The sequence below is a fragment of the Molothrus aeneus genome, chromosome 1, assembly GCF_037042795.1.
Source record: "Molothrus aeneus isolate 106 chromosome 1, BPBGC_Maene_1.0, whole genome shotgun sequence".
Taxonomy (NCBI): domain Eukaryota; kingdom Metazoa; phylum Chordata; class Aves; order Passeriformes; family Icteridae; genus Molothrus; species Molothrus aeneus.
Genome location: NC_089646.1, coordinates 3,879,654 through 4,023,832, shown reverse-complemented (window position 1 = coordinate 4,023,832; position 144,179 = coordinate 3,879,654). Strand labels below are relative to the sequence as shown.

Sequence of the window (144,179 nt, the reverse complement as noted above, 5' to 3'; positions counted from 1 at the left end):
GGTGATATTACAAATATCAAAATGACATCTTTTCATGTTTTAGGGAGCCACCTCAGCTCACACCTGATTTGTGACCTTGGAAACAGGAATTAAAAAAGAGCCCACAGCTTCTTAATAGTTTTTTTACACCTCTCCACCATTTTGTTTGTTCAGCAGTTTCACCTTTCCCTCTTTTTGCATATCCAGGTAAGAGCAGGTGCTCTCATTTTATATTTCACCCCAAAACCAGCTGTTTCTCCCACTTTCCACATCCTCAAGTACAGCAAATGCAGGGCCACCGACGAGGGGAGAGAATGATGCATCTGACTCCATGTTCTCAGAAGGTTAATTTATTATTTTATTATACTATATTATATGAAAGAATACTATATTAAACTATACTAAAGAATACAGAAAGGATACAGACAGAATGCTAAAAAGATAATAATGAAAACTCCTGACTCTTTCCAGAGTCTCTACACAGCTTGGCCCTGATTGGCCAAAGAGTCAAAACAACTCACAGCAGAATCCAATGAAACAATCACCTGTGGGTAAACAATCTCCAAACACATTCCACATGTGAGCACAACACAGGAGAAGCAAATGAGATAAGAATTGTTCTCCTTTTCTCTGAGGCTTCTCAGCTTCCCAGGAGAAAAATCCTGGGCGAAGGGATTTTTTCAGAGAATGTGAATGCCACACTCAAGTCTTCATGGAAAGCTTCCTCTGCTCCTCCCAGAAGATATTTTCATAGCAGAAAATTGAGTCACAAAATTATTCCACTCTTGGTTCCAAAGTGTGCTTCAGTATGGTATAAATTCACTTCCCAGTAAACACAGAGGGCACCATCACTGATGTAAACTACAAATGTTTAGACTCAGTTTGATTCTGAGATTGATTGCCAAAACAGAGAGATGCTTGTAAATAAGAAAATTTAACAAATGCTTCTTAATAAATAGTTAGGGGGAAAATATCTGCAGTTACTGGCCTGTTAACACTCTACAAGTGATTGATTATGGACTTATGATAATGGTAGTTCATTTTTAAGAGCCTCCACAGGGATGTAAATCAGCTTTAATTAAAAGATGATATGAAAAAACACTTGTTGAAATATGAGTTTGTGAATAAAATTCAGTGATAAATTACATGGCTGATTTAATTGGAAAGAAAGCGCTCTGCCACACTTAATTCAGCTCTCTTTATTTTCACATAAATGTATGCACTGAAAGCATCTTAAGGGTAACTCTGGTATGATTTAAGGAAAGAGAAGTCTCAGTCTGTGTCTCAGCAGTGGCACTCAGACAGTTTGGGGTGATTTAAAGGACTTAAAGTGGGGCTGGGGAAGCACATCTAAAATACAGCAGTGTGTTCTGAAGGATTCTCACTTTAGCAATGGCACAGAATTTCCAAAAGGCAACTCTTCTGTTTAAACATTTGGCCTTTAGGAAGTCTGAAAACACCAAGAGGTGTTTTTGGTGGGTTTTTATTGGATTTTTTCCCTTTAATCCTAATCTTCCATCTGTGCTAAATGCAGGCACACCAGGGAGCAACCCCAGGCTCTCAGAGAAGCCCCTGTTGAATGGGCAGCTGAAAACCCTCTCAGTAGAGAAATTCTTCCTCCTGCTCCATCTAAGCCTCCCCTGGCACAGCTTTCCACGAGAAATTGTTACTTTTCCACTAAAAGAACCATAATTCTCTCAAGCACTTGACAGTCCTTGGCACATATGGCCAGAGAAGCTTTTCTCGTGGAATCATTTCAAGATGTAAATTGGAGGACACATGATACACAGACCTGTCTCTACTGATCACAGAAATCCTGGAATGAACCAAACCCAGCCTTCACTCCCAAAGGAGCTGATTTGTGCCTCTGCTGGAGGGCCTGGGAATTAACCAGCATGGTCAATAACAGATCAGAGAAAGCAGGGAGCCAAGCTGGTTGACAGAGCAGACTTGTCCCTCATTAGTATAGCAGACTCTGGAGTGATTTTTTTCCACAAAAAAGTAAATAAGACCATCAGGGATTGAGTGGCCCTGTTGTAACAGGAAGGCTTCTTGTTTTTTGAAATATGTACAATACCTATTTTCTGCAAGTCAATCCTCCTGGGATTACTGGGCATCTAGGACCTGTCATTTTGCCATCCATATATTTCATACTAAACACAATTTTTCAGTTCGTTCTGTTCTGAGTCTGATACCCCAAAAATATTCCTGAGAAAGTATGCAGTCCAATAATGTGGGTAAATAAATCTTTTCATGTTTGGGCAGGACTGTTTTTGTGCTTGATTTCTATTGCCATAGCAATTTGCAGTGGGATGGTTGGTACTGAAAAAAACACTGGCTCAGCAGAGGAGCCACCACAGGAAATGGCAATAAAAGAGCTGCAATGTCAGTATCTAAAAGTAAAAACATATAAGGACCTTGTATCAAAGTGGTGTCACAGCCTGAGAGAGTTCAAGGAGTGATTGGAAAATGCTCTCAGGCACAGGCTGGGATTGCTGATTGGTGTCTGTCAGGGACAGGAGCTGGGCTCAGTGATCCTGATGGATCCCTTGCAACTCTGCTTATTCTGTGATTCTGTGATTCTTACTTCTGCAGCAGGCTTAGGGTCTTCCTTTAGGTTCTCCAGAGAAGCTGTGGCTGCCCCTGGATCCCTGGAAGTGTCCAAGGCCAGGCTGGATGGGCCTTGGAGCAGCCTGGGATAGTGGAAGGTGTCCCTGCCCATGGCAGGGGGTTGGAATTGTGATCTTTCCAGTCCCTTGCAACTCAAACCGTTACAGGATTCTATAATTTATTGTACTTGCTGTGGAAATATTTGCATCTGGGCCTTTATGCTCAAAAAGCAGAAAAAGCCATTTGGAGTTCACCTTTTGGAGGAAAATCCATGATTTGGAGTGCCAAGAGGATAAAATCTTGATTTTTTTTTTAGACTAGATCCATCCAGGTGTGGTCTAGTGAAAGGTGTCCCTGCCCCCGGCAGAGGGAGGAAGGAGATGCTCTTCATGGTCCTTCCAACCCAAACCATCCTGGGATTCCTTTAGTTTTCAGTGGAATATCCTCTATAGTTCTTTAATTATTTGGTCTGACCAAAGATGGGTAAGGAAATTCAAATGTCAGCCAAGAAGGTTCAATTTCATTGATTTTCACTCCTCTTGAGCAGGACAGTAAGCTCCAGCTGCTCAGTTAGCACAGTGTGTCTCACTGGATCCCAACTATTCTTCCAGGCTTCCATTTCCAGGAAATGGGGAGACTGGCACCTCCAGGAGGTGCCTCATCCCAAATTTCTGAGGTCCTACCCTGGAACAGATGGCACAAATCCCTCACCAGATCCCATCTTCCTCCTGCACTGGCAAGGCAACCCAGCTCAGCCACTCAGAAATTCAGCACCTTGTTCCAAGCCAGATGGTTCCTGCTGCAGGAAGAAACCCAACCCAGCTCCCAAAGTCACCTGAGGAATTTGGGATGTCCTCAACCCACTGGATTCACTTTGCAGGGAGAATGCAGCACCTGCATGTCACAGACATATTTCGCTAGGATTTTTCTCCTGAGAAGCTCAGAGGCCTCAGAAAAGAAATGCAAACAATAACAATCTGATGGCTGTGGAATGTGGTCTGGAGCTGGTTTACCAACAGGTGCATCTTTGATTGGTCTCATGTGAATTGTTTTTAATAATGACCAATCACAGGTCCAGCTGTATCGAGCCTGTGAACAGTCATAAGATTTTATTCTCATTCCTTTCTTTTCTAGCCTTCTGATGTCTCTTTTCTCTTTCTTTAGTATAGTTTAATTATATCATTTTCTTTCAATATAATATATATCATAAAATAATAAATCAGCCTTCTGAAACATGGAGTCAAGATTCTCATCTCTCCCCTCGTCCTGGGAGCCCACAAACACCACCACACCTGCACAGTTCTTAGATCTTGCCTTCAGGGTCTCTTGGAATAAAAGCCCTCTTGATTTGGTTTTGGTACAGATCTTGTGGACATGCAGAAAATCCCATTATTAGTTCTCCCAGCACGCCCATGGAAAAGGGATTCTGAAGTGATTGAACACAATAAAATTATGACTCTGTTAAACCCACCTGGCTCCAGGATCCCTTTTGGTGTCTTGAAAGCAGTGCTAAAGACAGTGAGAAATTTAGCTGGGGGCTGATTTCATTGCAAGGGGAACAAAATGCCACGTGTAGAGAGTAACTGGGACCCCTTGCACATCAGGAAGGAACAGAGAAGCCAAAACCCTGCTGTTTGATTTACAGCAGCCATTTTGACATTTTACAGTTGGGAGGAGAGTCAGAAAAATGCTTGAGCAGAATGTAACAATGGCAAGAGACAAATTTCCTATAATTTTGTATTTTACTATTTTGTTTTCCAATAAATGCACTTATTCTAGAGTATCCTACTGTTTAGAGAGCCCAAAAATGTTGCCAGTCAAAATGAAAGAGGACAGAGTGGATCAAATTCAACCCAGGGTCGATACTGCTGGAACAAAAAGTTGTTTTGAATTACTAGAAGTGGAGAGAAAAATAGAAAAAAACCCCAAGAAGTTGGTTGGAAATTGAATTCAGCTTGTTGATAAAGGGTTCATCAAGGTCTTTAAATCATTATTGTGGATCTCCTTACTTGTGTCCTCCCACTTGTCCTACACTTCTCTGTGTACTGAGGGGTTTTATGTTCCAAGCATCTCCAGTTCCCTGTGCTGCTTCCCTGGGCTGGCTGGGCCAGAATCTAAACTGATTCTTCCCCAGTGCCCAGCTGAACTGTATTTTTCAGACATTATTCAAACACTTCCAGCAAGACTTTCCTTTTCAAGACCTGATTTAAATCAAGAAATCTTTGGTTTTGGTAGTGTTGCATCATAAAATCAGGCAATTAATCTTGTAAATCTGTCAGGGCTCTAAGTAATTATCTAATTTAGAGCAGTTAAAATAAAAAAGGAAGGAAAATTCTGCTCTCTGAGGTGTGTTTCTTAGAGGAATTAACCTGGGGGACAGGGACGAGCTGATGAAATCTGTTCCATGGGGTGAGTTGGGTCAGCAGGGAAATATCCATGAATATGTGGCCAACTTGAAATGAGTGATCCTTTGGCTGCAGTCACCCTCCTTTCCTGTCCCATTTGCACCAAATTAGAAAGATCATTGCAAGGAATCAAATTCCTGCCTTCAACTGTCTAGACGAAGGTTATGGGGAAGACAAAACCAGACTGAAAGGACGAGAGGCAATGGACACAAACTGCACCAAGGGGAATTTGGGGAGGAATAAGCAACTGCTTTTTTTCAATGTGAGGCTGGGGCAGCACTGGGACAGGTGCCTGGAATGTCTGTGGAATCCCTGTCCTTGAGGATTTTCAGCACTCTGCTAATAAAATCCTCAGGGCACATGATCTGACTGGGAAGTGCATCCTGCAGGAAACCAAGGCTGGACCAGGGAGCTCCAGAGATCCCTTCCAGCCTAAAAGGCTTTGTCTTTATAACAAGCAGAGATACAGCTCTGTAGTACTGTAATTCTGCAATTCTGAAATTAATTCTATAATCCTTACAACCTTGTGAAGCAGAGGCAAGCAAGACCCTTCACCATGTCAAGCTGAAACCACAGAAAGAGGATCTCTCCTGCTGGGACTGTGGAAATCCTTCAGCATCTGAAGCTGACATTGGACCAGAATTTATCAAAGCCATGGGTAGAGCAGGTCTTCAGTGACATTTTCAGAGAATCACAGAATGGTTTGGGTTGGAAGGGACCTGAAAGATGATCTTGTTCCACCCCCTGCCATGGGCAGGGACATCTCCCACTATCCCAGGTGCTCCAACCTGCTCTTGGACACCTCCAGGGATGGGGCAGCCACAGCTTCTCTGGGCAACTGTGCCAGGGCTTCACCACCCTGTCAGGAGAGAATTTCTTCCTAATAGTTCTTCCTAATCTCTCTTCATAATATCCTCATCTAACCCTGCACTCCTTCAGCTTAAAGCCATTCCCCCTTGTCCTGTCCCTACATGCCCCTGTGAAATTTTAGGCTTCAGTACCATGCTTTCAAATAACTGGAAAAAAAAAGGAAAAATAACTACAAACATTTTACAGCAACTTGCACATGCAATCACCCTTCTCCTCATTCCCCCTCTCTGTGGGGTGTTTGGTCAACAACTCCTGGGCTCAAATCTTGCTGCAAAACCAGCACCTGACATCACTGAGAGCTTGTCTTTGACAGCAAAGCTGCTGCTGCTGCTGCAGGAAGCTGCCTTTTCACCCATCCATCAGGGCAGCACCAGCCCTGCAGCTCCACACTGGCAGCCACATATATTCCAAAGCATCCCTATTTTTCACAAAGCAGATGCACAGATTCCCAGCCAGCTCTACTTGAGAGAGTCCCTATACCTCCCTCCATCTGCTCCCCAAGCCTACACAGGCAACAAACTGTGCAGCCTTGTATGAGGAGCTTGGCTTGGTGACTCCCCAGAAAAGAAAAAAAAAAAAAAAAGAAAAAAAAAAAGAAAAAAGAAAAAAAAAAAAGGAAAAAACCTCCTCACTTCAGCTAGCTTGAGTATCTATAATTAGCTTCCCTCAAAAAAACATGAACATGAGACCGTAGATATTTTTGATAAAGCTTGAGTGATGATCCTAAGGACAGCACAGGAATATCGTAGAGCCACAAATGTTTCAAAGCTTCCTTCTGGATGTTTGTAATTTAGAACAGGCTTCTAATATGGAAGGCATGCCTTCAGTAGGAAGGGAAACAGGATGAGAAATGTTTGCTAGGGCTGCTGGGAAGGCAGGACACAATTTCCATTGGAATTTTACCTTTCCATTCCCCCCAGTGAAAAATTTTAATGTTCCTCCAGAAGAGCAAATTCCAATACCTTTGATGGCTGGGCAGACCTTAAGGTCTTCATTCAAATGAGATGAAAATGTGAAGTAGGAACAGCCCTCAGGCACAATACATTTTAAATCCAAATTTTAAATACCTCTGAATTTTGAAAGAGATTCAAGGTCCAGGGACAGTCTGTTACAGGAGGGAAGAACAAAACTGACATTGGAGACAACACAAGTTTGATATCATAGAGGATGAATGCTCTTATCAGCCAATTAACATTTTAATTGTAGGTTAATTGTAGGGGAAACATTTGGCCTTGCTTCTTCTCCAGAATCTCCATTAGAAATAATTTTTACTTTCCCTTGCAATTTCACTGTACCTAATTTCAATTGAATGTTCCTGTTGCAATCAATCCATTTCCCAATCCAAAACCACTCCCATGAATGTTTTCACTGAACAATCCTGTACCACAAACAAAACCTCCCCACACATCTGGAAGGGGGAAGCAGAGGCTCTAACAATTAGACATTATCATTAAACAACATCACACACATGAGAGCAGTTGTTCAAAAAAAGGAAGAGCATTGTTAGAGGGGAATAAACACCCCGGGAAACAGAACAATCAAAAGAAGTGACACTCATGCTAGCAACAACTGTGACCTTACAGTCATGCTGGAGTAAATAGAAATTTGCTCATGCATAAACATTAGGAGGGAAACGTGCCTCAATAAATAAAGGATTAAACTTTGAGAACACCCACAAACAATAGAAGAAAACAAAGAGGCCACAGGCATCTCTTTGGAACCTCGTGAGCAGCGTTGTTCTCCTGCACTCACAGTTTGCTCCTGGGAAGCCTCTGTCGCTGGAAGCTTCAGCTCCATGAGGATTTGTCCCTCTTAAAAGGTGGGGAAAGTGACTGGTGACATGGTAACATCCAAACAAGGTACCTCTTCTTGAGGCTCACCTGTGCAGCAAAACCCGCCTGACCCAGGCTGGTGCAAGAGAGATGAGGACAAGATGTGAATTCTACTCCAGCTCAAGTAATGTGCTCTTCATGGGTCTCATTAAACTCACTCCTTACTCAAATTCTCTGAATCTTTGTTTTTAAGGCATGGATGGAGGTCCTCACCACCAGAACTCTTGTTAAGAAGAGAGCATCCAATGGAAATGAGGAGTGCTGGGTACCATTAAAATTTGAGAAGATAAGCAAGGTTTGGCCAGGCCTGGGCACTGCAGATTTTCTTGCTCCTTCTTTTGAAACATCCAGTACCATAGAAACATAGAATCACAGAATGGTTTGGGTTGGAAAGAACATTAAAAATTACCTAGTTCCAATTCCACTGTCCCGAGCAGGGACACTCACTAGAACAGACCTGGGTAGATCTAGTTTAAACCCCAAGATTTTATCCTCTTGGTACTCCAAAACATGGATTTAAGTCCAAAAGTTGAACTTCAAACCTGCAGTAAGGTCTGGGTCAGTTAATCTAATTCTGAGTCAAACATATTTTAGAAGACCCTGTGGGAACTTGCCATTCTCCATGGCTGGGGTGAAAATATAGAGAAAAATTGCCTTGTTTTTGATGGCAGTAATGCTGAGGGCTGAAAAAATGGCCAGGACAACAAACCACAAAATGTTTTTTCTTAAAAATATCTACATACACATGATCACATACACAAGGCCTGCACATTTATGTCTGACTTCAGCCTTGTTTCTCAATCCAAACATTAACCATTGTCAATTATTTTGTAGTTCTGCATCTCTCAATAAACTGAAATCACACAGCCTGGGTACCTAACCCAAACAAGTTTGTAAATTTGTTTGTAAGCTGCTGGGCTGGAAATCATTCAAATTACTGTGTATCAAAAGGCTGGGATTCCTGCAGGAGCCTGGGACAGATAGACTTTAGCTTGGCTCTCAGCAAACATCCAGGCATTCCTTTTTTTAGCAGAAGCACTCATAAGAAATTAGTTTGGAGTTCTCAGGGGTGCATATTTGAGGCTCCAGAGAGGATCTGTACACACACAAGAATGTGATTCATGCCAGAGCTGCTCATTCAATCAAGGAAACGGAAATGCTGCTACTGCTTGTGGTTCATTTACCCAAACGCTCCCAAATACCACAAAGGAAATTTAGAATAGTTGGGACCACTGTGACAGGGAAGATATTCCAAAAATGCATGATCAAAATTGTAATATTGCAGTAAAACTCCTGTGCTGTTCTCAGAGTGGAATAAATTTAAAAAAAAAGTTGTGTTAAGTGGGTTCCCAACACCTGCAACTGTTTCTGGTAAGAAAAATAAATTGGATAAGCAGCAGATGAAGATCTGTAAAATCAGCATTTTGTTAATTCACTACTGAGAAAATTGTTCAATTCTTGTATTAAATTACATTTTAACATTAACTACCCACAAATTCGCTGTGATATGGAGTAAAAGGCAATACTCTGTTGCAAGTTTCTCTTTTATTTATAGTTAGGGGAACATGAGTAGGTTCAGCTCTCCAAAAAAGCCTCTGGAAAAATGAAAGCATGAATCAGGAGCTCTCCCTAGTGGATCAATATCATACTGCAGTGAGGAGCTAAAAAACCCTTCATATTTTACTTGATGTTTCCATAAATAATGTCAGCTGTGCACCTCATCTGTATAAAAGCCAAAAAATTCCTTGCCTAAGCTCTGATGTCTTTCCTTTAGTATTTCACAAAAGCTTCCTCATCTCACATTTCACAACAAAATGGACATACTCCAGTGTTTTGATGCACATTTTGGTGTCAATTAATTAATATCAAATCACTGAACTATGGTTTATTTTGTAGGCTCCAAGGACAGCAGCATTTACCATGGACAATCCTAAGCAAATGGACAGTGAGGGTTTTACTCTAAGACACAAGACAGAAGAAAGGAGAGGGAGGAAAAGCAACAGCTAAAAATCTGAAGCATTTCATGTGGAATTTATACAAAATTCTCAATTAATTCATGACCTGGTTTTTAGAAATGAGTCCATTTACATAAATACAGCCTACATGCAGCTGTCTTTCTAATTTTTCTTCCTCTTTGTGCCTTTTAAATTTTAATTTCCAATAAAATAACGTATTTTAGGCAGAGAGGTCAATGCCAGGGCATGCAGAGAGAAAGTAATTCTCCTAAAAAAGGGAGAATGACTTTAAGCTGAAGGAGAGCAGGGTTAAATGAGGTATTAGGGAGAAATTGTTCCCTGTGAGGGTGGGCAGGCCCTGGCACAAGTGCCCAGAGGAGCTGTGGCTGCCCCTGGATCCCTGGAAGTGCCCAAGGCCAGGCTGGACAGGCCTTGGAGCAGCCTGGGATAGTGGAAGGTGTCCCTGCCCATAGCAGGGGTGGCACTGGATGATCTTTAAGGTTTCTTCCAAGCCAAGGCAAGCCAAGGCAACCTAACCCAATCACACCCAACCCAATCCAACCTAACCCAATCACACCCAACCCAATCACACCCAACCCAACTCATCCTAACCCAACCTAACTCAACCCAACCCAACCTAACCCAACCTAACTCAACCCAACCCAATCTAACCCAACCTAACTCAGCCTAACCCAATCACACCCAACCCAATCACACCCAACCCAACTCATCCTAACCCAACCTAACTCAACCCAACCCAACCAACCCAACCCAATCCAACCCAACTCATCCCAATCCAACCCAACCCAATCATCCCCAACCCAACTCAACCCAACCTAACCCGACTCAACCCAACCCAACCCAACCTAACCCAACCTAACCCAACCCAACCCAATCATACCCAACCCAACCCAATCCAACCAAACCAAATCACCCCCAACCCAACTCAACCCAATCTGACCCACCACAACCAAACCTGACCCAACCCAACCAACCAACCCAACCTGACCTAACCCAACCAACCCAGCCCAACCCAATCCAACCCAAAATAACCCAACCCAATCCAACCCAACTCATCCCAATCCAACCCAACTCATCCCAATCCAACCCAACCCAATCACCCCCAACCCAACTCAACCCAATCTGACCAAACCCAACCTAACCCAACCCAACTCAACCAACCCAACCCAACCTAACCCAATCCAACCCAACCCAACCCAACCCAATTCAATCCAACCTAACCCAATCCAACCCAACCCAACCTAACCCAATCCAACCCAATCACACCCAACCCAACTCATCCCAACACAACCCAACCAACCCAACCAACCCAACCCAGCCCAACCCATTCTGTCATTCTGGGACTCCAGGATCACACAGACCAGCCTAGAAGGGAAAAAAATACAAATAGACCCATGTTTTTCACACAGCCTGTCCCCTGTATATTGGCAAAGTGACCTTCTTCAGGAAGAGGACAGAAAGTACCAGGAGGAGTGGGACAGAAAACACTTCAATTCCAACAGAAATGTGCACTGGGCTGCAAATTTGGAGAGAAAAGGAAAAGATGGAAGGTCAAACTACAACTTTTTAGGGACAGATATAAAATCTTCTGCAGTTTGCTCATTGCTGAGAGAAAAAAAAAATAAAGGCAATTCACCACAGCAGGTGAATTCCTTAATAGTCAGAAAGTGGTTGGACTATTTTAGGGGAAGAAAAGAATTCTTGCAGCATGCAGAGCACTGAAGAGCCACCCTGCAGGGATGGTGGGGGAACATTGGTATTTACCTGAGACAAAACTGCTCCAAAGATGCAGGAAATTTGTTCTTTCCCTTAGAAAAGGGACAACAGGATTGTACCAGGAAGAAAAACACTCAGTGTGCCAGTGCCTCAGTGTTACTGTGTATAAACCAAACTGAACAGCAACAACTTGGCATAATGATGATAATTCCTACCTGAATTCAAAACCCACAGGAGGAGGAAAAGCTTGAGATGAACTCAGAAATTTGAGGGCAAAAATTTGAGAAGTAAAGGCCTTTGGTTCATTCTTAACAGTGTTTTGATGCACATTTTGGTGTCAATTAATTAATATTAAATCAGTATATTACTATTTATTTTGCAGGCTCCAAGAACAGCAGCATTTATTATGGACAATCTTTAGCAAATTGTTAATGAGGATTTTACTCTGTAGCTTAAGACACAAGAGAGAAGAAAGGAAGGGGAAGAAAAGCAATAGCTAAAAGTCTGAAGCCTTTCATGGGGTATTTTTAAGAAAGTCTCAATTCATGCATGACCTATGATTAAGGTAGGTGGTTGCTCCATCTTAATTCCTTCTTAAAAACCTCTCTGAAAGGCAAAAAAAAAAAAAAGAAAAAAAAAAAAGAAAGGAATCTAAATCTCAGATCAAAATCTCTCATTTTTATCTCAGTCAGAACAACTGGACAACTGGACCTGTAAGAAGAATAAAGATTTACAGAGGAGATATAAGAGCAAGGCCAGTCAAAAGTGGGGGCTTGACAGATACCATCAAAGCCAGCAAAAGCATGATGGGGACAAGGAAACATCTTATTCTGCTGACAGTGATTTGCACAGAAAAAGAAAACATCTCCTGTATTCTTGTGATTCACATTCTTGTATTAAACATATCTTGTATCTTGAGGGAAAAAACCTTAAAAGAGAAAAAGGACATTTGAAATCTGACTTGACAGCCAGAGCGGGTGTTCTGTCCCTCTAATTTATTCTGCATTTTGTTTATTTCTCAGTCTATGTGCCAAAAGATGTTATTGTTCACTGCTGGATTGGAGCTAATTATTTTCCTGACAACAGCACCAGTTCCGATTTAAATACCAAAATACATTCTTGATTTTCCATGCAGCCACATTGGCTGGTCCTGGAGATAATTCAGGAGCAGTGAAATCTTCCCACAAAGTTTCTGTGGGTCTTTGTGGGGCAGAATGTTATAAAAAAAGAAAATTATGTGAGCCACCAAACTCAGAGTGCTTCTGCTGAGGTCTGTAAGAAGTTGGGGCACTGGGATGAGGTTTAGCCAGATGAACAGATCATGAAAAACTTTTGGACACAACATTAGAAACTGCTGAATAAAAATAACAGTGGAAAAGTGGATAAACAGCACTGTGAGGGATGGCTGGATTTCCCTGAGAGCCTCAGCAGACATCAGGACAGTCATTCATAAGACAGGATGGAATAAAAACAGGGAGAATACAAGAAAATCAGGCTGTCAGCTACCATGGAAGGGCTGCACAAAGAAAAAGCAGCAAATCCTGCTGCTAGCAGATGCTGTGGGAATGCTCCAAGCACAGCCCCATTGTGCAGCTGCATTGATTCCATATTTCCAACAGGATCATGGCCAACATTTGTTCATAACTATTTTCCAAGCATTAAGGTGAGACAATGATCTCTGCCTCCTGCTCTCTAACACCTTGTATTAGCAAATAGTCCCAGAGATTTTGACTAAATTAGCTTTTAACTGTTTAAAATGCAATATTCACGGGGATATGACAACCTGAAATTAGGAAACTAATAACAGCATTGTACCCAAAAGACACACATGTCATTACACACAGGCTATAGTTAACAGTGATTGAGGATTCCAGCAGTTCCTTAACAACAGGACTCAGGAAGAACAAGGCATCCATCATATTCCTACCTGGAATACTGCAACAACATTATAAATTACACAGCTGCTTCCTCTCAAGGCCTTGGATGCAATTATAAAACTCAGTGGTGGGCAAGTACATATTGTTGGCTTTCATTTCTTCTAAGAAATTTCATTTTTAGCTGTGTTTCATAACTTTTCTGTAATAGAAAGCTGAAATTTCCATTAAACCAGTCCTCCTTCACCAGAGGAGTGAGACAAAAAGATGGATGAAGTTTCAGATTGAAACAATGCTGCAGCTCACAGTTTATGAGTTATACAAAGGATGGTGATGCTGTATTTCAAACTGTGGCTGGTGCTGCTGTGATTACTTGTTTGCTGTTTGTTATTTTGAAATGCTCAGAACTGCACAGAGATGCAGCCAAGGCTATCAGGCAGTGTAAAAATGAAGGGTTTTGAAGGCCTTTGTTCCCAATCCTCCTTAAACTGATGGGGAGGGAAGAATGGTGGGGGAAAAAAAAGCCTGGTGCCATGTCTTTTCTTTTTTTACAGAATGAAACAGCTTTTAAATCCAGCATCAAAACAGTTCTTAAGGAAATAATAACCAAAGCACACTGGAGGAATCCAAACCAACATGACAGTTATCAAAACAGGTCTTTTGATTTGTTTTGATAATCATGTCTAAAATATCAGGGCCATTAATAATAATAATAATAAAAATAATAATAATGGCTTTAAACTAAAGTGGCTGGGAGAAGGGAACCTCAATCCATCCCATTCCTCACATCCAGCAGAAGATGCTCAGTGTCTGGAGAGGGATTACAGTCAGCAGGGCAATGGAATTCCAGCCACTCCAGACAGTGAGGCTTCATCAGGGGTCCTGCTTAGCTGGGACTGCCCCTGGATCCTTGGAAGTGCCCAAGGCCAGGTTGGACAGGGCTTGGAGCAGCCTGGGACAGTGGAAGGTGTCCCCATGGCAGGGGTGGCACTGGATGGGCTTTAAGGTCCCTTCTACCCAATCCATTGTGTGGTTCTGTGATTCAACATTGACTACAATACACAACAAGATGAACTGAATCCACGTCAAACATTTCAAATCCTGCTGGTTTCAGTCAGCACAGCAGCACAAAATTACATTGATATTGAAGTGTTCAGAGAGTGGCAGGTACTTTAGTATTTTTTTTTTTCCTTAAGAGTGCATTCTTCACATCTCATTGTGACAGGTTAATTTTTGCAGCACTGATTCACAGCAGCTTTCCTGAGCAGGAAAGTCATGTAACAGCTTTCAAGCATCTCATCCTTGAAAAGCTTTATGAAATTTCTTGCCATTATTGTTTTACTCCTCCAGTCATTTCTACCTTTGATTTCCAACACTTAAATGAAGGTAGCTCTGATAAACACAGGCAACAAGATGACACTTGGAAAATTTTGGAGATTAAATGACAGATTCTCTGGAGGGAAGAGCCAGAGCACGCTCCCAGGGCTGGGGCTGCAGCAGCCTCAAACAGGCAAATTGTGCTCTGCTTGAATTCCTAGAGAATTATATATGTTTGCAGTGTAACAGCATGAAAATGTTACAGGAAAAGTGTGGAAGAACCCTTGAGTCAAGGAATCCCCTAATCTAATTCCAGTTTAACACTGGAACTGGATCCCCACTGTCAATGACAGTGATCAGGACATGCTGAGCACAGAAAGGGCAAATTTTGGACTGAGAGCAGTTAAATCACCTATTCCCAAAATGGGTCAGCAGCTCTTCAGGATGAGATGCAGACCCAAAACTTCTCAAAGAATCTATACAGGAATCCACAGGAAAGATGCTGCTTTGGATTTAGGCTCAAGTGGTGCTTGGAAAACAGTTCAAGTGGAATCACTGGAAAAGCAGTTTTCTAGTGGTGCTCACAACAAAATTGGGTTGCTGTAGAAAAGAGCTGAAAGAAAGCACAGGATAAAAAAATGTGAAGAAATTTAACAATGTAGAAACAAGGCTGTTAGACAAGAAAATGATGAGAAGAACAGCTCCTGAAGCAGGAACTGTCACACCTACAAACATCCTAAGGACTACACAGGATACTGGGTTGGAAGGCCAGATAAAAGATGGAACAAAGGGGAAAAAAGAAGAAAGAAAATCCAATTAATTTCTGCTTGGCTCAACAGGGAGTTCAGGAGGCTGAAGGAAAAGGTGAGAATTTAAAGACGTTGAAAGCTTGCCCAGATGCAGAGAGCTGAAAAGCATAAAACATGGCAGGTCAAAGCTAAACAAGAAATTAAGAGGATGGAAATTAATTTGAACAGCACCTTAAGTGGACACTCAACTGCATGGTAAGAAGTTCTTGAAAAGCATTAGAGCAGGAGGCCAGCTAAGGAATCCCCAGGAATGCTTGATGAAGAAAATGTAGCCAAAACACCCTTTACTGGGCTTTTGTGACACAGACCTTGGGGAGATTCCCACATCTCTGACATACTTTAACTAAAAATAAATTAAATTAAAATAAAAATATTGGGAAAATTTAAAAATTAAAATTAAATTAAAATTAAATTAAAACTTTTTGTTGAAATGACAGAGCAAGCCAAAGGTGTCAATAAACCCCCAGAACTGATTCTCCTTCTCTGCAATATGAACCTGCAAAGCTGCTGCCAAGGGCAGGTCACCCACCCCAAAAACACCTTCTCTCTTTTAATTCTTTTTTTTCACTGTATCAGCAGCATTTCCTGTATCCCTGTTCACAGTCAGCATTTTTAAATAAATGAATTTTTATTTGTATTTTTAAATAAAATGTACAATTGCAAAACCGAAACGGAATTTTTTCTAATCAATACCAGCACTAACAAGCCAAGTTCAAGCTAAATGCATCATTTTGCTCAAAACCAAATTCTATACATTGAAGGGGGTGTCACAGCCTTCAGGAGCTTAAGCACCACTTTAAAAGACTCTGTCAATTATTTAACAAAGATTCTTCACTAGTACAATGCTGCCAATCTATGTCTCACATCCAAGGTTAATTTAAGGCTTGAAATGGAGCATTTCAAGTACTGTTGCATTAAATAATAAAGAACAAGGAGAAAATTCTTCATGTGAATAAAGACCATGAATCACAGAGGAGAGAAAATTGTATCTATAAAATGCAGACATGCAAAGATCAATCCTTTAAATGAAGTGACACAAAGGAAGGAAATGTAAATCGAGGGTGAAACTATAGCTACATACAGTAATTTATTTTTTTTTTTTTTTTTTTAAAGCAGCAAAGAATCTGGTTCACCACAGATTCTGGGGCAATCAGTCAAGGTGCTACCAAGCCATCCAGAAAACCTCTGTAAATCCACTCAGGTCCATCTTTACTGTCAATACACTGAGAATCACAGAGTCCCTGAGTTGCAGGGGGCCCACAAAGACTATCAAAGCCTAGCTCCCAACCCTTCCTTCCAAAGGCCTCAAATGACCAAGAACATACACAAAGAACACACACAAGGACACCAGCACTTCCAGGTTCCACAGGAGAACCCACCTCTGTGACAATTAGACAAAGGAAGGCCAGTGCCAGTTCTGGGGAACACAGGCATCATAGAATCATGGAATGGTTGGGGTTAGAAGGGACCTTTAAAACTCATTTAGTCCAACTCTCTTGTCATGATCAGGGACAGGTTGATCTTGTTCAACCTGATCTTGACTGTTTCCAGGGATGGAGCATCCACTGCTGTCTGGGCAAGCTGTTCCAGCTTCTCCCATGAGGCCTCAAAGGGCAGTTTCATCCCCCAGCTCCAAAGACATTTCAGAAGGTGGCCAAGAATCAAACCACTTCTCCGCCCACACTATCAGGGCTCCAAATCATTTCAGAGCTCCTGCATTGGGGTCTGGAACCAGAGCCAGATGACAAAGAACCACCTCCCTGTCCAGGGAGAATTGCTGCTTCCCCTGGCCTTGGCTCAGGGATGCTGAGGAGAAGCTGCCAGGCTCACCCAGCCCTTGGGCACTCGCTGCTCCTTCACATGGGTCAAGGAACACCCCGAGAACATCAACACAAGAGGCCTGAACGACTGGAGCTCCATGATGGACTGCAGGGTGCAATGGAGGAATTTAGAAATGCTGCCAAGGCTTGTGGAGATGCTGTCAGAAGAGCCAGAGAACCCACAGTTCATGTTTGTAGAAGATTTTAAGGGCTCAGAGAAGTGCTGCTTCTCTCACACCCATGACTGGGGTCATGGCAAGGCTACTGTCCAGGATTTTTGAACAGTTGTGGGCATCCAGGGAGGTCCTCAGTCACTGATGAAAGATAAATGTTCCAGCTGCTTCAAAAAGAGGCCAGAAGTTCTACCCAGGGCCCCACAAAGTGCTCAGCTTCCCTTCAGTTTGTGGGGAAATGATGAAATGAGTCCTGCCAGAACAGATTTCTGCATGAAGGAAAGGGTGGTGATTGGGAATAGTCTGTGGGAAAGGACGTGAAGCTCTTAGCAGTCAGCAAGTGATGTGTCCTGGCAGCATCCAAAAGGAGCATGGCCTGTGAATTGAGGAGAAATTCTGAGGGGAATTATTCACCCCCTTGGCTCTGAGGGGTTTAGATCACGCTAGGTCACATCCCCATGATCTGTGCAGGGGAAATGCCACATTTCTGGTACCCCAGGACAAGGAAAAGAGAAAGGTCAGGAGTTAGAAGGGGCTGGCCAGTGTGTCTGCCCCAGGTCAGTGCAGTCTGTCCTGTGCTTTATTAAGCTTTATTTCCAACTACTCTCCCAGGTGAATTACTCTGTATTCTGTGGTTCTGTGTATATTCAGAGGTCTGACTCATCTGCTTCTTTCTCATGCCTTTAACTCATTTCCCCCCCCCAACTCCTCTGAACAAGCTAAGGGGTGAAAAAAAGAGACAGGCAATAGAAAAAGAAACAACTGTGGACCAAAAAAGAAAAAAACAAAAAAAAGTTTTGGCAACAAGGTTACATAATACCACTCAAACCCATGAAGAAGAAGGTGAAGAAGAAGGACCAGCCTCCACCCCAAACTCCATCTTGCTTTATATCTATCACTGTATTCTAAACCCTTAAACTCTAAGTTTCCCACCCTGTGATATCACACACTTTTATCCAAACTCCACACCCACAATCCCAGTTCTGTCATTCCATTTTGGAAGCTTCTCCACGGCCTCAGGTCAATGCAGTGTTCTCTTGGGGGTCAGTGCCTGGCAGCACAGAAAGTCTGAAATTCTCGGTATCCAGGGTTCCAACACAATATGAACAACCAATTTTCTTGTTCATCACCACAAATACCAGCCAATTCCTTTCCTGTACAAATCAGCCATTCTCCAACCCCAGTATTTACAAAAATGCCTTTTGTTCACAAAAAGTTGCTGGATTTGACATTTAAATTTCTTTTAATGCATTTCACTTTCTGCTGTTACATACAATGAAATGTTCTGCGTTTCAACAAAAACCCCCAGGAACATTAACTAGACAAATAAAATCACCTTAAACAGAGCATAAAACATCAAGCTTATGTGCAATTATATTCTCCAAAGCACAGAGCAGGGAACAAAGGAGCCAACAAACTGCAGCACGCATCTAGCTGTGTACAATTACACAAGCGATACATAATTACTTTTGTTCTAATTACTTTGCATTAATATCAGGCTTTATTGTATTCTAAATTCTCTACCAAAAAGTTTTCAGCCAACTACAGGTGCCTCTTAAAAGCCAGAACTATTACACTCATTGAGTGTTACCCACTCTGGAAAATAATGGTATTTACAGATACCACAATGCTCAAAGAAAACTTTAAGGAGTCATTCCAGACCTCCCATTTGCTGGATTGCTGGAACTGTCAAATTTCTGGAAGCACCTCCCTTAGTCCCTAACCAGAAGAATGTTTTAGACTTGTTCCAGATTGCAAGGCAAGTTGTATTCTATTACCAACTCTATGGCAGTTGTCTTTTGTCAAGTGGGCAGTTTGCCTTATCTCTTCCACAATCACCCCTCCCTCGGGAGGGGACACCTGCTGATAACAGCCATTGAATGTCACTGCATGGCTGATAAGAACTACAGCATCCCACTGGGAGATGTGAGCCCAGAGGGAGGAGCCAAGCATTCCTACCTGGATATAATCTGGAGATTCTGGAACACCAGCACAGCTTCTCCACTGGATTTCCCAGAGGAGCAGCAGCTGCCTCTCCTTCCACTGGATCTTCAGAGGAAGAGACTGCACCTTTCTACAGGATCCCTGCTCCAGCAGAACCGCCCCTGACACTGCAGGAGGGCTGAGCCACAATTCCAATGGGACTGCTGCCCACACCCTGACCCACAGGGTGTCAGGTTGGGTTCTGACTCTGTCAGTGTTGTTCTAGTTTACTGCATTGTTTATTTTATCCTTTTAATTTTTTTCCTTTCCCTATTACAGAACTGTTATTTCCTGCTCCCATATTTTTTGCCTGAGAACCCCTTAATTTAAAATTCATAGCAATTCAAAGGGGTGGGGAGGGTTTACATTCTCCATTTCAGGGGAGGCTTCTGCCTTCCTTAGCAGACTCCTGTCTTTCCAAACCAAGACAAGACTGCATATGATCAGCAGCTGGTGATGCTGAAGCAACCAGATTGTCCTGCAGCTGGTGAGTGACAGGAGGTGAGCTCCACATGCCTGCCATGACTGCCACCACCTTGGAGCAGGGACAGGGACACTTGTGAGTTCCAGGACTGGTTAAAACCAGAAACCCACAAGGCAGCCCCAGTTCCTGTTGATTATCAGGCCTGCACAGGCAGCAGTGCCACATCCCCAGAGTGTGGCTGTTCAGCCCTTTGCACAGACAGAGATTTGGAATATGTGGGAAATGTCTCAAGAATCCATCTGCAGCACCTGGGAAACTGGATCAGGTGGGATGCAGCTGGTGGGTTAGGAAAAAAGTGATTTTTTTTCTCAATGAAGCCATGGCAAGCTGGTTTCTTGTCTGTGGATTACAGAGCATTGTGCTGCCAAATTTGGCTTGCTGTCACTGACATGGAGGAGAATAATCAAATCTTAGCACCACAGGGATGAGGTGGGCAGGCACCTCTGTGCCTCAAGAGCATCACACCTCAGCAGATGCTGCTACCCAACGCAAACAAAAATCATTCTGAAGGCCTTGGAGAAAGGAAATCTCAGAGAATGTGAATCTTATCTCCAAAAAGTCACGCAGGTGGTTAATCCCAAGGCTGTAATCCACCACAACAGCTCTGCAGAAAACTGAACACCTCAGACTCAGTTCTGATGAAAATCTGCACAACCTGGCCTCCAGAAGGTCCTTCCCAGGGCAGGGATGCAGCCTGCAGGCCTGGAGGCTGAAAGAAGCAGTGGGCCACAGCCCTGGGATAAATGAAAGAACACTGGCTGTTATGAGTAGAAAAGCTGCCCATTTTTATAAAAAGTTGAAGAGTTCACAGGTTGGGCTAGCTGCTGCCAGGGTGGAGTTCTAAGTGTTTGTTATTGTAATCACCTTTTGTTTTCATTAACTACCAGTTGGTGATGGTTAAGAATTCCCTCCTAGCCAGGTGTCGCCCCGCTGCTTCCTGGAGGATGGCACCCAGACGGTGAAGGGGAAGGGACACGGAGTCAGCATGCAAATGACATCAGATCCAGCATGCAATGGGAGAAGCCCCTCACCAAACCTAGCCAAAAACAATGAGCCAACAGAAAATTGATGAATCAAAGTGATGTCTAGACCTGAGGAACAGAATCTAGCATCTGCCAAGGCCCCTTTTACTCCTCACCCAAACATAAAGGATGTTGATTAGACAAGGACCTCAAATATTAAAGTGGAAAACTGAGAAATCTTCTGATGCTCTCTGGAGGACAGAGCCCCTATCTGTGCCTACAGACCACTGGACAAAGCTGCACTTTTCCTCCTCCTCCGAATCACTCTTGGGAGCAGCAGTGGTGTGAGCGTGGACCCGTCGGTTCTCCCCCCCATGAACTGATCACTTTTAATAAAGGCATGAAAAAGGAGAAAAGTCTCCTGCTCGTGTTTATTTCACTGGGGACACCTACTGTATTCCAAAAGTTAAGTAAGAAAAGTAACTGAGCTTAACCACACAGCTGGAATGATTTGTGGAGCTCTGAAGGGACCCAGCAAGCCAGGTCAGGTACACTGCAGTGAGAGCCTGAGCCTGACATGATGTTGGAGCAGCAACCACTATAAAACCTCAAACTCTGCCTGATCCCCTGCTCATCAGAGGAATTTGGATGGAGTCTGTGCATGATTTAGTGGAAAAAAAAATCTTGGGAAGGCTTTACAGCCTGTGTGCAACTATTGACTGTGGGGGAAGGAAAACCCAGAGTAAAACATTCACATCAGAGGGCTCAGCTCAAGGGGTGAGACAGAACAGCCAGGAGCCACAGCAGGGGGAATTTGGAACAGACAGGGAAAATGACCCACATGAGAGGGGCCAGATTTTGGAAGAGGTTGGCCAGGCTGTGGAATCTCAACCCCCAGGGGCACAGGGTACTTCAATCAGCTCCCCAGGCCCAAAAGTGGCACCACAATCTCAGCCTTGATCACATTATGTCACTGCCTGATGCAGGTATAACCGACAAGGAAAGGCTCAGCTGATGAATGTCCCACCCCAGACACTGCCAGTGTGAGAAATTCAGCTTTACTTAGCAGCTGCAATTTTCTATTCTTTTCTTTTTTATTTTTTTTTTTTGTTTTATACAGCTTTACTTATAGTGCGCCACTTTACTAAAGGCACACGCATGGTTAAAAGTTAAACAACAGAAATAAAAACTGTATAACAAAGTTACTTTGACACTACACATACAAAATCCATTTAAATATTTGCAAAAAAGCCAATATTATGTGTCTATAACAAAAAGCAGTAATTACACATTATTATTTGTAATAATTATTATAATTATATTATCATAATTATATGAAAATATTTGCAAAAAGCCAATATTATAATATGTATCTATGACACACATGTATATCAGCTATTTCACTATTATGTCTAACTTTAATTAACAACAGAAATAAAAACTATATCTTCATAACAAAGTTACTTTAACATTACACGTATAAAATCCATTTTAATACTTACAAAAAAAGCTAATATTATAATATGTATCTATAACAAAACCAGTAATTACAAATTATTATTTGTAATAATTATTATTTTTTCTATATAAATAAATAATACAAATAATAATAATAATTATATATATAAAGAATATAAATAATTTATATTTTATTATTTGTAATAATAAAAATTAAATTAAAAAAAATCCTAACTATATTAGGATGTTGGTCATCAATAATGTGAAAAATGACCAGATAATATTTGTTTTTGCATTTATTTGTTATAGTATAACTGTATACTAGTATGCTATAGTACTACTATACTATAGTATAGTAGTACTATACACTATAGTTATACTATAGTATAACTATAGTGTAACTATATATATATATATATATATATATATATATACACAATTATAACTCTTTTTAGCTGGATGTTAGTATAATATAATCTATTAGTTTAAATCTGCACAGTATTGCTCATAGAAATAGTATGAATATATGTATTTTCATATACATATACATATATATACATGTATATACATGTATATACATATATATACATATATACATATATACATATATACATATATATATATATATATATATATATATATATATATATATATATATATATATATATATATATATATATATATGTAATGAATATAATATCCATGTATCACTTATGGTAATTATGAATTTACTGTGTTATAGGCCTTAGCAAAACATAAAGGAAAAAGAAAAGGCTTTTGTGTAACTCAGACAGTGCAAGCCATGCACTGACCAACCAGTCCAAGTGATAACCCTGACACAAACCAGAGCACAATTAGAGAATACCACGTTGAATTTCAGGAGGACACACTAAACCCTTATCAGAGGATGTGAAACAGCAGGATGGAGACACAAGAAGAAATAAAATACATTGAGCTGACCCACAGGATGTCATGCAGTAAGCCTGAGTGTGAAGTCAAATAAAGGAGTTCCCAAAACATCAGAAAGTTCCAAAGAATGTTTGAATAATGCATGAAACACATCAATATGCTTGTATCTTAGAGATGTAAGAGCAGAAAATAACAGTGTCTGTACAGCCAGGTGTGTTCTTTGCCTCTTGGCCAGGAGCACCCCAGCACTGGACATATTGTCCTTTTTAATCCAATTAAAATATTATTATTATTATTATTATTATTATTATTATTATTATTATTATTATTATTATTATTATTATTATTATTATTATTATTTTGTGCAGTGCAGGAGGAGTCTGCCATAGAAAATTCCAATAATAGTAACAGTAATAATAATAACAATAATAACAATAATAACAATAATAATAACAATAATAATAATAATAATAATAATAATCATCATCATCATCATCATTAGATTTATAATAATTATAATTATTATAACTATAATAATTATCAAAATATAATTTTAAATTTATTATTATTATTATTATTATTATTATTATTATTATTATTATTATTATTATTATTATTATTATTATTATTATTATTATTATTATTATTTTGTGCAGTGCAGGAGGAGTCTGCCATAGAAAATGCCAATAATAGTAATAATAATAATAATAATAATAATAATAATAATAATAATAATAATAATAGTTAAACTTTTAAAAACCCTAAGCAGTGAATTCTGTTTTCCACAATTGTAACTTGCAAAACAGAATTTACTAAATAAATATGAAAACCAATAACTATACTTGTCATTTACAACATAATTTATCATTTAATTCTTTTATTTCAAATTGAAGTTGCTTTTGGTTTTTTGTTGGTTTTTTTTGGGTTTTTTTGTTTTTTGTTGTTTTTTTGGGGGTTGTTTTGTGGGTTTTTGGTGTGGTTTTTTTTCCTTTTTTTCGTTTTTTTGTTTTGTTTTGTTTTTTGTTGGTCTGTTGGTGGCTTTTGGGGTTTTTTGTGGATTTTTGGTGTGGTTTTTTGGGGGGGTTGTCTCTGGGTTTTTTTTTGTGTGTGTTTTTTGTTGGTTTTTTTGGTGGGGTTATGGTCTTTTTTGGTGTGGAGTTTTTTGGGTTTTTTGGTGGGGTTTTTTATGTGTGTTTTTTGTATTTTGGAGGTTTTTTGCTGTTTTTTGTAATGGGTTTTTTGTTGTGTTTTTGGGGGGGTTGGGGATTTTTTTGTGGATTTTTTTTTTTGGTTTTTGGTGGGTTTTTTGTCTGGGGTTCTTTGGTTTTTATCGGTTGTTTGTTTTCTGTGTGTTTTTTGGGTTTGGTTTTTTTGGGGGGGTTTCATTGGTTTTTTTGGTGTTTTTTATGTGTGTTTTTTTGTTTTTTGCAGTTTTTTTGTTGTGTTTTTTGTGGGGGTTGTGGGCTTTTTGTGGATTTTTTTTGGTTTTTTGGTGGGGTTTTTGTGGTATTTTTGTCTGGGGTTCTTTGGCTTTTTTCGGTTTTTTGTTTTCTGTGTGTTTTCTGTTTTTGTTTTTTTTTTCCTTTGTTTTTTGGTGTTTGTTTGTTGGGTTTTTTGTGTTTTTTTTTTTTGTTGAGTTTTTTGTGTGTGTTTTTTGTTGGTTTTTTTTGGTGGGGTTGTGGTCTTTTTTGGTGTTGGCTTTTTTGGTTTTTTTAATGTATTTTTTAAGTGTGGGTTTTTTTTGTTTTTTTGAGTTTTTTTGTTGGTTTTTTAAATGGGTTTTTCTTGTGTTTTTTGGAGGGGTTGTGGGGTTTTTTTTGTGGATTTTTTTTTGTTTTTTGGTGGGTTTTTTGTCTGGGGTTCTTTGGGTTTTTTTCAGTTTTTTGTTTTCTGTGTGTTTTCTGGGTTTTTTTTCTTTGTTTTTGGGGTTTGTTTGTTGGGTTTTTTGTGTTTTTATGTGTGTTTTTTTGTTTTTTGCAGTTTTTTTGTTGTGTTTTTTGTGGGGTTGTGGGCTTTTTGTGGATTTTTTTTGGTTTTTTGGTGGGGTTTTTGTGGGTTTTTTGTCTGGGGTTCTTTGGTTTTTTCCGGTTTTTTGTTTTCTGTGTGTTTTCTGGTTTTTTTTTTCCTTTGTTTTTTGGTGTTTGTTTGTTGGGTTTTTTGTGGTTTTTTTTTTTGTTGAGTTTTTTGTGTGTGTTTTTTGTTGGTTTTTTTTGGTGGGGTTGTGGTCTTTTTTGGTGTGGGGTTTTTTGGTTTTTTTGTGGTTTTTATGTGTGTGGTTTTTTTTGTTTTTTGGAGGTTTTTTTGTTTTTTTAAATGGGTTTTTTGTTGTGTTTTTTTGAGGGGGTCGTGGGTTTTTTTGTGGATTTTTTTTTGGTTTTTTGGTGGGTCTTTGGTGGGTTTCTTGTCTGGGTTCTTTGTTTTTTTTCTGTTGTTTTCTGTGTGTTTTTTGTTTGTTTTTTTTTTTGTTTCTTGGGGTTTCTTTGCTGGTTTTTTGTGTTTTTTGTTGGGTTTTTTGTGTGTGTTTTCTGGTTTTTTTTTTCTTTGTTTTTGTGGTTTGTTTGTGGTTTTTTTGTAGTTTTTTATGTGTGTTTTCTTGTTTTTTTGAGTTTTATTGTTGTGTTTTTTGGGGGTGTTGTGGGTATTTTTGTGGATTTTTTCTGGTTTTTTGGTGGGCTTTTTGTCTGGGATTCTTAGGTTTTTTTTCGGTTGTTTTCTGTGTGTTTTTTGGGTTTTTTTTGGTTTTTTTTGGTTTTTTTTGTGTTTTTTTTCGTGGTTTTTTTTTGTTGTGTTTTTTGTTGGTTTTTTTTTTTGGTGGGGTTGTGGTCTTTTTTGGTGTGGGGTTTTTTTGTTTTTTTGGGGTTTTTTATGTGTGGGGTTTTTTTGAGTTTTTTGTTGGTTTTTTTAATGAGTTTTTTGTTGTTTTTTTGGGGGTGTTGTCGGGGTTTTTTTGTGGATTTTTTTGGGTTTTTTTGTGGGTTTTTTGGTGGGTATTTGTCTGGGGTTCTTTGGTTGTTTTTGGTTTTTTATTTTCTTTTTTTTTCTCTGTTTTTTGGGGTTTGTTTGCTTTTTTTGTGTTTTTTTGTTGGGTTTTTTGTGTTTTTTGTTTTTTTGTGGGGTTGTGGTCTTTTTTGGTGTGGGGTTTTTTGTTTTTGTGGTTTTTTGTGGTTTTTAATGTGTGTTTGTTTTGTTTTTTGGAGGTTTTTTTGTCGTTTTTTAATGGGTTTTTTATTGTGTTTTTTGGGGGGGTTGTGGTTTTTTTGGGGGATTTTTTTTTTGTTTGTTTTTGGTGGGTTTTTGGTGGAGTTTTTGTCTGGGGTTCTTTGGTTTTTTTCGGTTTTTTGTTTTCTGTGTGTTTTTTATTTGTTTTTTTTCTTTGTTTTTTGGAGTTTTTTGGTGGGTTTTTTATGTGTGTTTTTTTGTTTTTTGGAGTTTTTTTCGTTGTGTTTTTTGGGGGCCTTGTGGGTTTTTTTGTGGATTTTTTCTGGTTTTTTTGGTGGGTTTTTTGTCTGGGATTCTTAGTTTTTTTTCGGTTGTTTTCTGTGTGTTTTTTGGTTTTGTTTTTTTTGGGGGGGTTTCTTTGCTGAGTTTTTTTGTGGTTTTTTTTTTTCTTGTTTTTTTTGTGTGCGTTTTTTTCTTGGTTTTTTTGCATGCGTTTTTTTTTTGGGGGGGGTGGCGGTTGTTTGCTGTCGTTTTGTTTATGGGGTTTTTTTTGCTTTGTTTTTTCGTTGTTTTTTTTTTGCTTTTTTGGGTTTTTTTTGTTTGTTTGTTTTGGTTTTTTTTTGTTTTTTTTTTTTTTTCCCGTTTCCTCCAACTTCCCTCCATCCCAAATCCCTCCCTCCGTGCCGTGGGAGGAGCTCCCCGTGTTTCCCATGCCGCGGGCTCCGTCCCGCCGCGGGGCTGCCCCGGCCCCAGCAGCAACCCCGCACCCCAAAATCCTCCTTTTCCGCCTTAAAACATGGACAACGCCTTGGTGGAAGAAGTGGCCGCATCACTGGTGAGAGAGTTTCTCAGTAGAAAGGTAAACTCGAAAGGTGCCTTTCCTGCCGGCCGAGCCCCGCTGGGGATGGCAGCGGGGCAGAGGAGAGCTCGGGGATGCTCGGGGCAGAGGGGGATGCAGGGATGGATGCTCGGGGCAGAGGGGGATGCAGGGATGGATGCTCGGGGCAGAGGGGGATGCAGGGATGGATGCTCGGGCTTTGTCCGGGCTCAGATCAGCTCGCTGGGAACGGGGGAAGCTCCGGGCTGAGCGGCTGGACTACATCTCCCACAGTGCCTTTTGATTGCCGCTGATGGAGCCGCTTCCTCCTCCTCGGGGGAAGCGCATCCTTACCCACGCGCGCCCGCGAGACTGGGAATTCAACGCGCTTCCAGTTTGGGTTTTCGTGTTGTTTGCAGGTTTTTGGGCTTAAAAAAATGAATTAATTTTTTTTCTTTTTTTTTTCCTTCGTTAATTGCCTCTTTTGCTGTTGTCCTCCTATTTGCAAGAGGCACACAAAGCCTATTAAAAAAATATTTAAAATAATTTTAATATAATTTTATATAAAATATAAAATATATAATGTAATTATTTTATATAATATATCATATTATATCTGTCGATATATATTATATTATATTATATTATATTATATTATATTATATTATATTATATTAATATATATTAATATATAAATATATATTTATATAAATAAATATATTATATTTATTACTTATATAATATTATACTTAATTATATTATATTATATTATATTATATTATATTATATTATATTATATTATATTATATTAATAATATTATATTACTTACATATTATATTATTTATATTATATTCTATTACTTATATATTATATTTAAATAATTCTTTACAATTATTTCATATAATTGTATATTTTATATTTTAATTTTATTTTAAAATCCTATATATGATAAATATAATTATATTTTATATACTTTTAATATTATTTAAAAATAATATTTTTTTTTAATTAAGGCAAAAGGTCACAGGTTTAGAGAAACTGCTAACATGCATTTTTTCCCCCCCAGTTTTCAGTAATAACTCAGCAGAAAACCCATTTTTTTGCAGTGGGGAAAGGAATTGAGAGAAGGGGAGGAAAGAAGCCATTGTATCTGTCACAAATGTAATACCATAAAGCCAATTTTGGACTACACAGGCATGTGGGGAGTGTGGGATTGATCAGACTGGAAGCCACCTTCACATTTTTGTGTAGCACCTATTATTTTGTATTTATGTTCAGTCCTTAGGAAATATCGCTGATGTTGGACCCCCTGTGTCAGGAATGAGTTATATCAGAAATTAAGCAGCCACTGCCTCATTAAATGTTACACAAACCTCAGTCTCATATTTTGCATCCTGTTTTCAAAACAAGAGGCACTGATAATCCTTTGTGCTTCTGCTCCCCCAGATCTTTCATGCACATCAGAGCCTACAGGGATGATGATCCTTTATTTACCACAATTTGCCCTCAATTTCATAAATCTGAGCCAGACATTCTGTCAGCAGAAAAAGAAACCCTTTGTTGTGACAATAACCCTCCACAGGAGGAATCAGGGCTTTCTCTCTCAAAATAGTAGCCTGGTGTTGTACCACTCAAATTATTTTGGGATCCAACTCACAATGAATCAGTGCCTCCCCCCAGAGAGTGAGATGCTCATGGGTTTTATCTTTGAGATGCCCAGGGGTGCTGACCACAAAGGTGAAGACCCCAAACCAGCTGATGCCATGGAGATCTGACTGATTTCCAACCTGAGGCTGCCTGGAATAACTTCAGCTCAGGGCATTTCATACAGACCATCAATCTTAGGAGGTTGTTTAGCAGCTGAAGTCACCTGCATAGAGGTTTTTGGTTTTTTCTGTTCAGCAATTTCCATCTCATGTAGCCACCTCAATTATTCCCACATCCATGGGCTGCTATAATTCGATTTTGTATCATTACAGCACAGGTTCTGAGGGTTTCCTGGTTACAAACTGCTGCCATCCACAAACCCAACAAAGCCCAGAGTAAAAGCTTTGGGGTCTGACACTTTTCCTTCTCAGGGTTTGAAGAAAACCATCAGCACCATGGACCAGGAGCTTCCCCGCTCTGCACTCAGCATCAACAACAGGAATGAGCTCAGGAATGTCCTGCACCTGCACTCCCTGTACAAACAGAACAAGGTGAGGGAATATCTGGCACCATGTGCAAGTGTCCTTGCATGCCCATTTCCATTTGCATTTCCATTTCTGTATGGCACAGCAGATGGAAATTACACTTGCAGTATTTGTTATCCTTGGAGTGCAATATCAACAGTTCACTCATAACTCGAGGCACCACAATGCTTTTGGTGTCTTCATGTAAAGTCTATAAATGCCACTTCACAAAACCCTCTTCCAGTGTAGAAAAGGGGCATTCCCCCACAGTTTCCACATTTTGGAATATTTAGCTAAAATGAGGGTCAGAAATCACTGTGACAGGTTGTTTTTTGTGTCCTGCTTCCTTCACTTAACACAGCAGCACCTTTGAGTTCTTTTGACATTCTCTAGCTGCCATCTTCCATTTCCCTGGATTGTTTGTACAGTCACTCCTGGGCTGCACCCTCAGGTAACTCTAGGAAACAGTTAAAATGTTCAGTGGCTGTCCACTGTACAAACCATGCCCTGCAGCCAGACTAACACAGCATTTCAATAGTCACCAACAACTTTATTGTCAGAATATTCCCTTTTCTGACCCAGAGCTGGGCCAACTGAGAGGTGTTTTAAAAACTTTTATTGCATTTTCAGTCTCATGTGAAGGCTGAGACAATACAGAGGTTATCATTCACACCATCACAATCAGAAGCTAATTATTTCCTAATTACAATACATTATAAAGTGTTTCTTGTCCTATCAGCTTTAACCACACCATGCTGAAAATGCCTTAAAGCCAATCATCTAAAATTGCCTCTCATGGGTCTCACTCCAATGCATCTTTCATGATAAAAATAAAAAATAAAAATAAATCTTATTTTTCCTTCCATTTACTTTACTTTTTGATTCTCTTATCTCCCATACCAAAAGTGCTGTAACAGCATGCAAGCTGAAGGCATCCTGTGCAAACATAGGAGGAAAAATTGGAAGTAAAACTACTGCCAAGCTCTAAAAGAATACCTGGCTATAAAATATCCTAGGGAAATGCAGAGGCACAGCATTTTGACTCACACCTTTTAATGAAAGAAATTACAGGGGTCAATGATGGTTCTTTATTGCCATGATTATATTTTTTGCCAAGTCATGAAGGATTATTTAATAAAAAAATTAAAAAAATATATTACACTGTAGAGTTTGCATACGTACCCAGATTCTACAGGTGGGTTTTATTTTAGAATTTTTGTTTTTCATTAATCTATGAGAAAAGCAACATATAGGTGGCAGCAAATCCTCATTTATCCTCAGCTGTAAGCAGCCAGTTAAATTTCTCAATTCACAGAATCCCAGAACACCAGGGTGGACCTCAGGGATCACCTGGTCCAACCTTCCTTGGAAAAAGCACAGTCTAGACAAGGTGACCCAGCACCCTTTATGCCAAATCTTAAAAGTGCCCAGGGTTTGGGAATTCAACTCTTTTCCTTGGGGGATGGTTCCAATGGCTGATTGTTCTCTTGAAAAATTTTCACAGTTCTATTTCTCCAAAGTACCCAGTCTCATTTGAAGCTTGTTTCTGGCTCCATTTCTCCCTCAGCAATGTCTGTCCTATTCCATGGCATTTCTAAATCAGCATTTCCCATCTCAGAGTTTGCACACAGATGCACACACACGGTGTGAGCCTTCTGTCAGGCTTGGAGAATTCCCTACAAATCCATTTCCCACACTTTCTCTCTCTGTTTTGGCCAGGCAAAGGAGAACCCACTGAAGACACTGCTGGAAATTATTACCAATTATTTCCTGGAGCACCGTGGCACCTCCAGGAGCTCTGGTTCCAGCTCTGCTCTGGCAGCTGCTCAGAGTAAGAGCTCAGCATCCCAGCCCCCTGACACCCTGGATGAGGATCCTGGCAGTGCCAGTGCTCTGGATGACAGCAAAACTCAGGCCTCCAGGTACTGCCTGATTTCTTTCTCTTTGCCCTGTGTAATTCACTTATTTTTTTCTTAATGAAGGGAAAGAGTTTTAAATGTTTTATCATTTATATCTTGAGCTCAACTTGGTTTTATTAGTTATCCTCATAACACAAACTTAATTTTCTAGATTATGAAAATCTCCTGTGCAAGCTATCCTTCAAAACTTATCTTTTATGTTCTCTGCCAATTATGAAGACTGATAACCTCAATTGCATCTTTCAGTCACTGAGGCACATCAAAATAGGAGAATTCATGCCTTTTACATTGGAAATACTCAAATTAAAGCAGATTTGGAGGTAAAACAAGCCACTTGTGCTCAAACTACAGGTATATTCATGCCTTGCTTGCCTCCAAAAGCAAGTTTTACTGTCTTAAATTCAGTGTTGTTACAAATAGTGTGGGTTCAGACCTTGCAGAATACCTGAAAATAGCATGTAACCAAGTTTGTCATTTATTGATGCCTCAAAGAGGATTAACAGCCCTGTACCTCCATAGGAGGCTTTTAAAATGGGCACAGAAGTGTAATTCAGCTTCCCAGCCTCCACCCTCAGGGAATTAATCAGGTTTTGTTCTTCATCCTAAATGCAGCATGCTCAAAGCAGCCAAGTCTGAGCATCAGTGCCTGAAAAAAACCCCATGAAGTCATTTCTTATAGGGGCAGAAAGCCAAGATGTTTTAAGTTGAGCTCAGAAGCAACACTTGAAAGGGAGGCAGTGCAAAGGCTTTTTTTCCCCTTTTCTTTTTTTCTTCGTCTTTTTGGTTTTTTATTCCATTTTTCTTTCCCTTTCATGGGTCTGTCTCACAGGGGAGTTCCTGGCACTGCTCTGGGAGGGCACAGCAGTGTTAATGTTGGAAGGGACTTTAAATATCCTCTCATTCCATCCCATTCCTCCATCCCAGCTTGCTCCAAGCCCCATCCAGCACTTCCAGGGATCCAGGGGCAGCCACAGCTGCTCTGGGCACCCTGTGCCAGGGCCTCACCATCCTCACAAGGAAGAATTTCTTCCCAATATCCCACCTAACCCTGCCCTCTGCCCTGAGGCTCAGCCTCACCCTTGCCATCCCCTTTGGGCAAGGGGAAACCAGGGATTACCAGGATCAGCCAGGCAGTGCCTGAAATCAGTTTTAATTTCAACCACCTGTGTAACTTTTAACCATGCTGTCAGGGGTGGAAAGTTTAATCAGACATGACTCTGCACTGGTCCATTATTAATGAGTCTGTTTTGCTTTTAACTTTGCTCTTGGGGGTTGCTGTCAGTGCCTGGAACTGAAAGCGGCCTCTGAGCCAGCAGCCCTTGGCAGTGAGGGGTTATGTGGAGCTGGGTTGGGAGTAGCAGTCCTTGCTTTTCCTGATCATTCCAGAGGCAGATCAGGCTCCCTTCAGTTTACATACATGATGCCTCAGGTTTTAGCTTTTCTATTTTTCAGATTCTGTGCTGCTTCAGTGTGTAGTTCTGTAGTTCTTCATATCAGGGGATGTTGAGCTCTGTGCACAGAGCAGGGAGACAAAACAATTCCTGCTCCAGCTGGGCACCAAGGACAAATGATCCAAATCTCAGCCCAAGAGCACAAACACCGTGGGCTGGAGAGAGAAAAACAAGCAGGGTGGGACTGCAGGGGCTAAAGCTGGAATGGGACAATGAACTGCAAGATGCAAATGGAGCAGAACTGATCCCAGGGAGAGAGCCCGGGAGCGCTGGTGCATTTTGGGGCCATTTTGGTTCATCTTGGGTGCAGCCCTGGCTGGGCTCTTGTGCTGCCCAAGGTGGATCCTTGGAGGCTTTTCAATAAATCCCTGCTTTATTCTTTAGCTCTGTCCAGCCTCTGTTCTAGGTCAGTTTTCACAAGGCATCATCCACAGCATGTCCTCACCACACGAGACACACTCCTGGAAAAATGGGTTAAGTGAAAGGAACATGTTTGTGGTACAAGATGTTTCAACTTATGGAGCTGCTTTACAGTGAATTAGGATGGAGGAAAACATCCCAGAGGGAAAAGCAAGTTCAGGGACTCGTTTCTTTTTAGTAAGGAAGGCCAGTGTTTTTGAGTTGTACAGAATTTATAAATTTATAAACAGACAGGGAACTGGGAACTATTCAGTAAAATAATTTCCAGCACAAAAGTGCTTTTGTTTTTGGACTAAAATAAGTGTTCTACAGCTAAACAGAGAATGAGAGGGGTCAGTAGAGTCAGTCTAAGTTACAGGAGAAGAGAATGTGAGCAAAAGTGTTAAATTTTCAAACATGGAGAAGGAACAGGAGCTGCTGGTTGTGGCTTAGGACCTGTCTGATATAACAAATAAATTGTACTTTCTGCTATGATATACAATCATACAATCACAGAATGGATTGGGCTGGAAGGGAGCTAAAAACTCATCTCATTCCACCCCTGCCATGGCAGGGACACTTCCACCATCCCAGGCTGCTCCAAGCCCCATCCAGCCTGGCCTTGGGCACTGCCAGGGATCCAGGGGCAGCCACAGCTGCTCTGGGCACCCTGTGCCAGGGCCTCACCACCCTCACAGGGAAGAATTTCTTCCCAATATCCAATGGAAATTTCCCTTCTCTCAGTTTGAACCCTTTTTACATCAAAATAAGTAATCATGGGATGGTGTTGCCCATATTATAATCAATTGTGACACATAATGATGAAATAATGTTCTGAAGTCCTATTCCAAGTGTGTAGGTGAAAAGTGGCTGCATTTGATTACCATTTCAAGGTAAAATTGAACTTAATTTGACAGCAGTGCTCTAATTATCTGGTTTTAATAATTTCCTTGTGCATAACTTTGCTGTTTCAAGCTTTTCCTCTTTCTTCTCTCTAGGTATGATGCTGAGAACCCATTGGATAAAATCCCTCCACCCAGAAAACATCAGCACAGAAGTGAAAAGTGCCACACAGGGCCAACCCACAGCAGTAACTTACCCTGTGCTTGGGACAAGAAGTTAAAAGACAGTCAAGAGGATTTAAAAGCAGCTGTGGTTTCTGAGGAGCTGAAATGCACAGGGAAGGAGAAGTCCAGGCCCAGGGCTGGTCTCATTGCCAGAGGAATGATGGCTGGACCAGTGGCAAGTTCTCCAGAGGTGATTGCCAGCACTGTACAGAATGTTTGGCTTGCCCATGGGTTTTATATCCATCCTGCTGAGTTAAAAAAATCACTTGCAAATAATGTTCAAATGTTAACATGTTAACATTTACATGTTCTGCATGTTAATGCATTATTAAATCTGCAGGCTGAAAAGAAGGGGTAAGTTAGGGAAGTTGTTCTGCTTCATTCAGAGTTTCAGATTAAACCACTGCAGGCAACCACCCCCTGCATGTCTGTGATCTCAGGTCACTGAATTCCTTTATAATTCTTGCCCACTCTTGAAACCTCTTGACAGATTGGGTTTTCCATTTTTCCCATGAAAATGACTTTGTTACCTTCACAGGATCTGTTTTACTCTGGTGTTTCTAGGACCCCAGATTTAATCAGTAGTAGTTTGGAACTGAAAATTGCTTTAAGTTGAAAATATGTTTCTGAATTGATCAAATCAGACCATATTCCATCAAGAAGTGCTTTCAAAGCACAGTTAAAGATTTCTTCCCTATTTTTTTTCCTTTATGCTTCTTTTATATAATGACAGGGACTTTTCCAATGTAAAATTAAGCTCGTGATAATGAGAAATTAAAATATTTAACTGTGACATTTAGGTAGTGCTGAAGAGCATATGGAAATTGAATTAATTAGTTGGATATTTGTAAATATCTCTGATTTAGAAGTAAAGACTAGATACCTGTAGGGTAGATACCAGCAAAATATCCTTTATGTGTTGATTTCCTGAGCTAGATACAATACCAGAATTAAACTCTTAGGAGGTAATTTGTTGTTCTTCCTGGTAAAACCATGGAAAACATGTTTTAATGGTAGTCAGCATCTTTAATACTGGTCAAATTTTAAGTGAAAGTGTTTGTCTTATTTATTACTGATTTTTTTAAAAAATCTGATTTACTCTCTTAAGCTGGTTCCTAAAAAGGAATTAGTAGGTCAGCCCAGAAATCAGTGTTAGAGCTTTCCTTTGCTTTTTGGGTTATTTAAAGATAAAGGTGAAATTTTAATCTGTGGTTTTCATGGCACTTTCTTCCAGGATCCCCAAAAAAGGAGGATTTCCAAAAGATCCACGAGCATCAGCAGCACAGCCCAGCCCAGCGGTGAGGAGCATGAGGAGCATGACCTGAGTGTCCCAAGCCCTGATCTGCAGGAAAGCAAAGCATCTCCAACCAAATCCCACTTGGAATTTGCATCCAGGACCATGCTAAGCTCACACACCAGTTCTGCCTCTGAAAAACCAAGGAACAGCCCCAAAGATCCAGAGGACTTTGTGTCCAAGCTGCTGTCTGAGAGAGAGAGGGCCAAGACAGAAGAAAGGAAATCTCTTCCAAGCTCTGGTGCAGACAGCAGTGACAAAAGCCTTAAAGTGAGTGTCCCTCACAGACATTCAGGGACTGGGAGAGAAAAGAAGGAAAGATCCCTCAGGAAAACCGAGAGTCGGTTGTCAGGCCACAGGTGAGAGTATTTCTGGGGATATTATGCTAAAACAGAGTTTTTATTATTTTTCTGCACTATTTCATGATATAAAAGTTTTAGAAGTGTCTCCCTCCAAATATATATTTTTGGCTTTTCTCTATCTTATGTTCTTAATTGATATTTTTAATTTTTTTTTTGCTTTTTCTGCATAAAATGTAAGAGTGGGAGGTGTAGCATTTTTTAAATTTATACACTAACACTGATTTCTTAAAATTATTATTGCTATTTTGTTTTCTAGTTTAATTTCTTATTGAGATACCATATGTGAAGACCCTATTGAGAAGGAAGCAATTACACATTATAGGGATAAGTACATTTATAAGTTAGGGGCTGTGGGAATTATCAAACTGGGGATCTGCTGGAGCTGCAGATGGGCCAGGCGTGGCACTTGCTTCCTATCTGACCAAAAATTTGCTGAAAAGAGCATTTCACAGTGCCAGCATTCCACATTCATTTAATTTGTAAAAGATTAATGTGTAATAGGCCAAAGTACCACAGTCTCAAGTCTTAAAACTCTGGTTTCATACAGCTTGGCTGATCCTAAAAGGTAGTGCTGCCCCATCACTTCATCTTTCCACTCCTAGGATGATTTTTTCCTCACACTCAGCATTAATTGAGGTAGAGAAGAAAGCTTCAGTGGCCTTTGGCAGCTCCCCAGCAAAGCTGAGAATATTTTAAATTTTAATATTAAAATTTATCTCCAACCAAATCCCACTTGGAATTTGCATCCAGGACCATGCTAAGCTCATACACCAGTTCTGCCTCTTTATAAAAAAATATTTAAATATTTTAAATTTTATTTAAATACCCCTGAGTGTATTATTCCTGATATTGGCTAATCAATGAATGAAGAGTTCATTATGGATGGGCCTCAGAGGGGTGGTGGAATTCCCTGTGTGGAATTCCCTGGAAAGACTGTTGCTAAAAACCAGTGAAAAGTCTGATACAAGCCTCCCTTGTTGGCAGCTGGGTCCTACAAGGGGGTCACAACAATCCCAACCAGCACCACAGCTTTGGGAAGAGTGGTTGGAAAAGTTGGAAAAGTGGGAAGGGACCTGGGGGTGCTGGTGACAGTGGCTGAGCTCAGCCAGGAGTGGCCAAGAAGGCCAATGGCACCTGGCCTGGGTCAGCAACAGGGTGGCAGCAGGGCCAGGGCAGGGATTGTCCCCTCTACTCAGCACTGCTGAGGCCACACCTCAAATCCTGGAGTCACTTTTGGGCCTCTCATGACAAGAAAGACTTTGAGGGGCTGGAGGGTGCCCAGAGAAGGGAACAGAGATGGGGAAGGGTCTGGAGCACCAGGAGAGGCTGAGGGAGCTGGAAAGGGGCTCAGCCTGGAGAAAAGGGGGATCAGAGGGGACCTTGTGGCTCTGCACAGCTCCTGACAGGAGGGGGCAGCCAGGGGGATCAGGCACTGCTCCCAGGGAACAGGGACAGAGGAGAAGAAATGGGCTCAAGCTGTGTCAGGGGAGATTTGGTTTGGATATTAGGGAGGATTTCTCCACTGAAATGATGGTCAGGCATTGGAACAGGCTGGAGTCACCACCCCTGGAAGTGCTCAAAAGCTGTGTGGATGTGGCACCTGGGGACAGGGTTTGCTGGTGGACAGGGCAATGCTGGTTGGACTTGATGATCTGAGAGATCTTTTCCAACCTGAACAACTCTGTAATGCTGTGGTTCACTCGGATGTGTTTGGACACTGGCACTTCCCAGCCTTTGGAGAAGCTGGGCTGCAAGGGGGGCGACCCACAGGGTGTGCTGCCATCCTGTCTGTGCTCCATCCCTGCGGGCTGGGAGGGATTTGGGAACAATCCCCGTCCCTCACAGAGCTGCTTTGGTCTCAGCAGGAGCAGGAGAGGGAGCCCTTTCCTAAGCAGAGCCCTCTCCTTACCCATTCCTGCCGGGCAGGGGGAGCTGCAGGCAGCAGAGCATCACCCTGATATTTGATGAAAAATCCCTTTGGCAGCATTTCTTCTCCTGGGAAGATGAGAAGCCTCAGCTTCTCCATGTTTTACTCCTCTGGAATGTGGTCTGGAGATTGGTTATGAATTAAAAACAATTCACATGTTTGTCACCGTTAGCTGTGGCAGACTCGGAGGAGTCACTCACGAGCTTTCATTATCATTTCTTGTTTAGCCTTCTGATGTCTCCTTTCTCTTTCTTTAGTATAGTTCTAATATATAATATAATATAATATAATATAATATAATATAATATAATATAATATAATATAATATAATTATATATAATATAATATAATATAATATAATATAATATAATATAATATAATTATATATAATATATGATATATTATATATTATATAATGTATTAGAATTAAATATATAAAATTAAATATATACTAATTAATAATATATATTTAATTAAATAAATTAAATATAAATTAAATAAAATAAAGATATTTATATAAATAAATAATATATATAAATATATATTATATATATTTTATAAATAATATATTTATTAACATATAATTAATAAAGCAATAAATTAATATATTTATATAAATTTTTTATATTTATATATTTATATTTTATATAAATTTATATATTTATATATTAATTTCAATATATATTTAATAAATTAATATAAATAATATATTTATTAATATATATGTTTAATGAATATTATATATTTATTAATAATATATTTATAAATATAATATATGAATATATATTATATATTATATATAGATATATAATAAATAAATAAATATTATATATTAAATATATATAATTAAATATGTATTAATTAATAATATATATTTAATTAAATAAATTAAATAAATTAAATAAAATATAATTAATTAATAATATATATTAAATATATAATATATGATACAATTATATTATTATATTATAATTATATATTATAATATATTATATTATAATTATAGATATATTATTCTGAGAACTTGGAGTCAAATTTTCATCTCTCACCTCATCCTGGGGGCCCTCACAAACATCACAGCAGAGCATTTGGTCCCTGCTGAGCTCGGCGCTCCTGGAAGCACCCACAGGACCCAGCAGGGCTGCTGGGACTCCTGGAGGTCAGAGGGAGGAATAGAGGCTCCAAATAAATACCCACAATATCAGGCTTGGCTCTTGCAAAACTTTTATTTCCCTTCAGTCAAATCCTGCAGGTTTTGGTCAAAGTGATTGAGCATTTTAAAGCATGAAAAATTACAGTGGTTTAAACAGTGAAAAATTGCAGTGTAAATACAGCAGGTATTTGTCTGGATCCTCTTCCATTCTCTGTTACTAAATCCCAATCTAACTATTTAAATGAGCAGCTGAAAACCTCTGTAGGATTAACCACAGGTGACTCATTCACAGCATCTGCAATTCTGGTTTTGTTTCCCATAGAAAACTAAAGATAAATCTTATTTTTCCTTCCATTTACTTTACTTTTTGATTCTCTTTTCTCCCATACCAGAAGTGCTGTAACAGCATGCAAGCTGAAGGCATCCTGTGCAAACATAGGAGGAAAAATTGGAAGTAAAACTACTGCCAAGCTTTAAAAGAATACCTGGCTATAAAATATCCTAGGGAAATGCAGATGCACAGCATTTTGACTCACACCTTTTAATGAAAGAAATTACAGGGGTCAGTGATGGTTCTTTATTGCCATGATTATATTTTTTGCCAAGTCATGAAGGATTATTTAATAAAAAAATATATATTATGCTGTTGAGTTTGCATATCTACCCAGATTCTACAGGTGGGTTTTATTTTAGAATTTTTGATTTTCATTAATCTATGAGAAAAGCAACATATAGGTGGCAGCAAATCCTCATTTATCCTCAGCTGTAAGCAGCCAGTTAAATTTCTCAATTCACAGAATCCCAGAACACCAGGGTGGACCTCAGGGATCACCTGGTCCAACCTTCCTTGGAAAAAGCACAGTCTAGACAAGGTGACCCAGCACCCTTTATGCCAAATCTTAAAAGTGCCCAGGGTTTGGGAATTCAGCTCTTTTCCTTGGGGGATGGTTCCAATTGTTCTCTTGAAAAATTTTCCTCTTGTGTCCAATTGGAATGTCCCCAGGAGTGGTTTGAACCCATGGCCTCTTGTCTTTTCCATGTGATTCCTTGGAAAAAGGGAGTTTCCATCTTATTTGGAGCCAGGCTTGAAATGCTGGGATGTGGTGATGTTGTGCAAGCAGTGCACACACATTTATACAGGAATATGTCAGTCATTCCTCCCTGCTCCTTCTCAGCAGTTTTATTTAACTTAACAAATTAAAAATGACATTTATGTCTCAGTGCCACTTCAGTGGAGAATTTGAAACCCCTTTCAGGTAATTTTGATGTTCTTGTTTATTTTTCATCTTCTAAGGGGTATTCCCCTTTTTTGTTGAGTCTCTGTTCCTCTTACTTGAGTGCAAGGCCAAATAAAATGTGGATTATTCACTACCTTTTTTTTTTTTTTAAGAGATTTTGAAGGGAATAAAAACCTAAATTTAAAGGTACCCAGTCCAAGATTCCAACTAAAAATTGCTGTGTCTGTGATTTCTTAAGATTTATAGGGACTTGGGAGAGATGATGTTGAAGGAACATAACTCAGGTCACAGGGAGCAAATTAATAAAGACTTTCCTGAGTATTTTGTCCTGGGTAGAGCCTGGAATGGCAGCAAGGAAAGGTTCTCTGCTTCCTTTAATATCTTCAGGTGACCTCTGAATCATCCTGTGGTTTATCCTTGGTGCTGAATCTCCTACTGGAGGGGAATATTTATCATTAATCTCAGCACACAGAATAAAGAATGAGTGGAATGGAATTCACAATCTTTAGAAACTATAAAAAATAAATGGGTGTTGAAGTTGATGACTGTCTTTGCATTAAAGACTTGGTATTGCTTTTCCAGAAATAAAGCCACGTTGAATAATGACTTTTTTGGGAAGGTTACCTGGGGTTAGAAGGTCAAGATTTCCCCATTTCACAGCTTGAGCAAACAAAATTGGGGAAAGGCAAGAAAAACCCACTTGAGAACAGTTGAGAAACAGTTCTTTTGTCTTGACTACAGTGGCATGCTGCAGTTGTTGCTCCTGCAGCCCCTGAAGTGTTTTCCTAATTTTCCATTAAGTCTATCAGTGCAAACTGGGGTGGTGCTGTGGAAACCCTCCAGTTGTCAGCTGAATAATTTTTGGATGAGTAAATCTGAGCTGGCAGTTCTGCAGTGGGGTGCAACCACCTTTTGCTGAGTTAGAGGGGCAGATTTGGTCTGTTCAGCTCCATTTCTCTTCTGGTAGTTACAAAGAAGAACATGTGATGCTTGAAATTCTGGGTTTCACATACAAAGCCAACCAACTTCCCTCCCCCAGTTCCAGGAAAAACAGCATAAAATTAAAATCAGAGCACTGAAATCAGAAAAAAAAGGGTAAAACTGGACCAAGGGAACAAAAGGACCTGAAGTTAAAGATATTCTCTAGGAACTCCAAGGGAATGGCTCAGAAGCAGAAAGGCACAAAGAACTGGGAGTATCGTGACGTCAAAATAGAAATTTCCTTTTGCCATTGGTGAGCAGAGGGATGCAGCAGTGAATCCCATTGTCCAGAGGCAGACATGGGATGTGTGCAGCTCCAGGAGCAGGGAGGATAATGGATTCTGCACTCATCCTTGCATTGTGAGCAATCCCCTGGATTCAATTACCTGATTGTGCCTGGCCACCAGTGCTGGCTGCAGCCTGGCTGTGCTGCTGCTCTACTGCAGCATTCTGCCAGGGCACAGGGGTATTCCAGGCACCAGGGACTGGGTTATGGCTGTGGAGATTGGATTCAGGTGCCTTTTCTGATGCCTCAGGTTTAGCTTTTCTATTTTTCAGATTCTGTGCTGCTTTAGTGTGTGGGTCTGGGCTTCACATCAGGGCATGCTGAGCTCTGTGCACAGTGCAGGGAGACAAAACAATTCCTGCTCCAGCTGGGCACCAAGGACAAATGATCCAAATCTCAGCCCAAGAGCACAAACACCGTGGGCTGGAGAGAGAAAAACAAGCAGGGTGGGACAGCATGAGCTAAAGCTGGTATTGTAAAAGTCAGGACCCCTGACAAAGGAAATGATTGGCATCTGCCTCCATTGATTCAGAAGGCTGAACAATTGCTTTATTAAACTATATTATACTACATTAATACTCTATTTAAGAGATATCACACTATGCTATACTAAATTACATACTAAAGAAAACTTGTCACTGTCTCCTGACAGTTAGGACACAGCTTTGAGTGATTGGTTAATTAAATATAATCAACCATCACCAGAATCCAATTACCAAATCCCTTCAGGTAAACAATCTTCCTAACACATTCCACTTGTACAAAACCAGCAGGAACAGAGAATAAAAATAAAAATTATTTTCTCTTTCTTCTATCTATACTTCTCCTGAGAGAGAAAATTATGTCTCTCTCTATTCAAAGAATGGGAATACCACAAACCTGGAATGGGACAATGAACTGCAAGATGCAAATGGAGCAGAACTGATCCCAGGGAGAGAGCCCGGGAGCGCTGGTGCATTTTGGGGCCATTTTGGTTCATCTTGGGTGCAGCCCTGGCTGGGCTCTTGTGCTGCCCAAGGTGCATCCATGGAGGCATTTTAATGAATCCCTGCTTTATTCTTTAGCTCAGTCCAGTTTCTGTTCCAGGTCAGGCTTCTCAAGGCATCATTTCCAAGCCAAAGCTGAGCCCCTCCCATGCGCTTTGGCTCCAGGGCTGTGCCAGTGAGCTCAGAGCCAGGGTTTCTCCTCCTGCCATGGTCTCTCTGCTGAGTTCACCACAGCTGAGCACTGTTCAGTGCTTCCCATCCCCAAAATATCCCTCCTTGTTTGGTGAGAAGCCTTTTCCTAGCAGTGCCCTGTGTGGAACATTTCTCATATTTCATAGAGTCTTAGAAATTATGGATGGAAAAGAACTTTTAGGGTCATTTCTTTCTATGGAAGATTAATCACTGCTATGTATATTTATATTTGCTGAAATACTTTTTCCAGGTTTTGTCTGCTTCAGTCTTAAGTGACTCAGGTGGCATCTCTCCCCTGATAATTCACTTTCTAGCAGTTCTTATTATAAGGAATTTTTTTTGTTGCATTCACCTTCCATTTGCTATTTTTTGTCCATAGCTGAAGTTGATTTTTTGACTGGTGTTTCTGTTCCTTGCTACATATTCACCTCTTTTAAAATACTCTAAATATTTCTCATGTTCCTTTAGGCATTTTTTGTCTGAAGCTTGTACTGTCTGCTAAATATTTTTATCTTTGCTGCTCTGAACTTTTGCTCTTGTTTTTCTCTCAGGTTTTACTGATTTGTTTTATATTTCCCCCATGTATTTAGGGATGTCTCTGGCATTGTCACACTGTGACTCTCAGATAACAGGGCAAGAGCTGCCACCTTCTGCTCTTGGCCTGGTCCTCAGTGTTATAAAATCACAATACAGGTAAACCCATTGTGTTAGTGAGAATTCTGCTTTTTCTCTTTCATATATTCCACAAAAAAAAGAGCCCTGAAAACTTATTTATAGAAATAGGAAATCCCTAGAAGAAAAAAAAAAATACAGATCTTTAAACAAAATCCTTAAATCCTTTAAAAATATATTCAGGGGTGTTTAGCTGTTTTGGTTTTTTATTCTTTTAGATATCTGACACTTACAAAATATTATTGTATAAATATTATAAGGACCATAATGCTTTCAAAATATTATTTTGAAAGTCTTATGGTCCTTAAAGGATTGATATCCATGCTCTCTGTTATTAGCAGGAATAAAAAAGGCTTATTTTCCATGTGAGGGCTGAGCCAATACCTGTCAATTATAGATGGTTGAGTGCCTAAAACTGTAAATATCCTCTCCTATCCTTTTATCCTGCATCATCCCCAGCCACAATCTGGGCTGATCTGCATTAGGAGATTGGCAGAGAACATTGGCCATGAGTTTCTGAGCAAGTCCTGAGCAGGATTTGGTGTTCCCTCAGCCAGTGTAAGCAACAAAGCAGAGCACAAGCAACCCAAGGAGGTTTCTGGACTGCACTGCATAATTTCTTGACACAGTGAAACAGGAGAATTCAGTGCCTCTTGGAGGTTAATATGTGAATGTCTCATTTCATAAAAATACTAATTAACATTCCAGCTTTAATGCTATTTTTTAAAAATAAAATTGAATTTCCAACTGAAAGGTAAAATAGTTCCAGCAAAGTTCTGTAATGTACATTATTTACCCAGCAGATTTGCTTGGCTTTAGTCTTTCCTACTATGAATTTTGATGTAAAAGGTTTTTTTTGTAGGTTTTCTAGGAATATTCTGTATTGTTTGCCTGGTGGGCTGCAATATTTCAGTGTGACTCACAAAATCGGTTTGTGGGATAGGCTGGCACTGTCTAAAGTAATACCTGGCAATTTGGTGAGCAATGAAATTTTGATCCTGGGAGGTGTTGAGCAGTTCCTGAAAGTCCTGACCACCTGGATAGCCAGTTCTGTGGAATGAGGGCTGGGCTCCCACAGCCGGGTCCTTTTGGGTGTAATCTCATTTAAAAGCAGCCAGAAAGCCCCGGATTATTCCAGGATTCTCAGTGTGTGTGTGAGCAATGCCTGAGGAATCAAATCAGTTTTTCCCACTATCAGAGGAAGAGGATGCAATGGGCTGGGGTGGCGTTTCGAGAAATTGGAGTTGAGTCAGAGTCTGGCTGGAGCAGCCCAGGAGTAAATGACGTTGGTGCATTTCCTTCCACCTTTGTCTGGGGTCTCTGTGTTGTCCTTCAGCCCCACTCTGCATCATCTCCAGTGCTTTGGAGTGGTTTTGGAGGCAGGAAACACGGTGAGAACAGTGCTGGAGCAGCCCAGGAGTATTGGATTTGCTGGGAATGCCTCGATGATGGCAGGAGTGATGAATCTGACTCCATCTTATCAGAAGGCAAATTTATTGCTTTATTATACTATATTATATTAAAGAATGCTATACTAAACTATACTAAAGAATACAGAAAGGATACTTACAGAAGGCTAAAAAGATAATAATGAAAACTCCTGACTCTCTCCAGAGTCCTGACACAGCTTGGCCCTGATTGGCCAAAGAGTGAAAACAACTCCCAGCAGAATCCAATGGAACAATCACCTGTGGGTAAACAATCTCCAAACACATTCCACATGTGAGCACAACAGAGGAGAAGCAAATGAGATAAGAATTGTTTTCCTTTTTCTCTGAGGCTTCTCAGCTTCCCAGGAGAAAAATCCTGGGTGAAGGGATTTTTTCAGAGCATGTGAATGCCACATAGGCATAAGTAAATCACATTGGCACATTTCCTTCCACCTTTTTCTGGGGTCTTCAGCTACACTTTGCATCATCTCCAGTGCTTGGAGAGGTTCTGGAGGCAGGAAGCATGGTGAGAACAGTGCTGGAGCAGCCCAGGTGTGTCACATTTCCTTTCATCTTTGTCTGGGGTCTCTGTGGTGTTCTTCAGCCACACTCTGCATCATCTCCAGTGCTCTGGAGTGGGTTTGGAGGCAGGAAACAGTGAGAACAGTGCTGGAGCAGCCTAGGAGTAAATTACATTGGCACATGTCCTTCTGCCTTTGGGATCTCTCAGCCACACTCTGCATTATCTTCAGTATTTTGGAGTGATTTTGGAGGCAGGAAACACGGTGAGAACAGTGCTGGAGCAGCCCAGGAGTAAATCACATTGGCACATTTCCTTCCACCTTTGTCTGGGGTCTCTGTGTTGTCCTTCAGCCACACTCTGCCTCATCTCCAGTGCTTTGGGGTGGGTTTGAAGGCAGAAAACATGGTGAGAACAGTGCTGGAGCAGCCCAAGAGTAAATTACATTGGCACATGTCCTTCTGCCTTTGTCTGGGATCTCTGTGTTGTCCTTCAGCCAGACTTTGCCTCATCTCCAGTGCTTGGAGTGGGTTTGAAGGCAGAAAACATGGTGAGAGCAGTGCTGGAGCAGGCCAAGAGTAAATTATGTTGGTGCATTTCCTTCCACCTTTATCTGGGATCTCTGTGTTATCCTTTAGCCCCACTTTAAATCATCTCCAGTACTCTGGAGTGGCTTTGGAGGCAGGAAACATGGTGAGAGCAGTGCTGGAGCAGGCTTGGAGTTAATTACATTGGCACATTTCCTTCCACCTTTGTCTGGGACAAATGCAGACTCATGTATGAGGAAACTATTTCTATCAGAAGTAACCCCCCACCTTTGTCTGGGATCTCTGTTTTATCCTTTAGTCTCACTTTGCATCATCTCCAGTGCTTTGGAGCACACAGTGAGAGCAGTGCTGGAGCAGCCCAGGGTAAATCACATTGGCACATGTCCTTCTGCCTTTGTCTGGGATCTCTGGGTTATCCTTTAGCCCCACTTTGCCTCATCTCCAGTGCTTTGGAGCACACAGTGAGAACAGTGCTGGAGCAGCCCAGGAGTAAATCACATTGGCACATGTCCTTCTGCCTTTGTCTGGGATCTCTGTGTTGTCCTTCAGCCCCACTTTGCCTCATCTCCAGTGCTCTGGAGTGGGTTTGAAGGCAGGAAATATGGTGAGAGCAGTGCAGCCACACCTTCCTGGAGAGAGGAACCAAACCCTCCTGGAGGGGCTCTGATCCCGTGTTCCAGGGGGGTCAGCCTGGATTTGACTCACCCAACTGGCAGCAGAGGAATGTCTGTCACACAAAACTGGCTCACCCATGGGGAATACGGATTTAACTCACCCATGGATGGAAAGAGAGGTTATGGTTGCCAAATCAGGAGTGAAAACCTTCAAGTGCCCGGAGTTGTGTAACACCTTTTATAACGTAATGCTTGGACCGGAAAAAAGGGCCTAAAATAAAATTATAAACTATTGTGTGACTTTTGTGTGGTGCCAATGGATTTATGGCAGCAGAGCCCACGGTGTAACATCTGTGGGGCTGCCATTTGCCCTTTTAGTATTTTTCCTGCACTCCATAGGAAGAGGCACTTTGCAATTACTGGAAATGACAAATGGCTTCTGTATCATTTCTTTATTTTTGGAAAGGAGGTAAATCTGGAGAGGTCCAGCCTGTTGCCTGAAATGCAGTCAGTCAGTTGAGAATTTGCATTAGAGGATTGTGGAGGTGTGTTCCAACTCAAGCTATTCCATGACTCTGTGGAATTACTTGCTCCTAAAAAAAAACCATTTGTGTGCAGGCGGCACAAGGAAGTTTTTTACCCCTTTTTACCCCTAAAATTACCAGGAGGTAAAATCTCTGTGGGCTCACCAGTAACCTGTTTTTTGAATTCACCTTTTTTTTATAATAAGAGAATACCCCATCCTCAGTGTAAGCTTTTGTCTCCCAGTTTAACAGTTGATATTAATTTTCAGGAAGATAATTTATATTGTTACAATGGTTTGGACTGTTAAAAATCTGAGGTTTCTGAGAGGAAATGGAAGACCAAATATTCCACATCCTTAAAAATTAAATGGCCTAAGAGTTGAAGGCCCAAACCAGACAGAAAGGGTACTTTGTGGATGGTGAACAGAGAAGAGGGTTGGATTCATCTCCAGTGATGTGAATTGAGTGCCAAAATCTGGAAACCCTTTTCTGTGCTTTATGTAGTGTCTTGAGGGTGCTGTGCATTTTTATTTAGTGGAATTTTATCTCCTTCTTTTTTAAATTTTACTGATTCTTGCTTATTTTGCTGACAGCAGTTTAGAGCTGCTGAACACAATGATGAGTTCACACTGAGCTCCTTGGAAATTCCAGAGGGAATTTCACATTCCAAAATCTCTGGTGGAGAACAGTAGGAACAAAGCAGCTCCATTTTTATTATAATTCTGATTTTGTAGCTGGAGATAAATATTTATTCATAGCCTATGGATGAGCTTTGTGTTCAGGTGAGCCCAACTTATCAGGCACTTCAAACCACCTTGTAGCTCAACCTGTGATTATAGTAATTCTTTTTTTATATACAAACCTTCCCAACAAATATTTCACATTGTCACAGTTAGTAAAATTCAGCAGGACAAATGCAGACTCATGTATGAGGAATCTATTTCTGTCAGAAATTACCATTTCTATTAGAAATTACCCTTTCAATGCCAAGTTTCTCATTTACCTGTTTTATATCTGTCAGTGTTCACAAGTCTATCTGTTCAGTTAAAAATTTCAGTTAAAAATTCAGTTAATTTTTCACATTGCAAATGTTCAAATCAAATCAGATGCAGGTCTTCACTGAAAAGGAAATTAGGGGAAATTAAGTGCATGAGCCTCTGTTACCTTTGCCAACCAGCCTTGCCAACAGGACAGAATTTATATTAAATTCTCATGACAAGACCTTTTTCCTGTAGAAAAATATTGCCTGGCATTGATTGTGATCATGTCCTTTGCATCTTTACAATTTCTTTTAATAATTCTGATTTTATAATTGTGCCCCAAAGCAGTGACAAGCTGCACCACAGAATGGCCTTTTTAACCCTTTGGCAAACAGCATTAGAGGTTATTTTTTAATTATCTACTCTGCAGATTTTGCTCACTATTCCAAGAATATCAGATATGTCTGCCTATTCTACATCCAGTAGAAAAGCTGTTGTGATCTGGCAATGAAAATGGGTTTTATCACCACAGTCACCTTAAAGCCACTGATGTTTAATTTTTAGGCCCCTTTGTTTATTTGACCTCTTGTGAGTGTTGGTGTAAATAGGAAATGGTGGAATGCACATCCATTATTGTGCCAAGGAGCTCCCTCTCTGCGAGTTCACTTTTCTCTGTAAATCCATTTTCCTCCAATGCTTGGAGGCCAGAGAGGAATGTTCAAATATTTAGAGAAAGTACTGTATAGTGTGTTTAGAATGAAACATATTTTCTTCCTGTCCCAATTTCCTGCCATGATGGATGACTTCCCCCTTCCCTAAGTGCTCCAACCAATTGGTTTTACACTTACAATAAATTTTCCTGGAACAGCAGCCCTGTGCTGAAATGGAAATTGCAATAAATGTCCTGGCTGTTTTGAGAAACACGAATTCCCCTCAAGGAGGGGAACCTCCACCTGCAAAAATACCCCACTTAAGCAGAAAACACCCAACATTAATCTCGGATGTCAGTGCTTTCCTCAGCTTGATGGGAATTCTCAACTTTGAGAATTCCGAGCACTTTGCATCCCGGGCTTGGTTCTTCCTGGAATGGGTGTAGAACCAACATCTTTTAGACTTTCCAGAGAGAATTAACACTACAAAAACTGGTGCCAGGAGAGCTACATGTGAATTGTACCATGAGGGGCTGGATTTTCGTTTAGAAATGGAAACTCTAGTGCTGCATTAAAGTGTCAGAATCACAAAATCACAAAATTACAGAATCATATAATCACAGAATCACAAAATCACAGAATGGTTTTGTTGGAAAGGACCTTAAAGATCTTCCTGCCATGGGCAGGGACACCTCCCACTAGACCAGCTTGATCCATGCCCTGTCCAAGCTAGCCTTGGAAGGTGTTAAAAACTCTTGCAAAATTAGATGGAAATGGATTAACTGGGAAGAAGACCTAGAAAAGAAGAGAGAACAGTTTGCAATCTCAGGCAAAACAAAAATGTGGCTTTTGGTTATGCCTGAGTGACATGACTTGGTTGAAAAGTATTTTATTGGTGAATTTATTGTCATTAAGACCCTTTCCTTGACCAGGAGAGAGGAAAATAGTAGCAAGCAGCTATGGGAAGGGAATCTCAGCTGAAATTCATGTCAGGAAACACCAAGGGGAGATCTGACTGTGTTGTAAAATGCACCACAATCAACTCTATTCAATTCTGTATCACATAAAAATACAGCAATACTCAATGGGAGCTCAGGGCTGCTTATGCCACTGTACAAACTTGCTCTCAGTCTTCTTATTTTTATTGACCTGCTGGGCCTTCCATTTATTTTTACCTGAAATTCCTAGAATGTGGGTGATTCATTTCCATTCTGTCTGGCCTGAATCAGGGCCACCCACATTTCATTGCCTCCATCCTTTAACTTATTTATATCTAAAAAGAGAAGTGTTTCTGTTCTTATAGTATCAAATAGTATCTGTGAGAAAGCTGCCAAAATGCCTTTAAACTGGGCAAATCCTGAGTGTGATATGTCTGTATTCTGGTTTTATTATTTCATTCTCTGTAAAGGAAATTAAGCTCATGGAAAGTATGTGACATGACAGCAGTTGTTGCTGTAGTATCGTGCCTACAAAGAATGTGGCTGAGGAAACTATTCCATTCTATTTTTGAAAGGATTGTCAGTGCAATTCCCTTTTTTCCAAAGCAAAAGCCAATGATACAGTATTGCTTTTTTGGGGAAAAAAAAAGAAAAAAAAGGGTCAATTTTTGCCATTTTTAGAAACGATTATTCCAAAGTTTTCCTTGATTCTGAATTCGTTGTGGTGTGATTTCAACAGGAAGAATAAAACCCATTTTGTTTCCAAAAATCAAATGTTTTATTTCAGCTTTGGCTTCACAGCCAAGTTTAAATGTTTAGTCCTTTTATCAGTTATTCATAAGAAATTTACTCTGTTAATTGTGTAATATACAATTAAATCACAAGAGGAGTTGAACAACTGATCCCTCTTAAAGGATTAAAAATATACCCTGGTAAAGGAGCCAGCCTAAGGCCTATTCCCACTTTTATTATTTGCATATTTCAAGTAGTTTAAAGACTAATTTGAATCTTACCCTGATCCCTGTCAGGGATTTAAATTTCATTTTATGATCTGATCTGTCATATCACACAGATGAAATGAGATTGATGCTGGCACAGGACTGAAATCCCAAATCAAACACCGGGTATTGCTCTGTGCTGGCTGCTTTTCCTGATAAACTCCTGGAGTGCAGCTTTCTTCCACTGAAAAAGGCTTTTCTCTAAGACCACTTATTTCTTAGACCATATATTTATTTTTTATAGAAAAAAAATATTTATAAATAAATAAATAAATATATAAAATACCTATATATATATATATATATATGCACACACACATGTAAAAGTTATATCCTTGTTTGTGTGGGAATGCTCCCTATTTCTTATTGTTTACTCAAACACCTTTTCTCATTTAAAATGAACATTTTGTCATTAATTTCTTGATTAATTTTCGTGTAGGAGGTCTCCAACATCCACTGGCTGTAAAGAAGACCAGATGAAAGAAGCCCTAGAATTGGGTAAGTTATTGGGTCAAGTTTCAGACTGGATTTTGCCATCTTTTGTATTGTTCAGAGCAGCTGTGGCCAAATAAATACATAGGAGTGGCTTCTTTTGTAACTCTTAGTTGATTTAGAGCAATTTAATTTGCTATAAACTTTTAAATAGACAAAGAAATCATTAAGAAATAATCAGACAAAGGCTGGCTCGTGTTTTTTTATCTGCCCTTTCTGGCTAAAACTATTTTCCTTTTTATCAAAACAATAAATGTTAATTTTCATGTTGATGAGCCCCTAGCGGTGAGTGTGCTGGGGAAAACAATTCTTTCCATCCAACAATTGATTTTTTTTTCTTTCAGTTGATGTTGAGGATGAAGAGACAACTGGAGAAGTCAATAAGACCCCAGATCTTTCAACATTCTATATGCTTCAAATAGTATCAAAGGCCATTGATATTTCTCTTGCAAAAGTAAGAGTAATTATGGTAAATATAAACAGATTTGTGAGGTTGTTATTTGAGTTTCCTTAGCCCAAGCTGCAGTGGGTTGCTCTGTGTTGTATTTTTGAACATGTGCTGTATTTCTGAGTATATTCCTTGTCCAGGTGACAGAGTAATTTAGGGATGCCTAAACTCAGAAAAATACCCTCATGCAATCAACCCACTTGAAGCACAGGTAGTAGCTTTAATTAATTAAGCTTGTATTATTTCTTTAATGCCCCATGTCAGTTGTTCATGTGCTTATTCTGCAGCCCTTTCACTGACAGTGGTTTATTATTTCCCTCTCACTGTTCCTGCTTTTCTTATCTCCCCTATTTTGAGCAGAGATAAAATTATTAAATATTTTTCCTTCCCATTCAGACTGAGGAGAAAAAATCCCAGACCAAATAACGAAGGTATCTTCCAATTTCATTCTAGACCACTGAGCTTGGAGTAACTCTACCAGCCCTGAGTGATTTTTTTTTTAAATTCCTGAGTTCTGCTTTAGCATGAATGCAATTTATTCAGTGTGGCTATTGCTGGCCATGGTCTGCAGTTGTTCAGGGCCAAGGTCTGGATTTGTGCCACCTGAAATACAGAAATCAACGATTTAATTAACATTTATCTTGTAGAGGGTCCTCTTCTCCCTCATGTCACCACTGGTTGCTCTTCCAGCTGTTAAATTTCAGGCAGTGTACTGGGATGCTTTCATGGGAAACTGTGCCCCAGACATTAGACATAAATATTTTCCAGTGCTGAGCAGCTCCCAGCATTATGAGTGGAAGGAATATGGCAGGAAAAGGAAAATATTGCTCCTTTTCATTGGGGTGTTGCTATTTACAGTAGGGATAAAACAGGAGAGGATGGTTGTACAGTTAGTCATTACCCTGCCACACTCCTCCTTTCTTTTCTGCAAATTACTGTGTTTTAGATTTGTTTTTAAAATCAGAATTTTTTTTTCTTTCTTTTATAGGAATTAAAAAATCTTCTGTTTGGCTCCAGTCTTTGTTGCTTCAGTGAAGAATGGAAAATCCAGAGTTTTACATTTAACAATATCCCACAGCTAAAATATGGCATTGTGCAGAAAAAGGTACTGTAAATTCCTTCCTAACACTGATCTTTGCTTTTTACACTGACTTTACAAAGGCTGTGTGTTTCAGCAGTGAAAAAAATTAGCTTTCTAAAGACTTTTCCTTTAAACTCTGGTTACCAGTGGATGTTGTCACCTTGTCAAGTCATAATGGGAGACTTTAATGGATGGAGGAAAAAGTGAAAAAGCTGCAGAAAATGTGCAAATGTTTGTGTGTGTGTATGTGTGTGTGTGGGGAATTATTGTGTGTGATGGGGAATTATTCACAGGGAGGAGGAGGAGGAGCCAGTGGTGGCAGTGGTGGTAAAAGAATAAAAGAGCATAAATCAAGGGTGGAGTATAAGAGAAAAATGATATGTGGGGCCAAACAAATTGAAGATGCAGCTTGACCTGACTCAAAATGAGATGTAGCAAGAGCTGGCTGGAAAATCACATGGGGATTTTTACTTCCTGAAGATACTGGGGTCAGGTGATGAGGTTCATTCTTGAAATGAAAGGGACAAACACCTTGCAGGCACCCTGGGACACTGGCACTGCTGGTGGGCTCACCTCTCCTGCAGCCACAAGATCCCAACTCCTCCCTAAAACGAGTAGGGAGGAGTTGGGATCAATCAATCAATTCCCTGGCAACATCCAGCAGGTGGACAGATCTGGAATGTCCAGCAGGGCAACACATCTGGAATGTCCAGCAGGGGACACATCTGGAATGTCCAGCAGGGGACACATCTGGAATGTCCAGCAGGTCCCCATGGTGACCACAGCTGGTAAAACCACCCAGCCATGACTTGACCCAGCCTGGAGAGCACGTGTGCTACTTTTGCATCACAGAACATTAACAAGAAAGACTCCTCTCCCTAAGTGAACTAAAGAAAGAATATGCTGGAGGTGGTAAACTGACTGAAAATTTTAAGTTTTGTCACTTTACACTGTCAGTAAGAAAGAAGAAGTTGTAGGTGGAGGAGAAGTGTCCTAAAGTTTTGTTTTGATTCTTATTACTCTTAGTTACTGTTCGTAAATTTTTCTTTTTACCCTTTTAAAGTTTTGAGCCTGCTTTGCCTTTCTCCTAATCCCACCTCACAGCAGGAAATGAGTACATTCTAGCACATTCTAGTGAGTGCACTGGTGCTTGGCCAGCCCTGAACCCACCACACTCATTGGTGCATTGGCCAGGGAATCTCAGATTGGTGAACTAAACCCACTACACCCATCCAGAGAGATTTTTGGTGCTCTCTGATTCAGTGACTCCTCTGAGCTCTCCCTTTCAGCCCTGCCTGAGCACCTGGCTCCCAGACAGTGCTTCACCCCCCTCTGCTCGGTGTTCCTCATCAGGCTCAGCCCAGGGACCACCCTCGTGCCACAGGGTCGTGGAGCTGCCCCCAAAATCTGTCCCCAAAATCTGTCCTAGATGAGATGGTCATAGTTGAGATGGAGACAATACAAAACAACACTCCATTTTCAGAAAGCTTCAAACTATTTTTTATTATTGCATGCATGCTCCTTATACATTCTTTAACAACTCCTAACACTTTACTCATTGGTCTGAAGAGACAAACCAAGGGCTCCTTGCAGGTTTCTCCTATTTATCCTTCCCCCTTTCCTGGTTTCCATGTCAATGACCTTGGCAGGAAACTCTTTCAGGGGTAAACATGGATCCTCCCATCAAATTTCTCTCTGGCTCACAGAGGCCACTGTAAAACCTCCTCCACAAAAATCCACCAGATCTCTTGGAAGAACGGATCCTCCCCAGCTTTGTGATGCTTTTGTGCCAGCCCTGGGGCTGTGCATCTGCTCCTGGGGTGTCCACACAAGGTCTCTCCCCTCAGGAGCAGGGATCTGAGGAATTTAGTAAATACCTGTGTAGGCTCCTCTTTCCAAAACACTCATTAAAGCCTCTGTGCTGATGCAGAAAATCTTTATCTGGCCTGAGAGAATTAGGCCATTGTCACATTCACATTTTCTGAAAAATCCCTTCGCCCAGGATTTTTCTCCTGGGAAGCCTCTGAGAAAATTTGAAAACAATTCTTATCTCATTTGCTTCTCCTCTGTCTTGCTCATGTGGAATGTGTTTGGAGATTGTTCACCCACAGGTGATTGTTTCATTGGATTCTGCTGTGAGTTGTTTTGACTCAATGGCCAACTGGGGCCAAACTGTGTTGGGACTCTGGAAAGAGTCAGGGGTTTTCATTATTATCTTTTTAGCATTCTGTAGCATTCTGTAAGTATCATTTCTGTATTCTTTAGTATAAAGTATAATATTATTATTATATAATTATTTTATTTTAATTTATTTTATTATTATACTATTATTTAATATAATTAGTATAGTATTCTTTAATATAATATAGTATTATAAAATAATAAAATAGCCTTCTGAGAACATGGAGTCAGATTCATCATTCCTTCCTTCATCTGGGGGGAACACAAACACAATAAGCCATTATACAGAAATGAGAGGAAGAGAGGTTTTGAGGCAAGGACAATGGCTAATAAACATGTCATTAAGATGTTTAATTAACTCACCTCATCTAGTTAAATATTTCATTAGGCTGGTGGTCTCAGAAGAAAGCTGCTTATCTCACAAAGCCTAGTGGAAAAAGAAGATATTAAATCTTAACTTATGCTCCAAAAGGAACCATGGCTGTGGTGGTCACTGGTCCACAGTAAATGTTACTTTGGTGTTTCCAGCCTGCAGAAAGGATCTCATCACTTCCAGCCACTCACTGGCCATTAAATTCCCCACCATGAGTTCCAGTGCAGGAAAGGTGTTTTGTTTAGATTGTGCCTGTTTCAGCTTGTTAATATATTTCCTCCTCACTTCCAAAATTCAATTCAGCTGAACAACTGTTCACTTCTTTCTTATCTTAAACTTTTGTGGTGCTATAAGAAGGTATTTAGAATGAATCCTGTAATTTTTTTTTGAGTGGGAGGTTCTCCATGATAGACTGACACAAATCTTGCTTTTTTCCTTGATATATTTCAGATTATTCACTCATCAGTTATTTAAATAAACCTAGAGAGGCAGAGTATGTATCATACAAATAAGAAATGAGAAGGTGTCAATATCTAAGCTGTTCTAATTTCCATACTGCTAAAATTTACCTGCAGGTCCCCTTCCCTTGGTGCTGCACTTAGAACAGAGAATTAAACTGATCCTTTAATCACATTGTGTGAAAACAGCAGGGCTGGCTGCCCTTTCCCTTCTTCCCCCTTTCTTCTGTAGGGTTTCTGAGGAGTTTGATGGGTGGCATTGTGGTGTCTGTGATGTCAGCCTTGTGTCGTGCAAATAGCCCAAAACCAGCTATAAATCCATAAAATTTAAAGTTAACTTGGCATTTCTTGGTATTGTGATATATTTCCTCTGAAACTGATAATTTTAAAGAATCAAACTTTTTTGGTTTTCTTTCTCTTCCCCAGAGAGAGGGAGGATCTGAGGTGCAGAGAGCTTTACTGAAACCTGAAATCTTTGTGGAGTGATGCAGGTGGAGGTTGCTCTGAGGGGAGGTGCAAGAGCAAGGCTTGTTTTCAGTCCTTGGAAAACACTCAGATTCGATTTCTCTCTGAAAATTAAACTGCAGCTCAGTAGGGATCAGGAGGTTTTTAGTTCATATATCCCAGATTTCAATAAAACCCCCCATTTCTTTTGACATTATAGATGTCTTGGTCTTTTCAGGAAAAATAGGCAGGAACCACAAAAACACTTAGAACCCCTGATTTTCCTTGGCTTGCACAAAATCCCAGAGCCACAGAGAGCACTGTAAAGGCCTGGCTGGAGAGAGGGGGATGAAAGGATGGCTTTGGGCTGGGTGGGAGCTCCCAGGGCTTTTCCCCAGCATCCAGCAGTATTTTTGCTCATGGAGTGTCCCATCTTCCCCCAGGGTGGCCCATGTGGGGTTCTGGCTGCTGTCCAAGCCTGTGTCCTGCAGCAGCTGATCTTTGCAGACACCAACAGGAACAAAGACACCCGGTAAGGCACTGAAACTTCAGGAATTTTGCCTACAGAACTAAAAAAAAAAAAAAAAAATTATAAATAATAATTTTATTATTGTTAATTTGTTAATTTTATTTCTCTGCTGCAGCCACTCAGGAGCCTTTTGTGTTTGAACTTACTGAACTTATTTTTGTTTCAGAGAGAGAGAGAGAGAGAGAGAAAGAAAACAGCATCTGATTTACTTGTGTTTGCTTCCAGTGGAACTGTAGGAATGTACAAGTTGGTGTCTTATTTGTGTAATTGCTTGTGATTAACCCAAGAACCTCTACAAAAACCAAACAGCTTGAATTGAGGCCAATGAAAATTATTTAGCCTCGAGGTCCTCATGGAAATTGGATTTCAAACAAAAAAATAATCAAGGTTTGAAAGACCATGAAGTTCATCCAGTGTTCGACACTAAGAACCTCAACAGGGTTGAAAAATTAAAGTTATAATGATTTTTTTTTTCTTGTAACTGCTTTTGATTATTCCTGTTTAAACTCCTTAATGGAATTTGAATTTATATTCTGTGTATTTTCTACTTGCTTTTAAGGAATTTTGTTAGGTGTTGCTGCTGACAAGGAAATTGCTTGGACTGCTATAATAATAATGATGTGCTTGTCACGTTGCTAAAGGAAAATGAGTTACTGAATTAAATTCTGGAAAATAATGCCTCAAAAATTACTTTGTTACCAGTTTTCATGTATTTGCCTCTTGTTTTCAATAAGAATTTCAGTACTTTACAAAAGACAAATTCCACAAAGCCTCCCTGTGCCTTAAAGGAACAAAATGTTTAAGAGGGAAAGTTATTTTCCTGGTTTATGCTGCCACCACCTTCTTTTATTTGTGACCTCCATTAGTCTGACTTGGATTTAGTCTCAAGAGAAGCTTTCATGCTGAGATCCTTCATTACCTTACAATATAAAAATGGTCCTCTTGTATTAAATTTTGGCCTTAAATTCCCATTTTTCTGCTTGGAACTGTGTAGGAAAGTGCTGTGGTCTGTGTTGATATTCCTTAGTGCTGTCTGCCTTACCCTTAAATTCATTGTTTGGGCTGTTTTTCATCAATTTTTGAAAGAAACAGGTACCTGTAGAGCATCATTATTTGTTTTCAGCATCCAGGATAGGAAGTGACAGAAGTTATCCTGCAAAACTTTAGGATTCTAATTCAGATTATAATGAGGGCAGACTTTTCAAGGTTCTTGTCTACATTAAAAAAAACCCCTCAGAAACCTTCTTGCAGGAAACTCAGCGCATACTTAGATTTTATGACCAGGAATCTCCACAGAAGGATTATTTCTGGTTGTGAAAAGCAAGAATTTCTTTCAGCTCTGAGGACAGCCTTTGATCATCTGCTCCTTGGTCCCTTTGTGCCTCAGGTCATCCTTAGTGAAAACAGAGATGATAATTTCCCTCTTGCAGCATGGTTCAGAGATCATACATGAAATAAAATTATGTGGCACCCAAATAAGTGGATGGAGGCCAAGTTCTTTAAACTGTGTGTCCCAACTCGTGCCATCTCCAACAAATCCTGTTTACTGGGCAGAATTTGCCTCTCCTGTTTTCCTCCTCTTATTATCCACGTGGTTTGAAAAGATTTTTGGTTTTTATTCATGAGATAAACACACTTTTCTTATGCTGTGTCTGCCATGGGCAGAAACTTTCAGCAGGCAGAAGGAAAGGGAAACCTCAGAGCTTCAAATGAGAGGATGAATATTACACAGAAATTACTTGTGATTCCCATGAATTTCTGGGTGAACACAGGCAGAGAAGATAATACAACAATAAGAACAAGAGAAAGTTGTGATTATAATTATTGTTTTTCCACTTGAAAACTCTCACCAATTATTTTCCATATCTCACATCCTTCAGAGAGAGAAACATTCTCTAAATTAACATTATTTTCAAGGCAGGCATTGAACTTGAAAGTCTGTTTAGTTTTTTTCACGTTTGGTGTTTCTTGTTTAGTCTTTTGAATTATTAGATCTTTTACTCAAACAGTGGGAATAGGTTTTGTCCTCATCTCCCATGCTGGTAACACTCAAAAACTGATTAAATCTGAATTTCAAAGAATGCCATTCTTGGAGCCACTAGAGAAAACTCCAGTTATGTTCTTCCCAGGGGCATGGGATTTTTGGCCACTTCTTCAGTCTCATGGATATTGGGTTTATTCTCAAATCTGCCAGTTCTCCACTTCGGGACTTTCAGCCTCCTGGTCCTAAAATGTTTTAGGTCCTGATTTTGGGGCACACCTTATTTAAAAAAAAAAAAATGTCAGCAGCATTTATTGCAGATAATATTTAGGAGAAAGTTTAATAGTAGTTAAAAACATTATGGTGTAGATTTATTTAAAAGGGTTAAGAAGTAAAAACTTCAGAAAGAAATTAAGTATGAGTGCCTTTAGAAACTAAAAATCAAAAACAGAATAATCCTGTTGGAGAATATTGAAAGCTTTATTACAGATTTAAAGATGAAGTAGCTTCTCTTGTCCATTATTTGCCAATATGTTTTTGTTCCCTGAAGCATTTACCTGCTTTTTTGTCCAAGCAGTTAAAAATCTGTTCTGTGGGAGAGGAACTCCTTCTTTTAGAAGGTCAGGGTGTGATAACAGATCTGTGCTTAACCAGTTCCTGTTGTTGATCATACCTTATTTACTCTTCTCCTGATTTTCATTCATTGCTTTTAATGACAAAACCGGTTTTATTTTAGTCATTCCTTATAAATCAGACACCACCTTAAGTAATGATCTCCTGGAAGTGAAGGCTGTGAATTTCATCACTTAAATTCACCTGTATGACAGGAGCAGTGTCACAGAACACAGAGACATGGCAAGTGTACAATTATTTACAACCTTCATTAGGAGCAACATAAACCCATAGAAATCCCCCAGAAAGCAGCACAGAGCTGTCAACATTTGACTTTGGTGAATTAATGTCCTTCCAATGCCTGTTTTCCTTCTGACTTGAGAAGAAGCCCACCCAGTGTGCCCAGTTTGTTCTGCAGCAATCTAAAGAGAGAGTTTTTCTCCCTACAGCTCCCTTCACTGGGTCTGATTATCTTCAAGGTCCAAAGCACCTTCTTAAATGCCTGAAATGAGGTTTCTCCTCAGAGAATGGTTCCAAAGAGCCCAGTGGTGGCTTCAATGTCCTCTCCCTCTGCAGGGGCTGAGCAGTCTCAGCACAGGGTGTGCCACGGGTGCTCTCGTGGTCTCTCATTCCCAGAGAAAAGTGGGGTTCAGCTCTACCTTTACCCCTGGGATGTCTCCCCAGTGACAATACCAGCTGCCTCTCCAGCTCACAGCATTTTTTGGCCATCCAGGTTGTTTCTTTCTCAGCTGTAGAACTGAAGTACCTAAATAATGATTTTCTGACACAGCTCGCCGGAGCCATGTTATTAATCGTCACAAAACTCTCTCTAAAGATGCTTTTGTTCTTTTAAGGTCAAACCTGCCCTGCATATGTTTTCCCTCACATTTTGGTGCTTTCTCTCTCCTTTATTTCCTGGACTGCAGTTGTCTCCAGCCCTCAGAAGCTCACAGGACCAAGTGCCTCTCCCTGGCTCTTGCTGACATTCTGTGGCGTGCAGGGGGCCACGAGAAAGCCCTGGTGGCACTGTGAGTAGAAAAACCACTTTTAGTCACTGTACACTGCCCTTGTACCTCTATCTGTCCCAAATCTACCTAATTTACAATAGAAATGTGTCACTGTCTTATTTTCTGAAAAATCCCTTCGCCAGGATTTCTTCTCCTGAGAAGCTGAGAAGCCTCAGAGAAAAATGAAAATAATAATGATCTGATTTGCTTCTCCTGTGTTTTGCTGCTTTGGAATGTGGTTGGAGATTGTTTATCCAACAGGTGAATGTTTGATTGGTTTCATGTGAATTGTTTTGACTTAATGACCAATCACTGTCCAGCTGTGCCAGGACTCTGGAAGCACTCATGAGTTTTTATTATCATTCTTGGTAACCTTCTGTCTGTATCCTTTCTCTATTTTTTAGTATAGTTTTAGTATAGCATAATATAATATAATATAATATAATATAATATAATATAATATAATATAATATAATATAATATAATAGCCTTCTAAGAACATGGAGTCAGATTCTCAATTCCTTCTTTGTCCTGGGGACCCTGAAAACACCACAGAAATGCTTTGTAAGCTGCGTTTATGCCACCTAAAGCAGCCTAAGGAGCAGTGCAGAATGTAATTTTTGCTGCCCCAGTAGCTGGGACAGAATAGACAAAACACTCTGAGGTTGCTGTGAAAGATCCTGGATCTTTATTTAATTGATGGATTGGATTTAATTGATTGTAGGGATTCCCCAAAATCTTCTTATTGAGAGTTATTTTCCAGATGCAGCATTCTGCCTCTGTATTGCAGGATATTCCATTATGGCTGGAATTAAGCTCATTTTGCTGTATTTGCCTGCTTGGTTTATGCAATGCAATAAGGCTGCTTGTACAGAAACCATCCAACTTTTAGATCCCTAGCTTTGCCTGCACTGAAACCTAAAGGACATTTTTAAGTGAGTCAGGTTTTTTGGCCATAATTAATTTCCTTTATTAGATCAACTAAAATTATTCTATTTGCAGGGACCTCTGTGGCAGGCAGGAATGATGAATCTGACTCCATGTGCTCAGAAGGCTAATTTTTTGTTTTATAATACTATATTATATTAAAGAATACTATGCTAAACTATACTAAAGAATACAGAAAGGATACTTACAGAATGCTAAAAAGATAATAATGGAAACCCCTGACTCTTTCCAGAGTCCCAACACACTTGGCCCTGATTGGCCAAAGAGTGAAAACAACTCACAGCAGAATCCAATGAAACAATCACCTGTGGGTAAACAATCTCCAAACACATTCCACACGAGCAAGACAGAGGAGAAGCAAATGAGATAAGAATTGTTTTCAAATTTTCTCAGAGGCTTCCCAGGAGAAAAAATCCTGAGTGAAGGGATTTTTCAGAAAATGTGAATATGACATAAAATAGCTGCAAAATAACAGAGAGGCTTTGGGACACAGAAATCCTTCATAAACCTGAAATAGAAGCAGCAAATTCAAAGACATTTCAAATGATATTTCACATATTTTACATCTCAAACCTTCTTCCTCTGTGATATTTTACGTACGTTTTCTGCTTGTTTGAATGTCATGACTCTAAAAATATTTTTCAATAAAAACTGTCATCAACATCTTAAACTTATATTTATCCTCTTTCTGTGTGGAGAAACTTCTAATTCATGTCAGACTGAGAGAGCACAGCACAGATAAAGTTTTTGTTTCACTGATAGAAGCTTGGTTTGCAATATAAACTTATCTACAAGAAATCTTTTTTTTTTTTGAAGTCATAAAAAAATAATAATGTAAATCCTTGGCACATCATTCAGCTCATAGAACATGTTGATTTCTCTTGAATGCCATTTTCGTCCTTTTAACATGAGTTTTGTCTGAATATCCCCTTCAGGCCATCAGGAAGACAGCAGTTCACTCCCACAGGGAAATACAAGGCAGATGGAATCCTGGAAACTGTAAGGCTCTGTGTGACTCCCATGCTCCAGATCCTCTTTCTTGCTTTCCCTGTCTCAGCTCAATGAATCTGATTTCTGTTGCGCTCCTAACATTTTAAAATCAAATTAGTTATGATCCAAAACCAATGAAGAGATAAAATCCCATAGCCTGCCTGGCCCTGAGTTGTCCCAGTGGCTGTGGGCAGTTGGGCTCTCTGAAATCCTTTTTTTTTTTTGTATATTTACCTTCTAAACCTAAAAACTCTGCCTGCTTTTAATGACACACAGTAAAAATGAACATGGGCCCCTCCAATTGACCCTGAGCATGAAAAGGCTCTATTTTCTTCTTGTCTTACACAGAATTCTTTGCCTTTTTTCCCCCCTCCAGAAGCTCCAAATGGCAGAACACTTTCCAGTTATGCCTTGTTTCCATCTGAGGCGCTCTGATGGCTTTGCAAGCAGTGCTGCCTCCAGCCAGGCTTTAGTGGTTGCAGGAAATGTTTTTGGCCTCCTAAACAGGGGAATGGATGTCTCAAAAAATCTGGAGATGGAAAAACAGGCAAAGAATATTGAAGTGAAGGCCTGGATCTGTCAGTTCTCCTGGATTTCATGTTAAATGGGAATACTCATATATTCTCTGAGTGTGGTAAATGCCTCACCACATAGGTACAAACCTCTGAGCATGGGGATTTCATCTTAAATAGGAATTTAATACAGATTTCATGTTAAATAGGAATACTCATATTCTCTGAGTGTGGTAAATGCCTCACCATATAGATACAAACCCCTGAGCGTGGGGATTTCATCTTAAATAGGAATTTAATACAGATTTCATGTTAAATAGGAATACTCATATTCTCTGAGTGTGGTAAATGCCTCACCATATAGATACAAACCCCTGAGCGTGGGGATTTCATCTTAAATAGGAATTTAATACAGATTTCATGTTAAATAGGAATACTTATATTCTCTGAGTGTGGTAAATGCCTCACCATATAGATACAAACCCCTGAGCGTGGGGATTTCATCTTAAATAGGAATTTAACATGGATTTAATCTTAAATACAAATACTCATATATTCTCTGAGTGTGGTAAATGCCTCACCACATAGGTAAAAACCCCTGTGCCTCTTGCTCATCCTGTGTCTTCTAAAGCTGCAACATTCCTCTGTCCTAGGGGTTGTTTTTCATTGTATAGGCAATGCTTAAAATGGAATCAAAGTTGTCTGTTCAAGAAACTTAAAAATCATCAATTGAACTTGAAAAATTTCAATATATATTGAAATTTGAAATTGAAAAATTCGGATTATATCAGGTTTTGAGGTATAATTCCATGCCAAATGACAACAGTAAGAGGTAAATTTCATAAGATCTTTATTTTTTTTTGTTAGTTCAGATCTTTCCAGGCAGTTTGAAAGTTTTGGCTACTTTATTTCAGCTTTCAGGTTATAAAATTGAGTTGCTGTTTTTTAAGTCATCTTTTTTCCTTCTTGTATTTCTTCCCAGCTAATACTTCACAGTGCCACGAGATATGAGGACCTGATTGTACTTCTACAGCAGAATATTCACCAGGTACTGTGTTTAATTATATATTAATTAATCAAATTGTGGTTCAGCTGCCAGCCTTTGTGTCTATTAGTTTCACACAATATGTTCTGAACACTGTTTCTACCACTCTATGGACATGTTTTCCATTTCAACAAACACAGCAACAAATTTTTACCATAAATCCCAGCAATTCCATCAATTCCATTTGCATTTCTGGAGAATTGGGCGAAAAATTTTATACACAACAAACAAAATAGCACCAAAATCCTAGACAAACAAACAAAATAACAGCAAAATAACACCTTTTCTTTTTCAGTTTGAAATTGGTCCCTATGGCTGCATCCTCCTGACTGTGTCTGTCATCTTATCAAGATCCATCAACCTGTGAGTGCCTCTCTAGCCTTGTTTTATAACCTGCAAAGTGAGCTGGGAAAATGAGGAGAAATCCATGTGTGCTTCAATCTCTGGCCTTTTTAATCTGTCCTGGTGTTTGCTCTGATAAATATGGGGGAGTTGTGCAGGTTTACCCACCTCATCTTGGCTTTTCTTGTTGTGTACACACACTTTTGTGTGTATTATTATGATTATATAATAGATATAATTTTATATTACTATAATATGTTAATATGTATAATTCTAGGTATAATTTATAATTATAGATATCTATGTATCTATATATAATATAGATATATATAGCTATATATAGATATATATATAATATAATTATATATATCTATATATCTATATAATATATATTTATATACAATATATTTTATATTTATTATTATTTTATATATAATATTATATTTTATATATATATTAATAATAATTATATATAACTATATATATCTATTGAGTGGTCACTCCACCACATCTGCTCTATCTGAACATTAGGTGTCATGTCTGAAGTTGTTTTTTGTTCTCTCTACCTTGACAGTTTAAGCAAGACTTGTTTAAAGGGTTATTTATTTCACATACCCCAGGTATCTTAGGTAAGGGGGAATAACCTGTCATGCCTTCCCAGTCTCTGCCAGTGAAAATGAAAAGGAAAATCCAGAATAAAATGGGTGAGGCAGCTCATTTTTAGGTAGCTGCAAGGAATGTGTGACAGATTTGCTCTCAGTTTATTGTTGTCATGAATATTCTGGCTCTTAACTCATGGGAAGTCACCATAACCTCTTTAAAAACTCCCTGAGGCTTGCCCAGGCACAGTGGCATTGAATTTTTATATACAGTGGCACTGAGTTTTTCCACAGACTGAAGGTGTTCCTGTGGTGCTGGGAGTGTCAGTGGGTTTAGAATATAAAGTCAAATTTTCACTGCTGTGAAAGGCCCCAGGAGCAAGGGGAAGCTGCTCCCTGCCAGTTTGCCATAAACAAGTGACAGCTGCACCTGAAAGCAGCATGAGGCTGGTTTATGGAAGCTTTTATTTCTTACAGCTCTGCATTGTCTTGACAAAAAAACCAGCAACTTAATCCAAATTTGAGATCCACAATCAGTTGCTCACCTGCTGGGATCCCAGCAAGGGTTTGCAGATTGAGTTTTTTTGGTTTTATTGTAATTTCTTCCTTTCTTTTGCTTATAGTAACACTACAGCCCTTGGCTCAACTCCACTTTTGTACTCTTAACACAAATTATGTGATAGTTTCAGGGCACATGCCATTTATTCTCATTTTTCTGAGCTGCTTACAACAGAGGGGTTCAGATGAGTAAAGTTACTTGTGCCATTAATGGTCTGTAGGTTCATAATTGCTGCTGTCTGCACTGCTTTGCTTGCTATAAAGTGATAAATATTCTTTAATCATTTAAGCATGGATATATTCTCCCTCATCACCTCCAGATGGATTATGACAAGGCCAATCAATCATCTGTGGTTTTATTTGGGGGAGCTGTGTCTGAAGTGAACATGACAATTCCTTTTGGTGCCTGTTTGCATTTTAAACTGTCTAAATATTTTTACAGATCTGATCCAGAATGTCAGAGCAGTTCATGAAGTGCAGTTCTATTTTGAGGAATTGCCATGATTTTCTCACAAAACTTCATTTTAAAGTACTGTTTCTCCTCTAGCTTGTACTGTGTAAGACACTGCATTGGTACCTTTTTTTTTTTACAAGAAATGGGAATTTTTCTGTTTTTTAAACACATTGGAAAGTGGGTTTAGACCTTTCCAGTTTAGACCTTTGCACAATTCCTTTTTTTTTAAGTGCAAACTGAATCTTGTTGATGTAATCTTCAGCAATCGATTTAGCTGCCTATGTCACCTTGCTTCTCTTGAGATATTAAAAATATCAAGACAAATAACTCAGTGCTGATATCCTCAAGAAATATGTACCATTCAGAGAGTGTTGCCAGCATGGTAAGCAATTATTTACATAACTGGCATAGTTCTGGATGAACAGCTGAAGACAAACAAGAGTTGCTTTAGATAATGGAATTTTCAGCCAGTAATAGATCTCCCTGGGATTGTTCTGCCCCAGTTTTTGGTTTTGTTTTTTTTTGACAGAAAAACCAGCAGGTCTTTAAAACAGAAAACTCAATGGAAGTTTCAGTTGTCTGGATTTTTGTGTGCATATTACACTGAAAAAAAAAAAAGGTTATTTAATTTTAGTTGAGGAGTTGACAGCAGTTAGATTTTTCCTACTTTGAGTGTAATTATCTATTTTAATGATCTTTATTACCCAGAGAGGTTGTGGATTCCCCATCCCTGGACATGTCCAAGGCAGGCTGGAGCAGCCTGGGATAGTGGAAGTGTCCCTGCCATGGCAGGGGTGGCATTGGATGGGCTTTAAGGTTCCCTCCCAGCCCAAACCATTCCAGGATTCAATGATTTATTTAATTTCTGTGTAATTATTTGGGCCTTTAAACTCAAAAAAATTTAGGCCTTTAAACTCAAAAAAAAGAGAAAAAAACCCATGATTAATTTGACTTATTTTCAATATCTGTCTTAGAATGACATAAATAATCTCCTGAAGTGCTTGGTTATCTCCTCTATAAAGCGAGAAAATCTAAATAACCTACTCATAAAGAAATTTTACACTGTAAATATCAAATTATGAAATGAAATCTGCTTTTTAGTGACAGGTCAGTGAAAAATGGGAGATTAAATGTTCATAATGCAGAGCATTATTCATGACAAAAACACTCTTACAACTGTACTCACCTAGTGATGGGCTTTAAATAGGCTGTTATAAAAAAAGGAGAGAAATTCTGTCACTACCACTAGAAATTTAATTATCTGAACACATCAGTTCAATTTTCTGTGATAGATGAGAGATAAATCATGTGTTGAGAGTTGATAACAGAATAAAAACACATTAATGGTTTCATGTAAATATATGATCTTTCATATTTTAACTTGCATGTATTCATGTCTCCCCAGGCCAGTAAAGTCACATTAATACTGGAATAAAGTGGAAGAAAAAAACAAAGTTTCCCATTAATTTGCACAGATTAAAAAAAATCTTTCTTCTTCACCAACAAAGAGGAATAACTTGGAAATAATAAAAATTCAGGCGCTCATGACGAGGATGAATACATTACTCCTCAAAGTCCAAAAACTTGGGGGGTCTCAGGGTAGCACTCAGGCTTTGATGTTAAAACAACCATAATTCTATTGTTTTCCACAGCATAAACAACTTTCAGGGAGATGAGGAGGCCAAGAGGTTCAAGTAAATTTAGAGCAATTAATGGAAGGTGCAAGCTCCAGCATCCCTAAACCCCCTGGCCTTGATGTTATCCCCATGTCCCCCCATTTTTGTGTTCTGCCTTGATGTTTCCTGCTGCTTTTGCTGTTTTTTTGGTCCAGCTCCATAATTTTTACATTGTTCCAGATCTTCCCCTGCAAATGGAAATTCCAGCTCTCAGCCAGGTCTGCTGGGCAGTTCTTCTAAGATCACTGGCAATCTGAAGCATTTTTATTTCAGGGGGGACGCATGCCAGGAAATGCAGGAGTTTGTGCTGCTTTGTAGATTTTGGGTAATGAGTTTTTCATGCTCCAGGCACTAATGATCATCACTGCCTGAGCTGATAACAAATGGCCAGAGAGGAGTGAGAATTCCTGAGGAAGTTGCTGAGAACGCGTTGTTGCTTCTGGTACAGGAAGGAATTCTGGTTCCTAACAATTGTTACCTGTTTGTTTTTGTTTTTTTTTTTTTAATTTTAATTTTGTTTTTCTTTTTAAACAACCAGCAAAAAAAAAAAAAAAACCAACCAAAAAAGCCATATTATAGCAGCTCAAGGGATTAATCTTTCTGAGTGTGCAAGATGTGTGCTGGGATCTTCACGTTGATGAGAGCTGCAGGATGTTTTCCATGCATGAGAGAGAGAATGAGCTCAAAATTTGGGCTGCAAGCCCCCACTGAGCCTCACCCCTGAGTGCAGGAAAGTTGTGGATTCCCCATCCCTGGAAGTGTCCCAAGGGCAGGCTGGAGCAGCCTGGGACAGTGGAAGGTGTCCCTGCCATGGCAGGGGTGGCACTGGATGGGCTTTAAGGTCCCTCCCAGCCCAAACCAGTCCAGGATTCAATGATTTATTTACTTACTATGTAAATATGAATATTCAGGAGTGCTTTTAGTGACAACTCAAGTGATCCCCACAGTCTGACTGTGTGGGGTTTTGAGCACAAAATGGCTGTCTCTTCTTACAAGCTCTTCTAAGACTAAACTATTTAATAAGAAATGACACTTAGATTATTTTCTTTTTTAACTCAATTACTGATCCCTCAAAGCCTGCAATGCAGGGGTTTCTGTCTAATTACAAAACATCACTGAAACCTATGAAGAAGAAGGAAGAAGACGGTAAAGAAGAACAACTTCCCTCTGCCTTAAAACTTCTATCTTGCTTCATATTTATGTCTATATTCTAAAACCTCAAACTCTAAGTTTTCCACCCTGTGATATCACACTTCTAACCAACTACACACCTGTAATCCCAGTGCTGTTAATCAAATTTGGAAGCCTTCTCCACAGCCTCAGGTCAATTGCAGTGTTTTCTTGGGGGTCTGTGTCTTTAAGCACAGAAAATTTAAAATTCTCAGCATCCAGGGCTCCAGCATGACTGAATTTCCACCCAGCTTTCCCTGCCTCATCTTCCCCAGCCCCTGGTCCCTTCCTTGCTGTGCTCACTCATGCAAAGGCCATTCCTGGAGTGGGATGTGGCTCCTTTGGATGCACCCACTGGATCTTCAGCTTTCTTTAAATTCCAGCTCCTCACCAACGCTGTTCCCACATTTTTCCTAACCACTGCAATATCTTGTTTTTATTGTTAAGACAATACAAAGCAACACACTCCATTTTCAGAGGGCTTCCAAGTGGTTTTATTCTCGCGTGCATGCTTTTTGTGCATTCGGACAAAACTCATTTTACACTTTAATCATTGGTCAGAAGGGACAAACAAAGTGCTCATTGGAACACTGTTGCAGCTTTCTCTTATTTATCCTCCTTTCTTTCTTGGTTTCTGTGTCAATGACCTTGGCAGAAAATTCTTTCAGGGCTTTACATGGATCCTCTTCTCCAGCTTCTCTCTGGCACACAGAGGTCACTGTAAAACCTCCTCCACAATAACTTATTGCATAAAATCATCATTACTAGAACCCAGGAGAGCAAGGAACACATGGAACAAGAACATTCCTCAGGTGGAAAACCAATGTATTGCCATTTGCAGGCAATGGAGACAATGCAGAGAGCCTGATCTGAAACACAGGCTCATTGTGCTGCTCACAAATCAAAATGCCTCTGTTTGCATCATTTTTGTGACCTGGGGATATTTTATCAGTTACTGGTAGCAGGTCAAGTGTCATTCTCCAGTCAGGATTGGCCGCTGGGGGTGTCTTTTCCCTGTTTTCTCTGAGGTGTTGCTGTGAGAATACGTAAAACAATGGCTTTAGCTGTGGGAAAAATAAAAAAGGAGACTGATTTTGTGAGTCAGGAGGAAGCTGTGGACTTCATTAAGGTTGGCTGCTCATGAACCTTGGAAAATGCATGTCAACATCTTCCTCCCTGCTGTGATCCCACAGCTCTATTAACTGTATTTCTGTAGCCCTTGCTGCTGCAGAGAAGGGTTCAGACCTGTTTCCAAGTTATCTGTGCTGTTCCCATTTTGCTATTGTGGAATTTTGGTTGTTAACTACTGCATTTCTGTAGCCCTTACTGCTCCAGAGATGGGTACTCAGACCTGTTTCAAAGTTATTTGTGCTGTTCCCATTTTGGTGTTGTGGAATTTTGGTTGTTTGGAGGTGCATTTCTTCATTTGATTTATTTATTTCAAAAGCCAGTTGTTATTAGATCAAATAAATCACATCATGGCTCCTTGTCAGTGTAGGATTTCTCACAGCCAGTGACTCTGTCCTTGATTATCACCAATTCACCTCATTCTCTGAAATCTATTAATGAACAGTTTTTCACTTGAGGGAATCAAATTATTAAAATTATGTTATTCTGTGCACTTACTCTTCATTCCTTTGGTACTGCTTTACCTAATTGGAGAAGTTAAATCTCCTTAATCTGCCATTCTAATTCATCTTTGAAATAAAAACATGCAGAAGCACCAAATCAGGTTAAATGCTGCCCATTATTATGCCCTTTACCATGGTCAAATATCATCTTATCAAATATCATATCAAATATCATCTGTTCATCATCTTGGGTTTTCTTCTGTAATCATTTATCTGGTTGCAAACAATCCTACAAGAATCTTCCTCTTCTGGCCCATTGGCAAATTATTTTTACTATTTTCTTTTTTTTTGTAATTTTAATAGTTCTGTCTGCCTTTATTCATCAAGAGAAGTTTTTATTCTATTACTTTTTATTCTATTTTATTTCTATTCTATTTATCATTTTTAGTAGCAGGAAATGATCATTACTGCAGTAATAATTTTTTTTTTCCCTATATCCTTTCTGTATCATTTACTGTAAAATAACCCCAATTCTGACACATTACTCTTTAAATCTCTTTCAGTCATGCAGAATTTGAAAAGGAAAGTGATGCTCTGCTGGCTCATGAGCTGTGGGTGGAACAAAGGGTCCCCCACCCTCAATCCACTTTCCTTTGCTGACACCTTTTCCTGTGCCAGAGCCAATCTCTAATTTGGAGTTCCCCTGAAATTCACCTTCTCTCCTGATGCTGAAGAAAGGTTTTTTTGTGAAATACCCTTTTGGCTGGGCCAGGGGGAAAATCCCAATTCCAGCTTCTCATGAAGGATCCCATCACTTGGGGCACTCTCAGCTCTTGATGGAAGTAGATTTTCCTGTGAGCCAGTTTTCTGGGAAAACCTTTTTAAAGGTACACTTGGGAGTGCCTGGGAGAGCAGCAGCAGGGGGAAGTTGTGTCTGGGAGCACTTTGCACTCAGGGCTTGCAGTTATGTCATACAAATAGATGTCACCGTGGTTTTTTACAGCTTTTGGTGTTTGGAAAACACAGGGAAGCTGCTGGTTTTGAGGGGAAACAGCTGTCAATTATGTTACTGGGCTAAAAAACAAGGAGCTGGACACAACTGGAAAAAAAAATATATTTGAGAATCTCAGAGCTCCCCAAGAGCCATTTGTGATTTTGCAACATGAGGAAAGCAGGTTAGATTTACCAGGAACAGGGGGAGGAGCAAATAGGGGAGATTTTGTGGGATCCAGACCTTGGTAAGGAAGAATTGAGCCCTTTTTTGTTGGGGTGAGTGAACTTCTGTGCCTCCTGCTCCATGGGTTGTGTGCAATTCCTGATTTTCAGGATCTTCCCTGCCACTGTGGGAATTGCTCAGAGGCCCTTGTAGCCAAAATGTTCATGGGGCAAAAGCTACTTGCAATATGAATCAATTAATAAATGCAGCTGCTAAAGGGTAATAAAGAAGGGAGATTGCTTGAAAGAATTTACTGTTTTTCCTTCAAAAAAAGGCAAGAATACAGGGATAATCAGTGACAGCCTCAGCAATATTTGTGGGAGGATGTGACACCAAGATTTGAAGCTTTGTGCTTTCAAAAGGGGAACAGATTGATGTGTGAAATGTCACTTTCTAATGTTTGAGAGAGGGGGGACCCAGGGGACAAAAGGTGGTGGGAAAAGGGGGTTTGGAAGACAAAGTAGAGGAGAGTAGGGTCTCACTCTAGAGAAATGTGTAGGATTTGCCAAATAAAATGTGAATATAAGGAGGCTATTTAGCATTGTAAATAAGGAATGTGACCCAAGTGGAAATGTGACCACAAAGGCAAAGAAGAGGAAAGGTTGGATTGGGTTTGAGGTGTTTGCTGCACTGGAGGACAAGGAACAAAGGTTAGGGGTAAAGAAAAATGAGTAATGAGACTCAGCTAAGAAAAAAAGGGCCGAATCAAGAGGCCAAAGATGTTTTTATGCTGGTTCTCTTTGTTATCTTGATTGGTAAAAGACTGGGGAAGTGGGAAACAATGCCAAAAATAATAAATGGGGGAAAATGTGGAGTTTGCCCAGATAATTGAGACACGTGACTCTTGTCCCCTGGTAAGGAAATTCAGGAATTTCCAGCTGGGTTCACAGACCAGAATTGGAGAGCTAGAGGCTGAGTGACAGCAGATTTGGTGTGGATGTGCAGCAGGAAGGTCACTTGTGGGAATAAAACCAGATTGCTCCCCTGACACATCCCTGTGGAACTGATCAGGATAAATCAAAAAGCTGAGGAACCGAAGAAAGGGAAGATTATTATCTCATTCTCTGGGGAGTTCTCTGACTTCTTAAAATAGTGCAGAGGAATGAAGAAAGTGTGGTGAGCAACAATCTTTGTCATCAGTGGTCTGAGTCCAGGTGTTGGAAACTGGAGAAAAAATGTGGTTCAGATGAGGTCACACGTGAGGAAATGACACAACAAGTGATTTCCTTATCATATTAATAGAAAGATACCAGGAGAAGATGTGAGGTTTCTGTGTATGGTGGAGGTGGCTGATATCAGGAATAATGTAAAGAATGCTCCAAGTCTAAATTAATAAATTAATATTCTGCCTTTCAGTAAAGGGAGCTCCACAGTGCAAAGCCAGCATGGCTGCTTGGAGTTCATGCATAATAACTGCATCAGATTTGTGGCAGGTGGAATTGAACCTGAAAAAGTGCTGATGGCTACACAATGGGAAGGAAAAAATAAACCAAGGATCTTTGTACTTTCACCTCATTCCTAAATTTATTCAAATTTATTCAGCACTTTCAAGCTTTCTCTTGCTTTTCCAGACTTTATGAATGGACCTGATCCTAAAGCTTACCTTTGTCATGCCTTATTTAAATATTGAGTAACTTAACTTGCAGTTGTAGGAGCAAGTGGAAAATTGGTAGTTAAACTAAAAAAAAAAAGAGAATAAAATTAGTTAATGGGAACCTAATAATAGATTTTTATTTGATATATCAAATGCAAATATGAAAATTCATTTATTAATGTGAAAATAACACATCTTTTAAGAATTCTAAAGGTGATAAGGAAGGAGACTCAGAAAGTGTTGTTAGCATAGGCAAGGTGACTGATGGAGCTTCTAAATGATCAGTCTGGGATTAAAAATGTTTTATTCCTTACAGTAATATCAGTGATGAAGAGGGACACGGGGACTTGGTGTGATGGTCAAAGAATCTGATTTTATTGTGGGCTACAAATGCTTATATACTATTCTATGAAGGCCAGTGATTTATTACTGCAATGATTGTGTTAAAGATCACATAAACAAACTTACACATTTTAAACATCTCTTGCTTGCAGAAGTCTGATGTAATTTTCTTTTTTTTCTGGTAAATCCATCTCATTTATCTTCTTGCAATCTTGATTTAATTCTCAAAGTTGTGTTTGCTCTTGCCAAAGCATCCTGTTACCAAATCTCTTATGATAATAAGGTCTAAAGTACTCTGTGCTTTGTGTACCCCAACATCTCCCCCTTTTTCTTTCCACCAAAACCACTCTTTTAATTATTAATCTCTGCCTTATTAATTAATCTCTGCCCACATTGAAAAGTATCATGATTAATACAATTACCATCAAAAATTATCACATACATACCTATCTTAGAAAGAATCTTTTAGTTAAAAAACTCCAGCCATTATAAGGCCCTGGCTTGATCTTTATAAACTATAAACATTCCTGATGGCAGACACAGAGGGGGCATTACTGGATTTAGAAAGGCTGCCAGAAGTTTAATTGCATCAAAAGCTTTGATTCTTATACACAGGGGTGGTAGGGAGAAACTTTTGAAAAGTTTGAGACTGATTCCTTCCTGTGTATTTAAAAAAAATCCAATTTCACAGAACCCAGGAGCTCTAATTCTTGGGGTTCCAAGGGTGTTTCAGGAAGGTAAGGGGCCAAATTTGATCTGATTTGATTCCAAATTTTTTTGTGTAAATATTAATGTAAAGTTCTGGAGGAGCTATATTCACCCCTATTTATTTTTTATTTTTAATAACATGTGGGACCCTGAGCTGGAAAAAGGGAGTGGTGTGCTGATGAAGTGACCTGATGACTGAAAAGCTGAAAGGCCCTGTCAATAGAGAGAACAAATTGTGCTGTAAAAAAGAGTTGGCTCAGCCTCCTGATGAGGGCAATAAAAAAGGAATTTATTTTCACTGCAGAAAGTGCAAGGTCTTGAAAACACTTGTAAACACTACTCACTGCTCACTACTGTGCTGGGGGGTTCATCAGCTGTAAATGGCAGCATGAGGAGCAGCAGAGCACACAGTGACTCTGAGCCAGCATGAAAAAACAGCCCTGGATCTGCTCTGAGGGGGTATCAGAATAGTTTTAGGAGGTGAAGAAATGTTAATGGATTGTGCAAGGCACTGATGTGTCCTTAGAGAAACACCATGGCAGGCTGGGCTCACACATCAAATATGGGGGAACTGTAGGAAAAGCACAGAGCAGGGGAAGAAGGAATCTGTTTTGTCAAAGGAGTCTAAAAGAACAAAAGGTTTTATGTTTTCTAGCCTTAAAAAAAGCCAATTTTGAGGTGGGACATAAATGTTTCCTAAAAAACTGGGAGGGTGGTAGTTGTACATAAAAAAGAAAGGCAGAGGAAGGGATTTAATTTAAAGATCAGTGTTAGCACAGAGAGAAAATGTACCAGTAAACCTTATCAGAGTGTGAGCAGATTCCAGAGTCCTGAGCTAGCACTGAGAAAAGTGTGGAAAGCTGAGAAAACAACCAAGAAATGTGAATATCTGCGAGAGAGAGTAACTGGGATGGCTGGGTTTCACCTGCCAGATGCAGAGAACATCATCTCCTCTTCTCCCTCTCCACAATTCTGCTTTATCCCAGCGTGGATGTGGCTGTAATCCACACCAGGGCTGATATAAACTTGGAATATTCTTCTGGGGAGAACCTGAGGGTGGTGGTGTTCACAGGGGTCCCAGCACGAGGGGAGAGATGAGACTCTTGACTCCATGTTTCAGAAGGATGATTGATTATTTTATGATATATATTATATTAAAATAAAATGATATATTAAAATTATACTGAAAGAATAGAAGAAAGGAATTCATCAGAAGGCTTGAAAGGAATAGAAAGGAATGATAATAAAATCCTGTGACTGCTCACAGCCTCCACACAGGTGGCTGTCATTGGTCATCAAGTAAAAACAATTTCACATGCTGGGGAAACAATTCTCCAGATCACATTCCAAAGCAGCAAAACATGGAGAAGCTGAAGCTTCCCAGCTTCTCAGGAGAAAAGTCATAGAAAAAGTATTTTTCATAAAATATGTCTGTGACACCTGAGAGATTTGTGGGTTTAGCTGCCCCTTGTTTCCATAGGACTGCCCCTATAGGATCCAGGAAAGGTTCTGCAAGCCTCATAGCCTGTGTTTGAGAGGGGAATGCCTCGGTCTCTCGGGAACCCTCGGCCAGTCCCGAGTCGGCAGACACCGGGGGCAGCCCCGACATGGCCGACAGCGGGGAGACACTGTCTGTGTGTGCCCCAAGGGTACTGAGGGCACCTGGGCTGGCAGGGAGACACTCTCTGTGTGTGCCCTGAGGGTACTGAGGGCACCTGGGCTGGCAGCAGGGAGACACTCTCTGTGTGTGCCCCGAGGGTGCTGAGGGCACCTGGGCTGGGGGGAGATACTCTCTGTGTGTGCCCCGAGGGTGCTGAGGGCACCTGGGCTGGGGGGAGACACTCTCTGTGTGTGCCCCGAGGGTGCTGAGGGCACCTGGGCTGGGGGGAGACACTCTCTGTGTGTGCCCTGAGGGTGCTGAGGGTACCTGGGCTGGGGGCAGACACTCTCTGTGCCCCGAGGGTACTGAGGGCACCTGGGCTGGCAGGAGACACTCTCTGTGTGTGCCCCGAGGGTACTGAGGGCACCTGGGCTGGCAGCAGGGAGACACTCTCTGTGTGTGCCCCGAGGGTACTGAGGGCACCTGGGCTGGCAGGGAGACACTCTCTGTGCCCCGAGGGTGCTGAGGGCACCTGGGCTGGGGGGAGACACTCTCTGTGTGTGCCCCGAGGGTGCTGAGGGCACCTGGGCTGGCAGGGAGACACTCTCTGTGCCCCGAGGGTACTGAGGGCACCTGGGCTGGTCGCCTGTGCAGCACAAGAGGCACCAGAGACAGCGGTAGATGAGAAAGGGCCGACTCTTAGCAGGGGTTAATCCAAGGTTTTATTAGGATCCCAAAGGAGCTCCTGCACCTCAGGGGCCTCCTGCCGAGAGCCCCAGGAGATGCGCCAAGGTCACATTTAAAGGGAGGTGGAAACCAGCAGTAGATAACATTTTACCAACCAATGAGTGACCCTAAGGGATGGGTACTGGGGGACAGACATATAGGACAGCATATGGGGCAGGGCTTGGGGGGCTGACCCCTGGCCTCTGGCTCATCACTCAACGACTTGGACCAAAACTTCTGGATGAAGGGGGTGGGAGGCTGAGTGATTGACAGAGAGCCAGGGTGGGGGTTTGGGGATGATCTCATCCCGGGAGAGGGATAACACAGGTAAAGGGAGGGGGGTACAGTCTGGGATAAACCATTTGGGAAAAATATGGGAATACAAAACAAAACTGCTTCAAAATATTACAAAGTATAAAAACACACTACAACAGGGGAAAAAACAGGAAACTCTCTGAGAAATGCAGTGAAGCATCATTCTGCTGCAATATTCTCCATGTTTCCAGCAGTAATCCCAGGATTTCCCAAGCTGCCAGTTGTGCCCAGGTCACTGAGTTTATTAGCCCTTGATGAAACCTCTCCTCCACCAATTTCTCTAAACCCTTTAATCCTTTTGGCTTCCACAACCCCTGTGGCAACGAGCTCCCCTCTGCAGAAATGTGTTTTGTGAAAGAGTTTTTCCTTTTTTTTTCCCTTGAATTTCCCAGTAAATTTAAGTGTCATTCTGATTTTTTAAGATTTTCTAAACTTTCTGATGTTTGTATTCTTGTAACGAACTTTCTCACGCACTTTCTGTGAATAATTTATTGTTTTGTGTTCTTTTATGGAAGAGGAGAAATTTGATGGACTGTGGGTTGGTTTAGTGTCATTGGAGAGGTGGCACTGTCACCCTCCAATCCACTGTCACTTTTGGAAATCTATAAATGTTGGAGTCAGAAATTAAAAAGTCTCTTTTTACCTTGGAAATAACAAGGTGTCTGCATTGTGTTATTTCATGTCCCACAGTGATATTTAAGGAGTGATGTGAAATTCATGTTTTGAAAAGTAGTGAGGAAATTTTCCTTAATCATCTCCTTCCCTTGGAGTCCACCAGTTGTGTCCTGCTGTAGTGAAATGGTCCCTGCAGCCTCTTCCCACAGGAAAACTGCTCCAGTTCTGACCTGTCCTTCCTTCTGACCATCAGAAATTCCTCTCACCCTTCAATATCTAAATGCTCAGGTTCTGCTGAGCTAAAAACTGTAGTAAGTTAACTTAAAGAAATTGAACTTTTAATTGTTTTGTCCAGTTGAGGAGTCTGCTTCACAGGATGGCTACATGGTGTTTTTATTTCTAGATCAACCTTATTTCTCACTTCTCAGCTTTTAATCTATAAAAATAAAAAAAATAGGCTCAGTCTGTCTTCAGTGCCAGCATATTTGTGATTTATCCCTCCAGTCCTTGCTATTTAGAAATTTGATGGCCATGGCCAGGTTGTGTCAGGCTCCTTTTACTGTGTGGTCATCAGATGGAGAAAAGGAATTTTCCTGAAGTTACTTCCTCTGCAAATTACCTGAGCAAGGTCACCTAAATTCTCTTCAGGATGTACCAGTTTCTCTCCATGCACACAGATGTAAAGAATTCAGAGGGATTACTTGTTTATATGTTCATATTTAGATAGAAAAAATAGTTATATGAAGAAAAAAAAAGAAAAAAGATTAGTTATATGAACCCTGCCCTGAAGTGATTGATCAGCTTTTTCATCTTTCCAATCTTGTTTTTTTCCCTTTTTCCTTTCCTTTAGCAAATCAAAGCATTTCAGAAATTAATTCTTTTGATTTTTGGGAAATAATTGATACTGATTAAAAGACTGCAGAGGTGTGGAAGAATAAGTGTGATTCTACTACAAAATGCATCAGTAACAAATAAATTGTCAGATTTTGGCCAAATTTCAGCAGATTACTTTCACACATTCAGATTATTCAGGGTCAGTGTGGTGAGATAAATACAGATTTAATGTCTTTGCTTGTTCTGTTGCACTCAGGAGGACATTGCATTCAGTCAGCAAGATAATTCCTTTTAAAAAATTAAATAGTGGCTTGAACATGCCAATCGATTAATAATTTTCCCATCAGATCTATCCCTGTGAAATATAAATGCTTCCCATATTTTGTCAGCAGTGTGGAATAGCAGAACTGATGAATTAACCTGCATGAGTACCTCAGACCATTTTAAGAACTTGGTGAAATTAGCAGCTATGTGGCAAAAGTGATAAATAAAGAATGGAGCCACTTCCTTGCTTCCCCTGGTCTGAATCCCAAACAATATTTTATATTTTTTTAGAGAGGCTCTTTCCTTCTTCTTTGAACATTCATTTGAAACCTTTGCCATGTGCCAGTATTAAAAAAAAAAAAAAAGAAAAAAAAAAGAAATATTCTGGAACATTTACACAATAAGGCAGTCACCCATCCTGTCATTTTCCATATCCCCATTGTAATTATTTGAAATCCTTATGCTTGAAGATGAGTTTTTTTTCTCCCTGCCAGCCCCAAATCTATTTTGGGAGTAGACTTGTAATTGTGTGTTTGTTAATGTGACTGTCTGTTGCCATGAACAAAGTGAGGTCACCAATTTTCTGTGGCAGCTTTGCCTCAGAGTTCAGGACTGTAAACCAGCCAGCACTTACTGAAATGCACTCTTTTTTCTTTTATACTATTTTATTCTTTTATATTATTTCTCTTTTCTATTATTTTATTTTGTTATCAAGCCAAGTGATACCTATGGCATGAACTGACTCACATTGTGATAGCCTGGGATTGTTCCTGTTACAGATTGTATGGGACTTTTGTATTCAATATTTAATTATTCTCCACTGAAGACTTGTCAATAATTTTCCTGGAAGTAAGTTGAGAGTAAATGTATGTGAAGCATTGGAAAAACATTTATTTCACTTAGTTTTTGCTAAGGAAAAGTTCATCTGATTGCAGGCTATGTTATATTGGAGAATCTAATGCTCAAAATTTTTATATTTTGGATTTATATTTATGAACTTTTAAAACTTTTTTTGAGTCCATGCAGATCACTGAAGTGTACTTTATCAATGCACCATCACTGCTAAGGTTTTTAATGACATTACAATTTCTTCTATCAAGTGTGGTTTGGTCCATCTGTCTTTAACTTTTAGATTTTTTTTTTGGTTTTGTTGTTATTTTTATATCTCAAAATGGATTGATTTCTAGGCAGATTTCTAATAACTGCCTGGAAGTCAGCAAATGGTGTCAGTATGGCTGTGACAATTCAGAGCAGTCAAAGGTTTGGCTCAGAACATCTGTCCACCTTCAGTGCTTAACACCCTTTATGAACACATTATTTATAACTTGAAACAAGCAGTTACAACCAGGCTGAAGATAAACACAGATTCACCAACAGCAGCATGGAGAGGAAATTAATTTATAATATATAAATATATTTTCTGGAAGGAGTTTCAGGCATCCCTTCCTTAAACCCAGCAGCATGAAAAAAACATTAAAATATAGGTATAATTCACACCAGCTGTATTTTGGTGACTTCTGTCATGAGGAGATTTCTCCAGTTGCTATGAATTAAGTTTTTACTCTGAAGCCACCTTACAGATCTTTTGGTTTCACCACATGATGGTGTTCATTTTGTGTGATAATAATGTGAGAAAAAAATGTTTGCTTGCATGAGGACTGAAAGGACAGTTAAGCCTCAGGATAACAGCTCACAATTACTCTTTTTTTGGGGGAAAAAAGGCTTTAATACAAACATTTTTTAAAAGAACAGCTCAGAGTGAATAAACCACGTGGAGCTGAATTTTGCCATGTTATTTAAGTTCTGTGAGCATTTTAAAACACATCCACATTCTGTACATATTTTAGAATCCAAACTCTGTCTTCCCTGGTTTCAGGCAGGCATAAAGCACATCACACACCTTACAAGTAAAACTAAAAACCAAGCTGGGAGATCTTACAAGTGACCTGGAATTTAGCAAAGTCTCGTTGTCAACTTTTGTATTCATATCAGCACAGGGAATGATTTCTGCTGAAAAAAGAATGGAGCCCATGGAGCACATGCTTGATTTAAAATCTTTATCCAGGAGATTTTAAAAATCAGTATATTGCTTTCTATCTGGATTTTTTTTTTTTAACAGATTTTATAATATTACCAGGAGAGGCAAACCCCGCTGTTCTGCTCTAGTTCTGTTCTCCTACCCCACTCTCCAGCTGGGATATGAACTAGCACAACACTGGAAAATAGTGATAATACAGCACAAGAAAGGACTATTTACCATTAAATTTATTTACTGTTGATTTTTAGTGTCTGTTTACTGATCTGTGATTCTGTTGCAGCAGCACGTGGCATGTTGGGCTGTAAATTAAAAAGGGATTCAGGGAGTCAAGCCTTAAATCGTTGTCTGATGACCATTGGAATTATTAAAAGGCTCCTGGCTTCAAATTAATGGGTTTTCTTTCTGTTCTAAAGTGATTTAAAAATTAAAAATGGAAAATTCCATGCTGGGGGAGTCATATTGATGATAATGATTTATGGATTATGTCTGCATTGACATCTGACAGCCAGGACAGCAGAACGAACAAACTATTCAGATTTGCCTGTCCCCAGGGAACATCTCCACACCCCCAGCAAAAACCACCCACAGAGTTGTGACCCTCTGATATTTTTACAAAGCACGAGGTGCACTTGCACCTGGAACACCACAAGCACACCTGCAGAGAGGCTGGGGAGCCTTGGGCAGGTGGGAAGAGGAGCCCCAGGCGCGTTGAACCGAGGTGTAAATCCCGCGTTGAGCGGAGGTGTAAATCCCGCGTTGAGCGGAGGTGTAAATCCCGTGGCCGCGCGCCTGACGTCGGTTTCCTCAGCGGCGGGGCTGATTGCAAAGGCAGATGTTGTCCTTCTTCTGCAGGAGCTGAGATCCACCTCCAGACTCCCAGATTGTTTGTGCCTTCAGATGGAATTAGAGCTTCCTGCCATTGTGTGTGGCGTATGTCCCCTCGTCCCCGACTGACGCATGTTGGACATTCTGCCCGCGGCGCTGGCGAGATGAGGCCACTGCTAAAACTGAAAAATGGCCAAAATCCAAAGATTTTTATCATCCCATCCATGCCTTGCAGTGGTGCACGAGGGAGTTTTCCGTGTCACGGGCACACTTTCCCCAGCCTTTCCTTTGATTTCACATGGGCAAGAGACGTCAGTGGCACTTTGTTATGTCTGACACTAACTTGTGAATTGTCTTTAAAATAAGTGTTTTTGAAAGGGGTGAAATATGTTTTTATAAAAAGGATAAAATGCATTTTTCAAAATGGGAATTGTGATTTTGTGACTATGACATTTTTCATAATTATTTTAAATACTTTAAGGGCTGTAAACCTTGAAATTATATGTTACATTCGAAGAAGTCCTATGAGAAGATAATTACCTAAAGCTTGAGAACTGTGATTCCATGACTTTGACTTTCTTTAAATTACTTTAAATACTTTTAGGGCTGTAAACCTCAAAATTATTATATGTTAAATTCTGATTTTGTCATCCAAAGAAATCCTGTGAGAAAGTAATTACCTAAAGTTTGGGAATTGTGATTCCATGACTGTGACTTTTTTTCAATTATTTCAAATACTTTTAGGGCTGAAAACCTCGAAATTATATGTTTCATTCTGATTTTGGCATTCAAAGAAAACCTATGGAAAATAATTATCTCAAGTTTGGGATGAAGACAGGAAACGTCTTGGCTTTTTACTTAATAAATATATTTTTAATGGAGCATGTGTGTCAATTTTAAGGGGAAATTTCCAGCTAGCATTACCCTGACCACATCAATTCAACTCCTGCTTTGTCAGAAACAAAATATTTTCATTTTTAAACAAAATTAATTGCGCCAATTGTCAAGAAACATGGATATTTGTATGCCTAGGTTTGGCAAGTCAAATGGGAATGAGGAGCCTGGATGTGTGTAGAATAACTAAGTTTTAATTGATTATTGATTATTATTCAAGTATTCTCTCTACCTCAGTAGCAATATCAAAATAAGGATGGAGTCAAAACAGTTGAGATCAGCATATTTTATACAGAAGGAAAATAGCTTTTTTATGACCCATAGAATTAATCAGTGGGTTTTATTGCCACAGCTCTCCCAGAACATAGTACATTGATTTTCCTCAAACCTAGATTGAACATTTATTCATGTGTAAAATAATGTTTGCAATTCCATTATATCTGCTGGATAAAAAATGATCGCAGTTACAACCTTTATGGTTTAGGCCATCAACCAATCACTAATTCAGTAATTCCAGGGGTTATGAGATAGTGAACTTAGGTTGGGGACACATTAGTCCATAATTATGGGCAATGCAGTTTCACAGACTTTTCTCTTTGGCGTCACAACATATAATTAGGGGCCACACAGCACCATTATAAATGTGTACATCCAGAAGGGTTTTGGGGTTATTTTTCTTTCTGTTTTTTCATGCTCAATGTAGTGTATAGATTGTATGGGTATATTACAAGTATTGATGATAGGAATAGCAAATAGCAGATCTTATCTGAGTACTGGAATACTCAGGTACTTTGTGGAGTCTGTCTCCTTGGAGAGATGCAGAAACCATCCAGATGTGGACCTGGGAAATTGGCTTCAGGTACCAGAGGTGGGGTGGACAAGGGGACCTCCAGAGGTCCCTTCCAACCTCACCCATTCTGTGATTCTGTCACACAAACAGTGCAGTAGTTCTAATTTCTAAAATTCTAACTAGTGGTGACAATGACTTTATTTCTTTCTCTAAAGTTGCTTCTTTTAAGCTCTACCAAATTTCTGCTTCCCACAGGCTCAGTTGAGATTTTCTTTTTTTTTTTTTTTTTTTTTTTGCCATGTAAAAAATCACCTTGAAAGGACTCAGAAAATACAGGGCTATATTTATGGCTGAGAAACAGTTTTCATTAAGATTTAGAGATTAAAAGAATGAAAAGAAGCAATTGTATTGACATTTGGTTGGTTTTGAATTTGTGTTTTCCTCTGCAGGGTACGCAATGACTTTGACGTGCTCACAAACCGCCTGATTGGCAGCCACGGCTACTGCACCCAGGTGAGCTAAAAAACCCCACAGTTTTGGGGATGTCCTGTGCCTCTGCTGTGAGCTGACCTCTGGGGAGAGATAGATTTCTTATTTTTGAGTCATAGAGTCACGGAATCACAGCATGGTTTGGGTTAGAAGGGACCTTAAAGCTCATCTTGTTCCAGCCCTTCCAACCGTCCACTATCCTGGCTTGCTCCAGGCCCCATCCAGCCTGTGTTGAACATTTCCAGGGATGGGGATCCACATCCTCTCATGGCAGCCTGTTCCAGGGCCTCAGCACCCTCACAGTAAAGAATTTCCTCCTAACATCAGCTAAACCTACACTCCTTCAGCTGGAGGCCATACCCCCTTGTCCCATCACTCCATGCCCTTGTGAAAAGTCCCTCTCCACCTCTTTTGCAGCCCATTTAGGTATGGGAAAAAAATGATTTATGGAAATAAATTGGTGGAGATTTATGCTATAAAATCTCCACCAATTTCCTTTTGTTTTTTCCCTTATTCCCATATCCTCAAGCACCTTCATTCTTTATTATTTTTTCCTCGTGTTTTGGCACATTGTTGTCTTTGCTTTCAGAGGTTCTGCTTTGCAGGCTGGTTTTTTGGCCTGCATGTGCCTGTACCTGTGTGTCCATGTCCTCCCACTGCTCTCATCTATCTGCCTCTTTGGGACCCCCTGGCTAATTTCAGTGCTGAAATATTGCTGTGTTCCCTCCCTGCCCTCTCAGAAACATGCCCGAGGTTTCATGTCTGATCCTGCAGCTCCTCAGGGATTCCAGGATCCCATCTCTTGCCCTTCTGGCTGCCAGAGACAAACTGCATGTTCCTCTCTTGTTTCAAGAGGACTTTTGTACTGTGACCACACAATGGTTTCTCAAGAAGGTGGTAGAACATCAGTGATGGTGAATAAAAGTGCTAAAAATATCAGTAAAGGCCTCTAAAATCTGGGGAATCCTTCAGGAGAAACACAGAGCTGTAATTGTGTGCAGTATTTTTAAAACCAGTTCCAAACTGGCCATACCAGAGTTATTCATGTCTTTGGGCATGGTAATTTGCAGTATTTTTTCTGGAAACTTTCTCTTTGTTATTTCCTCTCCTGGTTTTAGCCATATGTTATTTATTAATAGTGAGCTGGTTCACTGCTGCAGCACAGTCTGCTGTTAGCTCTGCTTCCGTGCACCCCAGCTGGCCCTGGTGGGATGTTAGCTGAGAAAAATATCCCATGTTTCTGTTCTTGAACTTCAGGCACACTCACATGTGCAAATGCCACCCACCCTCTCACAGGTATTTAGCCTCTGACACCCCCCTGCTTCAACTGGAGAGGAAATTATCAGCAACCATCTCTAGGAAATATCAATATCTTAGTGATCAAGGTCCATATGGGTAAATGTTTTACTTTTAAGGAGATTATTTTCATCCAGAAATAATCAGTGAGAAAGAATCATAATTTAACAAATCTTGTCCAACATACAAAATACATCACTAAGCACATACAGAAATGTCATGTAATACTGGACAGGCTTTGAGTTTATACCATTCATGCTGTGCTTTTCATGGTACAGAAGAGGGGACACCAAAATGTTTCCATTAAAAAAAAAACCCAAAACAACCTTTACATGAGATGTTTGAGAGTTGGATGTAAGAGCAAATAAATTATCAGCAGTTTGCCTCCAGAAGGATGAAAATTGAAAACTCCTCTAATATTTGGACTTCAGCAAAGCTTCCACTACTGTCTCTCACAGCATCCTGATGCCTTGTGCAGGCTGACCTAGAGCAGAGGCTGGACAGAGCTAAAGAATAAAGCAGGGATTTGTTAAAAGGCCTCCATGGATGCACCTTGGGCAGCACAAGAGCCCAGCCAGGGCTGCACCCAAGATGAACCAAAATGGCCCCAAAATGCACCAGCGCTCCCGGGGTCTCTCCCTGGGATCAGTTCTGCTCCATTTGCATCTTGCAGTTCATTGTCCCATTCCAGCTTTAGCCCCTGCAGTCCCACCCTGCTTGTTTTTCTCTCTCCAGCCCACGGGGTTTGTGCTCTTGGGCTGAGATTTGGATCATTTGTCCTTGGTGCCCAGCTGGAGCAGGAATTGTTTTGTCTCCCTGCTCTGTGCACAGAGCTCAGCATCCCCTGATGTGAAGAACTACAGAACTGCATACTAGAGCAGCACAGAATCTGAAAATATAAAAGCTAAAACCTGGGTTATCAATCCTTTTGGACAAGAAGTCCAACCCACAGCTGGAAAAGGTTTTCCCCCAGAGGGTTGGGCACTGCCCAGGCTCCGCAGGGAATGGTCACAGCCCCAAGGCTGCCAGAGCTCCAGGAGGATTTAGACAAAGATCTCAGGAACAGGGTGGGATTGTTGGGGTGTCTGTGCAGGGCCAGGAGCTGGACTGGATGATCCTTGTGGGTCCCTTCCAGCTCAGGATATTCTGTGATTTTATAATTTCCTCATTTTACTTTGGGAGACTTCAACCAAAATATCTGGAATCTTTTTATAATCAATTTTAATTCCAACTATAAACCTAAAGCCAATCCATAAACTGGGGGTCATGTACATGTGTAACTTCACATCAATCCTGAATCAGTCTTCTGCTGCTCAACTACTGTTTTTTTGGTTTTTTTGTTTTTTTTTTTTCTTCTTTATTTCAAACATGTCCCAAACAGGAACTGGTGAACTTGCTTTTGACTGGCAAAGCTGTGTCCAATGTTTTCAACAATGTGATTGAGCTGGACTCTGGGAATGGCAATATCACCATTTTGAAAGGCATCACGAGTCGCAGTGATATTGGTTTGCTGTCCCTGTTTGAGCACTATGATGTCTGTCAGGTATGCTTTCCATTAAAAATGTAATTAAAAAGAAAATAATTTCTTTTAAAATCAGCTTGGAGTAGGTAAAGCAGCAAAGTTACTGGCTTGGTTCAGTTTGTCATTTCTGTGCTGTAGTAGTGGTTCTATTACCAGTAAAAAAAATTAAAGACAATTAAAATAGCTGTTAATGCAATGGGATTGTTCCATTTAATTGTTTTTGATAGTCATATTTTAATTGTAGTCATCATGAAAATGAGAAGATTGATTAAACCTTTCAAAGGAGTGACAGGTATTAATTTACCTCAGGAAAAGCTTGTGTAATGATTTCTCTAGTTCTCCATCAACAGGAGATGGAGGATGGCAGGATGGACATCTTTCCTAAGACAAACTCTGTCCTAAACAGCCAATCTTGTGTTTGATCCAGGAATATTATTTGAAATTCTCTTGCTTTTGTTAGATACTTGTAGCAGTCCCACCTGCATTTGCAGCAGCAGCACCCCTCTAAAAGTTTGGAAGTGATTACCAAAGGATGTGTTTTTACTGATCTGATATAAATGTGTGACAAAACAAAGCTTGATTTTTAACTCCTTCCCATGTGGCTGAAGTCAGCTATATCCTCCTGCCACTGGCAAACTACAAATTTTGTTATTTTTAATTAATACAATCATTTACATTATTCACAGGATTACAAAAGGCTTGAATTCAGTCAAGGCATCTTATCAGTGTACCCAAATCAGATTAATTCAGAACAGAGTGGACTAAAAATAAATAAGCTTCTGTGTCTAGTTCACACTTCTTTTTCTTTTCTATAAACAATGTGGCATTTAAACCCTCAAAAAATGGCTATGCACCACTCCAGCATTTTTTCCATTCTCCAGTGAGGAAAATGACTCAGGAGTAGCAAAATGGTAAATGAGGTCAGGGCAGGTAAGAGCTATTTCTTACCCACCTGCCCTCTAAAAATAAAATAAGTTACCCAGAGATTCCAACACCATTTTCCACTTATTCTGCAAATTATATGGTAGAGGGGATCTCTTTCCACTGCTGGGCGCTTACATGGGAGCTGGACCCATGAGCAGGGATCTGTTTTTCCAAGCCAGTGACTTAATCAGTTACAGAAACTCCAGTAGACATAGTTTCCTTTTTGTATTTTTAAGAGTCTGCACTAGTTGGGCATCTGCTGCAAATTGTCCTGGATTTTATTAAGAACATCTGGGTGTTCTCTGCATTCCAGTTCAGAGGCAATGTCTGCTTAGGACTGGGACAAAAGTCAGATTCTGGTGGATTTTGGCCCAAAACTGGGGAGTCTCCACTGTGGCTTCTGTGTGAGGGGCCAGATTCTGCTTCCTGTTATAAACTTTAAAGCAGTTCAGGAAAAAGAAATGTCAGTGGCAGTTTGCAGAGGTGGAACTGAGAATAGAATTTGTCTTTCAAAGTGACTCTTTTATTCCTCTCAGCATCCAATTACAGTGTGGCTCTGAGGCTGGTAACTGAAGCCAGCCATGGAACAGGACTGTCATTTTTGGTCAGGTTTATTTTTTATTTCCAGGAGTAAGAAAATCCTGAGCGTGCTACATGGTGAATCATAGACACTGGAGTCAGAAAACTCCCTTTAGGTCACATCCAGCCAATCTCTCAGGGGATAACTCAGGATATTTTTGTGTCCTGTTATATAGCAGGGTTTCTTTTAAAAATCTGCATCCATGAAGTTCCTGCCTTTTTGTTGAGATGACCATTTTTTCATTGATTTTAGTGCATATAACTGTGATCTTACAGTTTTTGTCATCCATCTCTAAAACATGAATAAATGCAAATAAAGATTTGCAGGTCGTTGTGAATTTGGAGATTTTCATATCTACTACACAGCCTGTGCTTGGAAATACTATTAATAAATCAGACTCTTCATTTACTTAGTTTCCTCTAATTATAATTTCACTCATAATCCAAGCTGCCCCCTAAACAATTGATCCCCATCCGCTGGGCATTTGCAGCTGATGTAAGAGTGCCTCCCTTTTTTATCAGCACATCCTGTCCAAAGCTTGTTTTTATTCCCCTGCTCTAGACTTGTTCCAACTTACCAACACATTTAGGATATTCAAGACTCCAGGCTAGATGCAGTGAATCCACATGGAAGAAGACTTTTCTAGCATTTTATCTTATTTTTCTAATTTCTGGAGCATTTGTGTGTAATCCACAGCTCCCTTGGCGTGGCGTCTGACTTGCAAGATATTGTGAGGGCACTTGAAATAATCCTCAAACTCCAGCAGTGGCAAATGCAAAGAAAATGATCCATCCCTTTTTTTCCAGGCTGGAGAATCCCTCTGTTCCCCATCCATTCATCTCCTCCAGTGGATCCTGTGTTATCTTTGCTGATGAGAAAAACGTGTGCCCCGAGTCATTTGGCTGCAGTTGTTCATGTTCAGTCATCACTCTCGGTCCTGACATATCACCAAACTCTGTGGAGGTTTTGCAGTGTAATTACTTGCTGAAAATTGTTTCACAATGACAGATGGAACCATTCCATCTGTTTCATGTGCAAATGTTTAGTTTCACAGTGAGATTTTGGATTTTAATGGGGGGGAAAAAAACTAAAAGTCCAATTCTGCTACTATTCAGCAGACAAGTTACACATCTTGGGGTTTCTTTTCTTTGTGCTAAGCAACATCAACTCCAAGTGATCTTACACATTTAACTTAGAAGGCCAAATTGAGATTTTTTAGGTTTCCTGGGATTTATTTAGAGCATGTCAAGCAATAGGAGTATTTCCACATGAAATTGTTGAGGGTTTGCTCTGTCTGCTGAGCTGCAGCATGCAACAATTCAGTCTCAGGGAAGCTGAGTGGTTTCTCAGCAGGGACAAGACCTTGGAGAAGGGGATGAGGCACAGGATCAATTTTAGCACTCCTGAGTGACAAAATCCCTGTGTTTGGGTCACAGCCTTTGGCCTAAATGCCACATTAAAATTGCAGGTGAAAAGACTTAGAATGATGAAATTCTTTCTTTCAAAATGTTTTGAGATGTTAAAAGTAGGAAGAGGTGGAAGAAGAGGCTCCTCATGTTCATGCCAGGTCATTAAATAACGGTGAAAAAAAGGAAAAATAATCTTAATTCTCAGGTAATAAATTTAAATAGATTATTATCATTATTATAATTCATGACTTGCTAATTCTTTAATAATATTAACAACCAAGTGACAAACACCACAGTGCTAATTAACATGAATAATGATGATAATGACAATAATAAATAGCATTTACATGCCATTTCCTATTAGCAGATCTGTGCTTTGCAGGAGTGGCAAGTGTCATTTCCACTTTACACAGAGGGGTAATGGGTGAATAAAAGTCAAAGTGAGCTCCTGGCTGAACTGGGATGAGTACAGGTCTGAATCTGTCATTTTAAAGGCAGTGTGGTGCTGGCTGATGATTTTCACCATCCTTCTGAAATGTTTTTTGAAACTGCTTCAGGTATGTGCTGTTATATGTGAAGAAATGGAAATATTCAAAGTTATTTGTCTCTTTTGAGCCTTCCCTCTGATTTGTCTTTGTTTTCACCAATTCTCTCCTGCTTTAAGCTGTCCTGTCAGTAAAATCTCCTCTTGTCTGACCTCCCAAATTCACCCCACTCTTGATTCTTGACTGTCCCAGCACTTCCAGGGACCTGGTGCTTTTCAGTTTTTACTTCTCTGAAAATGAGGAGGGCATTGACAAAGAAGCTGCACACATTTTCCCTGTTTCTTTTCAAAAAGACGGAGCAAAGCAACAGAAACAAACAGAATTTATTCATTAAAATTCCACAGATGGGAAATATTATCTTTGGTCCTTTTGAAGAAACCACTCTGTGCTATGCCAAGGCCTGAATGATGAAATTCAGCACACATGCTCTGTCTCCTGGCACCTCACCTGTGTTTTTGCCCTCCTATAACCTCATTCCCAGGGAAATGTGTCCCCTGAAAAATCCCTTTTCCCCATCAGATGGGCTGGATTCAAGCCAGGCCATTGGTGGGGTTGTGGAGGGGAAAGTTTGGAAATAGGGTTTTAACCACCTCCTTTGAGAAACCAACCACAAAAACACACAAGTGCAAAATGGAAACTGATGGTTGGCTCCAATTTTCCATTTATTTGTCAGGAATAGGGGTAAATGTTGTGCCCTGTAGGTGCAGCAGAGGAAGCTGCTATTTCTGTAAGACTTTAGTGAGCATCACTGTGGGCAAAAACATGGGAGTACATTCAAATTTGACTGAAACACGGCTGACCAAGTCTTTGAGAAAATCCGTTCTTCATTCCTTATTTTTACATCTCCCTTTCTAGCCTGGAACTGAAATTTTCTTTCATGAAGTCCCATTGTCCTCTGAGTTGTGGCCAGTTGTTTTCCCAGAGGCCAGTCACTCCTGCTGGGGTATTGGCATTGCTTCCCTGCCAACATCCTTCCAAATGAAACAGAATCACAGAGGTTCTATTTAGGACAATAAGGATAACAAAGCCCACATGTTTAGAAGAGCTCTGTGTGCTTTCCAAACAGGTAAAGCAGAAGATGAGCAGTCAGATATTTCCCACATGTCTCTCTAGATTATAAAGACCTGCATGTGGATCTGTGTGGGAATTTACCTTAGAACCACCAAGACTTTTTTGAACAGTGACTTGTAACTGTTGTCAGGCTTAATTTATGCCCTTTCAACTGACTAGACTTAAATTGCTGTGTTGTAATAATAGCAATGCTTAGTACAGGCAAGAAAATGCTTTAAGCAGGTAATAAGCAGAAATATTATAGTAAAGCTATGAAACACAAGTAATAAACTACACGATTATGAAAGTTTCTTTTTAGGTGAACAGAGAGGGGGAATTGTGGGAACCCACAAAATTAGTGTGTTTTGGGAAAGCTGCAAAAGGCAGGCCTTAGAGACAGCAGAACTGTGATTAGAGCTAAGCAGCAGCCATGAGATTGGTCAGCAGAAAAATTACTTAGACTGTAGAAAAGTGAGGACAAATAGAACAATGGTCTGTGTATTAACACTTGTCTAGAATATCTCTCTAAGCTACAGAAAAGTTTATCTAGCAAGATATTAGGAAGGTTAAAGCTTAATAATGGAGCTCTGTGCATTGTGCTTTAAGGCTTACAAGCAGGTATTGTATTTGAAATAAGCAAGCATTGTTTAACCAAAGGTACCTGTGCTTATAGTGGTTGGATGGAACTACTGTCAATGTGCTTTTGCTTTGTGGGATTGGTCAAAAAACTTATAAAGTTGTAACATTAAGTTCTTTGTCTGCTGCCTGGGATGTGAGCTGCTGGCATCTTCCCATTGTCATAACCATGGAATGAGAGTGATGCTGGAAAATAAAACATCTCAAGGCACGTTCCCAGCAGTCCCGTCCCGTTCGTGATTTGTAAATAGCCCCCTGCTGGTGTCAGATCTGGATTTATCCCATCACATTTCAGGTGCTTTTTAGGATGAAAATTCTTCAGGTAGGAGTTCAGCCAACTCCCAGCATCACTGAAGAATGGGAGTGTCTAAATTTCTGACAGTACCCGTGTCTTGCTTATTTGATTTTACAGCCAAAGCCCAAGGGCTAACTTGCATTAGAGGGCCTAGAAATAAATGCAGAAGTGTTCTGTGGGCTGAATCCTGCTCTGTGTCATTGCAGTGATGTAACTCCCTGAAGTGGGCTACAGACTTTGTGTGTAGTGAGGAAATGACAAAATGCTGAAATCTGAGGGAGGGTCTGAATCTCCCTCAAAATTTCTTCATTTTTTGAGGTATTCCAGAAGAGCAGCTGACTGGGACAAGGATAAAGAAAAGGGATAAAGCCTGGCACCCTGAGGTCTCTTTTCCTTTTTACATCTGCTGCTTTTTACACCATGGCAGTAGAAGGGAACTTTAATCAGAAGCCAGTGCTTTCCAGGAGTCTCTTACTTGCTTTGTGAATCCTAAGATTTAACACACATCTCTTTCTGTTCTTCTCCAGTCATGTCCTTTTTTTTTTCCCCCAGTTCATTATCAGAAAGATTTCCTTTTCTACAAAAAAAAGAAAAGGGATCCAAAGCTGCAGAGAAATTACTTAAGGCTCCAGTGTAGCAGTAGTGTCTGCTATTATTTTATATGGCTAAATTTATTTTTTACGGCTATTATTATTTCATATGGCTAAAAATTCTTCAATTTCTGTTTCACCTGGCATACTGCATACTCTGAATGTCGGATCTCATAAGCATTAATTTTATTTTCCTCAATCTGATTGAAATCGAGTATCTGGCAATGGCAATAACTTCACCCTCACGGTGTCCCTTAATTATCTGCATTTATGTGGCTGAGCTGGTGTTTCAGGGGTGCCCTGGGTCAGTGGGGTCACTGCTCCCCCAGGGGCTGCTGAAAAGGTGTTTGATTTTACACCACTGACACTTCCCTCTGAACAGCCCAGGAACATTGCTCAATATTCACTCAGAAAAGGTCACTGCAGCTGTGGGGAATAAAACCCTGACAGAACAGACAATGGGCTGTTGCCTGTAACTCTGAAAGCTTGGTGTAATTATCTTTTTGCCTGTCAATCCTACCAGAAATTCCTCAGTTTGGCAGAACCCAGCCCTCTGTGGAACCATGACATGCTGTGATTGCTTCTCAAATAAACATGTCTAGCATCTGTATTCAAGGAAAGAAACATAAAGGAAGGAATGATTGATTATAACTGGAAAATCAGTAGTAAAGTCCTACAAGCAAGGGGGGGGGAAATTATGTTAAGTGATAAAACTCCTCGAGAAAAATGCCATCAGATCCTATCCAGTTATCCTGCTTGGTTTTGCTATTACATTCTCTTGTTTTTTGGGTTTTTTGGGTTTTTTTTGAATACACATGGCAAAAGTTGGCCTTGTTCAAGGGAACAAATTAGGGCAGAATGTTGAGGTACCATCCACTCACTCTGGCAGACCTGTTGGGATAATTCTCCAGCAATAAATGCTTGTCTATAGGTTGAATTTCACCATTGTGTGAATACACAGAGATATCAGATGGAGAATGAGCCCTTTGAAGGTGCTTGCTTTTGAAAAGTTGATGTTTCCCAAAGATCAGAATGTTGTTCCTGAAATTTATGAGCATTCTTGAGGGCTTTGTAAGGGAGAGGATCAGGGTTAGGGAAGTCTCCATAGGAATTGAATAAATGCAGCATGGAAGGACACCTCATTCATTCCCCTTTTATTTTCCTTTTGCCTGAAAATGAGCAATGAGCCTGCTGGAAAACCAATACTTGAATAGTGATAAAAACACAGCTACTGAGCTCTTATTTAAAAAAATAAATAATAAAAAGGATGCAAGTCACATATCCCTGATTTGCCTTTGGAATTCAGCCCTACAAATGTAGGGAAGACACTGGGAAGAAGGGGTCTCTGTTAGGCCTGTTCTCTGCCAGGCTCTTGTTGGGTGGCACAGACACTCTGATGAGTTTCAGGGGTTTCCTGAGGAGTCAGAACACTGGGTGTTCCTCCCTGTCCTGTTCCCAGGTTTTATTCCAGGTTTTATTCCAGGTTTTATTCCAGGTTTTATCCAGTATTACTGCCACCAAGCAGGCTGGTCAGGCAGCTGAGGAATCACTCAGGCCTCACCAGCTGGAGCAGAGAAATGAGGCCATAATTCTGTGTATGGGAAGGGTCTGGAGTCTGTGAGGAGCTACTGAGGGAGTTTGGGGTGGTGAGCCCGGAGAAAAGGAGGCTCAGGGATGACCTTACTGCCCTCCAAACTCCTGACAGGAGGTGTGGGGAGGTGTGGGGAGGCTCAGCCTCTTCTCCCAGGCCACAAGTGACAGGACAAGAGGAAACGGCCTCAAGCTGTAGCAGGGGAGGGTCAGGCAGGACATCAGCAGGAATTCCTTCACTGGAAGTGAGGTCAGATGTTGGAATGGGCTGCCCAGAGAGGTGGTGGAGTTCTCATTCCTGGGAGTATTGAAGAAGCCACTGGATGTGGCACTCAGTGCTCTGCTCTGGTTGTTGAGGTGATCTTCAGTCTGAGGCCGGGCTCCATGCTCCTGGAGGTCTTTTCCAACCCAAATGACTCAAATGATTCTGTTCCACACCACAACTGATGCTTGAAGAAGCAGCCAAAGGAATCCTCACAGTGAGGGTTGTCCCTACCTTGTCATCAGCATGGAACCACATTATATTTTGTACAAAATATGTTCTGCATCTTGGTGTCAAAGGCAGCAGCTAATCCTCAGCTGGTTAAATGGATGTGACCAAAACAAAGACTTCTCCCTTCTTCTGGGAGAGGAGGATTTGAGCTACAATATTTTTAGACTCTCTGAGTCGTCTCAAAGTTCATGCCCTTGCTGCTTTCTGCAAAGATTGTAATTGAAAACTGCACATTTTTGGAGAATGTTCCTGCAGCCCTCAATCATCTGAACAGTTTGTCCTGGCTTCAGGGGGATGGTTCATGGGAATGAGAGCTGGAGTGGACGTGGCTTTGAAAGTTCTGCATCTCTCTAATCTTTGTCAAATGTTGTTTGATGAAGCTGGGAAGTTGCTTTTGCAGACAAACGTAGGAAGAACACATTTTTAGGAGGAGACTGGCTGTTCTTTTTGGCTTTGACTTATCTGCATATTAAAATATGCATGTTTGTGAGACTGAATCTTTTCATCTGTGTCCCTCTAATTTGCCATCTTTTGTTGAAACTGTGTATTTTCTTTCTTGATAACTCCTGTTACGAGTGTTATTGGAAGCTTGTAAAAAATTCTTTACTTCTAAGCCAAGAATTCACATGAAAAGCAAAACTGTTGTATAAAAGGCTGTTTTAAATAGATATTAGCAAAGTAATGAGTCAGGGAACAGTTACTTAATTAGCTGGAGACTTATCTAACATCAGAAGAAATTCTTGTTGCGGAAGGCAGCTGAATTTGCACTTGTAACACTTCTGATATAAATTCTAAATGTCCATCAAGATGAAAACACAAACTTATCACTCAGTTTTTATTACAACAGAATTAATGTTGGCTTCTGCCTTTTGGTTTTTCCCATTTGCCCCTGTACCCAGGGTGAAGAACTGAGGAGCTGCTTCCACAGATCTATATCTAGAAATCACGTATGAAAATTTTTCTGTTAAATTTCCTCAGTTTCCACTAGAGCTTTTTCAATGAAAAGCAAAATGACTGAAAGCAAAATGATTTCACTGAAAGCAAAATGTTTAATTTCAGATTTCAGTTTCCCTAAGCAATTTCTCAAAGGTACAAAACCCAGCTGCAGTGCTGCTGGTATCCTCTTCCTCCATCCCTTAGAGATTAAATCTCTTCAGTATTCTAGTTTAAAACATCTATAAATTATTATGAAAGCTTTTGTGGACTTTCTTAGAGAATATTCAGATTATTTATAAATACACTTTCAGAAGAAGGACAAAGGCTTAGAAAAGACTTAGGTGGAAGTTTTCTTTTCCCATGAGCATGTTTCATTTTTAAGAATAACGAAACAAAACAAATGCTTCTGTTATTGCTTTCTTCTCTAGCTGAAAATGCATGTTTTGTATTTTGTATCACCTCCTGTGAACTAGGAGGTGATAAAGTGAAGGGAATACATTGCTTTCTTTACTCAACACAAGATTTTGGGCTCAGTTGAGTTGCCCAGGCAGGGATGTCTCAGGGCATTTGAGTTCCTGTGAGTCTCTTACCTGGTTTCCAGTCACTGTTGAATGACAGCACAGCCTCCCATTGATCCAATGTTGTATTCCTGTGGTTTTACAGCTTTTGCAGAGGATATATTTCCTGTTGGTTCAGCTCTTCTGGGATCTGATCTTTGAGCTGTAAGAGCACTACAACTGCATTTCATTACTTGCCACAACTCTAGGCCTAATACTTCCTTTATAATGCTCCATGATTTACCAGAGCTGTACTGGTCTGCTTCATCAACAGTCTCTAATGAGCCTTCATTAGTGTCTGTAGGCTAGAATAAATAAATGATCTTCCAAATTTTATGTTTTCCACAATGAATTGTTTCTCCCGCCAAACCCAGTGACGTTCTGCTATTTTGTATTTTCCTTCTAGGTTGGTTGTTACTTGAAGACCCCCAAGTACCCAATTTGGCTGGTCTGCAGTGAAAGCCACTTCAGTGTGCTTTTCTGTTTGGAGAAGGATTTACTCAGTGACTGGAAAACGGGACGGAGGTTTGATCTCTATTACTACGATGGCTTGGCCAACCAGGATGAAGAGATTCGCTTGACAGTGGGTATGAGCAGCTCCCTGAATCTGCATTTCACCTCTGGGGGGGCAGAAAGGAGGATCCAGTAATACAAACAGTGATGGTTGCAGGCAGTGAGCGTTAATTTGTGTGCTGTTGCCTTATTTCCATAATTAGTTTTGGTGATTAATTGCATTTCGCAGGGAAGTTTTGAGGATAAGCTCTTGGAAGGGTTAACACTGAGCATGTGTCACTTTATACACACTGGGAAAAAAATTCCAGTGGTACTGATTCCCAAGGAAAAGGTTGTGATCTCTGGCTTATTCATACTCCCAGGATTACAAAATATATTTCTCTACTCCCATTCTCCTTCACGTCATCTCACTGTAGTAGAAAGTGCAGATCTCCAGTTCCTCACCCTATATGCCTGTAAGAAAATGAGCAGAGAGGGTGAGGAAACATGAAATTCTTGCCTCCAAGGCAAGAAGATGCCAGTACTCTGCTAAAAAAGTTTAGTCTCTTACCTGCCTGGAAGCACAAGCCTGCAAAAGATCTTCCAACTTGTTACACTCCTTCTTTCAGGAGGCCGTGCCAAATTACACAGCTGCTTTTACAGTAAATACTTCTTCAACTGGAAGGCATTTGGATGAGTATTCTGATCCTTAGAAAGCACCTACTTCAATACATTCTCCACCACTAAATCCCTGTTTGCTAATAATATCCTACTCACCTTTTGTTTTCTTTCCTTTGGTACATTTATACAATCTTGCCTGTGATTCTTTGATAACCAAATTCCTTCTCAATCTTAAGGAGCCACTCTACTGCAGTCTGCTCTTTAGAAACAAGTTGTCTCTGTTCCTTATTTGCATCAACATCCAGGTTTTTGCACAGGCTGGGTGTTGTATGTTACAGGCTGGGTGTTGTATGTTCTGCTTGAGTCCATGTGGCAAAGTTGTTTCTGTGCTGGGAGTTCTGGGACTTTGAGCCCCTCATGACATTTGGTAGTGAGTTCAATCATCTTTCTGCCTGTTATTTATCCTCTTACTTTAAAGAAAATCCCTGTCATTCTACTGCAGGGGTCACATGATATATTAGCTCCAAAAACAATCAATTTTCACAGGACTGTGGTTGCCAGCTGGTTCCCACATCCCAGACAAAAGTGACATGGATGATACAGCTCAGCACAGGACTAGAGACACATTTTTTCTATTGTGTTGTACCACATAACATCTGGCCCAAAACAGGTATCCTAATGTGTCTTTCCATCACCAAGAATGTTTCCAAAATCATGAGCTGCCAAGCCCTTTAAGATCCCTGGATGAGAAATTCCCCAGAGCATATATAAATTTTTCCCTTTGCTGTCCAACCTGTCATGGCATTCCTTTGTGTTTCTCCTCAAAGCCAAAATGTGTATGGAGTTGTAGATATCTCTTTATTGTGGCCATAGCCCCTTCCAGGGCTGTGTCCCAGTAAATTCTTTGTTATCTGTGAAATTCTGCAAAAGGCAGTAAAAATGCAAATACTTTCATCATTCCACAAAAACGCTGCCCTGGTTCTGGCTGTGCAGTAATCCCTTGCTAGGTCTGGAGAAAACTGTAATTACTTTACATCCAAAAAGGCAACAGTGGCCAAACATCTAAACCCAGCACACAGGAGCAGATGGAAATATCAGAATGCTAAATATTGCTGGAATTTCCCTTGTGGAAATCCCAGCAATGGGTGATTTTTAGGCAGCATCACCTGGAGATGCAGCATGAGGAGCTGTGTGCTGCCCCAGGGACATCTCCCAGCAGCAGGAGATGTTTTTGCTTTATTTGAGCAAAAAGTTGGATTCCTTAAAATGGGAATCTTGATTATAATTAGGTAAAATTACCATCAAGGTCACATTTCAGGAAATATTAAAGAAATTGCACTGGACAAGAAAGGCAAAAAAGACAGAAGAGTAGAATTATATTTTGGGAGTAGCAGCAATTGCTACTTTATATTGAGAATTTGCTCTGCTTCTCATACTTAACCATTTGCCAAAATGTAGACAAGAAACATAAAGTTCCTTCATAAAAGCAGGTTAATGATATCAACATACCATCATAAAGAGAGGAAAATAATAATAAATCTTTCCATTGGGGTAGAAATTTTAGATAGGCAGAGAAGAGCTGTAACAGTGCTGGCACTCAGTTTCTCAGTAATTAAGGGTAGAATATAAATATTCCTTTTCTTTTACTCTTAGATACACCTTTATATTTTTTTCCTTTTTCTTTGAATGGAAACACTCCATTCAAACCTTTTGATTGGAAGAATTCAAGTCTAAAAATGACAAAATTCATAAAAGTTGGCCATGAGGGGGAAAAGCAGCCACCCCAAGTGCCTGTCCTGCTATCAGGGCTATGGTCAGGACAGTGGCTTAGGTTGCACCTGGAGAGGTTTAGAGAAAAATTTCTTCACAGAAGGGGCTGTCAACAACTGGAACAGGTTGCCCAGGGAAGTGGTGGAGTCACCATTCCTGGAAGTGTTCAAAAAAACCTGTAGTTTTGGCACTTGAGGACATGGTTTAATAGTGAACATGGTGGTGGTGCTGGATCTATGGTTAGACTTGATGATCTTCGAAGTTTCAACTTTTATTATTCTAAAATTGTATGTTAGAAACTCTTCAAAATTATGATTAAAAAAGGCTCTTTTAAACTTAAAAGATTCCTGTGTGCCTCTAAGTTCCTGATGATCTAGAGGAAAACCACCAGTACTTCACGTACTTTTAAATATTGTCCGTTTCCCTCTCTGCTCCGACCTTGCAGTCATCCAGAGTTTTCTGCATGCGTTTGTACCCATCAGATCAACACACAAGGGAGAGCCAGGTCCTCTCTGTGACATGAGAGAGCCAGCTAGATCTGAGACTGGCAGCTCTGAATGGCCAGGACAATGCCCTCCCATCCTGTCTCCATCAGTCTCACTGAAGCAGACCCAAATCCTGCACCCTGCCTTGGCATCGTGCTCCATTGGCTGGGCGACAGACAGAAAAAGAGAAAGGAAAAAAAAACAAAAAACCAACCCTTGGTCTGCTGCAGTTGAAATGTCTGACTCCAAAACAGGAAACAGCTGAGCAGACTGACATCCAAGCTGGTGGCAGGATGTTTTGTCCCTGGGAAGTTCAGCTCTACTTTCACTGGTGACAGATGCCGTGGCTCAGACAGTGACCTCTCTGTTTTCCCCAGAGCGCTGTGATGGCCTCTCTGCCCCCAAGGAATGCTCACGGCCTGGGGAGGCTCCCTGGAGTTCTGTAGGAGCCATGGGGGGTTAGGATGGTGGGGATGGATGGAGATGAGAGATCTCTGAAGCCAGGGCTTGGAACTTGGGGTTTATTGCAAAGGGCCTGGGTGCAGGGCCCTGCTGGGAGCTGCCAGACACAGCTCAGGGCAGGGCCCAAGAGATGTAAAGAGAGTGGTAAAGAGAGAGAAGGCAAGAACGTGGTAAAGAGGATTAGAGAGTAAAAGAGAGGATAAAAGAGAGAGTAAAAGAGGGTAAGAGAATGAGGTTCCTGTTACAATACCATAAATCTTCTTCTGTGCTGAATATTCTAATTCTCACTAACTAATCTAGTCCAAGATACAAATCCTATAGCATTTCCATACAGCCTATAAGAATCATTACATTACCATACTGTGTTACATTTTAAACCCTAAAAACTCCTCTTTGGGCCCCTTCTGCCAAGCTAGCAGGGTCTGCTCTGACCCTTGGGCCTGTCTGCAAGCAGAGGGTGTTGTTCCATCAAAAGGGGATCACCTTCAGCTGGCCACACCATTGTTTTCCAGTTGTTCAGTAACTGAGGGATCTCAAAGTTTGATTTCATTTCAATCTCACTTATAGTTTCCATATTCTCAAAATCTTTTGCCAGGCAATCATATTTATAAGGCTTCCCTGTTTCATCTTCCCCAGCAGTGTTCCACACAGCATCTTCTTCTCCTGTCTGTGCATTGCTTGCTGAGCAGTAAAGGGAAAATCTTCTTTTCCAGGGTGGAATGGTCCTAACCCAGTTCAAACTGGACTCAGGGTTTCACGTTCAAGTGTAGCACCATCACTGTCTTTAGCATTTGAGTAACAAAATTACTCAGTAATTACAACATCAATTGCAAAATAAAGGCCTCATGACAGCCCTGCAGCACATGATTTCATTTTCTGATCTGTGGTTTTTCCTTGAAACCTAACCTGGCTCAGTGGTCAGTGGTGGATGTGGCAGAGGTTGGACTCAAACCATCTGAGAGGTCTTTTCTGTGGGGTTCTGTAGGAAGAAAAGGTTCCCCAGGCACTAACAATGTCTGTTTTGTCTCTGCAGATACAACTCAGGTGTGCCCTGAAAATAAAGAAAATGATCTTACTCCTCCACTTGAGCACTGTATTAGGACAAAGTAAGTAAAATTCCAGTTTTTCATACAGATACATTCAATTGTTGACACAAGTAAAATATGTGAGGAATCTCAAAAAAAAAATTCAGCAAGTAAAGCTGAAAAATTAATGCTTAAAAATCAGAAAGGATCTGAATGGGCCAGGCTGTGTTAATATATTTTACACATTTAATTGTGTGCTATTGTAATTAACATTGAACTGTCCAAGGTGTTCATTCTTAGAGGAACCTTCACTTCCATCACCAAGAACTGACTGAGCCAAATTCAAATTCTGAGAGCACAGCTTGGTTGCAACGAAATCTAAATCTAAATCTAAATCTAATATAAATCTAATTCCCAAAAGTGCTTGATTACAGAGTTATAATGAGAAAAGGAGACAATTTATTCCATTTTCATCAGTCTTTTCTGAAAAACAAAAGGGGGACCTGGGTGTTATTTTCAATGCATGAAGGCCCATTGAAGAGTCTCAGTTTTCTGTGGAGAGCACAGGGTTTGTCAGGTTTTGTGCAGTCATTCCTGACAGCCCTTAGCTCCTGTTCTCTCCTTACAGACAGGGATAATTCCTCTCATGTTGGGATTTTCATGGCCATTTGGAGGCCTATATAAGCAATTCATCCAAATCATACTGAAGTTAATGGGAACATTTTCAGCTCAGTGAGACATGAAAGAAGCAAAATGGAGAAATTTAACTGGGCAGAAAATTCAGCTTTATATCAACTCCAGCACGGCTTTGGAAGTTATTATCTGAATATCTCTGGAGCAAGAAGTGAAAGCCTCTTTGTCAGAGACCATAACATTTGTTAAATCAGCCAGCCAGGGAGCTTCAGGTTTCTCTTGCAGTTTCCCTCCTGTCCTTGCTACAATTTGCTCTGCAAAAAAAAAAACCCCAAAACCAGCAGCAAATAAATAAATAAGAACAGTGGCTGCCAGTGTGTTGATCAGAAAATCACTGAAAGGTAGAAGAGGCATCCTGCAAGGTGACAGCTGTGACATCAGTCCAGCCTTCCTGCACATACAGATTTTATTGATTCCTCATTTCCAGTGACACATCAGCATGACTGCAAACTAAAATAAATAGTGTATAACCTCAGAAAGCCCCACAGGGAGAATAATGCATGCAACTACTTAAAGTCTTAGTATATCTTCCACTCCTGCCATTGTGTCAGAATTACACAGTGGTGGTGGTGCTGCTGCTGTTTGTTTATTTGAAGTTCCCTACTTTCATCTGCTTGAGAGGTAAATTACCAGCAAATTCCAGTGTCAATTTATTTTGTTTGTAGCATTCTCAGTCTGATTTACCCTGAGCAGGCTGGCTCCTTGTTTTCAGTGTGCTCCTTTTGCTTTGAAGGTATTTATCTAAGCGTGGCCTTGCTGCAAGAGGTTTTTCATGTTAAATTTTTTTCCTGTTTTTTTTAAGAACTTTTTCTTCCAACTACAGAACACCATATAAGTAAAAGTAAGAACCAACCCAAATAACCAAATTTTTAGCAATTTAGGGGATTAAAAAATTGATTTTTTAAATGATACAACTGTGGAAAACTCCTCTAAACTATTTTTCTAATAAAGCAAAGAGCTCTTATTTATTTTGATGAAGAATTCATGATGAAGACTTCTCTCTTCAAAAAATGCAGGATAATTTCTCAGGCAGAGTGGAGAATTCCACAGTCTGGACAATCAGAGCTGAGACAATAAGCTATCATTAATTGGTTTTAGTCTTAATTGAGAGTTTTGCTTCTATTCACATGCCTCAGTTCTGTTTTAATCCATGACAATGGATTAAATTAAATTTATTAATTAAATTAATTTAATTAAGCCCATTGCTTACCCCAATACCTGAGCACCACCATCCTGTAGCATACTGAGTTCTGTGCCTCATATCTGCCTAATCTTTGTTCTCTTACCCTCTCTTAAAGGGAAAAACTGCACTGGTAATAGACTGGTTTTGCATTTAGATAGTAATAATAGTAATAATAATAATAATAATAATAATATCAGAAGAAGAAGAAGAAGAAGAAGAAGAAGAAGAAGAAGAAGAAGAAGAGAAGGCTTATTTTGCCTCTGCAGGAGGAGGAGGCCCCTGTTTTCAGTCCCTGTTGTGTAAAACATCAGAAGAGTTCAGTTCTGAGTTTAGAGCAGGGAACCCTTCAGCTGGCTCTGGAATAATCAGTCACCACCAAGTACCAGTGTAACTGCAGGTCCCCAGAAAAAGGACAAGTAAAAGTGCTTTTCTTGTGGCATTTATTTTTTAATAATGAAAATAATATTAATACTTTTGCAGCAGCAGCAGCAATAATAATAATAATAATAATAATAATAATAATAATAATAATAATAATAATAATAATAATAATAATAATACTTTTCTATTTAGTTTTTAATAATAATACTACTCATCATTATTTTTAATAATAATATTATTATTATGAGAAGAGAAGGGTTATTTTGCCTCTACAGGAGGAGGAGGAGGCTCCTGCTTTCAGTCCCTGTTGTGTAAAACATCAGCAGAGTTCAGTTCTGAGTTTAGAGCAGGGACCCCTTTGGCTGCCTCTGGCATGACCAGTCACCATCAGGTACCAGTGTAACCTGGTGGTCCCCAAAAAAAGGACAAGGAAAAGTGCTTTTCTTGTGGCATTTAGTTTTTAGTAATGAAAATAATATTAATACTTTTGCAGCAACAACAACAACAACAACAACAACAACAACAATAATAATAATAATAATAAACATTATTATTATTATCAGAAGAGAAGCGTTGTTTTGCTTCTGCAGGAGGAGGAGGCCGCCCCTGTTTTCAGCCCCTGTTGTGTAAAACATCAGCAGAGTTCAGTTCTGAGTTTAGAGCAGGGAACCCTTTGGCTGCCTCTGGCATGACCAGTCACCATCAGGTACCAGTGTAACCTGGTGGTCCCCAAAGAAAGGAGAAGTAAAAGTGCTTTTCTTGTGGCTCTCAGCCCCAGACATCTGTGGCAGCAGTGGATTCTGCCCAGGGATGTCTGGAATGTGCATCCCTGTTTTGTTTTGTAGATGCCGTGCAGACAACTTATCCCGTTCTTCCCTGAGGAATACTCTCATATCACAGTGCTGATCCTCAGCACTGGAGGAAATAACATCTGTTAGCTCAGCCTGAGGGGGACCAAACTCTCCTCTGCTCTTAGAACCTGAATTTAGCAGGGTTTTTCATTAACCCTCTGTGGTAGTGAGGCTGTGGGATCCATGATTTCACCTGCTGGCTGTGAACTGAAACACCCAAAGGGGATTTGCTGGATGAGAGAAGAGCAGAGCCTGGGCATTTCATCCTGAATTATTGATGTGCTCCTGAACAATACCAAATTGTCAGCACAGGAGATGCTCACTGAGTGCTATTCCAGACTGAGCATTGTTCAGGGCCTGACCTGTTCCTCTTCAGTTCCCGTTAACTGCATGACCCTTGGGTGAGGTTGTACTCGAGGCAGGTGGGTCAAATGTAGTTTTCCTTTTGCTAATCTGATAAATTATAATTGAATCAGCAGCTAGAAAATGCCTCACATTGCAATTACACTGCGGCAGGATAGTTTGGGGAAGTGATCACCTGCATTGTCCAGGAAATTTTCTATCTGTTTGGAAATAAAAGACTTTTTCAGCATCTGTGAGTGAGATTCCTCACTCTTTGACACCTTTTCTTTTGCAGATGTAAGAGGGGGAAAAACGTTTTGGACCTGTCTCATAGAAGCAAACAGCCAAAGGCAGCTTTTTTTGGTCTAAAAAATGGTTTGAAAATAAACCCAGGAGATGAGGCTTGTTCTGAAAATAACCTTCAGTCCTGCTTCAAAAATTCTGCTCTGTTTAAGCTCTTTATGGAAAGCCAATTTTAATAAAAGCCAATTCCTCACTGCACAGTGATTAAAAACTCTTACTAAAAAGTAAAGAAATGGTGTCAGCAAGGTGAACAATCCCACAGGGCACAGTGCAGGCTCATTTGGGGTTTTTTGCTCTCTGTGGATCCCTCTCAAAGCTTTTATCACCCTGGTGAGATAGAAAATTGCACCTTGGGAAGATTGTACTCAAAGATAAGGGATAATTTGATGGCATCACCTGACAAACCCAATGGGGACAGAAGGTGGCAGTTGTTTTTTCCATTTGGTTGTTTAAGGGTGACATTGAACTCTCTGACAGGGACAGCTCTCACCTCTGGCAAATACCAGATTTAGGTTGAATAACCCCAGATGAAACAAATTCTGCTTTTAATTAAGATGTGGGGCATCTCTGCTGTGTATTCCTGCTCTGTATTCCTGGGATGGAGGCAATCTTTCTGCAATTCTCAATTTGAATTTTCTCAGCGAAGTAAAAAACAGAAGGAAAAAATTTCACAACAGCCCTCAGATGGTCACTTCCTTTGAGACATTGCCCTGAAGACTGCAAGAATTCAGCTTTTGGTTTTGTTTTACACTTAATTGGCTTGCTCAGCTCAAGGACTGAGCTGCCATACTCTTGCTGACACATCCTGTCCTCGGTGACAGAAAGAATGTGGCACTGGCAGCTCACTGCTCCCTCCACCCCCTCACCAATGCCTTACTACTCTGAGACAGATTTTCAGAACAGATATAAATACTCAGCACTGGGAATGCAGCAGTTTAGTTCCCAGAAAATGGGGACCATGACCTTGCAGATGAGAAAAGCCACAGGCAAGGGTGAATCCATGCCATGAGGGGTGAGCTGACTCACTTCAGGGAGGTGACTGCAGAGCACCATCCCGCTTTCACCGGGTTTTGGGGCAGATCTCTGTCTTTTGCCATGGTTTGAAGACACATTTTGTGGCAGATTGAAGATTGATGCCCCCTTTGCATTCAGTCACATTGCTGAGGTGGGCAGCTGAGCTGTGGCAGCCAGTGCAGAGCCAGGAATGAGAAAGGTGGAAGGTTCTAGAATCATTCTGTTCTCAGTGTCCATCTTCAGGGTCATGCTGAAGGAGGAATAAGGGCAGAGAAAAGCAGAACCTCAGCACAGGAAAAGCAAAACATCACCATTAAAGTGAGCCATGGAGTGCTTGGAGGAGCCAAGGTCAGGAGCAAAGGTCGGTGCTCAGTGAAGTGATCCAGGCACAGGATCTCAGAGTCACAGAGTTCCTAATCAGGGCTAAACAGAAATAACAAAATAAGCAAATTGCCTACTGACAGCTGAGAGTGAGTATTTTGGGTTAATATTTATTTATTATATTGTAGCCATCTTGGGCATTCCCTAATTATTCTGTCCAACATGAAGGTCTCTGTTGTGAATCAGCTGCTGCTGTGTTGCCCAGAGAGGCCGGAGGAAGGGTCAGGACAGAGACATCCAACATTAGCACCTAAAATCAGGGGGTAAAATTCCCTCACTTCTGCTGCATTCCCTTTGGGATGGGACTAGTTACCTAATTATTCGGTCCAACATGAAGGTCTCTGTTGTGAATCAGCTGCTGCTCTCTTGCCCAGAGAGGCCGGAGGAAGGGTCAGGACAGAGACATCCAACCTTGGCACCTAAAATCAGGGCACAATTCCCTCACTTCTGCTGCATTCCCTTTGGGATGGGACTAGTCACCCCAAACAAGCCCATCCCAATCTCTCCAAGCTTCCTTGGGTGGATCAGGGGTGTGGGTTGGCCTTTCAGGTGATGAATTGATGGGTGTGAATGATTTCATTTCTAGGTGGCAAGGAGCTGTCATCGACTGGAACGGCACAGAACCCATCTTGTGACTGATCTGAGCTGCACTTTATTTGGGAAGACCAAAAGGAAATGACTGAATGAGCACATTCCTATTCCCACCAATACAGGAAATAGGGCAGTGGGAGATGAGGAAGAACGACAAGGTTTGCAGGCTGGCAGAGTTTCACCTCAGTCACCTCGTGCTTCAGATATTTTGCTTTTAATATAAACAACACTGACGTAAATTCCTTGTCACTGCCCTCAGCATAAAGCTCCTGAGGGCAGGCTGGGTTCCCACCACCAAATCAAGGTTACAGATGAAGCTCTGAAGTCATCAACGTCCCCTTGAGGTCTCCTGCTGGATCCACTCTGTATCCTGCAATTGTTTGGAAGCATCTGATGGGAGATGCTGAACTCAGATTTCTCTCACTTTACAGCCTTCTCTGTCCTGCCTTGTTCTTCCTTGAAAAAGCTGCAGTGCCACTACAAAACATCATCCAAGGAACATATATCCACCTAGTTACCTGGTGTTAGCAAGCCTAAATAGGCTGGTGACCATCTGGGCTTTTTTTGGGGAAAGCCTGGCCTATACCAAGTTCTTGTTGTGTCATAAATTTGCAGTAAGGATTGTGGTTGTGTGTTACCAAAATAATCCCATTGGTAGTTCCTAGGTACAGCTGGTGTGTAACAGTGCCTCATGCTGATATAGCTCATTTTTCTTTCTGGTAAGAGGCAGCTGTATCAGTGTCTTTACATTGATGCCCTTATTTCTACACAAGGGTTTATTCACACCCAGGTGGCAGATCAGAGCTGGGGTTTTGCTTCTCCATAACTACAAGGAAACAGGAGATTTGTTAGTTTTGAAATTCAAATGGTGCCTGTAAGTACCAGTTTCCATGGTTAAATAAAATGCATGTGCTGGAACGAGGTACTGTGGAGATGGATACTGAGGTACTGAAGCCACAGTTTGTACTCTGATTAATTCTGCTTTAGCAACACTTTACCAAAATTGGGGCAAGTTACTGTGCAAAAGGTTGGAAAAAAATGCCTCAGGGAAAAAGGCAGATAAAGGGTGTTTCTAGAGGTATTCCTCTCTTGAGAGTGAATATTTCATGAGAGTTCAATAAAGGACTTTTACTTCCTGATGCTTATTGTAGCACCTTCTTCCTAGTCAGTGTGGAAACTCCTCTGGGTCCTGAAAAATGGGTGGAAAATCAATTTCCAGACAAAAATTCAATGTTGTTCTGGGTGTAGGGTGCAAACTGACTGTGCAAATGGAGATCTCAGGGAATTAGCACTGGAGTTTGATTTGAAAACCAACCTGAATATAAGTTACAAAGGAGTGCCAGAAAGGTTGAGATGGCCTTTGGAAGATCTGCCTCCCCCTTTGCTTCTCATTCACATCAAACTGTCACAGAATGGTTTGGGTGGGAAGGGAAATTAGAAATCCTCTTGTTCCACCCCCCCTGCCATGAGCAGAAACACCTTCCACTGTCCCAGGCTGCTCCAAGCCCTGTCCAGCCTGGCCTTGGACACTTCCAGGGATCCAGGGGCAGCCACAGCTGCTCTGGGAACCTGTGCCAGGGAAGAATTTCTTCCTAATATCCAGTCTAAACCTGCCCTCTTTCACTTTAAAGCCATTATATGCAGTTATGGGTTGCAGCTGTTTTAATTTTATTCATTTCAGCGTAATAAAATCTGTTTGGTGTAGATCACACAGATGAACTTAAAACTTTGGGAGATCCAGATCTGCCAAAGAGATTCAGCACCAGATTCATGCTCATTCCTGACTGCTGCCTCTGCCATCCCTGTGTATTTGGGGATGTGTGTGCTGTCAGCTGCAGCTGGATTCAATAATGTCTTTAAGATACCTCAGCCTGAGCTTCAGTGTTCATGGCAAGTCCCAAACAGCCAAAGATCCCAGATATAAAACCTTTTTTCACCTCTTGGAAATTTCTATATTCTATAATCCACACTTAGTTTCATGAAACAAATACAGTTTGATTTTCCCACCTGCCTCACAGGACGTCCATAATATAAAATTTTGAGGGGTGCATTTGGACAGAATGTGGAGATGTGGAGAGGACAAATGTTGGAAGATTTTTGGAACCAAAAAAATTCCTTTCTGGTTTTTCCAGCCTAGTAAACCCACACCATTTATTTCAAGGCCTTAAACTGTGTCAGGTTGGAGATAAGGCAGAGATAAGGGCTGCTCTGGGGCAGGAGGAGCTGCTGTGGGACAGGCAGATTTGATCTGGCTGAAATCTGGATGTCTGCAGTGCAGAGGTGTTCAGGGGATCTGTTCTCTGTCCAGAGGAGGGGAGATTGCCAGGGTGTGGTGGAGTTTTGTTTTAGGATGAGAGAATTGCTCCTACAAAGGGATCCCAAGAGGATTGTCTTGTCCAGTGCATCACACCCATGAAGATGTAAAGATTTTTAGGGTATGAGAAAGAAAATGTGTTTGGAAAATGTGGTTTTTGGGTTCTTGTGGCGAGCAAACAAAGATGAGGAGAGGCCCTGAACTCTGTCCCTCTGTCTAAAACAGACTTCAAAGAACGTTGAGGCTCCTTCACCACTGGTTATGGAGAATATTTTTTGTTAAAACAGATTTTCCTTACCTATTATCTGTCATTGTGTCCTTGTATATTTGTTTGCTAAGTCCATTAACCACCTGACAGTGAATTAACTCCAGATTCACCCAGGCCCTCACTCCCAAAGAAGGAAAAAGTGAACCTGAACCACCTCCCCAAGCCCCAGCTGGGCAGGGCACCTCAGCACTGCTGAGCTCCTGGCACCAGCCTTGCTCCTGGAAGGAATCTACAGCCAGAACATTCATTTAAACCTAAATACTCCCAAAAAGCAATGCCAGAGCATTGCCTGGTCGCTGCCTGCATCAAGGTTTGCATATTTTTATTCAACGTAAAGCACCAGAAATTATTTCCCTTAAGACATGACTTTTTGAGCTTTTTGTGTCAATCACACTAGGCAATGCAAAATGTTGTGTGGCAGTGAAAAATGTGTAAAAATACATCCTGTGCACAACAGGCATCCAATTTTTTAAATTATATATTCCTCTTCCTTGTTTCTCTTTTGTTTTTTTTTTTTTAATTTCCCAAATAATGTGACTTCCTGAGCTGAACAAAGCAGCGATCATTTGATAATTGAGCTTTAAAAGGCACCAGTGATGTTGGCACTTAGGTCTGCATGGTGTCTTCATTTCATTCTCTCTTCTGTGGAATAAAAAAGTGCATCCTGTGCTGAAAATTGACCCCTTAACTAATAACAAACATGGATTATGGAGATGAATATGGAAGCAGAGTTACTATTTTGGCAGGGTGTCATACCTAGCACCTTTTTACAAAATGTTTATTTAGCTTTGTCTTGTACAGAGTGTCTCATACAAAGAAAACATTTAAAGCAATGGTCAGGCAAAAGCCCAGATTTCCCCCTTATTTTTTAATAATTGATTTGCTAGTGGAAATTAATCTGGGAGACTGAGTTGTGAATGTTTCATGGGCCTCATCAGCTCAGTGGAAAAATAATGGCAAGAGCAAAAAATTATGTTTGTGGGTAAAATGTCACTGTTTTATAGACCTTGTGATGTTTGTTTTTTACATGCCTGTCCTTATTCTGGTTAAATCTAGGAAATGTTTAAGATATGATGGCTGATCCCATGAATGAATCCCTGCAGTCACTGTGGGTTTGGTTCCCAGGTAAACTAAAAATGACAGCTTGAGTCTCTTGTTTTCAATTTTTCACTTTCCTGGGGCAGATTTTGATTTGTTGGTGTCTGCCATGTATCTAATGGGCTAATTTGAAATGGCAGGAAATGGTCACTTCAGTAATCAAGGAAAGCTGAAGAGCTTGGAAGAATGACACCACCAGAAGCCAAGTTTTCCATTAGGGAAATGTGATTTAGGGGCTCTGAGTATTCAGTTGCTGAGAGTGAAGTACTGGGAGAAGACAGGATTTTTTCTGGTGCTGGATGGGAGCTGCACTAAAAAACCAAACTGGTTTTTTTCCTGAAAATACTTGCAACAATCTTTTGAAGCAGTAAAATAGTAATTTTTCAGAGAGCCTACATGATTTGGGGTATGATTTCAATAACATAATGCACTAAAAAATATTAATTTCAATTCTTTTGGTAACTCTGCTTTATTTTCCTGTCCAAGGGTAAGTTTACTATGAAGGGAACTGCTCTGAATTTCACATTGTCAATATGTGGGGTATGCACAGTTATGTTTTAGTTGACAAAAACTTTACCCTCTCCAAAGTTTGTCCTGTGATAAATTTGTCTCTTCAGTTTGTGTTTTCAGAAATGTCGAAATTAAGAATCAAGCATCAAAGCCTTAATGTGCATAGTTTTATTTTATTTTTTCATCAAAAAGATCATGTTGGAAACAGAGATTTTTTTTTTTAAATGGAATGGTTGATCCTGCATCTCTGCATGATCCCATCTGCTGCACCTCCTAAGGAAAAGTCACTCCATGAAGGACACTTTGTGTACACTCACACTCTTCAATGATTTGTTTTCGTTGCCTTTCAAATCATAAATTCAACACCAGCTCTGAAATAAGGAAGCAGCTCCTCCTTATCAGCCTTGTTTATAAAACTAGAAAAGGAAAAAGGGCTTAATCAGGTATTTTATTTGTCATTTCAAACAGGATTGGGGGGTACTGTTGGTACTATGGAAAACACCCAGATTTTGTGACATCCCCCACTAACAGTTGCTGACTATATCAGCAAGGAATCAAGCACAGATTTTACAAGGAGAAAGTTGGGTATTTTTTCCCCAGGATAAATCATTTTTTTGTCTCATCTACTGTGAGTTTTTTTTCTTAAATTACTTTTTTTTTTTTTTCTGAAGGAATTATGGGTAACTCCAGTTTAAAGGCACGACCCAAATATCCATACAACGATAGCCCTGAGACTCTTCCAGACCCTCAGCTTAAAACACTTTCTCTGATCTCTGCCTCTTGGCCCCACAGTGAGTTTCAGGTGGTGTTTTCAGGTGGTGATTCAGTGTTTTCCATGGCACTGTGCACATCCCATGCATTCCACATCCTTACCCAACACTGGTTAAAATGTCCCATAGCAACCCCTGGGTCTGGGAGCCTCGATTTTCAAGGGCAATTTGTGAAAAAATGGAGCACAATGAGTTGGCTGTGGACAGCCTGAGCTGAGATGGAGTCTTGCAGAGATACTCAGAGGTGATAAATCTGCAGGGTGACTTTAACATGGCTCTGAAACTGAATTCCAGCTGAGCTGGAGCGAGCCCAGAGCAGGTCCATGAGGATGGTTAGAGGAATAAACACCTCTCCTTTGAGGAAAAGCTGAAAGATTTGAGGTTGTTCAGCCTGGAGAAGAGAAGGGGAGACCTCAAAGCCTCTTCTAGTGCCTAAAAGGGCTCCAAGAGAGCTGGAGAGGGATTTTGGACAAGGGCATGGAATGACAGGACACAGGGAATGGCTTCCCACTGCCAGAGGGCAGGGATGGATGGGATATTGGAAAGAAATTCTACCCTGTGAGGATGGTGAGGCACCTGGCACAGGTTATCCAGAGAAGCTGTGGCTGCCCCATCCCTGGAAATGTCATCATCATCATCGTCATCATCATCATCAAAATATCTCCTCACAGGTGTTTACAGGGTGGATATCTCCATCTAAACCAGTGACCCAGGAATATCTTGAAAGCCACTGGTGAGAAACAAGCACTGGTGGAGTTCAGTCACCTGCTCTGGTTTAGGTGCTACAGAAGAAATTGCATTTTTCTCTTCCCTGCCTGCTGCTCTCTGGATCTCCACAGGTTATACTGATTATTAGAGGAGTCCAGGATGACTGATTCAAATGAATCTCACTGTGTGTGAATGATAAAGCCTGAAAAGAAGGAAGTTCTGTTTATGGAGCTTGGCAGAAGAAGTGAATGAGCTGATGGGTCAGAGACTCCTCCTGCACCTCTGGCTTCCACTTCACAGCTTTCACCTGTGACAGAGAATCACCTCTGTGGAAGAAAGCACAGGCTGAGTAGCAGGAATTTGCCAGCTTTTGGAAAAGGAGTTGCTGGTAAATCAGGTTACCCTCGTGGGCACACAGAAGCCGTGTCAGAGGTGGGGCCTGGAAGGTGTCCTGGATGTGGGAATTTGTAAGCACAGATTTCTTGCAGAACAGCACTGGGGCTGTGTCACAACCCTAAATCCTGATAAAACACCCAAGATAACTGTACCTTGTGTGGGTGTTCTGCTTACTTCCTTATCATCATCTTATCTTTTGGCAAGGCTTTCTGAATTAATCTAAGAAATATTCTGGGCATTTGTAAAAATACTCCGTGCACTGGAATTCAGCAAATATTTATTAATTGACAGAACACCAGTGAAGAATGTGTAACCAAAAAAAGAATAAAAGTGTTCAGCTCCTCTCTGTAAAATACACAAAGAATAGGAGGTTAAAAGTTACATTCCACTAACATACCTTTGGCTGAGCTGCACTTGGTTTGGTGAGTGGTGTGGATGGCAGCCAAGGTCTCCAGACCCTGAGCTGAATCATTGCTGCAGGGAGAGTGGAAAAATGTCCCTTGTGGCTGGGGAAAGGGAGCAGTGCAGGGTCTCCACCTGTGCAGGTCTGTGGGGGCAGTTCCCCTGAGGATGGATGGGTTTCTGCAAGGCTGTTTCCCCAGAGATGTGCAAATCCAAGCTGAAGATCCCAGGCAGGGAGCAGCAGGTTGTGGATGAGCTGTGAACGTGTCATGGGTCACATTAGTGGGGTTTTGGTATGTATTAAATCCCAAACATTATAAAAGCATCATTATGGGGTGGTAGGTGGAAGGTGCAACAGTAAATTAATTTTAGTATCTCAAGTAAGAAATAAAAATCCACCTTAAACATTGAACATGGAAGATGATACAAACTGTCTTACTCAGAGTTACAGGACATCACCAATCACTGACTTCTGTGTTCCTCAGATTATTTTTCATTTGTGATGCAGTTTTAGGCTTATGCTTCATTTGCCTTATGATCATTAAAGTCAAGATAAAAGCCTACTGAGGGCCAAGCTCATTCCAAGTGTGGATCTGGAGATATTCCAGAACTGTCTGGACACAATCCTGTGCTGGAGCAGGAGGTTGGACTCACTGTGCTCCCTTCCAATCTGACCCATTTCTGTTGAAATCAGCTAAACACCGTGTACGGTGGGCTCTACATTTTTCTCTTTCTGGTGGGAGATCACCTTCTTGCATGCTGTGACATCTTGGCTGAGGAAAACCTTCGTGGTCCATGCCTTTCTGTTTTATTGTCAGTGACACATGGCCGTATTCCTGTTTTGAAGTGGTTGATGCCATCTCAGAGCTGCTGTCAAGAATTGTTTACATTTGGTCAATGGAAGCAAAAGGGGAAAACTATCACAATGGCAAATTGCAGCTGGTAAATGTCACTCCCAGGCAGGGTGACAAATGAGCAATGAGTGCTCTGCCATGGCGTGTGAAGAAAGCCGGTCTTTTACGAGCACTTCAATGTGGAGCAGTTTTATTATGACTGACATCCTTCTCAGGGCTGGATTCCTACCACCATATCCTTCCTGAGTCTCCCTTGCTCAGGTCAGTCCTGTGAAACAATCCAGCATTTCTCAAATTGTTATTCCAGTTTGTAAACTTGGCAAACACAGCACGAGCAGTAGAATCTGCTCTGGGTTCCTTGGGGTTGGTTCTCAGTCAGTAGCAGAGGAATAGAAAAAGTGAAAATTTGAAAATTAGGCTTTTGGAATTTATTTTTTTTCACTATGAAATATAGCTCTGGATATGCAACTGTTGAGTCACCTGAGAGAGAAAATAGGTTTTTAATAGGTGCACTTGAGAAATGCATAAAATCACAGAATCACAGAATCACAGAATATCCTGAGCTAAAAGGGACCCACAAGGATCAAGTCTAACTCCTGGCCCTGAACAGAACACCCCAAAAATCACACCACATGTCTGTGTGCATGAGTAGCAGGGGTCACAGAAAGAGGAATTAGAACTATAATTATAATATTTATTTATATAAATAAATATAATATATTTATAGAGTAGAATTTATGTATTTATATAGAGTAGTATTTCTCTATTTATAGAGTAGAATCTATAGAAACATTCAATAAAGCAATAGTGCTAAGGCACCCACAAATTAATTTTTAACAGAACAGCGAGTGAAAACATAGGGAAATGTCATGATGAGTGAGAGGCTATATTGAGAACTGTGAGGAAAGGCTAAAAGAATTGGGATTATTCAGTCTGGAGAAGTGAGTGACTTAATTGCAGCCTTCCAGGACCTGAAGGGAGCCTGCAAGAAAGATGGAGAGAGAGGATTTACATAGGTGTAGAGTGACAGGACAAGGGAGATTGGCTTCACCCTGAAAAAGAGAGGCCAGGTTTCAACTGGATATTAGGAAGGAATTCTTCCCTGTGAGGGTGGGGAGGCCCTGGCACAGGGTACCCAGAGAAGCTGTGGATGTCCCATCCCTGGCAGTGCCCAAGGCCAGGCTGGACAGGGCTTGGAGCAGCCTGGGATAGTGGAAGGTGTCCCTGCCCATGGCAGAGGGTTGAAACTGAATAATTTTGAAGGTCCCTTCAAATCCAAACCATTCTACGATTCTGTTAGAGTCCCTTCTAATAGCAACAGCCCGGGTTTAAATTCTTGTAACAACTGGTGCTCTCTAAATATACATTGCCCCTGTGCCTCCTCCTTTCAAGTTTTCTCAGCTGCTAAGAGCAAAGAAAGGCACTTTGTAACTTGAAGTTTAAAAACAGCATTAATTTTGACTCTGTCCTTGTTTTTTTCCACGTCACATATTCTATGTTTAATGTGTAACTGAAATAAGAAGCTTTTTTATTTTGTGGACAGCAAAATGTAAGCATGGTCTGCGAGGAGAAAGGTGATTTATGAGATTTCCAGGATGCAGGGAACAGGTGACTTTTGCTTAAAGGAAAAAAAAAAAATCGTGTTCCTAGCTTAAAAAAATAATCAAGTAAAAGTAAAGCCATAGAGAGAATATATGTTATCTACAATCGTTCCAGAAAGCATTTCCTACAGAACAACAATTACAAGTCATTGTGAGTCCCTTGGGAACAGCAGTCAAAAACATCAGCAGTTAATTACTAGAACTTCCTAAATCAACCTTCTTTGGCATGACATGAAGTGAATGAGAGCAATAAAAGCAAGGAAGTGCATTGTGCTTTGTCCTGTCCAACTCCTGTTCGGACAGGCGTAGATCACAAGCACAAATGTAACCAGGCATGAATTGTTGGGGTTTTTTTGTTGTTTTTTGGTTTGTTTTAATATTTTAATTCTTGGCCTTGGGTTAAATTAAACCTTGGAAAGGCCAAGGTAAAATGAGGGGCCAGGTCTTGAGGCTGCGTAAATCCTCTGAGCTGTGCCATGGCCACACCTTCAGAGCAGAGTCCCTGATCCAGTAAAGCATCAAAGAGGATGGAAAAAATATGTCCTGGAGTGGCTGGTGAAGTAAAGGGGAAATGGAACATTCTGTTCTTATTGGGGTTCTCAAGGCTGCATATTGGGGTGCTGCTAAATTTTCTGATATGCAGCTGGGGCAAGTGGAGCTTTTTCTTTGCCTTCTGTGGTCCTGTGGGTGCTGGGGTGAGTCTGGAAGGAAGAGATACTCTTAGCTATGGAAAAGCAAAAATATTTCATGTGGACCCTGCTTCAAAATTGATTTATTTGCTTTAAAACCAGCCTGAACGATCTAGAATATTTCTCTGATAAAGCAGTTGCTGCTGGTTTTTTACCAATCTCCTCATTCCTGCCCTTCTGTCTCACAGTGGAGTGGAGAAAATGTTTCACCAGCTAATTTGGTGAGTCTTCCCAGGAAAAAGAGCTTTGAGTAGGGATGTGAATGGTGCACAGCTGTCAGCATCACACATCTTTGGCTCAGAGTGAATGAGAAGGAAACTCAGAAATAAAACTCATGGCTTAATTGGAGGGAGGGAGCTGCAGGGAAAGGCACACACCAACAAATGGCACAGAAGCTGTTTATCAGGAAGAGGTTTATAGGATCTCAAATCTTCACAGATGTGGGTAAGGAGAAGCTGCTGATTGATACAGGATGGCTGAAAGGAAGAGAGCACAAGATGTTCACCAGGCAGGGCTCCCCAGACCTTGGGAATTTTTAATTTTTTTTTTTTTTAATTAGTAGTTGTGGAAGTCATGCTTGGTTCCATGGAAGGGCTGGCCAGAAAGAGCAATAAACCAGGCAGAATGTTTCCCTAAGCCATTAGCTTTGGTGATTAACAGCTAATCACTATAAACCAAAGGCTCATCAAGGAGCCAAAGAACTAAAATTAGGTGGAGGAAACCCCAATAATGTGACTGGTGCCAATGGGATTTTCTGTCTCAGTCTCATTGGGGTGGTGAGCAGCTGAGCCCCACTGAGATGGCTTGGCTTGGCCAAAGAATGTCTTAGCTTGAGAGCTGTGGGGTTTACTGCCCTCACAGGAATGGGGATGCAAGGGAGGAGCATTTGAAGATTATATAAAACTCACAGTGAGATGATTTTACAGGAGCTGTGAGAGTTGTAGGATATTTAGAGAAGGACCAATCAATGTGGCTTGGGGAGGAGCTAGTGTGGGAAAACACAGAGATAAGGGGATAAAAGCTGTAGAACATGCAAAAAAACCTGGGCTGGCTACGCTCTGCTCTTGCTCAGTCTGCCCTGTCTCCTTATTAAACTCCATTTCCAGGTATTTTCCTGGGCAAGGGCCCCCCACAGGTTTGTGTGGGGTCTCAGGGCCAGCAGCTGGAAAAGAGGCCTTGGCTCACAGGGCTGGTGTGGTCCAGGAACTGGAGAGAGCAGGCTGTGAGTGTTCCCTGAGTGCTGGGAAGATGAAACAGGAAAGCCTTATAAATATGATTGCCTGGCAAAAGATCTTGAGAATATAGAAACTATAAGCGAGATTGAAATGAAAGCAAGCTTTGAGATCCCTTAGTTACTGAACAACTGGAAAACAATGGTGTGGCCAGCTGAAGGTGATCCCCTTTTGATGGAACAACACCCTCTGCTTGCAGACAGGCCCAAGGGTCAGAGCAGACCCTGCCAGCTTGGCAGAAGGGGCCCAAAGAGGAGTTTTTAGGGTTTAAAATGTAACACAGTATGGTAATGTAGTGATTCTTACAGGCTGTATGTAAATGCTACAGGATTTGTATATTGTACTAGATTGGTTAGTGAGAATTAGAATATTCAGCACAGAAGAAGATTTATGGTTTTGTAACAGGAACCTCGCTCTCTTACCCTTTTACTCTCTTACCCTCTCATCCCCTCTCTCTCTCTCATCCTCTCTCCCCCTCTCTTCTCTCAGGCCTGCTCTGAGCTGTGGCTGGCAGCTCCCAGCAGGGCCCTGCACCCAGGCCCTTTGCAATAAACCCCAAGTTCCACGGCCTGGCCTCAGAAATCTCTCATCTCCGTCCATCCTGACTGTGCTACCCCCTGACGCTCCTACACCTGAGGAGCTGCACTGCTGCACACGTGGATGTGCCTGGTTTGGTGAGAGAACTTCAGCCCAGCTGGGGACAAGAGGAGAGGTCTGTGAGCTGGGCCTGGCTGAGACTGCATCCCTGGGACAGATACTGGAGGGGCCAGAGGGTGGCAAGTTGGCTGCTGGAGGGTCTGAAGGTCTCAAGCAGCTTCTGGGGAGGTTATGGGGTATGTGCACAGCTGTGGGGTCACACACTGGGCCTCACAGCAAGCAGGGCTGAGGGATGTGGAGCTGTGGCCACCTCACATCCACTGGGATCCCAAATGCCTTTGACATCCATCATCCTGACCCACAGTCCCCCATCATCATCCCTCTGATCCTCACTGAGGCCTTGGTGCTTGTGGTGATTGGCTTTCAGTCATGCTGTGAGTCCCCAAGGGAGAGACCAAGCTTTTGGGTACCTATTTCAAGCTATTTTTAAAAAGGGAAATAAATTTCATGATAATGCTTTAGAAGGTTTTAACAGCATTAATGGACAACTGCAACCCCCTTAGGACTCCCTGTGCTCTGAATCTCTGGGATGGGAACCTGTTGTTCCTCAACAAATGTTAATAAATATAATAATAAATAAAATCAATAAAAAATAAAGAAAATAAATAATAAATAAAATAATAAAGTACTGGAATGCTCTTCCCAGGGAGGTGGTAGAATCAACATCTCTGGATGTGTTTAAAATAAGACTGCACATGGCACTTGGTGCTATAGTCTAGCTGAGGTGTTAGGGCATAGGTTGGACTCGATGATCTTAGAGTTCTCTTCCAACCTCATTATTCTGTGATTCTGTCCTGAAAGAACTTTTAGGACATTGTGTGCTGACTTCAGCAACTCAGGGAAATTTCCTTTACTCCTTCATTCCACTGCACACATACATCAAAGTCACATCACCATCACTCTTGGTCTGGGAGAGCTTCAAATTTCCTCTTCCATGAGATCATCTCTGTCTTTTTGCTTGCCAAACATTCCAGATTTTTTTTTTTCTCCCATGTTTCTACAGATCTGGAAGTGTTTCAGGCCAGGCTGGACAGGGCTTGGAGCAACCTGGTCTGGTGGAAGGTGTCCCTGCCATGACAGAGGTTGGAACTGGATGGGCTTTAAGGTCCCTTCCAACCCAGCTGTTCTGGGATTATGTAATTCCATGGTCAGTGGGTTTCTGATTTAATATTTTCTCTCATCTTTTCCATTATAAAGGTGAACAGTTATGAAATGCCAAACAAGTGTGTTGTGCCTCACATCCAACCCAATCACATCACATCCAATCACAAATCCAAGATTAAATGCCAGGTGTCTAAACCAAGTTTTGTTACTGATTTTTAACTCCATGGCACCCCACTGAAGCTCTAACACCAGCTTCTTCTTTGCTGTGAGTTTTAATGGCAATTAGTATAAAAATATTCTCAATATAAAAAAATATCCAATATCTAGACAGATACAAGCAAAGAGAATTTACATTATGGATAACTTTGATCTGTGATGAAAATCCAAAGGCAAACCACTGCCAGAATCTTACAGAAAATCAGATCCACTCTCTTCTGTTCTTTATCTTCAGAAGTATTTTATGCTTAGGTGTGCTTACCTGCTCTTCACTAGTGCATGACCTTGATTTTCATCTGTGGTTTGTGCTTTTCAGTTTATTGCTAAGAATTTTAAAAAATAAAGGACTTTTTTTAATGAACAAGCTCATTAACTTAATCAGGGTTTCCTGGGAAAACTCATGGCTAATTGTGCCTTTTGTGCTATTAAAGTCTGCAAATCAGACACAAATTTTAATGTGAAAACAGAGAACTGGAGAAAAAAACTATTCAGATCAGGAAAGTGATGATTAGCCAGGAGATTTTATCTGGGTTTAAGTCAAAATCATGGCTTACCTATTTCTTGTAATCACTTTTATGTTCAAAAACAAGTGTCCCTTCCAGCTGAAGCAAAGTTGCATTTTGTTTATTGCAGCATGGGTCTGCTTTCCATTTTACACCAAAAATGGGGCAAAATGAGGGGAAGAGCTTTACTTTTCATCCCCTCTGACAAACATAAAGTTCTCTTTGTGAGGGCTGTGAGGACGTGTTTGAAGAGCTGCTCTGACAATCTGTGTCAGGGGTCTGAGCACCTGAATTGATACCTGAATATCAGACACTGATTGGTACCTGAATATCAGAATTGTGTGAAATGCTGTTTTCCTTTTGAGGTAAAACCTGTCCATTTTAATTTTAGGTTTATTGGAGCTCATCACCTGACACAACTTTTAGGACCATCCTGACCCATCTTTTGGAGTTGCCTTGGGAATCCGCAAAAGCAAAGCCCAGCAACACATGATGAATCATAACTTCAGAGGCATTTTCCCTGTGCTCTTTCTGAGTTTGCAGAGTCTTTAACTGCTTGGTTCAGCATCAGGGTCAGTGTCTTTTATGCACGAGGAGCCCTTTATGCTCTCAGGGCTCAGCATTCTCTTTTCCAGGGGGGATTTTTGAGCAGTCCCAGTGCTGTGTGTAGGAAACGGCCTCTGGTGACATTTCTCTGCTTTTTGTGCCAGTGCCAACCTGTGCCAAGATGTTTGCTGCTGTAACAAGTAAACTCAGCCATGGTGCACTTGCCCTTTGTGTAAATTAGGAGTGAGAAGGGTGAATGCTCCAACATCTTCCAGAGCTGGAGTGTAAAACTGCTGCTTTATCCAAAATGAGCAGCATTTGGAAGCCCCTATTTAGCCTTCACATCCTTCTGAAAGCACCCATGTTGTAAATGACATCAAGTTATTATTAAATTAAAATGGACTACTTAAAATGTCCTCTCTTCTCTAATTTGAAATTAAAATAAAGAATATAATGACAACAGCAATACATGATTGCAATAAGGGGAAGAGAATTTGGGAGAAGAAAGAAAATAACTTCAAATAAATTCAAATAAAGTGGTCTCATCCAGTTGTCTTTTGTTTACTTCTGTCCTAATATGCTTAAGGATATTCAGGGAAGTCTTTGTTGACTGAGTTTAATATCTCAATTATTTCAATTATTTCTATTTCTTAACAGCATGGAGTGTGAGAATGAAACTGGCATCTTTGTACTCTAACATGCAGAATCTCATTGCAAAATAAAAAGCAAAATTCCCCTGTAATTTTGAGTGGATGCTGTAAAATTAGAAAGGAAACAGTTCAAGGCCAGGTTGGACATGGCTTGGAGCAACCTGGGATAGTGGAAGGTGTCCCTGCCATGGCAGGGGATTGCAACTGGATGATCTTCAAGATCCCTTCCAACCCCAAACATTTTGGGATTTTCTCAGAATTAATCAAGGAAGTTCTGTTGTGCCTTTAATACTTTTCAGAATCCATCAGTATCATGTCTAAAGGGCCTTCTGTTCCTACTGGCAGAAGATGTTTAGAGTAATTCATAGCAGGCCCTTACAGGCCTAGACATTCACAGAATTCACAGAATCACTGGGTTAGAAGAGACCTTCAAGATCATCCAGTCCAGCCCAGCCCCAACAGCTCAGAACCCTGGCCCCCAGTGCCACATCCAGGCTTTGTTAAACACACCCAGGCATGGGGACTCCACCACCTCCCCGGGCAGCCATTCCAGAACTTTATCACTCTTTCTGTGAAAAACTTTTCCCTGATATCCAACCTGTATTTCCCCTGGTGCAGCTCGAGGCTGTGTGCTCTGGGTGTGTCAGTGCTGCTGCAGAAAGAGCCCAGGGCCAGCTGAGCACAGGCACCTTTCAGGAGCTGCAGAGAGTGACGGGGGCAGCCCTGAGTCTCCTTTGCTCCAGGCTGAGCACCCCCAGCTCCCTCAGGGCTTCCTCACAGGGTTTGTGTTCCCAGCCCCTCTCCAGCCTTGGTGCCTCCTAATTCCCAGCTAACGAGTCTGGCTGATCTCCACCCATCACTTCTTTGAGGAGAAAAGTTTTATCATTGTGTTGAAGGAAACTCAGTGTGAAAGATGATGTATCCCATTAAAAGGATTTAAAAGTGAAACTCCACTCCTTCTGAAATCAATTATGATTTGATTTCAAAACAAAGATAATTTCACTAAAAATCGGCTTTGAGGTATCTGGAATCAAATAAAAATCCATAACTGAGAATAGGTTCTTGATTTGGTAGCTCCCAAAGCACAGAATAAATAAATATAATGGTCTTAAACCAACTGACTGTGTGATATTCCATTGGGCTGGCCTATTTCAGCTGGGGTTTTATGGCCATGGTGCACTTTCAGTGCTAAGTCAGTGATGGATGGTTCCTCACAAAAATAATCATATGGTCTTTTTCAGATTCACTGGGTGAACAATTACAGAGTCCCAGACAAAATGTAGCCTTGACTTAAACAGAAAAATTCTGCTCACTTAATATAAAAAAAAAAAAAAAGTACAACCATTTGGCTACACGAAGATCTTGTTTTTTATCTGTTAATTTGGGTTCCCTATCAGGGAATAAATGTCTGTACCCATGAAGTTTTTTACCAAAGAAGGAAAAATGCAGAGTCTTTAGCCAGGTGAAGATAATCACTCAGGACCTGACAACTGAAGGACTGTTTACCAAGGTTAGCAGGAAAAAAAAATTAAGAAAACTTGGAACTGAAACAACTGAATCACTGATTCAACAAAAAGTGGGATATGAAAAAGCAGCGCTGCTAGCAAGGCAAATGAGCTGAAAAACCAGCCTGGGCCAGGGGAAATGGGACCTTTCCCTGCCCCAGGAGGATCATTAGTGCCTAATCACTCCCTCAGCATTCCCTGGGAAGCACTTTTTACAGTGCATGCTCCTCGTCTCCTTTTTAGGGAAGCGGTGTGGAGTGGATGATCCCTGAGCCTTCTCTTGCCAAGGAGCCAAAAGAATAATTTCTCTGTATTTAATCAGCCTCCTTAGGCTTGTTCTGTAAGAGAAAGGACCGAGAAGAGGCAGGAATTCATTGCATGTGGAACACTTTAATACTGGAATCTCCAAGACATCCCAGCTTCCTGCTTTTAAAAGATATTTCTGAAAACTTAATCCCATTTTTAATTGGTTTTCACAATTTTGGAGCTGTCAAGGTAAGGGAAGCTTTAGGGACTGATGATATAATGACAGAACTCCCTTGCTTTCTGTCTTTGAGCTTGGAAACAGCAGAGCAGGTTGAACCCATTTCCATTTTAACCTCTATTTGAGATGTCTCAGTCATGCTAGAGCTGCCTTAAGCTTTCAATAATGTCCAGAGCTATTTTATTTCCAAAAAGTGATGCAGAATTCACATTCCCCTCTAATGACTGAGTCATTAGGCTGAGCCAATCATACCCTGGGCAGTGTGGGCAGCAGATTGAGGGAGGGGATTCTCCCCTTTTGTCCCCTGCAGAGCTGCTCCAGCCCTGGGACCAGCACAGGGAGGACGTGGAGGTGATGGAAGGAGGCACCAAGATGATCAGAGGGATGGTGCAGCTCTGCTGGGAGGAAAGGCTGGGAAAATTGGGATTGTTCAGCCTGAAAAAGAGAAGATGTGACCTCATTGTGGCCTTGCAGGGCCTGAAGGCAGCTACAGTAAAGATGGAAAGAGTTTGCAAAAGCCTGGAGTGACAGGACAAGGGGGAATGGCTTCAAACTGACAGAGAGCAGGTTTAAATGAGATATTAGAAATAAATTCTTTCCTGAGAAGGTGGTGAGGCCCTGGAATACATGACCCAGAGAAGCTGTGGCTGGCCCTGGATCCCTGGAAGTGTCCAGGGCCAGGTTGGATGGGGCTTGGAGCAGCCTGGGATAGCAGAAGTCTCTGCCCATGTCAGGGGGATTGAAAGAAGATCATCTTTCAGGTTGCTTCTGACCCAAACTTTTCTGTGATTCTGTAAAAGCAGCAAGAGCTTGTTAACAGACAGTGGGGTCTGAGTGTTTGGCTTCCATATTTTGAATCCCAATCTCCCAGATTTTTGTTTTCTAACAACTTAGTAGGGAGTTGGTAAATAATGTTGAAATTCATGCCAAATACAAAAAAAAATGTTCTGGTAACTAAGGGTACAGCAAGCCCAGAAGAAGCCTTAAAATTCACTCTTTTCCATGTCTCTCTGCTGATATTATGGCATAACCAAAACTTAGTAACCAAAATCTAAACTACACCATGGTATCCAGCACGAATCATTCTTATCCATTACTGGCTCCACAACAGTTTGGAAATGAAAAAAATACATTTCCCTTTCTCTTCCCATAAATCAATGGTAACTTCTCATTAGGTTTTATTTTACATGTCAGAATAAAACTTGAATGAGGCTCCAGAGTGCAGAGTCCTAGGCAACACTTTAGTTTTATTAAAATTATTTGCATCTGTTAAGATGCATATGAAGATTACTTGATTCTTTTTTGTTCCTCTTTCCAAAATACTTGGCACTCAACCTATGTGATGGAATTTAGAGTTCTGACCCTTAATACTCCTGTCAGCAAGCTGAGGATACAAATTGCTTTGGGGTTATCATAGCTCTGAAAAGACTGAGCTAGATTTAACCTGGTATTTAAATCAGCTTGCAATCAAATAGAAAAGCAAAAATAGAATAATGTCTCATATTTTTTAATGTAGACATCTGAGATTTTTGGGTTTTTTTCATCATATAGACCAGCACTGTTGGAACATTGGAGGGCTTTATAGATGATTTAATTATTCATTTACCCAACAGGTTTGGTCAGAGATGTTGAAGATTTTTGCTAGATACTTCTGGAAAGATATGGTTTGGCAGTTAGAGAAGATCTTACAGGGAGGCCTGAAGCTGAACAGAAAACTCTGTGTGCAGAGAAGATCTGTCTGTTCCCAACAGGTAGTTCTTGTCAAGGACCTGCAGGTTCAGCTCAGGTGATCTCTCAGAAGTTGATTATTCGGGTTTGAAACTTAAATGTCCTGGAAATCAGCCCAGAACTTGCATTTAAGGACAAAATCAAAACAAATCAAAACTTTCTGGAAGTTACTTCTGAGGTGATTGCCGTGTTCTGTGAATTTAAAATAGAACGAAGCTGGCTTAATTGTGTTGACTGGGTCTGAAATACCACGAATCCTACACCTTCCGCATAATCCTGGCAGGTTGGTGTTCTGTCCTGGCCAAATCCCCGTTGTACCAAAGAAGGAAAACATGTAAGAAAATGTTATTTCACGGAATTAGTCAATTTTTCACATGTCAGGAAAGCTACAGATGAAAGCTACAGATGAAAACTGAAGTGGGTTTTCATTTGTTCAAAAGCAGATTATCATCAAAAGAACAGAGCAGAAAGAAAAGTCTGTTTTTCTCTAGAGCTGAATCTATAACTTGTGAATAAACCTTTGACAACATTTCAGTTTATGTTGAGCTGGTTCAAATTATGTGCTCAAATTTTATGCAATATTTGGCTTCCAGAAAAAGAGAGAGCATAAAAGTGGGAGATAAATTGACAGGCAAACCAAAGACTCTGCCTAGAAGTGCAGAATGTGCCTTGTGATTTCTGTCAGAGGTGTTTATGAGACCTTGTTATGTGCAGGTAATTGCAAGAATCTGCCACTAAATTCACAAAATGACTAAATTAAAAATTCTGAGCATTCCATCTGGGTTTGGGAAAAAATGCTCTTTTAGATAAAGTAGAAATACTACTTAAAGAAAAACGAAGCAGCAAAAGCAGAACAGATTGTAAATGAGAAATGTATCCCAACAGAACTGCAGCAAAGAGTGCTACAAGCAAACCTTCAGCCAGACCGCCTCTGACAAAACGCTTTCCCAACTGCTCCCAACTATGTGCTTCTCTGCCAAGGCACATGAAGCAGTTCATTGGGAAGAAATGCCTTTATCTATTGGCCCAGAGTTGGGAATGTAGGTGGGGTTACACCACTGTGTCCCACAGAAGGGGCCAAGCTCCCACAAGAGGTGAAGTTTGTTGTGTGGTTGCCCCTTCTTGTTCCCCATTGCCTTGCGTGGTCAAATCTTCCACCCTGGCCTCTCCTTGTCCTTTTCCCTTTGGGAGTCACCTCCAGCTATGTCTCTCCTGCAACCCAATCTGCTTTCATGGTTCCACACCTCACACTACAGAACAACATTTCATCAAAACCCATTTCTAATTAATATGTGCTGGATTTGGTCCTGCCTCGGAGAGAAAGTCCAACTGATTTGGGTGGGAGGAAGATCAATCTTTGTTGTGTTCTTTTCTGTTAGGAATGTACCAAGATCCTGTGAAGCCTAATCAAATAAAGGGATTTGTCTCTGACAGTCTCTCTGTCTCTCCTGAGTCTTTAGGAGGCTGTTGAGTTCATTAAAAGCACCTTGGAAAATGTTGCTCTTGGAGACGGCGAAAGGCGCAAACATGATTAGCTGCAGATGAGCAATTTCTTTTTAAAGATCAGGAAATTAGAATCCAGGCTTTGGAAATCTTTTCTGCTCTGTGGCACCAGCAGTTCCTTCTCGCTGCACTTGGGAAGGATTATCTGAGAGGTGATTCTTTCCTTGCTGTGTGTTTGGAAGTGCACCACAGCCAAGCCAAGCAATGCACACCAGCACTGCTCTGTCAAGAGAGTCACGCTCTTTAATGGCATTTCCACCTCATGAACTGGTGTAAAATATTCTGCTGGAAACACATATTTCCAGGGCTGGAAAACCAAGTAAAGAATGGCTGGGAGTGCACCAAAGCATGTGCTGGATTGTGTAGGGGCTGCCTGCTGCCTTCGAGTCGGTATTTTCCTGCTGGGAGGTGCTCATGACCAGGAATTCGAGTTAACAGAAGCCAAACCAAAAACAAAATTGGAAAAATCCTATTTCTTTCTCTTTCTTTCTTTCTTTCTTTCTTTCTTTCTTTCTTTCTTTCTTTCTTTCTTTCTTTCTTTCTTTCTTTCTTTCTTTCTTTCTTTCTTTCTTCCTTCCTTCCTTCCTTCCTTCCTTCCTTCCTTCCTTCCTTCCTTCCTTCCTTCCTTCCTTCCTTCCTTCCTTCCTTCCTTCCTTCCTTCCTTCCTTCCTTCCTTCCTTCCTTCCTTCCTTCCTTCCTTCCTTCCTTCCTTCCTTCCTTCCTTCCTTCCTTCCTTCCTTCCTTCCTTCCTTCCTTCCTTCCTTCCTTCCTTCCTTCCTTCCTTCCTTCCTTCCTTCCTTCCTTCCTTCCTTCCTTCCTTCCTTCCTTCCTTCCTTCCTTCCTTCCTTCCTTCCTTCCTTCCTTCCTTCCTTCCTTCCTTCCTTCCTTCCTTCCTTCCGCCACTTCCTTCCTTCCGCCACTTCCTTCCTTCCGCCACTTCCTTCCTTCCTTCCTTCCTTCCTTCCTTCCTTCCGCCACTTCCTTCCTTCCGCCACTTCCTTCCTTCCGCCACTTCCTTCCTTCCGCCACTTCCTTCCTTCCTTCCGCCACTTCCTTCCGCCACTTCCTTCCGCCACTTCCTTCCGCCACTTCCTTCCTTCCTTCCGCCACTTCCTTCCGCCACTTCCTTCCGCCACTTCCTTCCGCCACTTCCTTCCTTCCTTCCTTCCTTCCTTCCTTCCTTCCTTCCTTCCTTCCTTCCTTCCTTCCTTCCTTCCTTCCTTCCTTCCTTCCTTCCTTCCTTCCTTCCTTCCTTCCTTCCTTCCTTCCTTCCTTCCTTCCTTCTTTCCTTCTTTCCTTCTTTCCTTTTTTTCTAGTAATACCTACAGGTCCAAATCAACCTTGTTGATTTGACAAGACAACCTTGTGTCTTTTTGTCTTGAGCATTGTACACTTAAGCTGGGTTTATGCTGTTAAAGATGACCAGGGCTGGGCCTGCAATCTTCCATAGTGATCTACTCCCTGAAACATTTTCACTCCATGCCATTTTTCTCTTTCCCAGAAAATTCTCAGAGATGGTTCAAATACTACCACGGGTCAGAGCCTGTTCCCAGGAGAAGGTGTGGGTGAGGCCACTCTTTCTTTTTTTTACATGGACAAAAATTTAGTCATATGTCCATAAGATGAATCACACCACTTGCCTTCAGGGCCAAGGAACAGGTCCTGAACTATTTGTCCTGCTTGTGTTGGTGTATCCTTTTGTAATCAGATAAAGGGCTTGCCTTTTAATATTTGCAATCTCAACAGAGAAGAAAATCAAAAGGGAAAAATAAAAGAAATATTATTTTCCAGATGGTACAGAGAGATTAAAGACATGTTTGCCTAGTGCAATGGAGCATTGTGCAGATGTCCTCGAGCTAGTGCTGACCTGTGGTTGATACATGCTCACCACAATGATGAATAGAATATCTTTGCTGGCCTGTCCAACTTTAGAAGTCGGCTCAAATTCCATAATAACCAAAGACCACTGAGAAGACAGTCAATAAAGTAGCAAAAAGACAGTTGAAAGGAGACACAAAAGGAGGAGACTTTATTATAATCCTTGTATTTCATCTGGAGTGTGACTCCAGCACGTTTGGTTCCATGCAAAACCTCAACTGCTGAGCAGTTGCTGGTGTCATTTTCTGGTGGCATTTCCCTGCCTCAGAGCTGCAAGTCCCTTCAGCTTTTCATGGAAGGATCATTGGACCTCAGCAGTGCCTGTGATCTCCATTCGGCACCTTCCTTTTTTATCTCCTGGAATTGTAAGTTTTTCACCCTTTTAGAGTTCTGAAAGAGTCTGAATCCTGATAGAACAGCAACATGAACTCTTTAATGTGAAAATTGGGTATTTATGCTCATCATGGGCCATTCCACCTTTTTTACAGAAGGACACCTCTAATCAAAGCATACTGAAACATCCCAGCTCAGTTTCCCTTTGCTGTGGGTGGATGAACTGGGGTTTTATGACCCTGTCCTACAGTAGTTTTAATGCTGACCACATTTCCTTGATTTTTGCCCCTTTGCCTTAACCACTGGTAATTTTCCCTCAAATCTTTCTGGCTGAAGACTTGTTCTGTATCTTGACTGTCCACCCAGTGAAATACTTGTGACTAAATTTATCTGCCTTTTAAGTTGTTTTTAAATTGCCCTTAGCGTGTGATGTTTCCTTATCTTGGACAAGAGAGAGGAAAAAGGAAGGAGGCTATTTCTGCCATCTCTTTCCTCCCTCAAGAAACCCTCCTCCCCCTTCCCTTCTCCCTGCCTTCCAAAGCTTTTGTTCATTTAAAATTAGCCCTTTGAGGTGTTCTTGGGAAAATCAGGCTGTGCACAGCAAGCAACTCCCTGTGGGGAGGTTTGCTGCAGTAAACATGGGGCAGAACATCAGTGAGTCACCTGGCTGGCGTCCCCCAACTGCAGGAGGGACAGGCCAGTAGGAAACCCATAAAGAAACATGCCACCACCACCAGGGATACCTCAGTAAAACCATTTCCCATCCCATCCAGGCATCCTACCAGCAATTCCCTGCGAGCGTCAGTGCGGCAGTAATTAGCGGGCACTGGATGCCTGGCTCTGATCTCATTGCCATTGTTTGACCAAAGGAAGGATTCAAAACAAGGCTTGGGGCCAAAAGTAAGGTCTAGAATGCTTTTAAAATTCAGGTTATCTTGCCCCCATGCTTTTTTTTTTCCTAATTTCCCTTGCAGCTTAATTTTAGTGACACCCACTGGCCAAGACTCAGCTGCAATGAACCCCTGGTAGCCCTGGTTGGCTGGGAGAGAAGATGTTGTTGGCCTGCAGTGCAGCAGAGCAGTCTGCCCTATCTGTCTGCTCACACCTGCTGCTCAGCCCAGCCACTCAGAAATGCTTGGGGTCACTGTTGCACCCAAAAATGCCTCTTCTGCAGCTTTTCCCAATAAAGGCATTTCAGGAGGGATGCAGAAAAACAAATTATCCTTTGCCAGCCTTTGATGAAAAAAAGAAAGCATGTGGGATGTTTTATTCAAACCACCTGTCAGGATCTTCCACAGAAGCTGCGTGAAACAGGAAGGAGAAGAAGTACACAAAATGACCTTTTTTGGCATCTCCATTATCTGTTTTGTTGCTCTGCAGTGGAACACATGGATGGAGGCTTTGTTTTTCAGGAGAGGGAGGATGACAAATGCTAACAGCCTGCTTCAGGGGCTCTGCTGGGTGGAAGGTTTATAGCAGCTCCTGACAGCTTTGAGGACAGAGGGAAAGGGCTTTATTTGACATTTCAGTGGTACCTGGGCAGCTTGGATGATGAACTTCTTTCCCATTCTCTTGCTTTTCTCTACATGTAGGTCAAACCTCAGGTTCTAGGAATTCCAAATCTCACCTTTCTAACACTGCAGTTCTGTAGATCTTCAGCGCTTGCCTTAAAACACTGATGACTTAAAGCTTCCTTGCATTTAGAAAACCTTGTTTTCAATGAGTAAAAGGGATTTTTTCCAAAGTCTTGCCCTGCACTGTAAATGTAATTCTGATACCATGGGATGAATTTATCACCTATTTTCAGCTGGTACCTTCAGCCAAGCCAGCTCTTGTGGTGGAAGTGGAGCAGCCAGGGCAGCAGAGGTCTCAGCATGGGGGAATTGTTCTGCCAAGGGGTGTTTTGGTCTGGCCCATCAGACACTGACCCCACAGGGATGGCATTCACTGCTCACAGCAAACACGGGCTGGGAACAGCACATGGCTTTGAGAGGCTGCATAAATGAGGGGACTGTTCCTGAGCAAGGGCCCATCCCTGTGACACTGGAAATTTACAGCTCGGGGTGGAAATGGTTGTGTGTTTGCTGCCCCACCAAAAAGAAAGCTTTTCTTCAGCTGGATATTTTACTGATCTGTTAGGATTTTGTGGTTTTATGGCATGGTCACGCTTATCATGAAGGAAAAAAACACAGAATCAATGGTAGGCCTGATATTTCATCCAGAATAGAGCAGTGGCTCAGAACCAGGACATTTCATATTACATTTTCATCTTCTGTTTTAATAGACATCTTTCAAGTTTACATTTTAAAACCATCTATAAGTTCATTTTCAAAAAAATACCCTCAAAGACAGAGCAAGCATATATCACCTGTCAGAACTATAATAATGAATAGTGTTTTCAAATCAAAGATTTTATAAAAATGAATAAATATCAGAGTTAAGAAGTCATGCATATGTACACCACCAGGAAAGTATTTCCTGATCTATTTTTTTAATAATTCTTTCATTTCTAAAGATTTTTTTAATTAAAAAATCAATTTTGCACATTTAGCATTTCAGAAGATTGATCAAATATAATAAAGAAAAACAAATAGAAAGCCATGCCTGAGTAAAAGAATAATGAAGAAATAAAGGACAGCAAAATGTGGTCTTGAAGTAAAACAAACAAACAAACAAACAGGAGAATGAACATAAAGAAGAAAACCATAAAGAGTTAAAAAATGCACAGCTCAACTGTCTGTGGCTGAATTCCACCAGATTTTTCCATTGTGGTGACTAATAGAAGGTGGACTTCTATCCAAAATAAAATTTCACCTACCTTAAAAGAATTCTGCTTGTCCTTCCCATATCTGGTGGGAGGACAAGTCACAATGTCAGTGTTTCTTCTGCCTCAAAGATTTTACATAGAAGAGTTGTTTGTGGCTCTTATTCTGATGATCTTGATATCATGCATGGAAAATGTTAAGACTGTTTAGGAATTTTTAAAGGAAAGTTTTCTCAGATTTTGAAACATTTTCCTTCCTGAGCACTGATATTTGATGTAATTTGATTTTGCTGCGCAGAACTGTGCACACCTTTACAAGGTAATGAGGAATTCCCTTCCTTCAGTATTTGGAAACAAACAAAAAGGCAAAAAAATAAGTTTTGCCTCTTACATTTTGCTTAGGATACAGTTTCCATAACCTTTTCCTTTCAGGAACAGACCAGCAGATAAAACTTTTTCCTTAATATCCTTAATATCCCTGATTTCCTGTTGTATTCTGGTCCCTCTTGAGCCATGGCCCTCTGCTGACTAATTGAACAGGATGAACGGTGTGACATTGAGCTTCAAGACAACACACAGACAGGTCCTGTTGTTATCTACATGGAAAGATGAAGCTGAGGGTTGTCTTTGCCATTTCCAATGGCACCACCAAACACTGGCATCAGTCCTAGGAGAGATTGGAAGTTGCTGTTCATAGGTGGTCTCTGATGGGAGCTTGTTGACCTCAGTGTGAGCTCCTTTCTCAGGTCAGTCTCTTTCCTGGGCCCTGACCAGCTCTTCTGGGCTCTTTGATACCTCCTTGCTCCATCCTGCCTCTCTGGTCTGTGTATCTTGGAAATATTTCCAGTGGATGTGTGATAGCTCAATGAACTGTAAACCACCCACTTAGATCACCTTCTGCATGCCCTGAAATGAATTTAGCACTTGTCTTTAACAATTTCAGAGGTTTTTTTCTAAGGAGAGTAAAGAATTTAACCAGGTTATAGAGGATGATCCTTTATCCAGGAATGTCCAGCCCAGACTTCATTTTGAAGTTAAGTAAATACAGGTGCATGTGGAGCTGGTTGCAAAAATACATTATCACAGAAATATAAAATATTCTGTGTTGGAAGGGACCCACCAGGATCATGGAATCCAGCTCCTGGCCTTGCACAGGACACCCAAAAAATCCCACCCTGGGCCTGAGAGCGTTCTCTAAATGCTTCCTGAAACCAGGCAGACTTGGAGCTGCGCCCCTTCCCTGGGGATCCTGTTCAGTGCCCCACCATGCTCTGGGGGAAGAACTTTTTCCTGATATCAACCTAAACCAAAAATTCTATTTGTCTCCATCCAAAAAGGACACTCAGGCATGAGGAACTCAGTGTTTTGGGGGGGGCTAGGTCTGCCACCCCATGCACACCTGGGATACTGGGAACACTCTCTTTGTTCAAGGGAACAAGCAAAGTGATGCCCCCATTCCTTCTATTATGAATCCCCATGGCTCTTTGCTATACATGAAGGAAGGAGTGGGGGAAATAAAATAAAACATAAATAATTCCAGAAGCATCTTGAGGAATGTCAGGAAAAATCAGGTGGGCCATGAACCCAAGCTCTGTGGCTACAAGCAGTACTTGTTGCTTTCTTTTTGGAAAATCACTGCAGATGTTCAAGCAAATTGAAGAAAACTTAGTAAGAGCCTGTGAAATGAAATCATGTCTTCCATTATGAAGCTTGTTTGCTTTTTTTTTCTGAGCCCCAGAGAGGATTTTAAAATGCTTTAAATTGTTTGTTTTGACTTAAGTCAAGATTAATTAAGTTTTCCTTGGATGTAGCTGGGCATGTCCAGAAACAATTGGATGAGTATGAAATAAAAGTGTAAATAGTAGGTAAGAACTCTAACTTTTCATTTTATTTATAAATCCTGAGGCAGATGACTCCCAGTTTCAATATTGACTTGAAAATTAATAAAGGAATAGGGAACCTTTTGTTTTCTTGATGCTTTTTAAGCCTTTCTTTGCAAATATTTTTCTGAAAAAAAATAGTAGAAACTGATATTGTCCCATGAATTCCAGAGAAGTTAGCAAGTTCAATAGCTGCAAGGATAGGTGGATTTTAAAGCTAAATGAGATCATTTTAATTATGTGGCTTGAACACTTCTTAACCCAGGCCAGCATATCTAAGCCAGTAATTCCTGTGGTGAGTTTCATAACATCTGGTTGAGATAACCCAAGTGTTTCTTAACTGGGTTTCATAAGGCACCTCTTCATCTCAGCCCTCACCTCTTATCAGTATATGCTGTCCTATGAAATATTCCTGTTTTATCAGTAGAATAATGGAAGGAATTTTCAGGGGCGTCTCAGAGAGGGAAGCCCTTGAATTTCAGCTGACAGAGACTTGAGCAACATGAAGGACTTCAATGCAGGTTTAAAAAGGGCGTCTCCACAACCATGGGCGTGAGGAGGTGGATAATGAGGAAGATCTCCTCCTAAACCTTTCAAATTTGCCCAGAGTGCTCATTTCCCATCCCTTGGAAAACCTGAAGAATATCCTGCAAAGCAGGAACAATTTTCCGAGCTGTTCAACACTTTTCTCTCTCTGTTTTCTTCACGTTGTCAGCACACTGGCTTTGGTTTCAAACCCAAATTAATCACTTTGCAGGCAAACAGGCTGGCTCTAGAGGTCTGCAGTGTTTTCTTCAGAGGGTGGGTTTATTTTGGAGGCCAAGGGAAGAGTTGCCAAGCAGCTGCCAGAGCTGATGGATAGAAGGCAATTGCAGGAATGTCCAGAAATGTTTCATTGTTCTTCAGTTGTTTAAACAAATGGATACAGGATGAACTCCAGGTTGTTCTGGGTGTGGGCATTGGCCAAAAGAGAGGACTTTGCAAATGCATATGTATGTATATTATATATAATATAATATAATGTATAATATATATAATATAATGTATATTATTTTTAATGGAATTTTGTTGTTATTTCCACTGTTTCTGCATGCTGGAGAATTCCAGGAATATAATAACTTTACATTGTCATTGTTGTTGAAACAAATTATTCAAATTCAGACCTTGTTTGAGAAAGAATTTGTAAGAAGCTGGGACCTAATGGGCCTAAATCACTTCACTCTGTTACAGTGATTGATGAAAGTGCTGCTGATACCACCAAAAAAGCCTGACTATTTTTATCAGAAAACAGTAACTCCACATGCAGTGGTGTCTTTATATTAGAGGATTACATGTGCCAACACATGAGCACACACCATGAGGCCATTTCATATTCTGGGTCGAAGAAGTTTCATACCCAACTGATTCCTGGAAAAAATGCCCCTTCCAGGAGTTGGGTTGAATTAGAAAAGAAGTTATGTGGAAAATAAAGTTATGGAAAAGAAAGCACAGCTTTTAAAGCTGAAATTTCTCACATGAACAAACTGCATGTGAAACACAAATAGCTTATCCCTCCATCATGCCCTAGGATTAATTAATTAATGAGTATTCATTTACAGAATGAAGACAAATAATGATGACTGAGGACCACTGAAGTGCCTGATATTTAAACAATACTTACACTACAGGAAAACACTGAAATTAGCCCTGAAATTAAGCTTCAAAATCTGTCTAGAAACCAATTGCTGCTGGTGGAAAGAATGGTGTTGCACATCTGGAAAGTCAGAGAGTGTTCAAGTGTTTAAAAATTGGGTTATGATTTAGCTCTAAATAAATGGTAAAAAATTCCTTTGCCTCACTGAGGCAGCACCAAGCCTTTAAACAGATTAATTAAACGTTGACAGTGGTAATGGCAGATTAAGGGATAATTTGCCTATAGAGGATTTGCTGTTAATAATGGGAGCTGTTACCAGTTATTAGGTTTTATAGGCTGAATATTGCCTAAGTAGGAGAGTGAGGCCCTCTGTAAGTGGACTCATTCCCTGCTATCTTCAAAGGTATTTTCAAACTTTCTCATGTGGTTTTGGAGTTGTTGAAAAGGAATGCAATGACTCTGCAACCTGCAGTATGAAATATTATTCATCATTTTGACCTTTTGAGAAGGTTTGGGGTTTTGGGATGGTGTTCTTTATTGGTTGGATTTTTTTTTTTTTTGGGTTTGGCTTATTCTGTGGAAAAAAATGGAGATTAAAAAATCAGAGAAGGAAACAGTGGAGTGAAAAATGATGTTTTCTGAAATATTTTTACTGTGTTAGAGACAGGAGTTTCTTCTCCACCTCATATTTTGTTATTCAGGGCCGCCCTGTTTTCTTGCATTGACTTGTTCTGAGGATATTTTGGTCAAATTAAGCAGGAATGGAAAAATCAACTAAATAAGTCAGAATCAAGTCTTATCATGGGGAATATGGCCCTTGGAGTGTCTTAGTTTTCAGTTATCAAGTTTCCAGAACTATGTGCATCCCTGTGTAGGTTCCATAATTCAGGGAATAGACATTGTGGGGAGGGAGATGTTCCTGTCACCTCATTTTAAAACTCAAAGTTTGACACAAAAGTCAGCAGTTTAGGATCCATGCACTTATTCAAAGGAGAGGGATGTGTTTGTGAGAGCCTCTGGAGAAGCCTCTCCTTCAATCCAGGAGACAAATCCCATAGCTGTGATCCTCTTCCCATGATAATCAGTCCTGAGGGACCACAGCATGGGGATTTGCAGCCCAGAAAAGGCAAAACCTGAAGAAAAAGATTATTCTTTGGAAAGAGGACAACTTCCCAGGGAGGACCATTTTTCCTGCTGGCATTGGCTTGGACCCAGTGTCTCTGAAGCAAAATTTAGGCCTTGAGTCAAAGATGTTATTCCTTGCAAGGGCTGAGTAAAGAAATGCTGTCTGGAGCAAATCCTCATGGGTGATACACCAGGGCTGGCTGTAGGGGCTGTGTGCAACCTGGATATTGGCTTGTATAAAGTGAAAGAAGCTTTAGTGAGGAAAACTTTCCTTCTTCTGGTGTGTTCTTAATGCAGCTGGTCCTCTGATATCCCCAGAGCCTCAGGACTTTCCCTTCTTTCTACTTCCTCTGGGAAAATAGATTTTGTCTCTCAAATCACCCGTCTGTCTTTAGTTAGCAAGAAGGAGTGGTTCCCTTTGGGATTTATTCCCTGCTTTGGGGCTGATCCCCCCCATATCTGCATCAGTGACCATTGCATTCCCACCTGGGCAGGGGCCTGGTCTGGCTTCCATTGAAGCCAACAGGATCCATTTTGTGGCCTTCAGTGGCCAGCTTTGATTATCCTCTGAAGGCCAAAAGACAAACATAAATAAAAATGTTGATCTATCGCATCATCAGCAACACAGAGTGAAGCATCAGGAAGGCATTTATTTCACATTAGGATAAAACTGTCAGAGAAGCCAGAATCATTAAATCTGACAGGACATTAACAGGCAGGAATGATTTGGAGGAGGCTGTCAGGGAAATCCCAAGACTGAAATATAAATTATGTTGAAACAGTGCCTATTCAGTGATAAGTTAATGCTCAGAAACACATCTGCAAGGTTTTCTCAGATCCACAAATCCTGAAGCAATTCCATATGAAATTAGAGCTTCTTCTATCAAGGCATCTTTCATCTCATATCCATCCCACTCTTGGAATGGTTTTAATACAGGCACAGAAAATATCTGGAATGACACCAGGAGGTGATTCATAGGCAAAACCCACGTGCAGAGGGTACACAAGTTTGTTTTCTTGGGCAGAGACCCTGCCCTTGGCTCTCTGGTCTGGAGATAGGTGGGTCTGGAGATAGGTGGGTCAGCAGGCATGCACTGGGAACGAAGTTGGAAAATAAGAAAAAATGTTGTTCCTCTGCCTCATCAGCTTTGATTATCTTCCTTCTTGTTTTTCTGAATTTTCCTCATGACATTAATAAGTAATCACAATAATAAGGAAATTAGAATGTCCCTGTTAATGACAGGGCATGGTCTTTAAAGCAGAGCAGATGTTCTGGGCATTCCATGCTTCCACTCTTGGCTCCATCACATTCCAGGGTCACAGGATGGTTGGAGTGATCTGGTTTTGGGAGATTGCATGAGCTGCTCTAGGAACTTTCCAGCTGTTTCTTCCCTTTGGACTGATAGCAAACTACTGCAAAACATCTCTGTGGCTCCTTCAATCCCCAAAGATCTTCACAAACCAGAGATGTGTTTCTGAGACCTGCTTTCACAGCTTTCTGAAAGTCTTCTTACCTTTACTATGTTTCCCACAGGAGAGGTCTATTAAATGCTCCCATTCCTTGCCAGAACAGGTTTTCTGTTCAGTGCACACTTGTTGGTTTGGAAAAAAAATCACATTTAGTATTTCAAGAAGCTTTATGCTCATCACTTCTTCAGGGGAGTTATTATGCAATAGGTCTTGTTGGGAAAGTTTCTCCTCCACCTTGATAATTTGTCCTGGATTTTCTCTTCCTAGGGGTATATATACTTATATATATATATAATATATATGTGATATATTATTACTTCATATATATATATAATTCAAAGAAGTTCCTGATTCTGTTCTTTTAACACATCATTAAATCATATGATACCCCAGAGCCCTTCCTGTTCTACAGCTTGGATAAACTACTTACTCTCATGAGCCTTTTGCTAATATTCATTATTTTTCCAGCTTGCTTCTAGGAAGTCAGCACAGCCCCATGGCTGCAGGTCTGGCAATACCAAAATTCAGTTTCTTGCTCTGCCATATTCTTTGAATCAGACTCTGAGTATTCATCATTAGTTCTCTTCATTCCTTGTAAGTGCAAATATTTTGCTTGCTTTCCTTTTTCTCAGCTTCATCAAGACTGAATCTCACACTTTGTTATTTTCAAGTCTCTTCTTGTCCCTATTCATCTTCAATTTTTCTTATTTTTCTTTTCTTTTCTTTCTCTTCTTTTCTTTTCTTTTCTTTTCTTTTCTTTTCTTTTCTTTTCTTTTCTTTTCTTTTCTTTTCTTTTCTTTTCTCTTCTCTTCTCTTCTCTTCTCTTCTCTTCTCTTCTCTTCTCTTCTCTTCTCTTCTCTTCTCTTCTCTTCTCTTCTCTTCTCTTCTCTTCTCTTCTCTTCTCTTCTCTTCTCTTCTCTTCTCTTCTCTTCTCTTCTCTTCTCTTTTCTCTTCTCGTGGCCTTCCCCAGATTAATCCCCCCTATACATGCTATGGCATTTAAAGGCTCCTATTTTTTACCTTTTTTTTTTTTTTAACCTCCCTCTCTCTCTGGAAGGAAAAAAAAAAAAAAGCTTTCCTCAGAAACGTTGATGGTTCTGGCCAACAAGTGCTGCTCTAGAAAGGAGCAAAACTTTCTTGTCTTTATTTGTGGCATGTTTTTGGTACAGGAAATACCCCACTCCCTCCCTTCTCATCTGATTCATCCAGTGATTTCAAAGAAAATAACAGCAGATAATTTGAAAGGAATTACGACAATTTATGCCTGGTGGGCTTGAGAAATTTTGCGGTATCTTTCCTCTACTTTTGATGAAAACTCTAAAGATTTCTGTGTGGGGAGAGATTGGCAGGTTGTTTTTGTTGTTAAGCTGAGACAGCAATGTGTGGGTGGAAGAAGGTTTTGTTTGATTCAGTGCTGGGAAATGGGGGGGGGGGCTTAATCTTGCCTCCAATATCCTGCATTTCTCTGTTCAGTGGAAAACGCTTGAGTGAGCAGCTAAAAGTCTCTGGGAGCAGCAAAGTGCTGGACAGTCTTGGGCAGCAGCCAAGGACAATGCCCAGAGAACATCTAAAATTGTGTTCTGTGTCTGAAAGCCAAGGAGAAGAGAGGTCAGAAGGCAGCAGCTGCAGCAGCAAGATTTGCATTGCCATAATTAACATGTAAATTAGGATATTTTAACCAGGGGAGCCTTAATGGGTCACCACCTTCCTTTTTATCCTGCCTGGATTGTGCAGATCCCAAAACCTAAATGAGGCAGGGGAATCTGCTCCATGAGTTGCTCATATTGCACACGTGGAAATAAATGGAATTCTTCATCCCAATCTTCATCTTAGGTCTGAAACAGGTTACCTGATTTTCTTAGTTAGGGGCCAAAAAAGAAATTGGTAAACATTTTATTCAGGTCCTTAAAAAACAAGAGAAAGAAACCCTTTTTGAATCTGCCAGCAAAGAAGAGTTGGCTGGATATGGTGCCCACCTAATGTGGGCAGGGGTATGGGCAGCAGAAGGAAAACAGGAAGAAAACACTTCCTGGGAAGAACACTAACCAAAAAAAGAATTACATTTTTTCCCCCAAACATGATTTTATTTCACATGAAGTGTCATTCATACTGCATGAGGACTTTATCAGGCTCTTTACACAATACCAAAGGATGCTCCATGTGGAAGTAGTCTGGATTAGCCTGAAAAACAAGGCTGGCTGCTTCAGTCCAGTGCAGGAATCCTTGATAACTCTGAGCCTTCTAGAAAATTTAGACAGTTTAAAAGTGTATCTTAAGAGACAGGATGAAGTTGAGCAGAAATACAATTTAACTTGAGCCAAAGCTCATCTTCATAAATATTTTTTAATCTTGAATGTAAAGAGGTCTCCTCTCTGGCATTGTTCTATGTCTGTTTTAAATTGGTCATCCTGGCTGCAAAGCAGAAAATATAAAAACTTGGCTAAAAGCAGTGATTGAGCTTTGGCAGCTTTGGCTTTTTTTTTTTTTTTTTTTTTTTTTTTGTAGTAACTTTGAAGAAAGATGGAGAAGTGAAAAATAATTGTTTAAGGTAAAGCATGGCACAGGGGTAGTGGGAATTATTTGAAGAGTAATATATATGTATTTTGAAATGAAATGTTCCTGGCCATGCTTGCACTGAAGTTTGGAAACAGCTTTGTAATGGGAGAAACAGAGGAAAGAGAGGTAGAGAGGACTGTGAGCTGGAGCTTTATGCATTTACTGAAGTCAGAATATGATATGGATTCTTTTTAACAGCAGTGAATTGAATTTAATTATGGAAGAGGTCATGCAACTCACTTCACTTCCAAGAAACAGATGCTGGCAAAACCACATGGGCCAGTGAGGAGATTGTGAATGTCATTCACATCCATGCAGAGGAAGCACATGGAATGAAAATGTATCTCCCTGTTTTTCTCTTATATTTGTGCTCCAGGGTTGAGATGGTTTAAGAGATTAAGGACAGGATATGGAAGATTTCAGCAGAGGAAAGCTTTTGAAATCAGGCTGTGGTTCTCAGCAAATGAAGAGGCTGCTGTGTGTTCAATAAAACAGTGTGGTTATTTCAGTCTATTTTATTTTATGGGGATGCACATGTAAGGCTACTCCTTCATGGCACAATTCATTGCATTCAGCAAGATCAGAGCAAATTTCTCAATCAGCTCATGAATTTGAAATAGTGGAGTCAGAATTTGAACCAGGCTATAACTGATGCCATTGGAAAATCACTCTGCTCATCCCTGTACTGGAGACTACTGGCCAGTGCCAATTATGGTGACTTTTAAGTCAAATTTAATCCAGCTGTTCCTCTTTGGGTGCTTTGTTTGGTGTGCCTGAGGGATTTCAAGCTGCATTAGACTTTGTTGGCTTTCATGGTCAGAAAAGACTCCAAATTTTATTCCTTCCTTTATTCCTTTATTCCTACCTCCTGTACTAGATGAACCAATTCCTGCCATCATGGGAATTTTTATAGTTCTTCTTGATAGAAATAGAAGTAGAAATATATCTACTGTTTGCTAGTATATACTGCTAGTACACTGCTTGTAAACTACTACTGCTCTACTGGTCCAGTGTGAGGGAAAAGTCAGAAGTAGAGAAAAGTGGAGAAACTTTGTCTGCATTTTGCGGGCTCTGGCATTTGTTGCTTTTGAACTCTGGACACAATAGGAAGAGAAAGAATCTGGGAATCATTTCTCATGCCCATCCTGCCTCCCTCTATGCCCATCTCCCTCCAAGGCCCTACACTGACTCTGTGAGTTATTAAACCCAGGTGATGCATCAGCCAGACATTAAACCACTTGATCTTTACTACCTGATACTCATGTTACATAAAAGGAAAAGAAAAAATGCAAAAGCCCTGTGGCCAAGCCAGCTAGAGGAAATGGAAAACCACAGCAGCCTGCTAGGAAGGAGGAGAGATTATCACAGTGCAGTGGGGCAGAGCCTCTCCTCTGGAATTGTTAGGAACAAACCTTTGGGGCAGGAGCTCTGTCCTCTGCCCTCCACTGCAGGAGTAACAGGAATCCTCCAAATCAAATGTCTGCCCTGAAGATGTTAATCCATAATTTCTTTTGCTGCCAATGCCAGCTTGATCTTCTTGCTGTGGCACAACTGGATGAATGGGAAATATTCCATGTCACCATCCTAATGCCTGCCCAGAAGAACTGAATGCAGTCCTGCTGAAAGTCCACAGAGGAGATCCCACCACCTCATTCTCCTGTCACACTCTCTTGATTTGAACAGACAGGTGTCAGCTAAGGAAGGCAGGAGCCTCCCCTGAAATGGAAAATGTAAAACCCTTCCCTCTGAATTATTATAATTTTGAAAGTAAGGGGCTCTCAGGCAGAGATATGGGAATAGGAATAACAGTTCTTTATTGGGGAAGAAAATAAAAATAAAATAAAAATGCAGTGATATAGAACATCACTGCCAGAGTGAGAGCAGTCCCTGTCCCCTGTGTGTCAGGGGGTGGCACAGCCCCATCCCATGGGGGCTCAGCCCTCCTGCAGTGCCAGCTGTGGCTCTGCTGGAGCAGGGATCCTGCACAAGGGGGGAGTTTTCCTCTGCAGCTCCAGGGCTGCTGGAGATGGGCCTGGGCTCCCTCTGGCCATGCAGGGCAGCAGAAGCTGCTCCTCTGGCAATGCACTGGGCAAAGGCTGCTGGGCTGTGCCAGGCTCAGATTGGATCCAGGGAGGAATGCTTGGCTCCTCCCCTGGGCGGAGCATCTCCCCATGGGATGCTGGGATTGGATCAGCCCTGCAGGGACACTCAGTGGCCATGGACAGCAGAGATCTCCTGCAGGGAGGATTGGCTGTGGGAGAGAGAAAGAAAAAACTGCCCCATGAACAGAGGAGAACTGCCCCAGCTCTGAGAGATGGGAATAACAACCCCCCAGCCACATCTTCTAACCTAAGGCATGCACCTTCTGCATCCAGGTGATTAAAACTGCCTGTGTTTGTACAACAAAACTGAACAGGTCCAGGTCCTGGGGTGTGTCTCCTGCAGAAAACCATTTGTGTTGTAAAGTTTCTACCATCCATCATCTCTAACATGGTGTGGCTGTCTCCACAGATTTTTCTCTGGGAAAGGTAGGCTGATAACTTTTCAGAAACACCAGAGGAGGATTTAAGCCCACCACACCTCTTGGCTGAATCAATAAAGCTGAGAACCTGGTTGTTGCAGGCTGGGATGCTGGAGTTCACAGGCTTCTCACCTGAACTTTTGGAAGGCACCCAGCTACATTTCTACTGATAGTTTGGCCTTAGTTTCCCCACTGAATTTGTAGAGAAGCTGAGCCTACGTGGTGTGATTCACATATTATTCCCTCAAACAGCACGTGCTCTGGAAGTGCTGTGGATACTTTCACAGGCACTTGGTTTTAGCAGGGCTCTGTAGTCTCAGAGTCACTCCTGAATATGGAGGGGAATGCAGAAAGATTTGAGACAAAACATTAAAAATATATTTTCTGTCATCACGTGGGGTCGTGCTCAGCTGAACACTTGCTACTTCTGGTGTATAGCCCAGCCCCAAAGATCCTTATTTTCCATCAGCACTGGTTGAAAAGGATAGAAAATAGCAATAGATTATTGATCACGTTTTTCTCTGCATGTTGACAATCAGTGTAATAAAAGCTGATCTCTGTGATTATTACCATGAGTCAGTGAGTGCCATCTGTCTCTTGGCACTGATAACTCAGCCAAGATCAATATCTGCATCATCCTACCTTCAAGTCTTTCTTTTAAAAATTGTTTTAAATTGCTCTGAGTGATCTTTTTTTTAAGGGCTTTTCAAGCTTTTGGTCTCTCTATGGAATAAGTGTATTTATAAATCCTAGAAAACAGCTTTGGAATTCTTATCCATTAAAGAATATCTGCCTTATACATTAGCAACTTACCATGCTCAAAATACAAACAGAATTTCTGAACGCTTTTGCAGAAGCAGAGGGTGTACAGAGCAGTGGACAGTGAGCCAGGAAAGGCTCTTGGATCACCCAGGAAAGGCTCTGAGAGCTCTGTGGGCCCCCCCCCAGGTTTGTTTTTGCAAGAAATCCTTGACACCAGCCAAGGACTGGTGCACTCTAACATCCCATCCAGATGGGAGTCAGGAATGTGCCTCTGCCAGCCCCTCCCCACCTCTTTCCCTTGGCTGCACAAATTCCCAATGGTTTGTCAAGCCATTTGTACTTTATTTTAAAGCACAAGGCTCAAACACTCTGTGACTACTGGAAGTCTTCCAAATATCAGTTAAACCCCAGCCTGAAATAGGCTATTTTCTCCTTATTTGAAACCTTCAAAACAATGCAAGCAATCTGCTTTCACTCTGTATCATCCACAAGGCCATGGATCGCTGATTAATTTCTGTTTCTCATCTTCTAGGACTCTGTTTTGTCTCTTATCTCACATTTTATTTCCATGCATTGTTATCATGGAAGTTGCTATCAAGACTATTTTGCTGTTATTTAAATTTTAAAGATAGTTCACAAGAAGTGCAGCAAAATTAGAGTGTTTTTCACCAATGCCAGTCCTAGTTATAATTAAAAAAGAAAAATGGTGTGGCCCCTGAAAAGCCTTTTTTCTTGAGCCCCTGCAGAAAAGATTTGCTGTACTAATGTGGATTTGCCACATAGCAAGGAAGGCCTATGCTATATTTTTCATGGTGTGTTGTTGCTCTAAAGAAGTTGTAGATAGTATTTAACCACTCTGAGTACAGGTTTTGCTGTAGGCCATGGCCTGTTGTGGTCAGTGGCAGAAAAACCAACCATGAATCTGCAATTTCAGCCTGTGAACTGCTGCCCTGGGAAGGAGCATCGTTGGAGAGCAATTTTAGGTTTGAATCAAAGGCCCAGGGCCAAAATCTTCACAACATGGGCAGGGTGAAGCTGACAGTCCCTTGGAATAAATTGCTGTGCAATGCCCCATTCATCATGATTCTGATTTCTAGAGAACTGGTTACAGCATCACAAATGTACCTGAGAAAGGCAGTCTCACAGCCCCAGCTCTTTTCACCACCAAAAATGCTTCTTCTCCATTATTCCTTCACAGTGCACCACCATTGTTTTCTTCTCCTGGAACATTTCCATTTATTGTCCTGGGAGGATCTGTGCTGGCAAATAATATCATGGAGGGGCCCTGAATTATTTTCCCCACATTCTGTAAGTTCTGTTTCCACAG

The 144,179-nt window shown here is 40.8% G+C and overlaps 1 protein-coding gene across 3 annotated transcripts; it reads left to right on the top strand.

Moving 5' to 3' along the window:
* The first annotated feature begins 27,034 nt into the window (after window positions 1–27,034).
* Window positions 27,035–107,331, top strand: MINDY4 (MINDY lysine 48 deubiquitinase 4). Of its 3 annotated transcripts, none has more exons than XM_066555772.1 (18): window positions 27,035–27,171; window positions 29,233–29,352; window positions 31,045–31,247; window positions 34,093–34,351; window positions 35,396–35,814; window positions 50,894–50,952; window positions 51,291–51,400; window positions 52,383–52,499; window positions 56,375–56,463; window positions 59,980–60,081; window positions 61,944–62,007; window positions 63,493–63,558; window positions 63,851–63,918; window positions 83,136–83,199; window positions 85,853–86,014; window positions 96,005–96,185; window positions 100,462–100,534; window positions 106,188–107,331. In XM_066555772.1, exons 1-18 carry the CDS (start codon window positions 27,133–27,135, stop codon window positions 106,234–106,236), a joined length of 2,244 nt encoding a protein of 747 aa, XP_066411869.1. In that variant the 5' UTR covers window positions 27,035–27,132; the 3' UTR covers window positions 106,237–107,331. The 3 variants fall into 3 exon arrangements, with proteins under 3 accessions (XP_066411869.1, XP_066411788.1, XP_066411951.1); XM_066555691.1 differs by having other exon boundaries at window positions 27,035–27,195; XM_066555854.1 differs by lacking the exon at window positions 27,035–27,171 and adding an exon at window positions 27,554–27,572.
* Window positions 107,332–144,179: the final 36,848 nt, after the last annotated feature.

Bases quoted from the DNA above. Each gene is read 5' to 3' on its own strand.
- MINDY4 (XM_066555691.1), top strand. From the start codon at position 27,133: ATGGACAACGCCTTGGTGGAAGAAGTGGCCGCATCACTGGTGAGAGAG. The intron at 35,815-50,893 runs GTGAGAGTATTT...ATTTTCGTGTAG, and splicing joins AGTCGGTTGTCAGGCCACAG to GAGGTCTCCAACATCCACTG. The intron at 63,919-83,135 runs GTGAGTGCCTCT...TTTCCTCTGCAG, and splicing joins TTATCAAGATCCATCAACCT to GGTACGCAATGACTTTGACG.